A 144,179-nucleotide genomic window follows, 5' to 3' on the forward strand; every position below is an offset into this window, starting at 1 on the left:
CTAAGAAATGCCCTATCACTGCATGACGCAGAAAAATTAGTACATGCCTTTATTACCTCAAGGCTAGATTATTGTAATGCGCTACTGTCTGGATGTTCCGGCAGTAACTTAAATAAACTTCAGCTAGTTCAAAATGCTGCAGCCAGGGTCCTTACTAAAACTAGAAAATTTGACCATATTAGTCCAGTACTATCAGCACTGCACTGGCTTCCAGTCAAATTCCACATAGACTATAAAGTTCTCCTGTTAACGTATAAAGCCCTACACGGACTCGCTCCTGAGTATTTACAAGACCTCATCTCCTGTTATGAACCACCGCGATTACTCAGATCTCAGGGTGCTGGTTTATTAGTAGTGCCTAAAATTCAGAGGAGCTCTGCAGGAGGAAGAGCTTTCTCTTATAAAGCGCCTCAACTCTGGAATAATCTCCCCGAATATGTTCGGGACTCAGACACAGTCTCAATCTTTAAGTCTAGACTGAAAACTTACTTGTTTAGTTTAGCTTTTGGTAATTAATGTTTTTCCCTTTAGATAAGGTTGCAGATTCAGGGGTTCATGGACAGAGGAAATTGTGGTAAACTGAGATGCTGGTGCTGTTGTTCTCCCACTGCACACGGTCACTCAGGTTTGTGGACGGTGGAGTGGGTGGATGCTGGTGTTTCAGGGTGCCTCCATGTCTATGTTACCTTCTGGCTCTCTGCCTTTAGTTAGGCTGTTTTATTCAGTTCTGCCGGAGTCATTTGCCACACTCTGATAATGTTTTAATATTCTCAGTTTTGCATAAATCCAGTCAAAACTAATTCCATCTCTCTGCTTTCCTCCGAGTTACTGACTGCCCACCTGTCTGACCCGATACCGATGTTGGACCCTCAGGCTCTCGCGTCTCCTGTCCAGCCAGACTGATGGAAGTTTCTGAAGTCAGCTCTTCTCCACCACCACCACAGATCAGCTGCTCATCGACCATCTTACTCTCCACTACTGATTACATCCAAGCCATTAGTGGCGCTATTACACTCCTGAATACATAAAACCTATATGGATGTATAAAAGACTTTTTAAATTTTAATTTAAAAGCCGTTTGACCAGTGGTAGGATGGTCCCCCCTCAAATGTGAGTCTTGGTCCTCCCAAGGTTTCTTCCTCCTCCTGCAGCTCTGAGGGAGTTTTTCCTTGCCTCCGCGCTCACTGGGGGTTCTGTATTCTGTATTTTCTATGTGTAATGTTTTGCCTGATTCTTTGTCCTGTAATCATGTTTCTGTAAAGCTGCTTTGTGCCAACACCTGTTGTAAAAAGCGCTATACAAATAAATTTGATTTGATTTGATTTGATTACAACTAGCGAGCACACAACCACCAGGAAATACCCTAGAAACATATTACCAAATACCAAGCAACACCCTTGCAGCCACTTAGCATCGCCAAAGCAACCACCTTACAAATTCCTAGCCACACCCAACCTACCAACTAGCAACATCCTAGAAACCGTTTTTCAAATAAATAGCTACTGCCATATCACCATATAACCCACCTAGCAATACCCTAGAAAACACCAAATACCTATAGTTTGTTGCTAAACCTGCTCCACTCGTAACTCATTTGTTGTGCAGTTCTGATGAAGGATTTGTTGTTTGTCATTTTTTCAGGGCCGGTATTGGAGGAGAATAAAGGGGCGTGGCTTCTACATGACAATTCTTTCTACCTTATCTTGGAGGCAGAGGGGAACTGTACTAAAGCAGCGAACTTCTGTAGCGCCAAAGCATCCAACATTAGACTCGCTGTACTCACACCTGAACTGAGGGTAATTTATCACCTGAGTAATAATTATAATAATCAGATTCACTGATCAGATTCAGACTATAGATGGATTTTATTACCATTAGCATGAGAGACTAACAAATACCTAACAACACCCCATAAACCACCTAATGATATACTAGTAACCAGATAGCAGCAACCTATAAACTACATATACAGTACACATATAAACTGATATATCACAACGTCCTAAAAAACAATTAACAATACTCTAAACCACCAACAAATATCTAGCAACACCATGGTAACCACCTAGCAATACCCTATAAACAGTTGACAGTGCATTTGCTTACAGGACTGGCTGATTACTCAGGCTAAAGGAAGGAGGCTACTGGTTGCACAGGTGAGCATAAACCACTGGGGTTTGTAGTGGAGTGATCTGGGGGTGAGTAACTGACTGTAGAGTGATGTGGGGAGTGTAGTGGAGTGATCTGGGGGTGAGTAACTGACTGTAGAGTGATGTGGGGAGTGTAGTGGGGTGATCTGGGGGTGAGTAACTGACTGTAGAGTGATGTGGGGAGTGTAGTGGAGTGATCTGGGGGTGAGTAACTGACTTTAGAGTGATGTGGGGAGTGTAGTGGAGTGACCTGGGGTGAATAACTGATTGTGGAGTGATGGGGAGTGTAGTGGAGTGATCTGGGGGTGAGTAACTGACTGTAGAGTGATATGGGGAGTGTAGTGGAGTGATCTGGGGGTAAGTATCTGACTGTGAAGTGATGTGGGGAGTGTAGTGGAGTGATCTGGGGGTGAGTAACTGACTGTAGAGTGATATGGGGAGTGTAGTGGAGTGATCTGGGGGTGAGTAACTGACTGTGGAGTGATGTGGGGAGTGTAGTGGAGTGATCTGGGGGTGAGTAACTGACTGTAGAGTGATGTGGGGAGTGTAGTGGAGTGATCTGGGGGTGAGTAACTGACTGTAGAGTGATGTGGGGAGTGTAGTGGGGTGATCTGGGGGTGAGTAACTGACTGTAGAGTGATGTGGGGAGTGTAGTGGAGTGATCTGGGGGTGAGTAACTGACTTTAGAGTGATGTGGGGAGTGTAGTGGAGTGATCTGGGGGTGAGTAACTGACTGTAGAGTGATGGGGAGTGTAGTGGAGTGATCTGGGGGTGAGTAACTGACTGTAGAGTGATATGGGGAGTGTAGTGGAGTGATCTGGGGGTGAGTAACTGATTGTGGAGTGATGGGGAGTGTAGTGGAGTGATCTGGGGGTGAGTAACTGACTGTAGAGTGATGTGGGGAGTGTAGTGGAGTGATCTGGGGGTGAGTAACTGACTGTAGAGTGATGTGGGGAGTGTAGTGGAGTGATCTGGGGTGAGTAACTGACTGTAGAGTGATGTGGGGAGTATCGTGGAGTGATCTGGGGGTGAGTAACTGACTGTAGAGTGATGTGGGGAGTGTAGTGGAGTGATCTGGGGGTGAGTAACTGACTGTAGAGTGATGTGGGGAGTATAGTAGAGTGATCTGGGGGTGAGTAACTGACTGTAGAGTGATGTGGGGAGTGTAGTGGAGTGATCTGGGGGTGAGTAACTGGCTGTAGAATGATGTGGGGAGTGTAGTGGAGTGATCTGGGGGTGAGTAACTGACTGTAGAGTGATGTGGGGAGTGTAGTGGAGTGATCTGGGGGTGAGTAACTGACTGTAGAGTGATGTGGGGAGTGTAGTGGAGTGATCTGGGGGTGAGTAACTGACTGTAGAGTGATGTAGGGAGTGTAGTGGAGTGATCTGGGGGTGAGTAACTGACTGTAGAGTGATGTGGGGAGTGTAGTGGAGTGATCTGGGGGTGAGTAACTGACTGTAGAGTGATGTGGGGAGTGGAGTGGAGTGATCTGGGGGTGAGTAACTGATTGTGGAGTGATGGGGAGTGTAGTGGAGTGATCTGGGGGTGAGTAACTGACTGTAGAGTGATGTGGGGAGTGTAGTGGAGTGATCTGGGGGTGAGTAACTGACTGTAGAGTGATGTGGGGAGTGTAGTGGGGTGATCTGGGGGTGAGTAACTGACTGTAGAGTGATGTGGGGAGTGTAGTGGAGTGATCTGGGGGTGAGTAACTGACTTTAGAGTGATGTGGGGAGTGTAGTGGAGTGACCTGGGGTGAATAACTGATTGTGGAGTGATGGGGAGTGTAGTGGAGTGATCTGGGGGTGAGTAACTGACTGTAGAGTGATATGGGGAGTGTAGTGGAGTGATCTGGGGGTAAGTATCTGACTGTGAAGTGATGTGGGGAGTGTAGTGGAGTGATCTGGGGGTGAGTAACTGACTGTAGAGTGATATGGGGAGTGTAGTGGAGTGATCTGGGGGTGAGTAACTGACTGTGGAGTGATGTGGGGAGTGTAGTGGAGTGATCTGGGGGTGAGTAACTGATTGTGGAGTGATGGGGAGTGTAGTGGAGTGATCTGGGGGTGAGTAACTGACTGTAGAGTGATGTGGGGAGTGTAGTGGAGTGATCTGGGGGTGAGTAACTGACTGTAGAGTGATGTGGGGAGTGTAGTGGAGTGATCTGGGGGTGAGTAACTGATTGTGGAGTGATGGGGAGTGTAGTGGAGTGATCTGGGGGTGAGTAACTGACTGTAGAGTGATGTGGGGAGTGTAGTGGAGTGATCTGGGGGTGAGTAACTGACTGTAGAGTGATGTGGGGAGTATAGTAGAGTGATCTGGGGGTGAGTAACTGACTGTAGAGTGATGTGGGGAGTATCGTGGAGTGATCTGGGGGTGAGTAACTGACTGTAGAGTGATGTGGGGAGTGTAGTGGAGTGATCTGGGGGTGAGTAACTGACTGTAGAGTGATGTGGGGAGTATAGTAGAGTGATCTGGGGGTGAGTAACTGACTGTAGAGTGATGTGGGGAGTGTAGTGGAGTGATCTGGGGGTGAGTAACTGGCTGTAGAATGATGTGGGGAGTGTAGTGGAGTGATCTGGGGGTGAGTAACTGACTGTAGAGTGATGTGGGGAGTGTAGTGGAGTGATCTGGGGGTGAGTAACTGACTGTAGAGTGATGTGGGGAGTGTAGTGGAGTGATCTGGGGGTGAGTAACTGACTGTAGAGTGATGTAGGGAGTGTAGTGGAGTGATCTGGGGGTGAGTAACTGACTGTAGAGTGATGTGGGGAGTGTAGTGGAGTGATCTGGGGGTGAGTAACTGACTGTAGAGTGATGTGGGGAGTGGAGTGGAGTGATCTGGGGGTGAGTAACTGATTGTGGAGTGATGGGGAGTGTAGTGGAGTGATCTGGGGGTGAGTAACTGACTGTAGAGTGATGTGGGGAGTGTAGTGGAGTGATCTGGGGGTGAGTAACTGACTGTAGAGTGATGTGGGGAGTGTAGTGGAGTGATCTGGGGGTAAGTATCTGACTGTGAAGTGATGTGGGGAGTGTAGTGGAGTGATCTGGGGGTGAGTAACTGACTGTAGAGTGATGTGGGGAGTGTAGTGGAGTGATCTGGGGTGAGTAACTGACTGTAGAGTGATGTGGGGAGTATAGTGGAGTGATCTGGGGGTGAGTAACTGACTGTAGAGTGATGTGGGGAGTGTAGTGGAGTGATCTGGGGGTGAGTAACTGACTGTAGAGTGATGTGGGGAGTATAGTGGAGTGATCTGGGGGTGAGTAACTGACTGTAGAGTGATGTGGGGAGTGTAGTGGAGTGATCTGGGGGTGAGTAGCTGACTGTAGAGTGATGTGGGGAGTGTAGTGGAGTGATCTGGGGGTGAGTATCTGACTGTAGAGTGATGTGGGGAGTGTAGAGGAGTGATCTGGGGGTGAGTAACTGACTGTAGTTGTAACTCTACAGGATGAGAGTGTGAGTGGGTGTAAACTGGTTGGAGATCAGGTGAGCTTGGAGACGCCGTTCATCCCTGGAGAAGAACAAGGCTGGGTGTGTGAACACCTTCACCAGGTAAGGGGGAGTGGTTTACACTAATAGGCGGAGTTTTGATTAATAATTGATGATTCGTACATGTTTGTTCTTCCCTCAGGTGTTTCTAAATCAGAATGTTCTGAAACTTTCTAGGAAATCTTTAGCAACCACCTAGCGACACCATAGAAACCAATTAAAGGTCTCATTCCATTGTTTTTTCCATCATGTTAAAATGTCTAGTTGTGGCTCTAGTATGAAAGAATACCATGTGAGAACGATAGAATTTTAGCTCTTGCTCATGAATATTCATACATGCAAACATATCGCCTCTGATTGGCTAACAGCACTGCAACACCAGGAGGCAGCGAGATGAACAACAGTTATAAACATTTTAAAATAAAGATATTTTTACACTAATAACAGTCTTTACAATGTATTACAATATATTCGCACAAATAACACAGGAATGAACTGCATGCTGTTCCTAGCGCTATTAGTTATCTCCTATCTGACGAGACGGCGCCGCCCGGCTTCAGCTCTGCCAGTAGGAGGTCCCGAGCCCAGGTGGGCGGGGCCATGAATACTAATTGACGGGTCGATGTAGACACGGTGCTTTTCCTGATCGACTCGTTTTTCTGAATATTTGCAGACAATATCAGACAATATCACATCATAGTTAATGATCTCTCACCAGGAGGTTCACTACCATAATGTGGCCTCTGAGAGACGTTTATAGACACCTTTACACCCTCAGTGTCTACCATTTTGAAAAGAAAGTATACTTACGAGCATTAAAAGTATGTTTCAATTAGGTAAAGAATACTAAAAGTACATTTTCAATTCAATTTTCAAGCAATATGCTTTAAATAAAACGTTGTGTTGATTAAAACAATGTATTGGCATTAAATGCTGCTTAAAGTGCACTTTAGTGTAGGTGGTTTTTTTTTTTTTTGTTTTTGTTTTTTTACCATTAGCACTAAAGTATTAAATTTACAAATATATACTTCAAGTGTATTACAAATTATATTTAAAAAACACAAACTTAAATCTATCTTAAATCTGCTTAAGTTTGCAGAAGAAAAAAGCGCTCAGATGCACAACCTCATACTCTTAATGTTGTATTTAAATTAAGCTTAATTACAGTTATAGAAATAGGCTTACGTTGCCATAAGTTGTTCCAAAATTGTACATTTATTATGTATTTAAATAATATTAACTTTTATGCTGAAAGTATGTAAAACAAAATAGACTTAAATTCACTTTTCTTTTACAAGAGTAATCAGAGATTTGTGTTAATCCAGGCTGTGATGTGGGTTTTTATTGCAGTATTTGTGTTAAAAACGTTGAATGGTAATGCAGGTTAAACAGGATGTTTCAGAACTCAATCCTAGAAGCGTTTCTTTTACTCCCTCAATTTTAAATACCCCTGATTTACAGAAATTATCTGGGCCACCCGGACCACCTGGACCTCAAGGACCACCTGGACCAGTGGGACCAATAGGAGCACGTGGACCACCAGGACAAACTGGACCACGTGGACCACCTGGAGCACCTGGACCAAGTGGATAAATGTAATATAACAAATGACTTGTGATTTAAAAATACATTTTTCCTGCATTATTTCCTGCATTAAATGAGAAATATACTGTAATATGAATAGAGTCTTGTGTGTACAGATTCCCTGTATGGATCTGTATAGACTCCTGTATTAAACCACCATCAGATCAACAGCTATGCTCTTAACTCCGCCCATCTTCCTCCACCTGATGGGAGGAGATCACCAGAAGTAATAAAGAAAAAATAATTCTTAAAATATATAAATATACATCTGTAATGCACTTAATTTGCCTGTGTGAAAGAAAGAAAGATGCCATACAAATAAACTTTCCTTGCATTAAACTTCTCCTACTTATCTCTACAATCTCTAACAGTAAGAACTGAAGGGTTAAATGTAGGAGGAACAGTGGAATTACTGTAGAATTAAAGAATTTCTCCTCAGGATTTTTTATAGAGATTCTCCTTAATATTTTAATTTTTTGAGAATAATCTGACCACAACCTCATGACTTCAAGTTGAATCAAGTGTAACACTAGAATGACCAAGTTCTCCATCCTCAGCTTTTCTAGCTTTAAAACAGTAAGTATCCATTACTCTGATACACTGTTTAAACTCAAATGATTTAAGTCTGTTTTATATAAAATTGGATATTTCTAAAGAATACTCAACTATTTTGAGTTAGTTGAACTGAATTTGTGAGCACATATACTGTACTATTCAAACTGAGATTTTTGAGTTGTTGAACCAACTTATGATAATAACTGAGTTTAGTCTGTTTTGTCATTAACAGCTTCCTTTCTATTGGTTTCTGTCACAATCTATTTGCATACTGGGTGTGTCCAACAGTTTCTGACTAACCAGACACTCACCATCAGTGTGTAGTGATTCCCCCCCTGCGCTACCTTACAAATAAATCAACTTCCCCTGTTTTTAATTCATGCTAACTCAATTTTCATTCCTCGTTACTTAACAAAAAAAAAGAGCAAACCGGCTGCTTAAAAAAGTTAAGTAAACTCAAATTATCCAGTATTACAGTAAAACAAAAATCAAAAAGTTAAATCAACTTCCCCTTTAATTGTAATAACTTGATGTTTTAAGTTATGCTAACTTAAGTTTTCATTTCCCATTACTCAACTATTTTAAGGCAACCGATTTCCTTTTTTTTTTTTTTAATTAACTCAATTTATCAGGCTCACAGTGTAATAACTCACAATAGACCAGCCCTGCAGCCCCTCAACCTGATATACACTACCAATCAAAATGTATCCTTTATTTCTATTATTTACCACATTGTAGATTAATATTACACACTTAAAAACGGATTAAAAAAAGGAACGCAGATACAGTTCAGTAGGAGACAAAAGAAGTGTTTGATCTTCACATGAACATAAAACACCTGAACACAAAAACCCAACTCAGGTGTTAATCAGGACGAGTTGGTGAGCAAACTCGAGTTCAGCACCTCCAGAACTCCTTTAAAGGCAACTGCACGAACGAGATGCACATTTTGGTGGCTTGTCTTGCAGTGTCTCGTGAGCTGATTTCCCAGAATTCACTGCAAATATGCCCATAAAAAAGCCTTTATTTTGGAGTGATGGGCTTTTCCATATGGGTTTCTTGGTTCTGGATGTATAGAGCACTCAGGTTTTGAGTCGTTACTGAATAGTTACAAAATGCAAAAAATAAGCAAAAACCCTTAATAAGGCTGTTTTTGAGGAAATTGTGCAACTTTTCCTCCAGAATTTCACATCTGCATGAGCTTGTCTCAAAGATTAATCACAAACCAACAAACCACATCTTCAGAGCATCTTCAGAGCATCTTCAGAACATCTTCAGAGCATCTTCAGAGCATCTTCAGAGCATCTTCAGAGCATCTTCAGAGCATCATCAGAACATCTTCAGAGCATCTTCAGAGCATCTTTAGAGCATCTTCAGAGCATCATCAGAACATCCTCAGAGCATCTTTAGAGCATCTTTAAAGCATCTTCAGAGCATCCTCAGAACATCTTCAGAGCATCTTCAGCAGCTGTAAGGATTTTATTCTCTATTACGTTTATATAGTTTATTATAATAAAAGTTTGGGTGTTAAACAGTAGATTGATCTGTGTTTAGAAGGACAGGAGACGACGTGGTTCAGAGCTCCACCAGTGAACGGTAGGAGAAACCAGCTCTTTAGTTATACTGGAGTTAATAGGGGGTTTCTGAATAAAATTCATATTAATTCATTTTAATTGCTAAAAGTAGCTGAAAAGATCCAGTCAGTGGTTGTGGGTAAGAAGGGCTGAGGATAGGTGGTCTTAATTCAGTGAGACACTGATGAAGGAAGGTGCCGAGCTGATGCCCCCTGTGAAGAGCTTGTATTGAAGTTGGTGTTTAGAATATGGATGAAGGGGATTGGGTGTTTTTTCTTGCTGTTCTTGTAGTCATTTGTCGCATATCTTTCTGTGAAGGGTGGATATTTGGCAGTTGAGGCGATGATCCATGAACTTAGTGTTATTCTGTGCTTCTGGATTCTTGTTGAATCAGTATCAGATTGTAGCGGTTAGGGGTGGGCGATATGGCTCTAAAATAATATCACAATATTTTAGGGTATATTTACGATAACGATTAAATTTAAAATAATTAATTCATTTCAGGAATATAGTACAATAGTATAACAGAATAATCATAATGTGGCAAAATAAATAATATAGCATAAAATAATATAATGCAGCAAATAATATTGCAGAATATTTAGTGCATGCATATAAACTGAAAACTAAAACAATTATACAATAAATACACCTAAAGCTTCACAGTGAATAATAGACTACTTTTAAGACAGAACATCTCTATTATCACGATATGGATTTTTAATATCATGATATTTCTGTCACGATATATTGTATACGATATAATATTGCTCACCCCTAGTAGCAGTTGCTGTATTCCGCACACACAACCTTAAATTACTGTAAATGATTGTGTGATATTGTGTTTAGGTAGTGTTAGTGTTAGTCGTTGGTTGTCTATGGTTAAAGGGAGTGAGCACAGACTAACCCTGAGTTCACTCTGTAAAAGCAACACCGCGGCAGGAGGCCGTTCATTTCCTATGGCATGGTGAGAGTTGAAATTTTCCCAACTTTGTGGTGGTGAAGTGATACTCTAACCCGATTGGCTGCTGGCATTTCTTTGGACCCATCATATAAAAGGCAGTCCGAGGTCCTCAAGCTTCTGCTCTCTGAGCTTTTGGTTATTTTCGCAATTCCTTCCCTTCCTAATTCCTAACACACAAATCTGCAGAATAAAGTGGCCGAGCGATTTCTTATATTTATACCATATTATATTATCTCCATCTATGTCCATTTTCAGTTTACTACATAATTCCAACAGACAAACAGTTCAACAAATACACTGTGCCCAAATTTATTGATGAACGGACCAATAGAAACTCTTCAACACGACCTGAAATAAACTCTTTTACATTGACTTCCATTGAAAGTTTACATGTTTTTTAGGTTCTCTCTCCTGTAAAGTTGCTGTTTTGGAGATAAGTGTTTTTTTTTTAATTGGACAGCGTTGATATGTATATTTTTCAAGTGGGAATATATATATATATATATATTTATACATAAAAAACATGCAACATGTCTTATTATTAATTAAAGTCAATTTATTTTAACCCTTTTAGTGATCTTAATTTAGTAAGGAAAAAAAACATATTTAATACAAAAACACATTTAATAAATATTTTTTTAGCGCCGTTAAAGCAATACAATGTTTTGTGTCATTTTTATTGTCGGAAGCTGGACTGTGATACACACACATGTTGAGCTTTGACACGCCCACAAGCGACAAACGGAAAGCGACGCGAGCGACTCGTCCGGTTCTACTGTGAACGCAGGGTGAGGAGTATTTTTTTAGTTTGTTGTGATGAGTACTGAGTACTGGGTAATTTTCTCTATAGGTCTGGATACTTGGCAGTTGAGGAAATGGAACATGAACACTCAGACTACACAACATTTTTGTCCCTCACGATGTTCACTATGTCAGATTAAGCAGTTATCTTCGCTTTGTGTCGTTCTCGGGGGACTGGCAACACTACACGATAGTAACCAAATAATCATCGCCGGCGTCCTTGCGAGAGTTCGTAGGTCATCGCGGCGGAGAGGCATAGAATCTGACGATCATCAATCCTGGCCACAGAAACGCTTTGCGTGATGGATGCGCTTTTGTGCTCAGAAAAACGCAAAAAGAAGAGGAAGAAGCCACTGTGGGCTCGATCCTGGGCTTTGATTACTCTGTTAAACTAGGCGATAAAATACTAACTTAGTGAACTAAAGCTAGGCTAAGTAAACAAAACTGTAATAAAAAAATGTTTTAAAGTTAATCGATTGCCGGTTGTTAATCTACACAGATTTCTCTCCTGAAAACTGTTTACTGGGTGAGGAAAGAGCTTCTGCTTATTTACAGTAAGATTAGAGTCTTAGCGGGTAATGCTAATGCTGCTCCAGTAGTGCTAGCTGGGTTTAGCAGCAGGCTACCGGTTGATAATACTCACCTCTGAACAGGGAACTAGTTAAACTTCACTGTAACTCCTGTATAACTCTGTACTTCAGTGGAGTGTCTTTACTGCTCCTTAATACCTGACTGATAGAATTCATACATAAGGAGCACCGGATTATAAGGAGCTCTGATGATGATTTTGGGAAAAATTAAAGGATTTTAGGTGCAGCTTATAGTGCGAAAAAAACAATAATAAATCCTGGCTGAGGCCTATCCATAACTCCAGTTGTTAGGTGCAGGATTCATCGTCTTCCTGAATTATATTAATTAATTTTTTTAAATGTTTAAAATAAACTAATTTAGAAGAGAGCTGAAGATCCTGTTGGAAAGTGAGGAGGCTCCAGAAGATCCTCTCTGAGATGTCGTCGTCTGAGAAGACGGAGGACGTCTACCAGACCCTGAACCAGCCTTCAGTAGTGAAGAACCTCCACCCAGAACCCGGTGAGACCCAACGTTACCCAACACCACCATCACCATCATCACCACATCACCACCAACACCACCTTCACCATCACCATTATCACCATCACCATACCATCACCACCACCATCACCACATCACCATCACAATCACCACCATCATCACCACCATCATCACCATCATCACCACCATCATCACCACCACCAACCCCACCTTCACCATTACCATTATCACCATCACCATACCATCACCACCACCATCACCACATCACCATCACAATCACCACCATCATCACCATCACCACCACCATCACCACCATTACCATCATCACCACCATCAGCCTTCAGTAGTGAAGAACCTCCACCCAGAACCCGGTGAGACCCAACATTACCCAACACCACCATCACCATCACCATCATCACCACCATCACCATCACCACCAACACATCCATCACCATCCCCACCATCACCATCACAATCACCACCATCACCATCATCACCACCACCATCACCACCAACACATCCATCACCATCCCCACCATCACAATCACCACCATCACCATCATCGCCACATCACCATTACCATCATCACCACCACCAACACCACCATCACCATCACCATCATCACCATCACCACCACCATCATCATCATCACCACCACCATCACCATTACCATCATCACCACCACCAACCCCACCTTCACCATCACCATTATCACCATCACCATACCACCACCATCACCACATCACCATCACAATCACCACCATCACCACCATCATCACCATCACCACCACCATCACCACCATTACCATCATCACCACCATCAGCCTTCAGTAGTGAAGAACTTCCACCCAGAACCCGGTGAGACCCAACATTACCCAACACCACCATCACCATCATCACCACCATCACCATCACTACCAACACATCCATCACCATCCCCACCATCACAATCCCCACCATCACCATCACAATCACCACCATCATCACCATCATCACCAACACTACCATCATCATCACCACCATCACCATCATCATCATCATTACCATCATTACCAACACCATCATCACCACCATCACCATCATCACCATCATCACCACCATCACCATCATCATCATCACCATCACCAGTACAGTGATCACATTTATTAATATTAATATTAATGTTATTTTAACAAATGTCCTGCTGAATTCCGTCTCCTACAGGATCAGAGAGGAGCAGCAAGCTGATGATGATGCTGATGATCTTTAACTCTCTGTTATTGATCGCTGTATTGATCCTGATCGGACTCTTTTACAGTAAGATCTTTACACTACAATATAAACACTATCGATGAGTTTAGGTAATAACTCTTGCGCATTCTTACCTGCAGTGTTGGTGTTTGTTGACTCAGTCTGCACAATAAAAGACACAGTACCACTTTAAAAAAGACTACCTTTATAAAGGTAAGCAGTTAAAACACATCAATTAAAAACAGCAACAGTAGCAACTTAGCCATTTAATTTATGGTAAATAAATAAACATATATATATATATATATATATATATATATATATATATATATATATATATATATATATATATATATATTAATATGGCAGGTTTAATGCTGATTGAGGGAAAACACATTGCCATTTCTATTTATTTTATATATTAACTGCTTATTAATGGGTTTTAAAGTATTTGCAACCTAATTAATAATCATTAATAAACTCCTTTATAAACCATTCATAAACCCTTTATAAAGGTAGTCTTATTTTAAAGTGTTCGCAAAGGCACTGATAATCAATACAGAAATCTATCCAATACCAAAGGGTTTACTTACTTACTCTAGAAACTGGGATTAGAGTCAAACCGGTGAAACTGTTTGATTCATTTATGAAGAAATGTGGATATTTTTTTTGCTGTTTTTCTGTTAGATTTGTGCCCCTCGATATCATCACAGCTAAACCAGCCTGGCTGTTAGCATTAGCATCACAGCTAACCCTCTGCAAACATTCTGAGCCTGACTGCTTTTGTCTCTTAGCCTCTTTTAGCATTGTGTATCTCATCCTATCAGTGCTAGCTATGTTAGCATTGTAGCTAACCTGCTTTAATCTTGCTAAGCCCGACAACTGAGTCAGTTAGCATTGCGATTCCAACTCTGGAATCAAACCTGGCTGTTAGCATCACAGCTAACCCTCTATAAACATTCTGAGCCTGACTGCTTTAGTCTCTTAGCATCTTTTAGCATTGTCTATCCCATCCTAACAATCCTAGCTATGTTAGCATTGTAGCTAACATGCTTTTATCTTGCTGAGCCCGACAACTGAGTCAGTTAGCATTGCGATTCCAACCCTATTAAACCTGGCTGTTAGCATCACAGCTAACCCTCTGTAAACCTTCTGAGTCTGACTGCTTAGTCCCTTAGCATCTTTTAGCATTGTGGATCTTATCCTATCAAACCTAGCTAACCTGCTTTAATCTTGCTGAGCCCCACTACTGTGTCAGTTAGCATTGCGATTCCAACTCTGGAATCAAACCTGGCTGTTAGCATCACAGCTAACCCTCTGTAAACATTCTGAGCCTGACTGCTTTTGTCTCTTAGCATCTTTTAGCACTGTGTATCCCATCCTATCAATCCTAGCTATGTTAGCATTGTAGCTAACCTGCTTTAACCTTGCTGAGCCCGACAACTGAGTCAGTTAGCATTGCGATTCCAACCCTATTAAACCTGGCTGTTAGCATCATAGCTAACCCTCTTCAAACATTCTGAGCCTGACTGCTTCGTCTCTTAGCATCTTTTAGCATTGTCTATCCTCTCCTATCAGTCCTGGCTAAGTTAGCATCATAGCTAACCTGCTCTGTCCTTGCTTAATCCCACTGTTTCCATTAAAATTCTGGCTGCTGTCCCTGGTAGCATAGCACCTTCTGGAGGTTCCAGAAAATAATTGACATTCCAGATGCATTCTGAAAACATAATAAGGGTTTGCATCACAACGTTATTAGAACGTTTTTCACATAACATTCCCAGCTAGATAAATACTGACATTATGGAAACGTTAAAGTAACATTCCCAAAAACTAAAAATAAAAACACTGACTAGAATGTTTAAAAATGTTCAATAAAAGCGCTCTAAGAACATCCAGAAAACGTTAGTTCATTGTAATGTTTATAGAAACGGTTCTACTTACCAAGAAATTTTAGTGATCCGATTGTTACTTTAATATATACTGCATTTTATGGACTAAAAGGTGCATCATATTATAAGACACATTTTAAGCGACAATAGTAAGGAACAGAGGTGTCGTGGTTAGCAGTGCTTAGCGCTAGTAAATTCTGCCTGATAGCGCTACAATGAGGAAGTGTTCTGGTTAGCCAGGATGCTATTAGCTAGCAGTTTGTCGCAAGTAGCTTATATTAACACAGTAAACACACAGGCTACAGTCTGATATACTCCCCTCTGAACGGTGAAAAAGCTAGTGCTGCGGTTAGCGGCTAATGCTAATACCGCTGCACCCAGCCTTATAAATTAAAATGTGTGAGATTAAAAGTGAATAACTGGTTCCACCTGTATTTGCTCTCCAGTACTAATGAAGGATTTGTGTTACAAATTTAATAATGGGTTTTTTTTGTACATTTTTTAGGGCCGGTATTGGAGGAGAATAAAGGGGCGTGGCTTCTTTATGACAATTCTTTCTACCTTATCTGGGAGGCGGAGGGGAACTGTACTAAAGCAGCGAACTACTGTAGCGCCAAAGCATCCAACATCAGACTCGCTGTACTCACACCTAAACTGAGGGTAATTATTATCTGTATAATTATAATAATAATAATAATAATAATAATAATAATAATAATATTCAGATTCAGTGATCAGATTTATGATATAGATTATAAAGGATTGCAAGTAACATCAACATCATAAGCATAAGTTACTATTAATTATGTTGCAACACCCTACTAACCAATTCGTAACTCCTTGGAAACCACTAAACAAATATCTAGTAAAAACATTTCAACCACCCGGGCCAAGAAAAGCATCCAGAAAAATAATAACACAAAGAATTTTCTAGCAATACTTTAGAAACTACTTAAGACCTAAGATTTACCAAGCAATACCCTGCAAACAAACTACAACACTCTATAAACCATCAAACAATACCAAACAACACCATAGCAACCACACAGCAACAACAGTGTAATAAATGTGTTTGTGCAGGACTGGATAATTGCTCAGGCTAAAGGAAGGAAGCTACTGGTTGCAGAGGTGAGTTTAAACCACAGTTTAGAGAATTACTGACTGTAGAGTGATGTGGGGAGTGTAGTGGAGTGATCTGGGGTGAGTAACTGGCTGTAGAGTGATGTGGGGAGTGTAGTGGAGTGATCTGGGGGTGAGTAACTGACTGTAGAGTGATGTGGGGAGTGTAGTGGAGTGATCTGGGGTGAGTAACTGGCTGTAGAGTGATGTGGGGAGTGTAGTGGAGTGATCTGGGGGTGAGTAACTGGCTGTAGAGTGATGTGGGGAGTGTAGTGGAGTGATCTGGGGTGAGTAACTGACTGTAGAGTGATGTGGGGAGTGTAGTGGAGTGATCTGGGGTGAGTAACTGGCTGTAGAGTGATGTGGGGAGTGTAGTGGAGTGATCTGGGGGTGAGTAACTGACTGTAGAGTGATGGGAGTGTAGTGGAGTGATCTGGGGTGAGTAACTGGCTGTAGAGTGATGTGGGGAGTGTAGTGGAGTGATCTGGGGGTGAGTAACTGACTGTAGAGTGATGGGAGTGTAGTGGAGTGATCTGGGGTGAGTAACTGACTGTAGAGTGATGTGGGGAGTGTAGTGGAGTGATCTGGGGGTGAGTAACTGACTGTAGAGTGATGTGGGTAGTGTAGTGGAGTGATCTGGGGTGAGTAACTGACTGTAGAGTGATGTGGGGAGTGTAGTGGAGTGATCTGGGGGTGAGTAACTGGCTGTAGAGTGATGTGGGGAGTGTAGTGGAGTGATCTGGGGGTGAGTAACTGACTGTAGAGTGATGTGGGGAGTGTAGTGGAGTGATCTGGGGGTGAGTAACTGGCTGTAGAGTGATGTGGGGAGTGTAGTGGAGTGATCTGGGGGTGAGTAACTGACTGTAGAGTGATGTGGGTAGTGTAGTGGAGTGATCTGGGGGTGAGTAACTGACTGTAGAGTGATGTGGGGAGTGTAGTGGAGTGATCTGGGGGTGAGGAACTGACTGTAGTTGTAACTCTACAGGATGAGAGTGTGAGTGGGTGTAAACTGGTTGGAGATCAGGTGAGCTTGGAGACGCCGTTCATCCCTGGAGAAGAACAAGGCTGGGTGTGTGAACACCTTCACCAGGTAGAGGCTTTACAGGAAATACCTGGCCCACCTGGACAATTTGGGATTCCTGACCCACCTGGACCACCTGGACGAGATTGGTTTCCTTGCCTACCTGGACCACCTGGAACACCTGGACCACCTGGACCACCTGGACAAGATGGGTTTCCTGGACCGCCTGGAACACCTGGAACACCTGGAACACCTGGACAAGATGGGTTACCTGGACTACCTGGATAAGATGAATCACCTGGACCTGAATCATGTTGTTGAACTTGCAAATTGTACTTGTTATGTGTTGTGTTTATTACATAGTTAACGTCTGCTAATATTATATGTTGCAAACTGAAAAACAAATAAAAATGTAACTTTTAGCACAGATTTCTTAAAATTATTCTCAAATTTTGAATAATTTAAATTGAATTCCAAAGAATAAAATTATGATGTTCTTGTTTAGGTCTTCTGCCTCCTGTCCATACAGGTTTCCTCCAGACACCCACCTTCCATAAAATACACCTGGCAGGTGAATTAGCTGGGCTAAATTACTCCTAAACCAATTACCCCTAATTAAGTAGGTGTTTGGGTGGTACCCTGCTATGGGGGTATTGATGCTTGGAACCCAATGATTCCAGGTGATCTCCAGACCCATCCCTATCTTCAGCAGGTTGTAGAAGAAGCAAGTAAACAAGATTAAATATTATCAATAATGGTGTCTACTGTAACTGTAGATTAATTACAGAGCAGTACAGGTAAAACAGATTACAGTGCTGGTGATTCTGTATCTACTGTAACTGTAGATTAATTACAGAGCAGTACGGGTACAACAGATTACAGTGCTGGTGATTCTGTATCTACTGTAACTGTAGATTAATTACAGAGCAGTACGGGTACAACAGATTACAGTGCTGGTGATTCTCTATCTACTGTAACTGTAGATTAATTACAGAGCAGTATGGGTACAACAGATTACAGTGCTGGTGATTCTGTATCTACTGTAACTGTAGATTAATTACAGAGCAGTATGGGTACAACAGATTACAGTGGTGGTGATTCTGTATCTACTGTAACTGTAGATTAATTACAGAGCAGTACGGGTACAACAGATTACAGTGCTGGTGATTCTCTATCTACTGTAACTGTAGATTAATTACAGAGCAGTATGGGTACAACAGATTACAGTGCTGGTGATTCTGTATCTACTGTAACTGTAGATTAATTACAGAGCAGTACGGGTACAACAGATTACGGTGCTGGTGATTCTGTATCTACTGTAACTGTAGATTAATTACAGAGCAGTACGGGTACAACAGATTACAGTGCGGCTCAAATGAGAGACACCACCTCTGTCCAATTCAGGGAAGTTTTCCATTTTTTACCAGGTGAAGCGGCTTTATATTTTTAGATATTGGTTTTATTCCTATAACACTAAAACTGGGTGCTATGTGAATCATTCAGATAAATTTAAACAGAAAACACACAGCAGAAATATGATAAAACACTTTAAATATCGCCAAAATACACTCTTCAAAGCTCATTTGCGTGTTCATAATATCAGTGTCTTTCTTTGGTGAATTAACGTCTGTTTTCATCAAAATAGCAACACACAACGCTGCATTTAATGTTTTTACATTTTTCCTTTAAATTACGCTGTAATTTCACACAAGATATATAAAATAATTTGAATAACGTGAATAGTTATCTCACTATCATGGTTGCTAAGCAACAGCTCACCAGCTTGCTGGTTGCAGTTGCTCAGACTAGAAGAGAGAAAGAGGGCGGAGCTCACTGTTGTTGAACCTAGACCTGACCAACTGCAGAAACTCCAGATCATGGCTCCGCCCCTACAGGCTTGTACGGTAGGCACTAGGCATGATGGGTAATCACTTCCACCTCCTCTTTTCTTACCCTGATCTGGACTCATCAGATCCTCACATGAACTTCTTCCACTGATCCAGAGTCTGATCTTTACTCTCTCTAGTAAACTGAAGCTGTTTTTACTGGTTTTCCTCACTGATAAGAGCTTTTCTTAAAGCTACAAAGCTGTTTAGTCCCTTTAATTCCTTCAATTCCCTTCACTGCATTGTGAGTGTGGTAAAGCTCTTACTTTCACTATTAAACAACATATCCCTGAGTTCCAGTGAAGTTTTTCTACCATTTGATTTATAAGTGAGCAGAGCAGGTAGGGGAGGAGTGAACAGAGCAGGTAGGGGAGGAGTGAACAGAGCAGGTAGGGGAGGAGTGAACAGAGCAGGTAGTGGAGGAGTGAATAGAGCAGGTAGGGGAGGAGTGAACAGTGTTAGTAGGGGAGGAGTGAGCAGTATAAGTAGGGGAGGAGTAAGCAGTGTGGGTAGGGGAGGAGTGAACAGGAAGTGAAAGGAGCAGAGTGTGTACAGATGTCTACTTTTTGAAGAAACGGTCGGACAGTTTTTAGCTAATGTTCTGGAGAATTCCTCTGAAGGAAACTGATCAACACCTGGATCTACAAACACACCTGTAGAACCTGAAGAGAACCTGAGATCAGAGAGCGAGAACCTTCACACACCTGAAAGTGAAAGTCTGAGTGTTGTAACAGGAAGCAGCAGCAGGGAAAGAAAATGGCTTCTAAATCTTTCTTAGTGGAGGATCTCACCTGTCCTGTGTGTTTTGAGATCTTCAGGGTTCCTGTGCTTCTGAACTGTAGCCACAGTGTGTGTAAAGAGTGTCTGCAGAAGTTCTGGGAGTCTAAAGGATCCAGAGAGTGTCCAGTTTGTAGGAGAAGATCTTCAAATGATCATCCTCCAGTAAACCTGGCTCTGAAGAACCTGTGTGAGAACTTCTTACAGGAGAGAAGTGGGAGAACTTCAGCCGGTTCTGAGACACTCTGCAGTCTGCACGGAGAGAACCTCCGGATCTTCTGTCTGGATCATCAGCAGCCCGTGTGCTGGGTGTGTCAAACCTCGAGGAAACACACCGACCACAGATTCCGCCCCATTGATGAAGCTGCAACCGACTGCAAGGTAAAATCAGTGTGAACAGCTGTACAGCAGGAGTTTTTGATTTGTTTTTTTTGTCAAATTCCTAATTTATTGAAATAATGAGAATTCAGAATATAAAGATCCAGAAACATGTTTTATAACTAATAGTGTGTTTTTTTAATATTGTATTTAGAAAAATAAATGTAGAGTTTTAGGTTGCTAAAATTATAGCAACAATATAAAGAAAAATAGAAAATATATAAAAAAATTTAAAAGGTAAAAAATGTTTTTAGCATTTAATAAGAAAGCATTTAATCTTTTGTAGGGATGCACAATGAACGATATTTTAAACCGATATTTATATGCTGACATATTTACCTAAATGCTGAAAAGGGACAAAACAACACTGACTGAGCTATTTTAAAATTTACTGATTAAAGCTAATTTTTATTAGTTTCAATAGATTTTATTTAAATCTTTATCTGTTTGTTTAACCTATTAATTTAATAAACAGGGTTAAAACAGCTGGCTGAAAGCTAAAATGTAAGGTATATAAGTGTTATATTTGCTTTAAATGTAAAATTATATATTAGGGCTGGGCAATATATCCCTTAAATAGTATCACCATATTTCAGGGTATTTTTGTGATAACAATATTCTTGGCATTACGAACAACATTGTATTTTCTTTTCAATAAGAATTAATTTCAGTAAAAACAAAAACATTCTATAAATGTTTGTCTATTTCCTAAACATTAACATAAACATTACAGTAATGTGAAAACATAAACGTACTATAAAATATATGTGTAGCATATGCAGTGCAAAAATGTAAATAAATACACAAAATAAAAATAAATTATACTGCTTTTAGAAATATCAGGATAAGGAGTTTTTTTTATCGTGCAAATTTTTTTGATGATATTATTGCATATTGCACACCTCTACTAAACTCTACTAAACAAGTTCAATTCTGTACACATTTAAATTCAACATTATGTGTAAATTCAACATTTAAATTCAATGGACAATATAGGACAATATTTACTGTCTTAACCCTGAGAATCAGAATAAAATAGAATAAAATACAGTAAAATTAACTCATAAATGTATTATTTTAGATGAAATTTCCCCAATAATCTGTTGTTTCTCCACACAGTGTGGTGTGTTAGCGGTTAGCGCTGTGGCTAGGCTACCTGAGGGGAAGGTTTAGCTGTAATAATGGGGTGTAGACTCTCCATGAAGATAAATATGATGATTAATATTAAAGTTGGGTAGAAATGCAGAGATTTTTCTCTCTTTCTGAAGAGATTTTTACTCTAAAGGAGAAGCTGCAGAAGTGCAGGGCTAGCCTGGGGCTGTGTTTTTAGCCTTTAGCTCAGGAAGCTAGCTGAGTAGCATTAGCTTAACCCAGCAGTTTAGCTACCGTAGCACCGTGTTTCTCTCCTGAATTAAACTCAGATAAACAGTGTAAAACTTTAGTATTAAAGTCATAAATCTGTGAATAGTGTTTATAGTAACCGTTCCTCCACCAGTCAGTGTAGCTGATTTCATGTTTTCTCTGTCAAAATCTAATAAAAATAATAATAAATAAAACCACCCGAAGCTGTTTTTAAATAGTAAGAGTTTAAATGGGAAAAGTGTGAGGGAGCCGGCAGTGATAAACTCCAGGTTTAAGTTTATTTTTACTCTTTAATCAGATAAATTACATTATATACAGTGTTCAGCCTCTCTTATCACTCTTAATATCAGTTTACACAGTTTACTATCTCTTCACTAACCAGCTGTTTTCCAGCTCTAAAATACGAGCTGTACTAGGATAGTACTGTAAGCTAAGCTAACGTAGCATTAGCATTTGCTTTTGCCAAAGACGGACTGTATTTCTTTGTGTAAATTCCAAGTTAAATTCATTACCTGTGACTTGAGTGGTAAATCTGAGGTAAATCTATGATTAGAATTGTTTCTGATAGTAAATTTATGATTGGAATTGCATTGCTGAGGTAGCTAATGTTAGCAATTCAAATATATGACTAGAAAAGCACAGCTTAAGTAAATTTATGATTAAAATGGCAAAACTGTGATAATTTTAACTACAATTGCACTATTTAGGTAATTTTACAATTTGAATTGTTTATGAGGGTAAATTTAAGATTATAACTGCATTGCTGAAGTAGCTAACATTAGCTGTTTAAATGTATGACTGATTACACAGCTTAAGTAAATGTCTGATTAATATGTCAAAACTGAGCAAAATGTATCACTAAAATTGAACTTTTCAGGTAAATTATGATTAGAATTGCGTTGCAGAGGTAGATAACGTTATTTGTTGTAATGTGTAACTAGAATGGCACATCTGAAGTAAATGTCTGATTAAAATGTCAAAACTGAGCTAAATGTATGACTAAAATTGCAATACTTAGGTAAATTTAGGATTAAAATGGTAGGATTAGCTAAAGCTAGCTATCTATATATGTGACTATAACAGCATGGCTGAAATAAATTCATGATTAGAATAGCACTGCTGAGGTAAATATATTGTGATTTGTTGGTGTGTCTGCTGGAATATTAAACATGTTAAATATTTAATCCAGTGTGTGGATGTGTTTCAGGAGGAGCTCAGAACTGCTCTGAATCCCCTAAAGGAGAAACTGGAGATCTTTAAAGAGTGTAAACTGAACTGGGATCAGACTGCAGATCATATAAAGGTAAGAATGAGAAGATCTTCTGAGATCATGATTCTGAAATTAGTTCCCCAAATCAGAAGTAGGACAGTATAAAACACATTAAATATACAGTGTTTCTGACATTTACTTTCACTTTTATTTGATTACAGACGGCATGAACCCAATATATTTCATGTTTTGTTTGGTGAACTTTACTTCATTATACATTCGTTCCTGCATTTCAGACCTTCAACACGTTCCAAATAAAGATGGAACAGTAAAGCATTTACCACTTTATAATGTTTCCATTTCCACTTAAAAGATACCAAGAGATAAAGAGTTTCAGGTGTTATTTTCTCCCATAATTCCTACAAACATGAGATTGGGGACAGTTCAGTCCAGTACCTGTACCCTCTTCTTCCACAGACATGTCTTAGTAATGTGTGCAGCATGTGGTTTAGCATTGTCTTGTTGAAGAATACTGCATGATCTTGAGGGCAGCACTGTTTAGAACAGCACTACTGAGGTAAATGAATGATTAGAATAGCACTACTGAGGTAAAATAGCTGGTATTTGATTGGCTGATGGGCTCCTTCCTTCCAGACTCAGGCCCGACGCACAGAGAAGCAGATTAAGGAGGACTTTGAGAAGCTTCACCAGTTTCTACGAGATGAAGAGGCAGCCCGGATCACTGCGCTGAGGGAGGAAGAGGAGCAGAAGAGTCAGATGATGAAGGAGAAGATTGAGAAGATGAGCAGAGAGATATCAGCACTATCAGACACTATCAGAGGCGTAGAAGAGGAGATGGGAGCTGAAGACGTTCCATTCCTACAGGTGAGGAACATCAGTCAGACTGAAGTGAATCATCAGACTGATTTCTGATGGTTTACACACTTCTGATCTGATCTGTGAATAATCTCTGATCTTCACTGTGTGGAAGTGATGTGTAGTTTATTAATTATGATGTAATTCATTAATATTCCCCTGATTGTTTTACAGAACTATAAGACCACAGTGGAAAGGTGAGTCTCTCTCTCTCTCTCTCTCTCTCTGTGGTTCTGAACCCAAAGCTACAGCAGTACTGAACGGGTTCTGATGTTCTTCCAGAACCCAGTGCACACTGCAGGATCCAGAGAGCCAATCAGGAGCTCTGCTCAACGTGGAGAAACATCTGTCCAACCTGAAGTTCAGCGTCTGGAAGAAGATGCAGGAGATCCTTCAGTTTAGTGAGTCTCACTTTCTCTTCTCACATGCTCTCACACGCCACATGTCATGGGACAGGAACTAGTGTCGTGTCCCGTGACTTTTGCCGTGTCCGTGTCTCGTAAACCTCACATTTTTGTAAATATTTTATTAGATCTTTTCATGAGAAACACTGAAGATACGACTCTTTGATACAGTGTAAAGTAGTCAGTGTACAGCTTGTAGAAAATGTACAAATTGTAGATATTTTGTGTGTGTGTGTGTGTGTGTAATAATCAGAGTATTATGTGTGTGTGTATCAATCAAGGTATTGTGTGTGTGTGTGTGTGTGTGTGTGTGTGTGTGAATTAATCAGAATAATGTGTGTGTATTAATCGTGGGATTATGTGTGTGTGTGTGTTTGTGTGTGTGTGTGTCTGTGTGTGTGTGTGTGTGTGTGTGTGTGTGTGTGTGTGTTGCAGCTCCTGTAACTCTGGATCTGAACTCTGCTCATCCTAATCTCATCGTATCTGAAGATCTGATCAGTGTGAGATTCAGTTCTGATAAACTGCAGCTTCCTGATAATCCAGAGAGATTTGATAGTTGGTTCTGTGTTGTTGGATCTGAGAGCTTTAACTCAGGAATTCACTGCTGGGATGTTGAAGTTGGAGATGGTGATCTCTGGGATGTGGGAGTGATGTTAGAATCTGCTGAGAGGAAGGGAAATATAGACTCCAGGAGAGGAGTGTGGTACCTGTGGTGTTGTTTTGGTAAATATAGAGTCTGTTCTTCACTACAGGATTCCACTGATCTCTCAGTATCAGTGAAAGTGAGGAGGGTGAGAGTTGAGCTGGACTGGAACAGAGGAAAACTCTCATTCTCTGATCCTCTCACTAACACACACTTACACACCATCACACACACTTTCACTGAGAGACTCGTTCCACTCTTCAATACCTGTTTCGGCTCTTTAACTATCAGTCCAGCTCAGATCAGTGTATCAGTGAATCAGTGAATCAGTTCAGATCAGTGTATCTGTGAATCAGTGAATCAGTTTGGTTTGATTCTGAGGGCTCTATCTGATTAAGGAGTGTTGTGATGCTCATCGCTATCTTACACCCCACCAACAGTCTATTATCACTCCTTCCTCCTGCATAGTTTAAATGCTTGTGGAGTTTATATTAGGATAAAATTAATAAAACATAAATTCCTCTGATATTGCTGGAAATTACACGGATATGATGAACAGATAGACCTTTAAGATAAATTACTTCACAGCGTCAACCAGCAGCTCAGTTTCCTCTGCTGAGAAGCGTTTGTTGGACACGTCCAGGTAGCTGCACCGTTAAAATAGCAATCCACCAAAGTCAGAGCTCACCTGATCTACTCTTAAAGAGAATGATGAGCAAGACACACTCTGATTGGTTTATTATTTCACATCACACCCAAAATTAACCCATGATTAATTAAGAGAATTAGTACATGTCATTAGCTCGTTTTGAGCAGAGCAAGGTTTACTTTTCCCGTGGTTACGATAGCGAAGACACACTGACACGCCCTAAAATAAAGCTGCACGGTTCACTGCTCAACTATAGATCAATAAAATAGTACCCTGTAGTATATAGTAACCAACACTCGTTTATGATCTCTGTAATCAAATAAAACACAAAGGAATTAGAAGAAATTCTACTTTTTAGTTTCTATTCTCCTCACTTTCAAAATCTTTTCTGATTTAGGGGTGTATTTAGGGGTGTTGCTGGGTTATATTGTGTCTAACTATAACACATTATTGATTATTAAATTAATTGATTATTGTTTCTTCATTCTTGATTTTTTTAATAAACAGCTTGTTTTTGGTTCTGGACACATCTATAAATGAATTTCCTGCAGTTTCCTGTGTGTTTTAATCTGTATAATGTTATAATCATTAATAAATGTGCAGTAAAATTGGTTTTATGTTGTTGAAAACGTTTGAAAGTAAGTAAAGATGAATCTTCTCCATTCAGTGTAATATAATAAATATATAAAAGAGCAGTTGTGGTGTGTTTTACTGCAGAACTCTACAGAACAGACTGTGTTACTCTATAAAATAATCCATTACATGAAGAAAGAATTTAGTAAATATGCTCTAGATATTCATATTCTAAAGCTAGAACCTGAATATCTATTAAATCATTGATTATTAATGGTTATAAACATGCTATAGACTGGATTTGGGGGCGTATGGTATAGATGTGGTTTAAGATAAAATAAGATAATCCTTTATTAATCCCACAGCAGGGAAATTTACAGAGTTACAGCAGCACAGAGAACAGAACAGAAGAGATTTCAGGAAATATAAATATACATATACATACTAAGAAACCATCAAATATATTGATGGGTCTCTGAGACATTGTATCGTCCTCCTCCAAGGGGTTGGGCTTGATGGACTTTGCCAGTCAGCCGCTGCCTCCCTCTGGTGGCAGGAGGTGGAACTTGTCTGAGGACAGGCTTTAAACTGCACTGAAAAAACTGTTTAAATACTTTTTATTTCTATTTTACAAGTAGAACTTATTTCTATTATTAAGTAAATGTGCACAGTGAACTCTCCCTGTGAGTTTAATCAGATAATTTAACTGATTTAAACCAAGAAAAGTTAATCCTGGTAGACAAGACTGCACACCTATGGTGAGGGAGGATTGGGGGACGTGCCTATTATGCAAATTAATACAAATAAATGATGCCAGGAGCCAATAGGAGAGTTGTACTTCTTTACCTTAATTTTTACTGTCTCAGCTGCTAAATTCAGGTAATATTTAATCACAATATGTGGTGAACTCTACCCAAATAAAGTGATTAGAAACTTCCACACAGCAGAATCAGCAGGTGAATCAACAGCAGGAGAATTGAATCCTGCTCCTCAACACCTCGTGTAAATTAACTCTAATTTAAAACCTGTATAGATTATTAAATTATAATTATAATTATTTACTCCAGATGCACTTCTGAATTAACTACTTAGAATTACTATTTCAAACAATTAATTCATTGCAGTTGAAACGTGCTGTGTAAGATTATGTAGCAGGATGAGTATTTTGTTTTGTAGTCTGGAAGCCTTTGGGATAAATAAAGCTCTGGGTCATTAAAACATTACTGTTTATTTGTTTATTTGGAAATTGACAGTATTTCTCTACTTTAACTGACGTGTTTTTTTAAACATCTAGCGAGTCCTTTTTTCCTCTCTTGTCAGCCTGCTGTGGGCGGTGTAATTCCTGTGTCTAATTACCATCTATTTGCTTTGAGTGCTTTTAGTTCATTGGCTGGGTAATCTTACCTGGGGCTATATTTAGGCCAGGTGGCAGTTACCTGTGGCACACCCTCTGTTGTTCCCACCCCCTTCCTTGGCGTGCTGCTTGGCGAGGTCTGCTGCTTGGCGAGGTCTGCTGCTTGGCGTGGCCGGGTGAATGCTCTCCTTTGTTCTGGGAATTCTCACAGGCGTGCGGTAGGCTGAAGTTTTGCTTCTCGGAGTTTTCTCTGATTAATCCTGGTGCTAAAAGTTTCTCCTGCTCCATTTCAGAGCTGAGACTCGTGAGGTGAGATTGTTCCGGTGGTTTATGCCACGCTCAAAGGGTCCAGTCAGTGGTGGGTTATAACTCCCTATAACTCTGATTCTGATTCTATAAAATCCTCAGTGGGTTAAATCCGGTTTGTATCTGTAGTGTGAAGATACTAGAAGCGTGGCGACTTTCCCGCTGTCTGACGTGGAGAAGTGAAGCCTTGGTGGGTATGAGTGAGCTCCCATACACTTTTAATTTGATTTAAATCGTAGTTCTAACGTTATGGGGTGGTTATAATGTTTTGCAGGAAGCCGGGCTGGTGGAGTACGGGGAGTGTCCAATTCAGCTCCTCCCGTGTGTGTGATCACCTGTTCCCCTCCTCGCTGATGCTCCTCCCCCTGCAATAGTGCTACTGTTTTTTTTTTTCTCTATTGTTTTTTTTCTCTTTCCTTATTGTGTTTTTTTTGTTTTTCTACTTATTTGTTACGCTTCGTGTTAATTATTTGTATACCTACTCAGTCCTGGTTTGTGAGCTGCCTCTGGTGAGCGGCAGCAGATTATTTTAGCATTTGTGATTCTAGCGACACTTGGCAGGAGTCCAAAACGATTTCCTGTCAAAATAAAAGTCCTCCTAAAATTTAATAAAAATCAGTTTTGAGGCTGTAAATGAAATAATATGAACTAGTTTAATATTATTTACAGTTTAAAACTAATTAAAAGCTTTTCAAAACTTCTAAACACGTTTAAATGACGTAGATAATAAAATAAAAAGTAAGAAATTGTACTAAAACTAGTGTTGCTGGGTAATACAGCTTTGCGCTGGGACTTTATTATTATATTCTGATTCAGGACAAATAGCTCTTTAATAAAAGTAACATTATAAAGAAAAACATATTTCTTTAAGCCACTGACAGCATGTTTTATACTAGGCGAATAGAAAAATCAGCTTATTAATCTTTTTTTTCGCTAATAGCTGAAACATATTTCTTTGAAATTATAAAACATATGAGCCTTACCTAAAATAAAAAATGATCAGAATTTAATATTTAGCGGATTTATTGTGTACAGTTGTCAATTTGCGGTGTCTTTCTGATTTAACTGTGCTATAGGAATCCAAGGCTAACATCTTAGCTGTAAAACAGCCCACTTGGCTCCCCCCCTTCCCCATTTTTAGTATTTTTTAAAATTGAAATAGGGGTGGAGTTTGCAGAATTCCATGGCATGGTCACTCTGATTGGTCCAAAAATAGTCTTTTTGGAACTACTAACATTTGTTTTAGCTTCCGATCATTTTCCAGAGGTTTTTCATCTGTTTGCGTTGGAAAAACTTGCAGAGTAAAGGTGGATTATCAATTATTGTATTTGTTATACACGTATAATTACATATTTATATCATATTGTTTTAAATACTTATATAACCTATATATTACAATCAGTTAAATCATAACATTTTATTTAGTTAAATATCCCATTGGTGTTGGTTTTGGAAGTAAGCAGTAATTTCTCCTTTTTCTGTTAAAAGCTGTGACAGTACTAAAGAAAATAACTAATTTCTCCCTAAAGAGACATGGTGGATAATATTGTCCAATCTTAACTGCTAAGTTTGGCTATAAGCTAGTTAGCATTGAGCCGCTAGCGGTGTTCTGAGTTCAAAAACTAAGACTGGAGTGAAATAAACGCTGATCCACATATCATATAAATCTAACCAGCACAACGCCTTCCATCTGTTATTAAACATTAGCCATTAAAGGCTAACAGCTTGTCTTTCTAGTTAGTTAGCATTGTCAGTTAGCTTTTAGCATTGGCTAAAATTAGCTGATAGCCATTACACATTTTGGGCTTCATAATAAGGTTAATTTAAATGGGACTATCCAAATAAAATATATAAAATCGTTTAACTCCCGTAGTTCCCAGATATGGCCGATGTCTTTTACGGAACAGGATGGAGACACAAAGTACAGCAGTGGCCCAAATCACAAGTGACCAATAGGTGCCACAAAACATGGTTCCCTGATGTACCAGATACAAACGATGTGAATAAAAAAAAAAAGATTACAATTGATATGAATGCCATGTTTTTAAGACTTTATAAACACATTCATAATACATTATAATGTGTTTACAATTAATTATACATATGGCTATAACCATTTGTATAAAAAAATGCATAGCAATTTATAGCATTCTTCTAATGTTTTAAATATTGTGATCATAATGCATTATAAGCTGTGTTTATATTTAACATGTTTCTTTAAAATAATAACACATACAAGCCCTGCCTAAAATTTGAAAAAATCTTTCCAAGTTGTCTGAATTTAATAATTAGCGGATTTATTATGTACAGTTCCGCATGTGCGGTGCCTCTGCTGATTCAACTGTGCTGCAGGATACTTCATTATGCCTAACAAAGATATATTATAAATGTATTATATGCTAATACACAAGTTAGTATAATATTCAATAAATCAATAATATAATCGGATAAAAGTACTTTAGCATAACAGCAATTTATTCTAATAAACATAGCTATAGTGTTTTTGTTTTTTTGTGTGTCATGAATGCATTATAATATATTATATTATATTCATTATATTATGTTCTTTGTGACTTATAGAGTCCAGAGTCTTACAGACATGACTTTCATAGAAAGTGTTACATAAGCATATTAAACACAATTTATTACTGTTTAAAACAACATAAGAATCATTCTTTGAAAATTACATAAATGTTTCAATTCTTTGAAATATGTCCCTTCTCTTAGCTTGTTCTGGTCATAGGGGATTCACATTTAAGGAGTTTCGTAGAGGCAGTTGTGGCAGTTCCAGAAGACCACATTTCTTTAGGATATAGTTGCACCCCTGGTGCCACAGCTGAAGAACTCAGGCAAGAGATACTGGGGGAAAACATCCCTCTGTCCCCAGACCTTGTAGTTCTCCTCGCTCCAAGCAACAACCTCACTGCTAACATGACTACCACAGAAGCTGGGAAAGATTTCACCCATCTAATGGCAGCAGTACTACACCGTTGGGAAAATGTGAGTAAAAGATGATTCCCCCCAAAAATAGAGTCCAAAACAACACATTTATTTATCTTTATTCATTCTACACATAATAGGTAATAGTGCTGGACTTCCCACCACGTCTAAATGAAGATATTCAGTATCAAGGACACCTAAGAAATGAATATCATCGTGCTGCTGCAAGAATGGGGTTAAAGTATCTGTCAGTAGTGCATCACTTCCCTCTAAAACATTCAAAGCTCTGGTGTAAAGATGGCGTCCACCTGAGTGACGACTTTGGAACACCCATTCTGGCTGATCTTCTGTGGGCGTCAGCATATTTGGAGTTGAACACTACAAGAGAATTTATGTCCCGAAGTCTTTCCTACAGACCTCCAGTGTTCAATCCAGTCATTGCAGAGCGTGTGAGACAGACCTTTCCTCCAAAGGAAGGGAACGATTCACAAAAAAGGCATTGAGGTATATTTTCAGCATATGTATTTTCTTTATATTCTCTTTTATTTTTCTTTATACTCTTTCACTAATGCATGTACTGTAGACTCCGCCTATGACTGTGACTCTATGGCTATGTATGGCTATGTAGGTTTAAGTGTTTCCAGATGTGTACCACAGACCTATAAAAGGGGCTACAAAAAAGTGGACGAGAGAGGACAGAGGAACATCGGATCGGGCAACATCTCTCTTCAAGGCTGGCCTAGGAAGCATTGTAGATATTGTCTTAGTCTTAATAAATAATTGTATTACACTTAAGGCAGTGTCTGCGGTGTCTTCTTCCTCATCTTCAAGCATCTTCACAGCCAAAGACAGCCAAGACTGTCTGTGTGCAACAGGGGCTTCGCAGTGCACATGCACCTCCAAGTCCCAGAAATGCACTCTCAAGCCCCAAACCTTCAGTGGCCAATGAAACTGGGTGTGTTCAGTCATAGAAGAGATCAGTATGAACATGTGGGTAAATTGAATGCTGATATCACTTTAGCCAAGTAGCTAACTACTTATTAAATGTAAATGTATCAACGTTTCAGGTAGATTGTTTTAGCTTCTGTTAGTAGCTAGCTAGCTAGCATTAAGCATATTTTATTGCTAAATTGTGACATGTCAGTTATAACAGTAGCAAGAAGCTAACTGGTTAGGTTGGCTAACTAGCTTACCTAATTGCTAATCAAGCTAACTAGCTATCTCCCACGTAACAGTAAGACAAAACATAGACACTAAAGCTTAAAACATTTAATATTCATGGGTTTACCTAACAATCAGTCCACCCACAATGCAACAACTTGGGGCTTGAGAGCGCATTTCTGGGGCTCGGTAGTGCATGTGCACTGTGAAGCCCCTGCTGCACACAGACCCCTCTCAAGACAGCGGTAAACGACAGTCAGAAGCAGATTTGATGTTTGCAGAGATAAAAAAGGCAAGAACAAAATACATTTTCTTTTGTTCATGTATCATTTTTAACGTTTGTAATTCAAACCAACATTGTGTGTATCACACAGGGATTGTTCAGCATCTGCACAGTGATCGACACCACAGTCTTAATTAATCCAGTGGCACTTCCAGCCAGTCTCCAAAGGGCCGTCTGTGTGGAAATCCCACTCCCTCAGCGACAGCGGCAACGATGGAAAGCAAAGCAGAAGATGGTTAAGAAGAAGAAAAACTTGAGAAGTTTCAATGAGGTAAACTGTTTCTGTTATAATCATAACTTTAACTGAAACTTTAACTGTAATAATCTTACATTTCCTGAACATTGTGTATGGGCATGGCTGGCTATGTTAATTGTTTCTAATAAACAATCATTTTTCTATTCATTCAGCTCAGTATCTCTGCTTAGACTGTGTAATGTCATACACCAAGATAATAATAATAAGAAGAAAAAGATGAAACAAAAATACTACTTTTATTAAAGAGTTATATGTCCTGAGTCAGAATATAATAATAAAGTCCCAGCGCAAAACTGTAGTTTTAGTACAGGGAAACAATCTACAGATTTTTTCTATTCGCATCATATAAAACATGCTGTCAGTGGCTGAAAGAAATATATTTTTCTTTATAATGTTACTTTTATTAAAGAGTTATATGTCCTGAATCAGAATATAGTAATAAAGTCCCAGTGCAAAACTGTATTACCCAGCAACACTAGTTTTAGTACAGTCAAACCTCTGAAATCCACTGATTTTTCTATTCGCCTAGTATATAACATGCTGTCAGCAGCTGAAAGAAATATATTTTTTTCATAATGCTTTTTTAATTTAACATTAAATCACGTTGTTAGACATATCTTTATATGTTTAACAAAATACTTAAAATACTGATAACATTTACAATAAATGTACATCAACTAACCATGCTAACAACAGTTACAAACATTGTAAAATGGTGTATGAACAAGCCTCAACTAGTTAATAAATGACAAATGTTTAAACATTATTTATCATTAAAATTCCTTAAACTATAGACTCAGATCATAATTAATTAACAGTATGTACTACATTTTTACTCATAATACCACGTATTTCTCAACCCAAATGTTTATATGCATATTTCTTCTATTCTCTTTCTTCTCAGTTTTTTTTTCCATTCTTTAAGTAAATAATGCTGGTTGTTAAGTTGTGTATTTTTTTCAAACAATGTCAAATTGCTCAAAGTGTGATGTGACTTCTTAATCTTATTGTCACATTCACGTCTTTATTGCATTGTATAATAATAATGTTAATAATAATAATAATAATAATAATAATTATCATTATTTTATTTTTCACAGTGTTTTATTAAACAGAATGGGTATAGATACTTTTATTTTTATAACATGTTTTATTCTGTGTATTAACACAGAATTGTACATTACAATATGGAGTTTTCTGTTAAATTAGTAAGCCAAACGACGTTATTTAAAACAAACCTGTGTGGCAGAGTGAAATTCCACTTCTTTTCTGTCTTACCTAACCTTCTTCTCGGTAAAATCACTTCAAAAACGAATTATTTCTTTTTAAATTTAATATTTTAGAGGCGGACTTTTATTTTGACGGGAAAGTCACATGTCTTTCCAGCAACTGTTGCTCATTTCACGGAGCTGATTATTTTGTTTTTTTTTTCTTGAACGCTCGTTGCACGTGACTCAGCGCGTGGAGTGGCGTGGCGTGGTGTGTGTGTGTGTGTGTGTGTGTGTGTGTGTTTGTGTTTGTTTTCCTATACTTCCCGTGTCCTGAATTTGCGCGCTGCTGCGGGAGAGAAAACCTGTAAGGTCAGTAAGCGTGATTATTTCTTTATGCTGTCGGTTTGTATTTAATTTACTTATGTTGGTGTTTGTTTACTTGTTTGTTTGTTTGATTAAATCTTTGTTTTGTTTTTTTGGTTCTGAACAGGAGCTGTGAGGGTGACAGGCTGCTGAGGTGGGGAAGTCTAACTGAATTTAAAGGGATAGTTCGGTATTTTTGACATGAGTCTGTATGGCATCATCATAACCAGTGTCGTGCATCCACACTGACTTACCCCCCACAGCGCCCTGTGAGCCGAGTTCTTGTCCAGTTTAGGTCAAAGCGAAAGTAGTCCGGCATGTTTGCTGGGGTCAGGAAAATAACTCCTTTTTCTTCCCAAAGCAGTACGTGTTCAAAAGAGTGATTTATTTACATCACAAAAAACTAACCCTGCAAAAGTCACGCCTCGTAAATCACTTGGGTCCTACTTTCTCTCATTTCGTATCAGTGCGCGTCATTCTGACAGCGAGCTGCGCACGCGTCAACAAGCGAGAAGTAAACAAAGCGACCCAAACACGGAGGCTAGCTGTCAGGTTGCAGCGCTGCGCGCATTGATATGGAACGAGAGAAAGTAGGACCCAAGTGATTTACGAGGCGTGACTTTTGCAGGGTTAGTTTTTTGTGATGTAAATAAATCACTCTTTTGAACACGTACTGCTTTGGGAAGAAAAAGGAGTTATTTTCCTGACCCCAGCAAACATGCCGGACTACTTTCGCTTTGACCTAAACTGGACAAGAACTCGGCTCACAGGACGCTGTGGGGGGTAAGTCAGTGTGGATGCACGACACTGGTTATGATGATGCCATACAGACTCATGTCAAAAATACCGAACTATCCCTTTAAGTGGTGTTTGTGTGCTGTGTAGTGGGGACTCCTCTCGCCTGCAGTCAGGATTTGTTTTTGGTTGTCCGTGTGATTGTGTTTATTTATTTTTTTGTTCTTTTTTGTTAATTAAATTTATTTTTAATTATTATTGTGATTTTTGTTAAAATTTAATATTTATTAAAATTTGAATTTTAAGTAGAACCCTGTCACAGACCATGTGATTTGAACCTGTGTGACCTATTTTGATTGGTAGATTAGAATTTGGTTTTGGTCATTTTTCTTAATTCCTGGGTTGTCCAGGTGGCGTAGTTGCAGGGTTGCCGCTCTGCATACGCAGACAACGCAGCCAGCGTTAGGCCTCAACCATTTTGCAGTTGCAGGGAGCCAAATTGACTGAGAATGAAATGTGTTGAAATTATGACATTATTAAATTTAAAACCCAATGTGAATTATTTATGATACCCTCATCTTTTTTGTCTTTAAACATTGCATGGGGCACCTACTCTACTACTTAAAAGCGGCACGTTATTATTTTTGTGCATAATATAATGCCCCCACCCCTATTGCCTGAAATGGCACGGCTCGGTTTGCTCTGTTGGTTGTTGCCAGATGTGACATTTTCCAGTCAAATAAATAATCAAAAAATGCATGGAGGCGCTAAATCTTGCGCATGTTTAACCATTTTTAAAGTGTATGTGGCCATTCTATACAAAAACTTGTCCAGTGCAATATTTGTGTAAGTTAAAAACTTAAAATAAAATAAACAAATAGGATGAAAAATCGTAACTTATCTGGCAACCTTAGTCCTAACTAAAGTAGCAGCTACTTGAGTTTGGCAGGAGACAAGTTCACCGCGCGAAGTTCCTACTAAATGGTAATTCAACTATGAAGCGACGGTTTGAGTCTGGAGCTGAGAAGAAGAAAAAGAAGCAGAAAGATGAGGCCCATGCATCCCTTTCTGGTGAGTAACTTCGATGATAAAGGTTTAAATAGTTTTGATTACTTCATGTTCAGTGGTGTTGCCTGAGCTATAGTTACGTTGGCTTTGCTGATTTGGTAGCTTTAAACGCTTAACTAGAAACTAATCTGGGTATTGCAAGGCACGTGGCACGTTTGCAAATAGTAGTAGTGTAGTTTGAAGATTTTTAGTGACTTTAATAAAAAATTTATAAACAGAGTAGCCTACCTATTGACTAATGCCGTCAGTGCACTATCCAAATGGTCTGTATGACAGCAGGATCAGACAGCTCTATAGATTTTGACAGGCTGATATAAATACACCACGAATATAAACGATAATTTCATAACCTTTAAGGCTGGCTTGTGTAAATGACGTGTCCACTGCTTAAAATAGACATGCATCGTTTCATTTATTATTTATACATTATAAATAGTACTCTTGTGCTGTTCTTCACTGTTATTGGCCTTACTTATAACGTTGTAAATATTCACAGTTACATGTGTAATTTTAATAAATAGTAAAATTTTGCGTAAACCTTTTGTGTTTGTGTGTGTGTGTTTTTTTTTTTTTTTTTTTTTTTGGGGGGGGGGGGGGGGGCCTCCCTGACCAGTTATGCTTAGGGCCTCCAAAACCTTAGCAGCGGCCCTGCGTAGTTGGCTACAAATTTACTTATTTATTGGGTTTATTATTTTAAGACTATAAATAAACTGTCCTATACCTTCCACTTGCCACAATTACAATACTCAAATTTATAATTAAGTAGATGCTTTAATTTAATACTGTGATTTAGAGCCAGTTATTCTCTTATAATTTTAATAACTGTAAAATGTACAGATGCCTCCTATTCCAGTGGAGTAGAGCTACGTTAGAGTAGGAACTGTAGCCTTCAGCCAGTCTAAAGCCGTATTCAGCAGCAGAGAAAGGGTTAACTTACTCTTTAACACTGTGGCCAGACAGCCAATCATTACACACTACATACTGCTGCCAGTGACAGGAGGACACGCCCAGTATGCAATGTCCCATTCCTTTCTACTAGCAAAAAGTAGCTGACAGACTGATGAATAACTACAGTGTGTTTGTACTGAAAGAAGCTACGGCAATACTCCAGATAAACCTGTTTTCCTGAGTTAACACAGCTCACGCTAACAACAAATAAAAAACAGGTCTGAAGAACACGTACAGTCCTGTGAAAAAGTATTTACCTCCTAAACCTGATAACTGGTTGTTCCACCCTTAGCAGCAACAACTGCAATCAAGCGTTTGCAGTAACTTGCAGTGAGTCTTTCCCAGAGCTGTGGAGGAATTCTGTTCCACTTTTCTTTACAGAATTGTTGTAATTCCACCTCATTGGAGGATTTTCCAGCATGAACCTCCTTTTTAAGATCATCCACAGCATCTCAATAGGATTCAGATCAGGACTTTGACTAGGCCAGCTGAACTTGCTGGTGTGTTTTGGGTCATTGTCCTGCTGCAGAACCCAAGTTAATTTCAGCTTGAGGTCAGGAACAGATGGCCGGACGTTCTCCTTGAGGTAGACAGAAGAATTCATGGTTCCATTTATCACAGCAATTCTTCCAGGTCCTGAAGCAGTAGTGAATCAGCACAAGCACAAACACTCAACCACAACAGTTCATGGAAGTGCAGCTAGAAACAGAAACAGAATGGAAGGAAACACCTTACAAATGTAGGATAACACATCTATTTCAGAAAAACATTATATTACTGTATATTTATAGGGTATCAGGACACTTTTACACTCTTTTTATTGTATCGCCTGTATTATATCATATCGTATCGTTTCCACAAGCTTCTGCAACAACGTCCCAACATTTATTTCTGTCCAGAGCTGCATTAATTTCTCCCCAAGATCTCGTATTGATGATGGAGGTTTGGAGCACTGAACAAAGTCTTCTCCAGCACATCCCAAAGATTCTCAATGGGGTTCAGGTCTGGACTCTGTGGTGGACAATCCATGTGTGAAGATAATGATCTCATGCTCCCTGAACCCTGCACTCTTTCACAATCTGAACCCATTAATCCTGACATTGTCCTCTTAAAATATAATCCCGTTCCATCAGAGACTAAAGCCCATGGACCAAGCTGTTCCTGCTCAACACTGAAGGTCTCACCACTGCCAAGACTGACATCTTTGAGCAAATAGCCATCAAAAGCAATGTGCCATATGGAAACAAGAACATCCTGAGGGTTCCTGGGAACACCTTGACTGATCATATTGCCCACAAATATCATAGCATAGAGACATTTGTCCTCAAAGACATGGCCTGGTCAGCTGACGGACAATCTCCAGAAGGTGCAGAGACAGAATGGTTATCAATGAAAGTGCATGACATCACAATCATCAACATCTACAAACCACCACCCAGCAGATTGGTTCCATCATCTCTGCCAGTCGTCCCAGCCCCCGCTGTATATATGATGGTGATTTTAATATTCACCACACAGACTGGAGTTACAGCAATTCCAGCAGTGATGGTGACGTCCTGGTGAACTGGGCCTCGACTATTGATGCAACAATCTTATATGACCCAAAGGAGTCATGTACTGCCTGATGGAACAGTACCACCAATCCAGAACTGGCATTTGCAGCAAAATGGAATAAAAACCAGCCAGTCCCTATAAGACCCACCCTGGACATATTTCCCCGATCACACCATCGACCAACCTCTGCAAGAGGGGATGTCAAGAGGTGTAACTTTCCACCTGGACGTGGCGCTTTACACCTTCACCTGACCTTCTTCCACTGATCCAGAGTCTGATCTTTACTCTCTTTAACAAACTGAAGCTGTTTTACTGGTTTTCCTCACTGATAAGAGCTTTTCTTAAAGCTACAAAGCTGTTTAGTCCCTTTAATTCCTTCAATTCCCTTCACTGCACTGTGTGGGAAAGCTCTTACTTTCACTATTAAACAACATATCCCTGAGTTCCAGTGAAGTTTTTCTACAATTTGACTCATAAGTGAGCAAAACAGATAAGGGAGGAGTGAGCAGTGTGAGTAGGGGAGGAGTGAGCAGTGTGGGTAGGGGAGGAGTGAGCAGTGTGGGTAGGGGAGGAGTGAGCAGAGCAGGTAGGGGAGGAGTGAGCAGAGCAGGTAGGGGAGGAGTGAGCAGTGTGTGCAGGGAGTGAAAAGAGCAGAGTGTGTTCAGACGTCTACTTTTTGAAGAAACGGTCGGACAGTTTTTAGCTAATGTTCTGGAGAATTCCTCTGAAGGAAACTGATCAACACCTGGATCTACAAACACACCTGTAGAACCTGAAGAGAACCTGAGACCAGAGAGCGAGAACCTTCACACACCTGAAAGTGAAAGTCTGAGTGTTGTAACAGGAAGGAGCAGCAGGGAAAGAAAATGGCTTCTAAATCTTTCTTAGTGGAGGATCTCACCTGTCCTGTGTGTTCTGAGATCTTCAGGGTTCCTGTGGTTCTGAACTGTAGCCACAGTGTGTGTAAAGAGTGTCTGCAGAAGTTCTGGGAGTCTAAAGGATCCAGAGAGTGTCCAGTTTGTAGGAGAAGATCTTCAAATGATCATCCTCCAGTAAACCTGGCTCTGAAGAACCTGTGTGAGAACTTCTTACAGGAGAGAAGTGGGAGAACTTCAGCCGGTTCTGAGACACTCTGCAGTCTGCACGGAGAGAACCTCCGGATCTTCTGTCTGGATCATCAGCAGCCCGTGTGCTGGGTGTGTCAAACCTCGAGGAACCACACCGACCACAGATTCCGCCCCATTGATGAAGCTGCAACCGACTGCAAGGTAAAATCAGTGTGAACAGCTGTACAGCAGGAGTTTTTGATTTGTTTCTCTATCAAATTCCTAGTTTTAAAAATAATATATAAGAATATATAGATCCAGAAATATGTTTTATAACTAATAGTGTGGCTTTAAATATTGTATTTAGAAAAATAAATGTAGAGTTTAAGGTTGCTAAAAATATAGCAACAATATGAAGAAAAATAGAAAATATATGTAAAAAATATTAAAATGTGAAAAGTGATTTTAGCATTTAATTAGAAAGCATTACATTTTTTTGTAGGGATGCACAATGAACGATATTTCAAACCGATATTTATATGCTGACGTATTTGCCTAGTTTAATTTCTTAGGCTAGACGTTTTCCTAAGCTCTGCTTAGCAGTTTTCTATTTGCTATTTTGTAGTCCAGTGCTCCCTTTGTTTTTCCCCATTCCCTGTACTACTTACTGGTTATATTGTTTTGGCAGTTTCACTTATTCCTTGTTTACTTAGTCCCTGTTCCTTTGGGCCAGTCCAGTTTACTTTGCCAGTTTTTATATTTGTTTCTAGTTTTGCCCAACTATAGTGTGTAGCTCTATCCCCTTGATTATTGTTTATTTTGTAGTTTTGTTGTTTATTTTAATAAAATATACTGCTTCGTTTTACATCCCAGCAGTGTCTTATTTTCTCTCTGCCTGTTTACAGTCAGACATAAAAACAGCACTGACTGTGCTATTTTAATATTTACTGATTGAAGCTCATTTTTATTCATTTTTAGTTTCAATAAATTTTATTTATTTAATGTAAGGTCTATAAGTGTTATATTTGCTTTAAATATTATTCTGTTTATTCTGTAAGTTATATATGTGTAATATCTGCATCATACCAGACCATACCTTATTTTTAGTTAAAGTAGTATCACCATATTTCAGAGTATTTTTGTGATAACAATATTCTTGGCATTACGAAAAACATTTTCTTTTCAAGAAGAATTAATTTCAGTAAAAACAAGAAGATTCTATAAATGTTTGTCTATTTCCCAAACATTAGCATAAACATTAAAATAAGCTGAAAACATAAACGTACTATAAAATAAACGTGTAGCATATGCAGTGCATGCATGTAAACTGCAAATAAAAAATGTAAATAAATACACTAAATAAAAATACAAAATATACTGCCTTTAGAAATATTGTACTATCAGGATAAGGATTTTATTTTTTTTTATCGTGCACATTTTTTTGGTGATTTTTTTTTTTTTGCATATGGCACACCTCTACTAAATATGTAAGTTTACAATTTACCTTAGTTCAGTTATTCTGTACACAGTTATATCCAACATTTAATCACAATTTAGAAACTAAATGAGAGAAATGTAAAATATTTATGGCTAAAAACAGTTTAAAATTTAGGACAATATAGGACAATATTTACTGTCTTACCCTGAGAGTCTGTGTGAAACTGTGATTTTATTACAGGTTTGGGTGTTTTTAGCACGACGTAAAGCGATATAAACTGGATTACTGCGTTTATAAATTGTTTATCAGCATAAAACAGGATAAAACACAGCAAATTTACCTCATAATTGTATTTATTTAGATGAAATTTCCCCAATAAACTGTTGTTGCTCCACACAGTGTGGTGTGTTAGTGGTTAGCGCTGTGGCTAGGCTACCTGAGGGGAAGGTTTAGCTGTAATAATGGGGTGTAGACTCTCCATGAAGATAAATATGATGATTAATATTAAAGTTGGGTAGAAATGCAGAGATTTTTCTCTCTTTCTGAAGAGATTTTTACTCTAAAGGAGAAGCTGCAGAAGTGCAGGGCTAGCCTGGGGCTGTGTTTTTAGCCTTTAGCTCAGGAAGCTAGCTGAGTAGCATTAGCTTAACCCAGCAGTTTAGCTACCGTAGCGCCGTGTTTCTCTCCTGAATTAAACTCAGATAAACAGTGTAAAACTTTAGTATTAAAGTCATAAATCTGTGAATAGTGTTTATAGTAACCGTTCCTCCACCAGTCAGTGTAGCTGAGGTAGCGTTAGCTAAGCTAGCTAAGCGCTCTAACAGTAAAAGTTAGATATTATTACACTGTTTCTCTGGATAAAACACCTATTTAATGATTAGAATTACTGTTAATATTAATCTGAATATTTCCATTTATAATGTATGATTAGAAATAGTGTTTTATTTAGTTTGTACTGTTATTTGCTGGAGGATTGAACAGGTTTGGTTGTAATAAAGGGTGTTTTGGTAACTCTGTTTGCCCTTTTTCACCAAAATATCTAGTTACTATTCTTTGGTTCTAGATAAGAACTAAATTTAGAGTATCTGTCTGCGTCCTGCAGAACTACAGGAACACCATCTAACTTACTTTCATGCTGCCATCTACTGTGTCTGCAGTATATTGCATTATAGCTGTTCCTTTCTGATTTTTTGCTGTAAATATATATCTCACCTCATTATTCTTGCCTTAAAATTGTTTTTTATTTAATCAGTATAAAATATCTTATGCTGTACTATAGTTTAAACTACTTCTAATGTTTATGGAATTACGTTCATCTTAACATTAGTGTGTTGCATGCCTTGCATATATATAAATAATAACACTATATATTATATATATAGTGTTGGTTAATGGCCATCAGAATGAATTTAATGTATATATATATATATATATATATATATATATATATATATATATATATTTGTTTTTAAAATAAATAAATAGGTTTTTATTTTCATTTCTTGGTTTATTGAACTCCAACTCAATATATTCCATTAAATTAATTTTCAAGTTAATTAAAGATACATTTTTATTAACTTGGACAAAACCAAAGCAGATTTAAACATTGTTTTTACAACAATTTCAGTAACATATAAGGTTTAATTCTTTAAATTCGCTTAGATCACATGTGTCAAACACAAGGCCCGCGGGCCAAATGTAGAGAGCGAGAGCTTGTAAGATCTTAGTGTCTATAATAAATAGGTCAGAAGCATGCTTTGACCAAAAACTACACTTCCCACAATGCTTGTCGATCGTGTTACCTGTGAAGTTACGGCTTACTGCCACTACACTACCCTGCCGGAGGGAAGGCGTAACTTCGCGGGTGGAATTGAGACATACAAATGTTTATTCCATAATGTCCAGAAAAATGAAAAGTTGATGCAGACGGACGGCTGTTTCAACATAGATAATATTACTTGTATTTTATGTCATTTCTATTCACTTGAATAGTTTGGTTCTTGATTGATGGAGTTTTTGGATTTCATAACATGACAAATTAAAAGGATTTATGTTAATAGAGCAACAAGCAAACATTTTTTCCATGCAACTGTAATATTTGATTGAATAAATAATATATTGAGAGTTATTTAACATTAAGGAGTAATAACATTCATTTTATATTACATTTGGTTACATTTTATTACATTTATAAGTTACATCTGGCCCTTAGAGGACAGCCAATATGCCAATGTAGCCCTCGGCCAAAATGAGTTTGACACCCCTGTCTTAGATTGAGTAAAAAACGTAACTTACTTTACGTAGCGTCGCCATTTTGAAAAATGAGTGTTCCTTGTAGTCCTGCGACTCTTAGATTTTCAGGATCCAGAACCGAGTTTTGTTGGTGGAAATAATGGTTCAGAATTAGGTTCCACATTCCACTCTGGTGGAAAAGGGCTAACAGTAAATAAGGATGTTGTTGTATTAGTGTTTTATTATTTACACAGTGTTTACTAAATGTGTAAATGTCTGAATTGTGATTTAATAATTCACATAGCATAGTTTACTACCTCTTTACTAACTGGCTGTTTTACAGCTGAAAGATACGAGCTGTTCTAGGATAGTACTGTTAAGATAGTATTGCTAAGCTAACTTAGCCTTAACATTTGTTGTTTTAGCCAAGTTATTTACCTACATGTGACTTGTATAGCACTGCTGAGGTAAATTTATGAACACATCAACTCTGCTAAATTAAATGAATCGTTAGAATAGCAATGTGAGGGAAATCTATGATAAAAATGACAAAACTGAGCTAAATTTATCACTAAAATTGCACTACTCAGGAACATTTATGATTAGAATAGCAATGCTAAGGTAGGATTAGCTAAAGCTACATATAAAGCTATATATGTGACTATAACAGCATGGCTGAAATAAATTCATGATTAGAATAGCACTGCTGAGGTAAATATATTGTGATTTGTTGGTGTGTCTGCTGGAATATTAAACATGTTAAATATTTAATCCAGTGTGTGGATGTGTTTCAGGAGGAGCTCAGAACTGCTCTGAATCCCCTAAAGGAGAAACTGAAGATCTTTAAAAAGTGTAAACTGAACTGGGATCAGACTGCAGATCATATAAAGGTAAGAATGAGAAGATCTTCTGAGATCATGATTCTGAAATTATTCCCCAAATCAGAAGTAGGACAGTATAAAACACATTAAATATACAGTGTTTCTGACATTTACTTTCACTTTTATTTGATTACAGACGACATGAACCCAATATATTTCATGTTTTGTTTGGTGAACTTTACTTCATTATACATTCGTTCCTGCATTTCAGACCTTCAACACGTTCCAAATAAAGATGGAACAGTAAAGCATTTACCACTTTATAATGTTTCCATTTCCACTTAAAAGATACCAAGAGATAAAGAGTTTCAGGTGTTATTTTCTCCCATAATTCCTACAAACATGAGATTGGGGACAGTTCAGTCCAGTACCTGTACCCTCTTCTTCCACAGACATGTCTTAGTAATGTGTGCAGCATGTGGTTTAGCATTGTCTTGTTGAAGAATACTGCATGATCTTGAGGAGCAGCACTGTTTAGAATAGCACTGCTGAGGTAAATGAATGATTAGAATAGCACTACTGAGGTAAAATAGCTGGTATTTGATTGGCTGATGGGCTCCTTCCTTCCAGACTCAGGCCCGACGCACAGAGAAGCAGATTAAGGAGGACTTTGAGAAGCTTCACCAGTTTCTACGAGATGAAGAGGCAGCCCGGATCACTGCGCTGAGGGAGGAAGAGGAGCAGAAGAGTCAGATGATGAAGGAGAAGATTGAGAAGATGAGCAGAGAGATATCAGCACTATCAGACACTATCAGAGGCGTAGAAGAGGAGATGGGAGCTGAAGACGTTCCATTCCTACAGGTGAGGAACATCAGTCAGACTGAAGTGAATCATCAGACTGATTTCTGATGGTTTACACACTTCTGATCTGATCTGTGAATAATCTCTGATCTTCACTGTGTGGAAGTGATGTGTAGTTTATTAATTATGATGTAATTCATTAATATTCCCCTGATTGTTTTACAGAACTATAAGACCACAGTGGAAAGGTGAGTCTCTCTCTCTCTCTCTCTCTGTGGTTCTGAACCCAAAGCTACAGCAGTACTGAACGGGTTCTGATGTTCTTCCAGAACCCAGTGCACACTGCAGGATCCAGAGAGCCAATCAGGAGCTCTGCTCAACGTGGAGAAACATCTGTCCAACCTGAAGTTCAGCGTCTGGAAGAAGATGCAGGAGATCCTTCAGTTTAGTGAGTCTCACTTTCTCTTCTCACATGCACTCACACGCCACATGTCATGGGACAGGAAGTAGTGTCGTGTCCCGTGACTTTTGTCGTGTCCGTGTCTCGTAAATCTCATATTTTTGTAAATATTTTATTAGATCTTTTCATGGGAAACACTGAAGATACGACTCTTTGATACAGTGTAAAGTAGTCAGTGTACAGCTTGTAGAAAATGTACAAATTGTAGAAATTTTGTGTGTGTGTGTAATAATCAGAGTATTATACATGTGTGTGTGTGTGTGAGTGTAATAATCAGAGTATTATATGTGTGTGTATCAATCAGGGTATTGTGTGTTTGTGTGTGTGTGTGTGTGCTGCAGCTCCTGTAACTCTGGATCTGAACTCTGCTGGTTCTAATCTCATCGTTTGTGAAGATCTGATCAGTGTGAGATTCAGTTCTGATAAACTGCAGCTTCCTGATAATCCAGAGAGATTTGATTATCCCTGTGTTGTTGGATCTGAGAGCTTTAACTCAGGAATTCACTGCTGGGATGTTGAAGTTGGAGATGATAAATTCTGGCGTGTGGGAGTGATGTTAGAATCTGCTGAGAGGAAGGGAAATATATTCTCCAGGAGAGGAGTGTGGTACCTGTGGCGGTGTTGGGATGGTACATATAGAGTCTGTTCTTCACCACAGGATTACACTGTTCTCTCAGTATCAGTGAAAGTGAGGAGGGTGAGAGTTGAGCTGGACTGGAACAGAGGAAAACTCTCATTCTCTGATCCTCTCACTAACACACACTTACACACCATCACACACACTTTCACTGAGAGACTCGTTCCACTCTTTCATACCTCTAATTCTTTAACTATCAGTCCAGTTCAGATCAGTGTATCTGTGAATCAGTGAATCAGTTTGGTTTGATTCTGAGGGCTCTATCTGATTAAGGAGTGTTGTGATGCTCATCGCTATCTTACACCCCACCAACAGTCTATTTTCACTCCTTCCTCCTGCATAGTTTAAATGTGTGTGGAGTTTATATTAGGATAAAATTAATAAAACATAAATTCATCTGATATTGCTAGAAATTGCACGGATATGATGAACAGATAGATTACCTTTAAGATAAATTACTTCACAGCGTGAACCAGCAGCTCAGTTTCCTCTGCTGAGAAGCGTTTGTTGGACACGTCCAGGTAGCTGCACCGTTAAAATAGCAATCCACCAAAGTCAGAGCTCACCTGACTCTTAAAGAGAATGATGAGCAAGAGACACTCTGATTGGTTTATTATTTCACATCACGCCCAAAATTAACCCATGATTAATTAAGATAATTAGTACATGTCATTAGCTCGTTTTGAGAAGAGCAAGGTTTACTTTTCCCGTGGTTACGATAGCGAAGACACACTGACACGCCCTAAAATAAAGCTGCACGGTTCACTGCTCAACTATAGATCAATAAAATAGTACCCTGTAGTATATAGTAACCAACACTCGTTTATGATCTCTGTAATCAAATAAAACACAAAGGAATTAGAAGAAATTCTACTTTTTAGTTTCTATTCTCCTCACTTTCAAAATCTTTTCTGATTTAGGGTTGTATTTAGGGGTGTTGCTGGGTTATATTGTGTCTAACTATAACACATTATTGATTATTAAATTAATTGATTATTGTTTCTTCATTCTTGATTTTTTTATAAACAGCTTGTTTTTGGTTCTGGACACATCTATAAATGAATTTCCTGCAGTTTCCTGTGTGTTTTAATCTGTATAATGTTATAATCATTAATAAATGTGCAGTAAAATTGGTTTTATGTTGTTGAAAACGTTTGAAAGTAAGTAAAGATGAATCTTCTCCATTCAGTGTAATATAATAAATATATAAAAGAGCAGTTGTGGTGTGTTTTACTGCAGAACTCTACAGAACAGACTGTGTTACTCTATAAAATAATCCATTACATGAAGAAAGAATTTAGTAAATATGCTCTAGATATTCATATTCTAAAGCCTGAACCTGAATATCTATTAAATCATTGATTATTAATGGTTATAAACATGCTATAGGCTGGATTTGGGGGCGTATGGTATAGATGTGGTTTAAGATAAAATAAGATAATCCTTTATTAATCCCACAGCAGGGAAATTTACAGAGTTACAGCAGCACAAAGAACAGAACAGAAGAGATTTCAGGAAATATAAATATACATATACATACTAAGAAACCATCAAATATATTGATGGGTCTCTGAGACATTGTATCGTCCTCCTCCAAGGTGTTGGGCTTGATGGACTTTGCCAGTCAGCCGCTGCCTCCCTCTGGTGGCAGGAGGTGGAACTTGTCTGAGGACAGGCTTTAAACTGCACTGAAAAAACTGTTTAAATACTTTTTATTTCTATTTTACAAGTAGAACTTATTTCTATTATTAAGTAAATGTGCACAGTGAACTCTCCCTGTGAGTTTAATCAGATAATTTAACTGATTTAAACCAAGAAAAGTTAATCCTGGTAGACAAGACTGCACACCTATGGTGATGGAGGATTGGGGGACGTGCCTATTATGCAAATAAATACAAATAAATGATGTCAGGAGCCAATAGGAGAGTTGTACCTCTTTATCTTAATTTTTACTGTCTCAGCTGCTAAATTTAGGTAATATTTAATCACAATATGTGGTGAACTCTACCCAAATAAAGTGATTAGAAACTTCCACACAGCAGAATCAGCAGGTGAATCAACAGCAGGAGAATTGAATCCTGCTCCTCAACACCTCGTGTAAATTAACTCTAATTTAAAACCTGTATAGATTATTAAATTATAATTATAATTAATTACTCCAGATGCACTTCTGAATTAACTACTTAGAATTACTATTTCAAATAAATAATTCATTGCAGTTGAAATGTGCTGTGTAAGATTATGTAGCAGGATGAGTATTTTGTTTTGTAGTCTGGAAGTATTTGGGATAAATAAAGCTCTGGGTCATTAAAACATTACTGTTTATTTGTTTATTTGGAAATTGACAGTATTTCTCTACTTTAACTGGCGTGTTTTTTTAAACATCTAGCGAATCCTTTTTTCCTCTCTTGTCAGCCTGCTGTGGGCGGTGTAATTCCTGTGTGCCTAATTACCATCTATTTGCTTTGAGTGCTTTTAGTTCATTGGCTGTGTAAGAGCCTAAATTTAGTTTATGTATATTATTCAGAAATGGAACCTATATAAATAATTAAATAAATAAATAAACCACTTTTCCCCCCACTACTTTGCCCATGGTAATGATGTATCTCCTTTAGTAGTTGTAGCTCCGCCCAGTGTTAATGTAGTGTTCTTATTAAAGTGCTGGTGAAGTGTGAATGCTGACCACAGTGTTTCACACATTCTCACTGCTAAAGATCTAAAAGTGAAAAGCAGAAGTGATAAAGAAGCGTTTCTCATTCCGTCGCTCTACAGCCTCGAGAACTGGACATCTGATCGCACTCTCAACGGTACGTAAACGTTCTTCACACGGTTCTTCAGGTTCTCCAAGCTGCTGTTTGCTGTTAACTTGTATATATAACTTTATTTTTATTTATATATATTTCTATACGCTTGTGTAGATGAATGTGTATGAGGAATCGGTGCCTGAGAGCAGGGTGGAGATGTCGCTGTTTGAGAAGACTGAGGACGTCTACCAGACCCTCCACCATCCTCCAGTAGTGAAGAACCTCCACCCAGAACCCGGTGAGACCCAAAACCACCATCACCAGTATCACCACCATCACCACCATCATCACCAGTACCACTGACTGAACACACAGTAAAATTACTCCCAGAGAGTTGAATCCATCTCTTTTTGGAGATAACCTATTAAAGGAGATTGAATTTTAGTGAAGTAAAAAAGTCTATGTTATTATCAGTACAGTGATGGCGGCACTCGGAGCTGAAGCTTAAAGGGTTATAGGATGTAAACAGTGTTTTTTAATAATCTTCTTCTACTTTTTAAGTTATTAATGCCTCATTTTAAATGTCAGGGCTCTCCGGATTCTAAATTATGCCCCAATAAGAGTTCTGGGCAAAAAGGACAAAATTACTGTATGTCAGAAAGCTGCAGGAGAACGGAGGTGAGCTATTCAACAAAAGTAAGAACTTTTATCATGTTTTACTTCACTAAAATTCAATTTTACACCGGATTTCTCCTTTAAAATGCCTTGTCTTGTATACGGGCTACAGGTGTAGGTTATAGAAAACCCTTATTCTCTGCAGTAAAATAACTTATTTACATTCTGAGAATTTGAGGATTTGAAATCTCCTACACTATTACTTAATAATTCCAGATCAGCAACAGGAATCAACCCCAAATTCAGCAGGTATGAAAATAAAGACGTAAAAACTAGACAAACATGACGAAACTAAAGCTTTGGAGGAGATGAACTGGTTGATTTGTATTCAAGATTTGTGTTGATTTTAAAATTAATTCAGGAAAGAGCAAATTTTATGATTTTATTCATTATATTTTGACATTAGCAGATTTACTTTCTATTACAGTTACAATTATGATTTTCATTAACGTTCTTATTAAACATAAAATCTTTTTATGTGATGCTTGAATAGAAATATTCATGATTTAGGGGTGTAATGTCAGGCAGAAATAAAATATTTAAACATTTAACACCCTGCTAGAGTTCCTATTTAATTCCTATTTAGCTAAATTCTTCAGATAACACTGAAAAGAGTTAAAAATGAACTAGAAGATTAGTAAATCAATAGTCAATAGTCTTTAATCTATTAAACTGTACACTGGTTTTACAGCACCCTCCTCCGTCTATCTCTTTATCAGGGTCAGTGACGGGCGGCAGGTTTAAGACGATGCAGATGGTCTTCAACACCCTGATCATTATATTACTGATCACTGTACTACTGATCACTGTATTGATCCTGATCGGACTCCGCACTGAGTCAGGTACTGATATATATATATAAATATACTCTGTGCTTTTTGTTGATTTATAAAGAACACTATCCTCCATTTTCTGGTCTATTTTCATACATAAGGTGCATTTTATGCAACACTAGTAAGGAACAGGGGTGTCGCCATGTTTTCCTTCTAATTCAGCAGATATCACTGCTGGGTGTTGAGACCTGTAAAGCTTAGCTAAGAAAGCAAAACTGTAATCCTGCAAAATATATATATATTCAGATGATTCAGACAATTCAATCGAGTGCTGGATGTTAATCTGCACAGATTTCTCTCCTGAAAACTGTTTATTTGGGTGAGTAAAGTGCTTCTGTTTATCTACAGTAAGCATAGATTTACAGATTTACACCAAGGCTGGGTGCAGCAGCATTAGCATTAGCATTAGCGGCCACACTGAGGAACCCTGAGTGTTCCAGTAAGCCAGGGCAGTATTAGCTAGCGGTCAACCAGCAGCTCAGTTTCCTCTGCTGAGAAGAGTTTGTTGGACACGTCCAGGTAGCTGCACCGTTACAATAGCAATCCACCAAAGTCAGAGCTCACCTGGTCTACTGGTCTAATGATGAGCGAGAGACACTCCGATTGGTTTAGTATTTCACGTTACGCCTAACACATGATTAATTAAGAGAATTAGTACATGCCTTTTGCTTTGCGCTTCGAGCCGTGCAAGAAGTACTTTTCCCGTTGTTACGATAGCAAAGATACACTGACACGCCCTAAATCAAGCTGCACTGATAACGCCTCAACTATAGATCACTAAAATAGGGCCTTTAATGTAAAAAGCTGAAAAGGATGAAGTTCTAATAATAGTAAAATCTGTTTACTCTTTGATCTTCTTTTGATGTTGCAGCTGCAGAAACACTGCAGAACACAGCGCTGGAGGAACCACAGCTCTCTGGTGAGGAACTTCTGATTTTCAGTAGAATCTGCTGATTTAGATATTAATATCTGATAAAAATGAAACATCAGTGGTTCTGTGGAGAAGAACCGTACATGTTTGTGATGTTTACTGTTTATATTTGTGAAATTCAATAGCTTTTATTTTTGAGAAAAGGTTTTACTTCCTCTTTTCACTTTCAGATAAAAGTGTGTGTGTGTGTGTGTGTGTGTGTTTGTGTGTGTGTGTGTGTGTGTGTGTGTTAGATGAGGATAGAGAGCTGTGGCGTCTCCATGAGGGTGATTATTATTTGTTCTGGGAGGCTGAAGGAACCTGCACTGAAGCTCAGAACTTCTGTTCAGAGAGGAACTGCATAATCGGATCTGTTACAACAAAGAACCAGGTATATTTATAACATATATAACAATAATTACTATTATATACCTACATTTACAGTACCAATAAAAAGTTTATACAGTGTTTTTATTATTTATTTATTATCCTACATTGTAAATTAATAGTAAAATGATCCAAACTATGAAGAAACACATAAGGAATTTTAAAAACTAAAAAAAAAAAGTGTTAAACCAAAATAAATTTATTTCTTATCTGGGGAGCTGTTAACGGTTTCTGAGGCTGGTAACTCTGAAGAACTCTTGCTCTTCCTTTCCTGGGGTGATCCTAATGAGTGCCAGTTTCATCATCATAACATTTCTAATGGTCTGATCAGATTAACCGACCTTCATTTTTTAAATCATTCTTTTCTTTACTTAGTTGAGTACTGTATTTTCGCACTGTAGGTTGCACCGGATTATAAGGCACATTTTATGCAACTCTAGTAATGCACAGGGGTGTCGCCATGTTTACCTTCTAGTTAGCAGGTTAAGTATACAAAACTGTAATTCTTAAAAACAACATTTAAGACGAGTCAAACAATTTAAACGAGTTCTGGATGTTAATCTACACAGATTTCTCTCCTGAAAACTGTTTATTTGGGTGAGTAAAGCATTTCCAGATTTCCACTCAAGGACTCCCAGGAGATTGCTGGTTTGAATCCCAGTCATGCAGCTTGCCATTAGCTGCCGGAGTCCTGAGAGAACACAGTTGGTCTTGCTCTCTCTGGGTGGGTGCAGTAGATGGCGCTCTTTCTTTCCCCTCATGACTCCTAGGGTGATGTGGATCAGCACAAGACGAGCTGCATCTGTGAGCTGATGTATCAAAACCGAGTCGCTGCGCTGCTTTCCTCCGAGCGTTAGCGCTGTGATGCTACTCGGTAATGCTACAGCATCAGCAGCAGCTCAAAAAGAGGCGGAGTCTGACTTCACATGTATCAGAGGAGGCGTGTGCTAGTCTTCACTCTCCTGGTGTTGGAGCATCACTAGAGATAGAAGGAGAACTAATAAGTGGGTTGGGTAATTGCTTATGTAAAATGGGAGAAAATGGGATAAAATAAAAAAAAATATATAAAATAAAAAAGATTTCCACTAAAGCTGGAGCATTAGCATTAGCGGCTAACCTTTAGCAGTAATGCTAATTCTGCTCCAGCAGCCGGGGGTTAGCAGCAGACCACAGGCCGATTATATTCACCACTGGGAGGCAAAAGACCTAGCGCTTAGCACATTTAGAGGCTAATGCTAATACTGCTGGAGAACTAAACTGAAACTCCTGTATAACTCTGTACTTCAGTGGAGTGTCTTTACTAGGGCTGGCCCGAATAGCGTTTTTTGAGCTCCGGATATTCGGCACTGATTCGAAGCGAATATTCGAATATTCGTTTTTAAAAAAAGAGGTAAAAAAAAAAAAAAAGCAAATCACGGCCCCTTTAATCCACTGAAAAATGTTCAATTTGCTCTGACCGACGAGACATATTCACCCCGGATTTTTGGTGTTTTTATCCCGGATTTTTGTGTTTTCACCCCATATTTTTTCTGTGTTTTTAGCCCAGATTTCTTTGTGTTTTCATCCCGGAATTTCTGCTGCCCCACACTGCGGCTTATCCGCTGCGTAAGCAGGCTAGGAGGCTGCTGCTGCACGGTTTCTCCGCTGCGCAAGCCAGCCCAGTAAATTGCTGTTTGTGTTTTCACACTTAGGCTATTTGCTTAAAAAAAACAAAAAAAAAAAAAACGTTTGTTCAGGAAGTATTTTATATTCTTAAACATTGTTGATTATATTAGAGGACAGTCATTGTAAACTGTACTTGGTCTATTTCGGTTAAAGGATTGTGCAGGGCATAGACGTATTACTGATTTTGTATTTTTGCACTAGGGCTATAAGCTCAATATTAAGTATTTCGTTTGTTTAGAAATTATTTTATATTTTTAAACCATTTTAAATTATATTAGAGTAGAGGAAAGTCATTGTTAATGACGTTATTGTACTTGGTCTATTTCGGTTTAAGGATTGTGCAGGGCATAGCCGTATTACTGATTTTGTATTTTTGCACTTGGGCTATAAGCTCAATATTAAATATTTCGTTTGCTTAGAAATTATTTTACATTTTTAAACCATTTTAAATTATATTAGATAAGAGGAAATTCGTTCAGACATCATTTTTGTAGGCCAGGCTTTTGTAACCGATTTAGCCCCTACTGTTGCCACATTACCCCTTACGTTTTATTATATAAATCAGTTTCGAAGAGCCTGCATTTTTTTTTATCATGTATAATAGAGGTCTGCGCGAGACTGATTTTTAAACCCACTCTTCCACGCTCCGCGTTTCTGTCTCGTTACCGCGCCGCAAAAAAATTGCTTCTTTTAATCCCGCGCCCGCCCGCCACATACACATTTCTGCCGCTCCCGCCCCACGTTCCTAATATAAATTAAATAAACTACATTTAATGCTTCAAATTTACTTATATATTTATTAAAACAGCAGCGCTGAATAGTGTGGTCCCGTTCCTTACCCCAGTCCAAACACCATCGGTGTGTGCGTGTGTGTGTCGGTCCATCCTGCGCGTTGAGAGTTTTCTTTAGGTTTTTTTTTTTTTACAATTATTACAGTTTTCTTAACTATTTATTAATTTGCTCCCGCATCGTCTGGATTAAACTCCCGCTCCAGCCAATAACAGTTCAGTTCTGTCCCGCGCGCAAGATATTCTGACGGGACCCGCGAGAACAGAAGTGGTTAGAGTGAGGTGGAACTCTGGAAAGGAGAAAAAAAACGAATATCCGAATACCAAAATTAAAAACCGAATACCTACTCAACGAACGAATATCCGAATACCCCAATATTCGGGTCCAGCCCTAGTCTTTACTGCTCCTTAATACCTGACTGATAGAATTCATACATAAGGAGCACCGGATTATAAGGAGCTCTGATGATTTTGGGGAAAATTAATAAATTAAAGCATTTTAAGTGCACCTTATAGTCTAATATTCACTATTCACTGTATACCTGTAACTCTACCTCTTCACTACTTTACTTTAACTGATGCTCTCAAACACTTTATTAAGAGACAAGAAATTCAAGTAATTAACTCTTGATGAGTTCAGCACAGCTGTTAACTGAAAGCCTGAATTCCAGGAGACTCTACCTCATAAAACTGACTGAGAAAATCCAGCAGAACTCATCATATAAACTAAAATCTAAAACATATTCTGGATTATTTAACACTTCTTTTGTTTGATAAATAATTCCGGATATTTTTCTTCATAGTTTGGGTGAGTTTAGTATTAATCTATAATACAGAACATTATAAAATATGTATGTTTGTGTTTACAGAACTGGACTCTGTCTCATACGAAGGGGAAGAAGATGTGGATGAACACAGTAAGAATTACTCTCTCTATTAATAAGCTGTTCAGGCCTCTGTACACTTCCTGTGAAAGGAAGTGCATAACCACTGCTAAAGCTAAAGCTAAATGTGCCTTTGTGAGCTTAGCAGCTGCATACGCTTCACTTTAGTTTGTTGTCTACTCTCCCAACCAATCACAGGTGTTGTTGAGTGAGATGTTTGCCCAAATTCTGCAGTTGTTTGTTTTTTTCCTGCAACTACACAACTACACATGCAACTATTAGCCAAAGCCAGGCAAATTATCTCCAGCAATGCAACCATTAGCAAGGCAACGTGATCGAACTCAGCAATGCAACCCAGCTGAGCTCTGCGTAACTTAAAAAAAAAAGGATGCGCAGCAGCGACTACCAATCAGGAATCAGATGTTTCTTGCTTCCTCAAAAACTTGTTTCTACTGAAGATTTGTTCCTTTTACTAAACAGAGTTAACAGCCTTTTTATTTCTGGTAAAGTGACAACATGTAGCAAAACAATCTTTCTAATATCTTAACTAAAATAATACTCTTATCATACCATTTATCCAAAAACATTATGGTTATTTGTTGAAGGGAACATATTATACATTAGAATATTTGGAATAGGTCCATGTTGTTAACAAAACATGTTCATGAAGTTCTTTACACAAAATCATTAGCTCTATTCTTACCTGATTCAGTGTCTTTCAGAACGAGCCGTTTAAGGGCTCTGACACTTTTATGCAAATAAGCTGTTGCTGTCCACGACCCATGTTTACGCTGAGCATTTACAGGCAAAACAGGAACAAGCTAGTTCATAATTAACTGTGATAGAAGCACCAAATACAATATTTAAAAGTTCTTACATCTCTCTTCTTCATCTGCTGACTTGCAACAGACAGTAGGTACAGATCCCTCCTTCCGATGAAGTCTGCTGCTAATGAAGCTTATACTGTTTTATACCCACCCGTCACCTGCTGTTTGGGTGAAGGTCAGTAACCCATGAGCATTGCTGTATTTTATTGCTTGAGGTGGCACACAGAGTTTGAAGTGTTGGGGCGTGTTAGGAAGGACTTGAAGGTCTGAAACTCTATTAGTTCGTAGTTTGAGGTTTTGTTTAGTGCTGAAAAATAATTATCTAACAGTTTTTGTTGTTCTTCAGGATTTAGTTTCTTCTGAAGACCTGGACGAGAGTCTGCGCCACTGCCCGAGGACTGGAGGAGACTCGGAGAAAGCTCAGGGCTGGGTCTGCACTGACAAAAACTTTTTCCTGTTTCACGATTTTGACTTTGATATAGCAGAAGAAGATTATGTGAATATATCTTAAAAACTACTGTTCTTTTCTATATACCCAAAACTACTGCTCTTTACTATATACCCAAAACTACTGCACTTTACTATATACCCAAAACTACTGCTCTTTACTATATACCCAAAACTACCGCTCTTTACTATATACCCAAAACTACCGCTCTTTACTATATACCCAAAACTACTGCTCTTTACTATATACCCAAAACTACTGCTCTTTACTATATACCCCAAACTACTGCTCTTTACTATATACCCAAAACTACTGCTCTTTACTATATACCCCAAACTACTGTTCTTTACTATATACCCCAAACTAATGCTCTTTACTATATACCCAAAACTACCGCTCTTTACTATATACCCAAAACTACCGCTCTTTACTATATACCCAAAACTACCGCTCTTTACTATATACCCAAAACTACCGCTCTTTACTATATACCCAAAACTACCGCTCTTTACTATATACCCAAAACTACCGCTCTTTACTATATACCCAAAACTACTGCTCTTTACTATATACCCAAAACTACTGCTCTTTACTATATACCCAAAACTACTGCTCTTTACTATATACCAAACTACCGCTCTTTACTATATACCCAAAACTACCGCTCTTTACTATATACCCGAAACTACCGCTCTTTACTATATACCCAAAACTACTGCACTTTACTATATACCCAAAACTACTGCTCTTTACTATATACCCCAAACTACCGCTCTTTACTATATACCCAAAACTACCGCTCTTTACTATATACCCAAAACTACCGCTCTTTACTATATACCCAAAACTACCACTCTTTACTATATACCCAAAACTACCGCTCTTTACTATATACCCAAATCAACCGCTCTTTACTATATACCCAAAACTACTGCACTTTACTATATACCCAAAACTACCGCTCTTTACTACATACCCAAAACTACCGCTCTTTACTATATACCCAAAATTACCGCTCTTTACTATATACCCAAAACTACCGCTCTTTACTATATACCCAAAACTACCGCTCTTTACTATATACCCGAAACTACCGCTCTTTACTATATACCCAAAACTACCGCTCTTTACTATATACCCAAAACTACCGCTCTTTACTATATACCCAAAACTACCGCTCTTTACTATATACCCAAAACTACCGCTCTTTACTATATACCCAAAACTACCGCTCTTTACTATATACCCAAAACTACCGCTCTTTACTATATACCCAAAACTACTGCTCTTTACTATATACCCCAAACTACTGCTCTTTACTATATACCCAAAACTACTGCTCTTTACTATATACCCAAAACTACTGCTCTTTACTATATACCCAAAACTACTGCTCTTTACTATATACCCAAAACTACTGCTCTTTACTATATACCCCAAACTACTGTTCTTTACTATATACCCCAAACTAATGCTCTTTACTATATACCCAAAACTACCGCTCTTTACTATATACCCAAAACTACTGCTCTTTACTATATACCCAAAACTACTGCTCTTTACTATATACCCAAAACTACCGCTCTTTACTATATACCCAAAACTACCGCTCTTTACTATATACCCAAAACTACCGCTCTTTACTATATACCCAAAACTACTGCTCTTTACTATATACCCAAAACTACTGCTCTTTACTATATACCCAAAACTACTGCTCTTTACTATATACCAAACTACCGCTCTTTACTATATACCCAAAACTACCGCTCTTTACTATATACCCAAAACTACCGCTCTTTACTATATACCCAAAACTACTGCTCTTTACTATATAGCCAAAACTACCGCTCTTTACTATATACCCAAAACTACTGCTCTTTACTATATACCCAAATCTACTGCTCTTTACTATATACCCAAATCTACTGCTCTTTACTATATACCCAAAACTACCGCTCTTTACTATATACGCAAAACTACTGCTCTTTACTATATACCCAAAACTACCGCTCTTTACTATATACCCAAAACTACTGCTCTTTACTATATACCCAAATCTACTGCTCTTTACTATATACCCAAATCTACTGCTCTTTACTATATACCCAAAACTACTGCTCTTTACTATATACGCAAATCTACTGCTCTTTACTATATACCCAAAACTACTGCTCTTTACTATATACGCAAAACTACTGCTCTTTACTATATACCCAAAACTACCGCTCTTTACTATATACCCAAACTACCGCTCTTTACTATATACCCAAAACTACCGCTCTTTACTATATACCCAAAACTACCGCTCTTTACTATATACCCAAAACTACTGCTCTTTACTATATAGCCAAAACTACCGCTCTTTACTATATACCCAAAACTACTGCTCTTTACTATATACCCAAATCTACTGCTCTTTACTATATACCCAAATCTACTGCTCTTTACTATATACCAAACTACCGCTCTTTACTATATACCCAAAACTACCGCTCTTTACTATATACCCAAAACTACCGCTCTTTACTATATACCCAAAACTACTGCACTTTACTATATACCCAAAACTACTGCACTTTACTATATACCCAAAACTACTGCTCTTTACTATATACCCCAAACTACCGCTCTTTACTATATACCCAAAACTACCGCTCTTTACTATATACCCAAAACTACCGCTCTTTACTATATACCCAAAACTACCGCTCTTTACTATATACCCAAAACTACCGCTCTTTACTATATACCCAAATCAACCGCTCTTTACTATATACCCCAAACTACTGTTCTTTACTATATACCCCAAACTAATGCTCTTTACTATATACCCAAAACTACCGCTCTTTACTATATACCCAAAACTACTGCTCTTTACTATATACCCAAAACTACCGCTCTTTACTATATACCCAAAACTACCGCTCTTTACTATATACCCAAAACTACCGCTCTTTACTATATACCCAAAACTACCGCTCTTTACTATATACCCAAAACTACTGCTCTTTACTATATACCCAAAACTACTGCTCTTTACTATATACCCAAAACTACTGCTCTTTACTATATACCAAACTACCGCTCTTTACTATATACCCAAAACTACCGCTCTTTACTATATACCCAAAACTACCGCTCTTTACTATATACCCAAAACTACCGCTCTTTACTATATAGCCAAAACTACCGCTCTTTACTATATAGCCAAAACTACCGCTCTTTACTATATACCCAAAACTACTGCTCTTTACTATATACCCAAATCTACTGCTCTTTACTATATACCCAAATCTACTGCTCTTTACTATATACCCAAAACTACCGCTCTTTACTATATACCCAAAACTACTGCTCTTTACTATATACCCCAAACTACCGCTCTTTACTATATACCCAAAACTACCGCTCTTTACTATATACCCAAAACTACCGCTCTTTACTATATACCCAAAACTACCGCTCTTTACTATATACCCAAAATTACCGCTCTTTACTATATACCCAAAACTACCGCTCTTTACTATATACCCAAAACTACCGCTCTTTACTATATACCCGAAACTACCGCTCTTTACTATATACCCGAAACTACCGCTCTTTACTATATACCCAAAACTACTGCTCTTTACTATATACCCAAAACTACCGCTCTTTACTATATACCCAAAACTACCGCTCTTTACTATATACCCAAAACTACTGCTCTTTACTATATACCCAAAACTACTGCTCTTTACTATATACCCCAAACTACTGCTCTTTACTATATACCCAAAACTACTGCTCTTTACTATATACCCCAAACTACTGCTCTTTACTATATACCCAAAACTACTGCTCTTTACTATATACCCAAAACTACTGCTCTTTACTATATACCCCAAACTACCGCTCTTTACTATATACCCAAAACTACCGCTCTTTACTATATACCCAAAACTACCGCTCTTTACTATATACCCAAAACTACCGCTCTTTACTATATACCCAAAATTACCGCTCTTTACTATATACCCAAAACTACCGCTCTTTACTATATACCCAAAACTACCGCTCTTTACTATATACCCGAAACTACCGCTCTTTACTATATACCCAAAACTACCGCTCTTTACTATATACCCAAAACTACCGCTCTTTACTATATACCCAAAACTACCGCTCTTTACTATATACCCAAAACTACCGCTCTTTACTATATACCCAAAACTACTGCTCTTTACTATATACCCCAAACTACTGTTCTTTACTATATACCCCAAACTAATGCTCTTTACTATATACCCAAAACTACCGCTCTTTACTATATACCCAAAACTACTGCTCTTTACTATATACCCAAAACTACCGCTCTTTACTATATACCCAAAACTACCGCTCTTTACTATATACCCAAAACTACCGCTCTTTACTATATACCCAAAACTACCGCTCTTTACTATATACCCAAAACTACTGCTCTTTACTATATACCCAAAACTACTGCTCTTTACTATATACCCAAAACTACTGCTCTTTACTATATACCAAACTACCGCTCTTTACTATATACCCAAAACTACCGCTCTTTACTATATACCCAAAACTACTGCTCTTTACTATATAGCCAAAACTACCGCTCTTTACTATATACCCAAAACTACTGCTCTTTACTATATACCCAAATCTACTGCTCTTTACTATATACCCAAATCTACTGCTCTTTACTATATACCCAAAACTACCGCTCTTTACTATATACCCCAAACTACTGCTCTTTACTATATACCCCAAACTACTGCTCTTTACTATATACCCAAAACTACCGCTCTTTACTATATACCCAAAACTACCGCTCTTTACTATATACCCAAAACTACCGCTCTTTACTATATACCCAAAATTACCGCTCTTTACTATATACCCAAAACTACCGCTCTTTACTATATACCCAAAACTACCGCTCTTTACTATATACCCGAAACTACCGCTCTTTACTATATACCCGAAACTACCGCTCTTTACTATATACCCAAAACTACTGCTCTTTACTATATACCCAAAACTACCGCTCTTTACTATATACCCAAAACTACCGCTCTTTACTATATACCCAAAACTACCGCTCTTTACTATATACCCAAAACTACTGCTCTTTACTATATACCCAAAACTACTGCTCTTTACTATATACCCCAAACTACTGCTCTTTACTATATACCCAAAACTACTGCTCTTTACTATATACCCCAAACTACTGCTCTTTACTATATACCCAAAACTACTGCTCTTTACTATATACCCCAAACTACTGTTCTTTACTATATACCCCAAACTAATGCTCTTTACTATATACCCAAAACTACCGCTCTTTACTATATACCCAAAACTACTGCTCTTTACTATATACCCAAAACTACTGCTCTTTACTATATACCCAAAACTACCGCTCTTTACTATATACCCAAAACTACCGCTCTTTACTATATACCCAAAACTACCGCTCTTTACTATATACCCAAAACTACTGCTCTTTACTATATACCCAAAACTACTGCTCTTTACTATATAGCCAAAACTACCGCTCTTTACTATATACCCAAAACTACTGCTCTTTACTATATACCCAAATCTACTGCTCTTTACTATATACCCAAATCTACTGCTCTTTACTATATACCCAAAACTACCGCTCTTTACTATATACGCAAAACTACTGCTCTTTACTATATACCCAAAACTACCGCTCTTTACTATATACCCAAAACTACTGCTCTTTACTATATACCCAAATCTACTGCTCTTTACTATATACCCAAATCTACTGCTCTTTACTATATACCCAAAACTACTGCTCTTTACTATATACGCAAATCTACTGCTCTTTACTATATACCCAAATCTACTGCTCTTTACTATATACCCAAAACTACTGCTCTTTACTATATACGCAAATCTACTGCTCTTTACTATATACCCAAATCTACTGCTCTTTACTATATACCCAAAACTACTGCTCTTTACTATATACGCAAATCTACTGCTCTTTACTATATACCCAAAACTACTGCTCTTTACTATATACGCAAAACTACTGCTCTTTACTATATACCCAAAACTACCGCTCTTTACTATATACCCAAACTACCGTTCTTTACTATATACCCAAAACTACCGCTCTTCACTATATACCCAAACTACTGCTCTTTACTATATACGCAAAACAGAGTCCATACTCTGAGATCCACAGATATAAATCTGTCAGGACTTTGATGTGATTTGGGATTTTATGATTTTTGTTTGATTATTATTTTGGAGTGTAATCTTCACCCTGCTTTTTAATTTCCAATAAACTTTGAATGCTGGGATACTGATTTTTTTTTTCAGGTTTATTATTCACTACATCATAGATACGCCCCAAACAGTGTGTATACATTTTCATTTAATTTATTTTCATCATTGTAAATTAATAATAAAGACATGGAAATGATTAAGGGAAACATATGGAAATTGTTAGTTCAGTGAAATCATACAAATGGTAGAAAAACAGCGCTAGAACTCAGGAATGTGTTTAATAGTGAAAGTAAGAGCTTTACCACACTCAGTCTGCAAATGGAACTCAATAGATTAGGACTAAACAGCTGTGTAGCTTTAAGAAAACTCTTATTTTAAAGGAAGGGTGGATGGAGGGATTAATGGGTTTAAAGGGAGGATGGATGGATAAAGGTATGGCTGTGTTTAATGGATGGATAGATGGATGGATGGATAGATGAATGGATGGAGGGATGAACGGGTTTAAAGGGAGGGTGGATGATGGATGGATGGATGAATGGATGGATGGATGGTTTTAATGAAAGGGTGGATGGAGGGATGAATGGGTTCAAAGGGAGAATGGAAGTAGGGATGAATGGGTTTAATAGGAGGATAGAGTGATGGAGAGATGAATGGAGAGACAATGGCTTTAAAGAAGAATGGGTGACAGGAGAGATGACTGGGTTTAATAAAAAAACGGATGGATGGAGGAATAAATGGGTTTAAAGGGAGGATGGATGGTTTTAATGAAAGGATGGAGGGAGGAATGGGTTTAATAGGAGGATAGAGTGATGGAGGGCTAAACTGGTGTGAAGGGAAGATGAATAGATGGATGGATGCAGGGATAAGTGGGTTTAAAGAGGTCCTGCAGCTCATGTTGATGTAATTCCACCGTTTCACCGCGAGGTGGCGACAAACACATAGAAAAGAGCTCTTTACCTAAAAACACCATAAGAGAGACCAGTTCATTTAGAAAACAGTGTTTTAAAGGTTCTAAATATGAATATAAATGTTATATATTTAATTTTGTGGTTGGTGTGGTGCAGTGGATAACACCACTACCTGCCAGAGTGCTATCACATCATGTAGGAGACTGGGGTTCAATTCCTGGTTGTAAGTCGTTCTGGATAAGAGCATTAGATAAATGACATAAATATAAATATAAATGTATTTTTTGTTTAACATTTTCAACCTTAGAGAAAAAATTACTCTTTAAACTTTATACAGTTTTTAATTTCTGCAGTTTATTCATTCAAACAGCTTTTTAAAATATTAAACACAGCGTGTTTCACAACGCTTAACATCTTCAGTGTTTTTAATATTTTAAAATAAAAGTTAAAACATCCAAGCAGTTTGGTGGGAGGCCATGTACACATATTGCCCAAATATTGCCCAAAATTAATAGAATGCTGAAAAAAACATATAAAATGATATAAATAAATGAATAAATATAGAATTGCCGTTAGAACCAACATGCTTTATTTTAAGAATTATAACGGAGGAAGTAAATATTAAAAGCAAGAATTCTAAAACCACAGCCCCCTCAATACAACTATACTCTCAACTTTTTCAACATTTTTACTTTTATTTTTTATCTTTAACACAAAAGTAAAACAGGCAAAAACATTGAAATACCATACACTTGCTGGCTTATATTAGCTAGTATTTTTTTTTTCTCTGCATACTATACATTAATCACAGTACCTACAAAATGTATGTACTTAAAATACAGAATTGTAGTTATTATCACAGCAATTGGCTGCTGTATTTTATTACAGCAAATATTAGAGTACTCCCAAAGGCGAATAAACCTGAACATTGTAAAATGAGGACATTGTAAATTGCATTTATTGCATGTATCATTCAACATTTTAATAGATGTATTTACAGTTTTTTTCAACTGTTTACACACATTTTCCAAGCTCTGTGTCTATTTTTCAAAACTCTACACACAAAATCCACAATTGCTCACACAAAATGCAAAGTGCCTCAAATCTCCAGCAAAATGACAACATTCAAAATGTCATCAACACATCTCAAAAGCAAGCACTCACCTCACACTGCCAACACCTTTGTCATAATATGACATTTTGGATTCATGGTGTGCACACTGTTGATCAAAACCTAAAGCTCTTCTTTCATTCATGGGATTCTGTGTTTATTTCCATACAGAAGTGCAGAGAGAAGGTGAAATACTCACAACACACATAAACAGATTTCAAACCCTAAATATTTATTTTTTCCAAATCATTTGCTGCTGTTAATACAATATTTGTACAGCGCAGAAAAAAAATCCAACCACCACATGAAGTTGGACAGACACCAAACACACGTCTGAAAAAGCTGGGGGGTGTTGCTGTGGTGAGGGTCTGGGTTGGGGGGTTGAGTGTGCCTCTACCAAACTCTCCCGGCTCTCTCTTCGTTTCATTCATGGTTCAAAACAGACCTCTTGACATTTGACCCATTTATAGACCTATACTTAGCCAATGATTCGTTGGTGTTCAGTAAAGTAATGAGTGTTTACACATGTGAGGGGTGGGAGTGAAGCACTGGTGATTTAGTGCAGCATTTTGATAGGTTGTGTTTGAAAGATGAAATCAAGTAACTTCCTGTTTGATCTTTGTGTGTTAGGTAGAAACTTGTGTGTAGAGTTTTGCAAAATGTGTGTTTGGAGATTGAAAACTGAGTCAGACACTGAGAATTAGTGTGTGGTTTTGCAGATTTGGTGTGGGGTTATGGTGTTTGAAGGGCATGTTTAGAAAATTGTGTCACAAGCAAAGATTTAGTTTTTAAACAGGTGAAAAAAACTGTAATACATATAAACCTACTAAATTCATTATATTTTGTGTTTTCATTTTGTAAACCTGTATTTTGTAAAATTTAAAAATCACTTAATTTTTAATATGTCTGCTCACATACAAATGTTTAAAATAGACATAAAAAGTCATATTTGTTTGTATAATTTAAAATTGCTGTATTGTCAAAGAGATTTGAACACTTTCTGCTGTACAAAAAAGTTTTTTGATGCACAAAAAACAAACCAAAAAAAGATCCTCCCAAGTTTCTTTTCACTTTATCTATGGGAATCATGACCAATCAACTATTCGACTATTATACTTTTTTGAATAACTAAAAATTACTAGCGATAATTTTAATATATAGCTCCTTAAATATAGAGATATTAAGTCACATGACTGGCTGACAGAAAGCTTCCTGTTGATTGATTCCTCTATTCCTTTCAGTTAACAGCTGTGCTGAACTCATCAAGAGTTAATTACTTGAATTTCTTGTCTCTTAATAAAGTGTTTGAGAGCATCAGTTAAAGTAAAGTAGTGAAGAGGTAGAGTTACAGGTATACAGTGAATAGTGAATATTTGAGTAATGTTCGAATCCAGATTATGAGAAGCAACAACTACTCAACTAAATAAAGAATTAAAATATCCAAAAAGAAGAATTTCAAGATTTTTAAAAGTATCCTCAAGTGAAGTCACTGCAAAAACCATCAAAAACATTATAATGGTGAAACTGGCACTCATCAGGATAAGTACAGGATTAGTTCTTCAGCCTCAGAAATCAGAAGTTAACAAACAGCTCCACAGATCAGATGTTTATTCACTGTGTGTGTGTGTGTGTGTGTGTGTGTGTGTGGTGGGCGGGGCTTATGGTGCCAGGTACACTGTAGTACAGTGCTGTAAAATCTCTAATCCACTAAAGAGGAAGTGGCTGGTTTTTGGTTGTGTTACTACAGAAAAATCTAGTTTTATTTATTTTAATCACAATTTACTATATTTACAATTAAATATATTTACTAATTAATAGCATTTTTCTTTTTTAACACTGACACTTGACATAAAATTGACATTTTATTCTAAACTAAAAGAAAAAATACAAGATTTTATTTATATTTAAATATATTTGTTAGATATAAGTTTTATCTTTGATCACAGATTCACTCAATTCACTGTGGAAATTTAATTCTATTGAAATATATTTGTTTATATTTGCAGCCAGTTTAGCTCCTGAGCGTTCTGGTAAGTCAGGGTGATATTAGCTAGCGGTTTGTCTCAAATAGCATGTTTTAACACAGTAAACACACAGAATACAGGCTGATATACTCACCTCTGAACGGTGAAAGAGCTAGCACTTAGCACTGTGGTTAGCGGCTAATGCTAATGCTGCTCCAGCAGTGCTAGCCGGGGTTAGCAGCAGACTACAGGCTGATAATAATAACCTCTGAACGGTGAAAGAGCTAGCGCTTAGCGCAGTGGTTAGCAGCTAATGCTAATACTGCTCCAGCAGTGCTAGCCGGGGTTAGCAGCAGACTACAGGCTGATAATAATAACCTCTGAATGGTGAAAGAGCTAGCGCTTAGCGCTGTGGTTAGCAGCTAATGCTAATGCTGCTCCAGTCTGGGTGCTGGAGAACTAAACTGAAACTCCTGTAGAACTCTGTACTTCAGCAGAGTGGCTTTACTGCTCCTTAATACCGGACTGGTTTTTGGCCAAATGAAAGGATTTTAAGTGCAGCTTATAGTGAGATTAATACGGTATATACAACTTAATTGTATATAGAGTTAGCAGCATATATTGCTTATAGGGATAGAGACAGTTCCAGTCTCTGTGAGTTGAGGAGTCTGATAGTATATAAAAGCCACTGGCTGATGACACACACACACACACACACACATATACACATATATACACACCTTAGACAGTGTGAGTCACCTGTAGTCCCCTCGGTTAAAGATTACCTGAAGAACAGATCATCACCTGCAGGAGTGGCCTTCACCAAACACACACCTGAACAGGAAGTGTAAGTGTAAGTGTGTGTGTGTGTGTGTGTGTGTGTCATCAGCCAGTGGCTTTTATATACTCTTATCTGAGGAGCTGTTTGTTAACTTGTGGTTTCTGAGGCTGGAAACTCTGATGTTGACCCTTATCCTGTACAACAGAGGAAACTCTCGCTCTTTTATCCTTTCCTAAGCGGCAGTCCTGATGAGTGCCAGTTCCATCATTATGTACGGTGGCCGAGAAAGCCCAACGCAGTGCAAATTGAAAAGCGCTGCAAAAGCACAAAACACATCCATCAAAATTACAACACAGGCGCAGCAAATAGAAAAACGCGCAGCAAATAGAAAAACAGCGCTGCAAATAGAACCACAACACAACGGAAGTGAGTCACAACACAACGGAATTTTCCCAGGGGACCTTAAAAGATGCTGTACCAGCTAAGCTGCGTCTTCAGTAACGTCTCGGACTTCAAGGCGTTTTGTGAAGCAGAACTTTTAATAATATGCACACAACCGTGGTAATCACAGGTAATAAACATAACTTACTTTTCAGAAGCTTGTTTGCCACTTACTGTCCTTTGGTACTGTCTGATGCTGGTACAGCATCTTTTAAGGTCCCCCGGGAAAATTGCGTTGTGTTGTGACTCACTTCCGTTGTGTTGTGGTTCTATTTGCAGCGCGTTTTTCTATTTGCAGCGCGTTTTTCTATTTGCTGCGCCTGTGTTGTAATTTTGATGGATGTGTTTTGTGCTTTTGCAGCGCTTTTCAATTTGCACTGCGCTGAGCTTTCTCGGCCACCGTAATTATGTCACATTCTTGGACCTATTTCTTCTAATATGGGCTGCATTACACATAATCTCACTCCCTCTCACGCCACAGTCACATGCCCCTCTTCAGCCAACTGTGGACGGCTCCCACGCTCACTGTCACCGAGTTCTAATCACTTACAGCTGTGATTGATTAGTGATTAGCCTTTTTCACATAAGGAGGAGGAGTCAAGTTCCGGGGGGCAGTCCAGTAGCCCAGCCTGCTAGCCCCCGTAGCACTCTAGCCCAGCCTGCTAGCTCCTGTAGCTATCTAGCCCAGCCTGCTAGCCTGGTGTAGCTTTTTAGTTTGGTCTGCTAGCCCATTTAGCCTCCTATCAAGCATAGCCAGTATTAGAATTGTCTAGACTTATCTTTGTTTAAATCATTGTTAATCAGTTATGGGACTTTAGATCACTGCTAAAAGGGTGTAATTCAAAGCACAGTTTTTTGTGAAGTAAGGCAGGATGAAACAATGTAAACGGTGTATTAACTGGTGTTTTGTTTGTAATTTAGGCCTACCACTGTTTTCTTCTCCGACTGATATCCTGTAAACTGAGTGGTATGTTTTTATGCTAATCTTGGTGCTAATGTTTATTGAGAGTAAACTGTTTCTTTTGTGTCTTAGATCGGTCCAGCGACTGGGTTGCTGGCTGCTTTTCTCTACTTTTATTTGTTTTTGTTTTTTTTATTATTGTCAAACTTCCCATAATGCTGCTGCTTGAGCCATTTTTAACTTTAGTATTTTGACTTATTTTTAAGGTACATTTGGGCCCTCTTCATTAAAAGTAATGCTTGATTAGGGCAGCCTGCTAGTTAGAAGTCTGTCATCTTTTTTGTTATTTTATTTATTTTATCTTTTATATTTAGGCTTGTTTCTTTTGTAAAGTTTTGTGGGACCAATTGGAGTGGGATATATTTGGTTTGTTCACTAATGACATTTGTGCAGTGTAACATTTGTGTGGGGTTGCTGTGCTGATATTTGTTTTTAATAAGAAATTAATCACGTGTGTATTTGCATCCCTAGTTGGTTTCCCAACTTTCTTAATTTACAAGCTTTTGAAAGGAACATTTTATATTAAACAACTGACAGTGTCTCTGTTTGTACTGTAATACTCAGAACCAATAAAGGTTTATGTATTTTTGCCAAAATTGTGTATCCATTTTCCTTCCAGAGCTCCCCTTTGCTCCAGTGTTAAACCAAGTGGTGGCGTAGTCTGGCATTAGTAGTAAGGGGACGCCACACTATGTTGTCTAATGAATCCTCATCCACTCTGATAAATTTAAAGACTATTTGGGAGAAAGATCTGGAAATTGACTTGAATCAGAATTTATGGGACTCTGTTTGTGTAAACTTGTTTCCCAAGTGCACTTCAATTAATGTGCATGAACTTAATTTTAAGTTCATGCATATAATCTATTTAACACCAGTACATTTACAGAGGATATACCCATATACTCTTTTTTTGGACCTGTAATAAAATTAAACCATTCTGGAGGGAAGTGCATCTGGTTATTGAGGACATTTTCAGTGTAAACTTTGCTATGTGCCCTGCACTGTATTTGCTGAATGCCCAGTTGGATGACATTTCTGATGCCCAGTTGAGAAGTTTACATTCTGTTGGTTTTTATAGCCAAAAAATGTATTTTGCTGCTTTGGTCTTCCAAACAAGCCCCATCATTGACCTTATGGCTCTCTCAGTTGACATCTCTCCTTCCTCTTGAGAAACTGACTTATGACCTCCACCAGAGGTCTGAGAGCTTCTGGCGGGTATGGTCCCCTTTTTGGAACTATCTGGAAGATCTTGGGTAGAGCCTATGAGAGACTAACTTCTGTTTTGTATCCTATGTGTGTGATCGCTATGAATGTATGCGGGTATGGCGCTATTTTTTTTTTCCTCTCATTCTGTCGCTCTACAGCCTCGAAGTGGACATCTGATTGTTCTCTCATCGGTATGTAAACGTTCTTCACGCTGTTCTTCAGGTTCTCCAAGCTGCTGTTTGCTGTTAACTTTTATATATTGATTTATATATATTTCTATACGCTTGTGTAGATGAATGTGTATGAGGAATCGGTGCCTGAGAGCAGGATGGAGATGTTGTTGATTGAGAAGACGGAAGACATCTACCAGACCCTCCACCATCAGCCTCCAGTAGTACTTAGCTTTGTTGAATAGCCCACCTCTGCTTTCCTACAGCTTTTTCAGATACAGTAATTTTGTGCTTTTTGCCCAGCATTCTTTACAATGACATATTTTTCCCTTAATAACCATTAATAACACAAGAAGCTAAATAAAAAACACTGTTTAAATCCCATACTGCAGGTAAAGCAGAGCGGTAGAGGGCTTTTCAACAAAGTTAAGTACACTTTATAATGTTTTACTACACCAAAAGTATTTTTTATAAATGCCATATACGGGCTACTGCAGAGTGATGTGGGGAGTGTAGTGGAGTGATCTGGGGGTGAGTAACTGACTGTAGAGTGATGTGGGGAGTGTAGTGGAGTGATCTGGGGTAAGTGACTGACTGTAGAGTGATGTGGGGAGTGTAGTGGAGTGATTGGGGGGTGAGTGACTGACTGTAGAGTGATGTGGGGAGTGTAGTGGAGTGATCTGGGGGTGAGTAACTGACTGTAGAGTGATGTGGGGAGTGTAGTGGAGTGATTGGGGGGTGAGTAACTGACTGTAGAGTGATGTGGGGAGTGTAGTGGAGTGATCTGGGGGTGAGGAACTGGCTGTAGAGTGATGTGGGGAGTGTAGTGGAGTGATCTGGGGGTGAGTAACTGATTGTAGAGCGATGTGGGGAGTGTAGTGGAGTGATCTGGGGGTGAGGAACTGGCTGTAGAGTGATGTGGGGAGTGTAGAGGAGTGATCTGGGGGTGAGGAACTGATTGTAGAGTGATGTGGGGAGTGTAGTGGAGTGATCTGGGGGTGAGTGACTGACTGTAGAGTGATGTGGGGAGTGTAGTGGAGTGATCTGGGGGTGAGTAACTGACTGTAGAGTGATGTGGGGAGTGTAGTGGAGTGATCTGGGGGTGAGTAACTGACTGTAGTTGTAACTCTACAGGATGAGAGTGTGAGTGGGTGTAAACTGGTTGGAGATCAGGTGAGCTTGGAGACGCCGTTCATCCCTGGAGAAGAACAAGGCTGGGTGTGTGAACACCTTCACCAGGTATAGGCTTTACAGGGAATACTTGGCCCACCTGGGGCCTCATGTACTAGGTGGGTACGCCATATTTCACGCTCATGGTCAGATGTACTAAATTTGACTTGAACGTGAGAGTGCGTTGCCCCACGGCATTTTCTTTTCAGGTGTACGCATGTTTTTTTGTACGTATATATTGTGTTTTTGTCATTTGGCGACACTTAGAGGCGATGCATTGAAATTACAACTATTAAGATATCCTTTACGCACACATTGTAGTAAGCCATTATTGGGTAAAATAAAGTAAATTAATCAGACAATTTCATTGGCTTACAGAAATAATCGTTTAATGTGTTTCCACTTAGCCTAGATTATATAAAAAATGCATGAAATGTTACGCTGCAGTTGTTGGAGTTGGCAACGTTGGCATTATTGGAAAAAATTGCTAATGGCCGAATTCATTGAGGGCGCATTTTCCGTGACTGTTTTTTCGGCCCATGATGATGACTGACTTATAAGCCGTTTTAGATTTCCAAGAGCAGAAGAGGATAAGAAAACAAGCTGAGTGCGTGACGTGTGGCTTCTTGGCAACTCATTTAAAGCATTTAAATGAAAGCATTTATTATCCATCTTAGAATAATTAATTTAAACATGGGTAATTATTAGTTATTATGCTACGCGTCTTGCGACACTTTTCTTTCTTGACTTGCATATTATAATCTAGCATTGTTGTTGTTGTTGTTGTTGTTGTTGTTGTTAGTCTAACATTATACTCTGCGTAATTGAGGGAGGAGTCATGGCAGGTGTGATGTTTTCGTGCACTTGCGCTTGATTTCAGGTTGATTGTGATGTACTAAGAAAAAGTATGTGGGATTCTGCCTACGCACGGTTTGATAAATCCAGATTTTTTTGTGCGTACGGAACTTTTCAGGTCTGAGGGTAAGGAACATTTTAGTAGGAAGTCCACGCAAGTCTTAGTACATGAGGCCCCTGGACCTTCTGGAAAAGCTGGATCACCCTTGAAGAGATGGGTAACCTGGATGCCCTGGAACACCTGGACCAATTGGGCTAACTGGACCACCTGGACGTGATGGAACATGTGTATTTGTGTATTTTCAGAATTTTACAGATTTCAAAGAATAAAATTCTTTAAAATCCTTTTACGTTAACTTTTTGCTCAGGTCTTCTTCCTCCTGTCCATACAGGTTTCCCTCCAGGTACTCAGATTTCTTCCCACCTTCCAAAAAATACACCTGGCAGGTAAATTAGCTGGGCTAAATTACTCCTAAACCAATTACCCCTAATTAAGTAGGTGTTTGGGTGGTACACTGCTATGGGGGTATTGATGCTTGGAGCCCAATGATTCCAGGTGATCTCCAGACCCATCCCTACCTTCAGCAGGTTGTAGAAGAAGCAAGTAAACAAGATTAAATAATATCAATAATGGTGTCTACTGTAACTGTAGATTAATTACAGAGCAGTACGGGTACAACAGATTACAGTGCTGGTGATTCTGTATCTACTGTAACTGTAGATTAATTACAGAGCAGTACGGGTACAACAGATTACGGTGCTGGTGATTCTGTATCTACTGTAACTGTAGATTAATTACAGAGCAGTACGGGTACAACAGATTACGGTGCTGGTGATTCTCTATCTACTGTAACTGTAGATTAATTACAGAGCAGTACGGGTACAACAGATTACTGTGCTGGTGATTCTGTATCTACTGTAACTGTAGATTAATTACAGAGCAGTACGGGTACAACAGATTACGGTGCTGGTGATTCTGTATCTACTGTAACTGTAGATTAATTACAGAGCAGTACGGGTACAACAGATTACGGTGCTGGTGATTCTGTATCTACTGTAACTGTAGATTAATTACAGAGCAGTACGGGTACAACAGATTACGGTGCTGGTGATTCTGTATCTACTGTAACTGTAGATTAATTACAGAGCAGTACGGGTACAACAGATTACGGTGCTGGTGATTCTGTATCTACTGTAACTGTAGATTAATTACAGAGCAGTACGGGTACAACAGATTACGGTGCTGGTGATTCTGTATCTACTGTAACTGTAGATTAATTACAGAGCAGTACGGGTACAACAGATTACGGTGCTGGTGATTCTGTATCTACTGTAACTGTAGATTAATTACAGAGCAGTACGGGTACAACAGATTACGGTGCTGGTGATTCTGTATCTACTGTAACTGTAGATTAATTACAGAGCAGTACGGGTACAACAGATTACGGTGCTGGTGATTCTGTATCTACTGTAACTGTAGATTAATTACAGAGCAGTACGGGTACAACAGATTACGGTGCTGGTGATTCTGTATCTACTGTAACTGTAGATTAATTACAGAGCAGTACGGGTACAACAGATTACGGTGCTGGTGATTCTGTGTCTACTGTAATTGTAGATTAATTACAGAGCAGTATGGGTACAACAGATTACGGTGCTGGTGATTCTGTATCTACTGTAACTAGATTAATTACAGAGCAGTACGGGTACAACAGATTACAGTGCTGGTGATTCTGTATCTACTGTAACTGTAGATTAATTACAGAGCAGTACGGGTACAACAGATTACAGTGCTGGTGATTCTGTATCTACTGTAACTGTAGATTAATTACAGAGCAGTACGGGTACAACAGATTACGGTGCTGGTGATTCTGTATCTATAGTAACTGTAGATTAATTACAGAGCAGTACGGGTACAACAGATTAAAGTGCTGGTGATTCTGTATCTACTGTAACTGTAACTGTAACACATTATCTAGAACGATTTGCATGATTGGTAAACAAAAATGAGAGACACCACCTCTGTCTAAATTAGGGAAGTTTCCCATCTGTTTCCATTTAAAACGGCTTTATATTTTTAGAAAAATCGGTTGTTTTGTGAAGCATTCAGTTTAAACAGAAAACACACAGCAGAAATATGTTAAACACTACAAATATCGGCAAAAATACACTCTTCAAACCATTTTTCCTTTAAATTGCGCTGTAATTTCACACAAGACATGCAATACAATTATTTGAATAATGTGAATAGTTAGCTCACTATCATGGTTGCTAAGCAACAGCTCACCAGCTTGCTGGCTCTGGTTGCTCAGACTAGAAGAGAGAGAGAGGGCGGAGCTCTTGAAATAATCCATTGATGGAATAACCTGGTCTCTATATTCAGTATATTTAGATAGTCAGCTGACCTCATTCTTTCAGCACATACTGTTGTTGAAACTAGACCTGACCAACTGCAGAAACTCCAGATCATAGCTCCGCCCCCACAGGCTTGTACGGTAGGCACTAGGCATGATGGGTAATCACTTCCACCTCCTCTTTTCTTACTCTGATCTGGACTCATCAGATCCTCACATGAACTTCTTCCACTGATCCAGAGTCTGATCTTTACTCTCTCTAGTAAACTGAAGCTGTTTTTGCTGGTTTTCCTCACTGATAAGAGCTTTTCTTAAAGCTACAAAGCTGTTTAGTCCCTTTAATTCCTTCAATTCCCTTCACTACATTGTGAGTGTGGTAAAGCTCTTACTTTCACTATTAAACAACATATCCCTGAGTTCCAGTGAAGTTTTTATACTATTTCACTTATAAGTGAGCAGAGCAGGTAGGGGAGGAGTGAATAGAGCAGGTAGGGGGAGGAGTGAACAGAGCAGGTAGGGGAGGAGTGAGCAGGTAGGGGAGGAGTGAGCAAAGTCTGCAGGAAGTAAAAGAAGGAGAGTGTGTACAGACGTCTACTTTTTGAAGAAACGGTTGGACAGTTTTTAGCTAATGTTCTGGAGAATTCCTCTGAAGGAAACTGATCAACACCTGGATCTACAAACACACCTGTAGAACCTGAAGAGAACCTGAGACCAGAGAGCGAGAACCTTCACACACCTGAAAGTGAAAGTCTGAGTGTTGTAACAGGAAGGAGCAGCAGGGAAAGAAAATGGCTTCTAAATCTTTCTTAGTGGAGGATCTCACCTGTCCTGTGTGTTTTGAGATCTTCAGGGTTCCTGTGGTTCTGAACTGTAGCCACAGTGTGTGTAAAGAGTGTCTGCAGAAGTTCTGGGAGTCTAAAGGATCCAGAGAGTGTCCAGTTTGTAGGAGAAGATCTTCAGTGGATAATCCTCTAGAAAGCCTGGCTCTGAAGAACCTGTGTGAGAACTTCTTACAGGAGAGAAGTGGGAGAACTTCAGCCGGTTCTGAGACACTCTGCAGTCTGCACGGAGAGAACCTCCGGATCTTCTGTCTGGATCATCAGCAGCCCGTGTGCTGGGTGTGTCAAACCTCGAGGAACCACACCGACCACAGATTCCGCCCCATTGATGAAGCTGCAACCGACTGCAAGGTAAAATCAGTGTGAACAGCTGTACAGCAGGAGTTTTTGCTTTGTTTCTCTGTCAAATTCCAAAATTTTAAAAATAATTAGAATTCAGAAAATATAGATCCAGAAACACGTTTTATAACTAATAGTGTGGCTTAAACATATAGATTTTGTTAAACATAAAGGAACAATATGAAGAAAAATAGAAAATATATTAAAAAATTATTAAAAGGTGGAAAATGTTTTTAGCATTTAATAAGAAAGCATTATTTCTTTTTGTAGGGATGCACAATGAACGATATTTCAAACCGATATTTATATGCTGACGTATTTACCTAAATGCTGAAAAGGGACCAAACAGCACTGACTGTGCTATTTTAAAATGTACTGATTGAAGCTAATTTTTATTAATTTTTATTAGTTTCAATCGATTTTATTGAAATCTTTATTTATTTTAACTGTTAATTTAATAAAGAAGGGTTAAAACACTCAGCTAAATAAAAATTAAATGAATTTATATATAGATTTTTTTTATTTGATTAATTGTATACAGCTGGCTGAAAGCTAAAATGTAAGGTATATAAGTGTTATATTTGCTTTAAATGTAAAATTATATATTAGGGCAGAGCAATATATCCCTTAAATAGTATCACCATATTTCAGGGTATTTTTGTGATAACAATATTCTTGGCATTACGAAAAATATTGTATTTTCTTTTCAAGAAGAATCAATTTCAGTAAAAACAAAAACGTTCTAAAAATGTTTGTCTATTTTCTAAACATTAACATAAACATTACAGTAATGTGAAAACATAAACGTACTATAAAATATATGTGTAGCATATGCAGTGCATGCATGTAAACTACAAAGAAAAATTGTAAATAAATACACTAAATAAAAATAAAATAAACTGCTTTTAGAAATATCATGATAAGGAGTTATTTTTTATCATGCACATTTTTTTGGTGATATTATTGCATATTGCACACCTCTACTAAACATGTAAGTTTAAAGTTTACCTCAGTTCAGTTATTCTGTACACATTTATATCCCACATTTAAGCACAATTTAGAAACTAAATGAGAGAAATGTAAAATATTTATGGCTAAAAACAGTTTAAAATGGACAATATAGGACAAATATTTACTGTCTTAACCCTGAGAGTCTGTGTGAAACTGTGATTTTATTACAGGTTTGAGTGTTTTTAGCACGAAGTGAAGCGATATAAACTGAATTACTGTTTTTATAAAATGTCTATCAGAATAAAATAGGATAAAATACAGCAAATTTACCTCATTGTATTTATTTAGATGAAATTTCCACAATAAACTGATCTTGCTCCACACAGTGTGGTGTGTTAGCGGTTAGCGCTGTGGCTAGGCTACCTGAGGGGAAGGTTTAGCTGTAATAATGGGGTGTAGACTCTCCATGAAGATAAATATGATGATTAATATTAAAGTTGGGTAGAAATGCAGAGATTTTTCTCTCTTTCTGAAGAGATTTTTACTCTAAAGGAGAAGCTGCAGAAGTGCAGGGCTAGCCTGGGGCTGTGTTTTTAGCCTTTAGCTCAGGAAGCTAGCTGAGTAGCATTAGCTTAACCCAGCAGTTTAGCTACCGTAGCGCCGTGTTTCTCTCCTGAATTAAACTCAGATAAACAGTGTAAAACTTTAGTATTAAAGTCATAAATCTGTGAATAGTGTTTATAGTAACCGTTCCTCCACCAGTCAGTGTAGCTGATTTCATGTTTTCTCTGTCAAAAACTAATAAAAATAATAAATAAATAAAACCACCCGAAGCTGTTTTTAAATAGTAAGAGTTTAAATGGGAAAAGTGTGAGGGAGCCGGCAGTGACAAACTCCAGGTTTAAGTTTATTTTTACTCTTTAATCAGATAAATTACATTATATACAGTGTTCAGCCTCTCTTATCACTCTTATTATCAGTTTACACAGTTTACTATCTCTTCACTAACTGACTGTTTTCCAGCTCTAATATACGAGCTGTACTAGGATAGTACTGTCAGCTAAGCTAACGTAGCATTAGCATTTGCTTTTGCCAAAGACTGACTGCATTTCTCTGTATAAATTACAAGTTAAATTCATTACCTGTGACTTGAGTGGCACCTCTGAGGTAAATCTATGATTAGAATTGTTTCTGAGGTAAATTTATGATTAGAATTGCATTGCTGAGGTAGCTAACGTTAACAATTTAAATATATGACTAGAAAAGCACGTGAAGTTAATTTATGATTAAAATGGCAAAACTGTGATAATTTAGGTAAATTTAAAATTATAATTGTTTATGAGGGTAAATTTACGATTATAATGTCATTGCTGAGGTAGCTAACATTAGCTGTTAAAATGTATTACTAGGATTACACAGCTGAAGTAAATGTCTGATTAATATGTCAAAACTGAGCTAATGTATGGCTAAAATTGCACTATTTGGGTAAATTTATGATTAAAATTGCATTGCTAAGGTATCTAGCATTTGCTGTTGGAATGTATAACAAGAATAGCACAGCTGAAATACATGTAAGATTAAAATGGCAACACTGAGCTAAATTAATCACAAACATTTCACCACCCAGGTAATTATTTTGTTAGAATTGTTTCAGAGGGTAAATTTATGGTTAGAATTGTTTTAGAGGGTACATTAATGATTAGAATAGCATTGCTGGGGTAGCTAATATTAGCTGTTTAACTGTATGACTAGGACTACACAGCAAGTAAATGTCTGATTAATATGTCACAACTAAATGTGTGACTAAAATTGCACTATTTAGGTAAATTTATGATTAAAATTGCATTGCTAAGGTATCTAGCATTTGTTGTCTGAATGTATAACAAGAATAGCACAGCTGAAATAAATGTTAGATCTATATATGTGACTATAACAGCATGGCTGAAATAAATTCATGATTAGAATAGCACTGCTGAGGTAAATATATTGTGATTTGTTGGTGTGTCTGCTGGAATATTAAAAATGTTAAATATTCAATCCAGTGTGTGGATGTGTTTCAGGAGGAGCTCAGAACTGCTCTGAATCCCCTAAAGGAGAAACTGGAGATCTTTAAAAAGTGTAAACTGAACTGGGATCAGACTGCAGATCATATAAAGGTAAGAATGAGAAGATCTTCTGAGATCATGATTCTGAAATTAGTTCCCCAAATCAGAAGTAGGACAGTATAAACACATTAAATATACAGTGTTTCTGACATTTACTTTCACTTTTATTTGATTACAGACGGCATGAACCCAATATATTTCATGTTTTGTTTGGTGAACTTTACTTCATTATACATTCGTTCCTGCATTTCAGACCTTCAACACGTTCCAAATAAAGATGGAACAGTGAAGCATTTACCACTTTATAATGTTTCCATTTCCACTTAAAAGATACCAAGAGATAAAGAGTTTCAGGTGTTATTTTCTCCCATAATTCCTACAAACATGAGATTGGGGACAGTTCAGTCCAGTACCTGTACCCTCTTCTTCCACAGACATGTCTTAGTAATGTGTGCAGCATGTGGTTTAGCATTGTCTTGTTGAAGAATACTGCATGATCTTGAGGGCAGCACTGTTTAGAACAGCACTGCTGAGGTAAATGAATGATTAGAATAGCACTGCTGAGGTAAAATAGCTGGTATTTGATTGGCTGATGGGCTCCTTCCTTCCAGACTCAGGCCCGACGCACAGAGAAGCAGATTAAGGAGGACTTTGAGAAGCTTCACCAGTTTCTACGAGATGAAGAGGCAGCCCGGATCACTGCGCTGAGGGAGGAAGAGGAGCAGAAGAGTCAGATGATGAAGGAGAAGATTGAGAAGATGAGCAGAGAGATATCAGCACTATCAGACACTATCAGAGGCGTAGAAGAGGAGATGGGAGCTGAAGACGTTCCATTCCTACAGGTGAGGAACATCAGTCAGACTGAAGTGAATCATCAGACTGATTTCTGATGGTTTACACACTTCTGATCTGATCTGTGAATAATCTCTGATCTTCACTGTGTGGAAGTGATGTGTAGTTTATTAATTATGATGTAATTCATTAATATTCCCCTGATTGTTTTACAGAACTATAAGACCACAGTGGAAAGGTGAGTCTCTCTCTCTCTCTCTCTCTCTCTGTGGTTCTGAACCCAAAGCTACAGCAGTACTGAACGGGTTCTAATGTTCTTCCAGAGCCCAGTGCACACTGCAGGATCCAGAGAGCCAATCAGGAGCTCTGCTCAACGTGGCGAAACATCTGTCCAACCTGAAGTTCAGCGTCTGGAAGAAGATGCAGGAGATCCTTCAGTTTAGTGAGTCTCACTTTCTCTTCTCACATGCTCTCACACGCCACATGTCATGGGACAGGAAGTAGTGTCGTGTCCCGTGACTTTTGCCGTGTCTTTGTCTCGTAAACCTCATATTTTTGTAAATATTTTATTAGATCTTTTCATGGGAAACACTGAAGATACGACTCTTTGATACAGTGTAAAGTAGTCAGTGTACAGCTTGTAGAAAATGTACAAATTGTAGATATTTTGTTTGATCATCATTATTTTCTAGCTCTGCTTTAAATCTCTTGGGTATGGAGTTCACTAGAGCTTCACAGGTTCACACTGGATTCCTTTACCCCTCCTCCATGATGACATCACAGATCTGGTGGATGTTACAGACCTTGTTCTCCTCCACCTTCTGCTTGAGGATGCTCCACAGGTGATCAGTTGTGTTTAGGTCTGGAGACATGCTCGGTCAGTTCATCACCTTTATCTTCAGCTTCCTCTGCAGGACAGTTGGAGTCGTCTTGGAGGCGTGTTGGTGTTTGGGGTCGTTATCGTGTTGGAAAACTGTCATGATTCCCAGTTTCTGATTGGAGGGGATCATGATCTGCTTCAGAAAGTCACAGTACATGTTGGAGTTCAGCTCCCCAGTGCAGGAATCCCTCATACAGCCCCAGAACATGATGCTACCACCACCATGCTTAACTGTAGACAAGGGACAGTTTTCCTGGTACTCCTCACCAGGACGCCGCCACACATACTGAACACCATCTGAACCAAACAGGTTTATCTTGATCTCCTCAGACCACAGGACATGGTTCCAGTAATTAGAGGTTGGCGGATCGATCCAAATATTGATACTATCGATACCAATGCTGGTATTGGTATTGAGCAATACTCGTGTAAAAATATTGATACTCAAGCTTTGTTTATATATATTTTTTACACAAAAATAAACAGAATTGGACTGAAAGGAGGGAAATTCCTTATTTTTTATTGTTTTTTTCCTAAGAACAATTCTATTTGAAAAAAGAAACCAAGAAAGAAAGAACTAGAAAAGATGTCTAGTGAGGGAAGGATTTTTTTTGTATTATGGTTTCTCCTTTTCTACCTCAAAAATATATATTTTCCTAATATTAAGGCAAACTTTGTTATTGTTTCTGTTTCTCTGATTTATCTATTTATATGTTTATGTTTGAGTAAAATAAACATTGTTATTTTATTCTATAAACTACAGACAACATTTCTCCCAAATTACAAATAAAAATATTGTAATCTAGAGCATTTATTTACAGAAAATGAGAAATGACTGTAATAATAAAAAAGATGCAGAGCTTTCAGACCTCAAATAATGCAAAGAAAACAAGTTCATTGTGGTAGTAAAGCGACAAAATGTGAAAAAGTTCAAGGGGTATTAATACATTTGCAAGCCATTGTATATAGGTGTGTGTTAATCAGGGTATTGTGTGTGTGTGTGTGTGTGTGTGTGTGTGTGTGTGTGTGTGTGTGTGTGTGTGTGTGTTGCAGCTCCTGTAACTCTGGATCTGAACTCTGCTCATCCTAATCTCATCGTATCTGAAGATCTGATCAGTGTGAGATACAGTGATGATAAACTGCAGCTTCCTGATAATCCAGAGAGATTTGATAATTGGTTCTGTGTTGTTGGATCTGAGAGCTTTAACTCAGGAATTCACTGCTGGGATGTTGAAGTTGGAGATGGTGATCTCTGGTATGTGGGAGTGATGTTAGAATCTGCTGAGAGGAAGGGAGGTATATACTCCAGGAGAGGAGTGTGGTACCTGGAGTGTTATGATGGTGATTATGAAGTCTGTTCTTCACCACAGAAGCCCACTGATCTCTCAGTATCAGTGAAAGTGAGGAGGGTGAGAGTTGAGCTGGACTGGAACAGAGGAAAACTCTCATTCTCTGATCCTCTCACTAACACACACTTACACACCATCACACACACTTTCACTGAGAGACTCGTTCCATTCTTCAATACCTATAGCGGCTCTCTAACTATCAGTCCAGTTCAGATCAGTGTATCTGTGAATCAGTGAATCAGTTCAGATCAGTGTATCTGTGAATCAGTGAATCAGTTCAGATCAGTGTATCTGTGAATCAGTGAATCAGTTCAGATCAGTGTATCTGTGAATCAGTGAATCAGTTCAGATCAGTGTATCTGTGAATCAGTGAATCAGTTCAGATCAGTGTATCTGTGAATCAGTGAATCAGTTCAGATCAGTGTATCAGTGAATCAGTTCAGATCAGTGTATCTGTGAATCAGTGAATCAGTTCAGATCAGTGTATCAGTGAATCAGTGAATCAGTTTGGTTTGAGTCTGAGGGCTCTATCTGATTAAGGCGTGTTGTGATGCTCATCGCTATCTTACACCCCACCAACAGTCTATTATCACTCCTTCCTCCTGCATAGTTTAAATGCTTGTGGAGTTTATATTAGGATAAAATTAATAAAACATAAATTCCTGTGATATTGCTAGAAATTGCACGGATATGATTAACAGATAGACCTTTAAGATAAATTACTTCACAGCGTCAACCAGCAGCTCAGTTTCCTCTGCTGAGAAGAGTTTGTTGGACACGTCCAGGTAGCTGCACCGTTACAATAGCAATCCACCAAAGTCAGAGCTCACCTGATCTACTCTTAAAGAGAATGATGAGCAAGAGACACTCTGATTGGTTTATTTCACGTTACGCCCAAAATTAACCACACCCATGATTAATTAAGAGAATTAGTACATGACTTTTGCTTTGCGTTTTGAGATGCACAAGGTGTACTTTTCCCATCGTTACGATAGCAAAGACACACTGTCCTAAATCAAGCTGCATGATGCACTGCTCACCTATAAATCACTAAAATAGTGATCTGAATGTTGTAAATTCTTTTTTTCTCCTCAGTTTGAAAGTACAGTTGCTCCACCCCCTCATTACTCATCAGTGGTAACGCCCCCAACACTCGTTTATGATCTCTGTAATCAAATAAAACACAAAGGAATTAGAAGAAATTCTACTTTTTAGTTTCTATTCTCCTCACTTTCAAAATCTTTTCTGATTTAGGGGTGTATTTAGGGGTGTTGCTGGGTTATATTGTGTATAACTATAACTGTGAAGTCAAACCCAAGTTTTCAAGAAAGAATAATTAAAAAGGAAAATAATTATAATAATCTAATTAATTAATACAAAGAAATGAATAAATAAAATGAAATCAAGAATTAAAAAGAAGAGGAAATGCATTAAATGTCCATCAGAAAGAGTAAAGCATCACTAAAGAAGAAGGAAAAAAAAAACCTCAAAGAAGATAAACTACTGGAGTTAATTAATGAAAAAAATTCTCAAGAAAACAACCAAGCGGAACTAATCTGGAAAACCCGAACCGGAACTTCTAGAAGGCGCGCGCGCGGGAGAAGACGACGCGCAGAGCGAGAGAGGAGTAAGAGAGAGAGAGAGAGAGAGAGCTGCTAACTTGAATCACGAGGAGAAGCTACTGTTTGGAACCCAGCGAAGTTGGTATTCTCAGAGACTGTGCAGGACTGACAACGTCTACTAGACCCGGAGAGGCAGCCGGTAAGAGTAGCCAGAACATTAAAAACACCTCGGAATTGCTACTTGAGTGAAAATAGTGGCTTCTGCTTAAGCCATATGGACTTTGCTAACTCCGTGACAAAGATGATATAGGCTGTTGTGTTTAGCTAATTGTTTAGCCTGCTAGTTGTTTATTTAAGCTAGATATGTTACTAAATTCTGCTTATGTTAGAACTATTTGTCGATGTGTTAATTATGCTTTTAGTGGTGAAACATACTAGCTTTTATTTCTTGAGATAATTAATTTTTCTTTCTTCTGTGTATTTTCTGTTTTAAAGGTTTTTCACCTTACACCTTAGACCTATACTCTGCCCAACTATATTTGGCTCTGTTCAGCTGTATTCGATTCAGTACGCCACTCTATTCAACTATTCAACTGAAATCAACTCTATTCATCTTGTTGTGGCTATCGGAGCTCGTCCAAGCTAGCCCAGCTATTTTGACTATCCGGTCACGGTTCAAACCAGATCACCGAATTAATGAGCTAAAATACAAAACTACAAAATCATATGGAAAACTGTGAATGAAAACAAAAGCAAATTAAATAAGGACTGTGTTGAAATAAAAAGAGAAAAGAAGAGATTTGGCTGGTCATTGAGTGAAATCCAGTGTAAACTCCGAGTAGATGGGTCATTCCCTTTCAAGTGGGGAAGCTGCACATGACAAACGACTTGACAATAACACATTATTGATTATTAAATTAATTGATTATTGTTTCTTCATTATTGATTTTTTTATAAGCAGCTTGATTTTGGTTCTGGACACATCTATAAATGAATGTGTGTTTTAATCTGTATAATGCTATAATCATTAATAAATGTGCAGTAAAATTGGTTTTATGTTGTTGAAAACGTTTGAAAGTAAGTAAAGATGAATCTTCTCCATTCAGTGTAATATAATAAATATATAAAAGAGCAGTTGTGGTGTGTTTTACTGCAGAACTCTACAGAACAGACTGTGTTACTCTATAAAATAATCCATTACATGAAGAAAGAATTTAGTAAATATGCTCTAGATATTCATATTCTAAAGCTAGAACCTGAGTATCTATTAAATCATTGATTATTAATGGTTATAAACATGCTATAGACTGGATTTGGGGGCGTATGGTATAGATGTGGTTTAAGATAAAATAAGATAATCCTTTATTAATCCCACAGCAGGGAAATTTACAGAGTTACAGCAGCACAGAGAACAGAACAGAAGAGATTTCAGGAAATATAAATATACATATACATACTAAGAAACCATCAAATATATTGATGGGTCTCTGAGACATTGTATCGTCCTCCTCCAAGGGGTTGGGCTTGATGGACTTTGCCAGTCAGCCGCTGCCTCCCTCTGGTGGCAGGAGGTGGAACTTGTCTGAGGACAGGCTTTAAACTGCACTGAAAAAAACTGTTTAAATACTTTTTATTTCTATTTTACAAGTAGAACTTATTTCTATTATTAAGTAAATGTGCACAGTGAACTCTCCCTGTGAGTTAAATCAGATAATTTAACTGATTTAAACCAAGAAAAGTTAATCCTGGTAGACAAGACTGCACACCTATGGTGAGGGAGGATTGGGGGACGGGCCTATTATGCAAATTAATACAAATAAATGATGCCAGGAGCCAATAGGATAGTTGTACTTCTTTATCTTAATTTTTACTGTCTCAGCTGCTAAATTTAGGTAATATTTAATCACAATATGTGGTGAACTCTACCCAAATAAAGTGATTAGAAACTTCCACACAGCAGAATCAGCAGGTGAATCAACAGCAGGAGAATTGAATCCTGCTCCTCAACACCTCGTGTAAATTAACTTTAATTTAAAACCTGTATAGATTATTAAATTATAATTATAATTAATTACTCCAGATGCACTTCTGAATTAACTACTTAGAATTACTATTTCAAATAAATAATTCACTGCAGTTGAAATGTGCTGTGTAAGATTATGTAGCAGGATGAGTATTTTGTTTTGTAGTCTGGAAGTATTTGGGATAAATAAAGCTCTGGGTCATTAAAACATTACTGTTTATTTGGAAATTGACAGTATTTCTCTACTTTAACTGACGTGTTTTTTTAAACATCTAGCGAGTCCTTTTTTCCTCTCTTGTCAGCCTGCTGTGGGCGGTGTAATTCCTGTGTCTAATTACCATCTATTTGCTTTGAGTGCTTTTAGTTCATTGGCTGGGTAATCTTACCTGGGGCTATATTTAGGCCAGGTGGCAGTTACCTGTGGCACACCCTCTGTTGTTCCCACCCCCTTCCTTGGCGTGCTGCTTGGCGAGGTCTGCTGCTTGGCGTGGCCGGGTGAATGCTCTCCTTTGTTCTGGGAATTCTCACAGGCGTGCGGTAGGCTGAAGTTTTGCTTCTCGGAGTTTTCTCTGATTAATCCTGGTGCTAAAAGTTTCTCCTGCTCCATTTCAGAGCTGAGACTCGTGAGGTGAGATTGTTCCGGTGGTTTATGCCGCGCTCAAAGGGTCCAGTCAGTGGTGGGTTATAACTCCCTATAACTCTGATTCTGATTCTATAAAATCCTCAGTGGGTTAAATCCGGTTTGTATCTGTAGTGTGAAGATACTAGAAGCGTGGGGACTTTCCCGCTGTCTGACGTGGAGAATTATACAACAGTTAGTTCCGACCTCACAATCTGATTGGTTTAGAAGTGTTCTAGCCGTGATGATATTCGTGATAACATCACAGCCTTCTTACACTAAACTTGTATCACTCCGCTGACGCATTGCAGAGTAACTGCGTATTTATACACACAGTACAGTTTTGAATCCTCGCCTCCACCGGCACCAACAGCAGCGTTAGCTTAGCACAGGCTACACTTAGCCGCGGCACACTTGCCCACAGCCCGCAGCGCTGACTTGTGGAAAAAAGGGAAGGATAATCGCTCGGCTAATGCCATCTGACAGCCAGAACGATAACTTAACCAGCCAGGCTAGGCTAAGCTAAGCTACGCTGACTGAGAATTTCCGAAGCGCGGATAGCTTGACTCCGGTCACCTACCTACAGTCCAGCCACACCGGCAAGCTAACCAACACCACCCAGCAAAACAAGCAGAAATGCTCAAAAAATGTTCAGCTTTCACCTGAAGTCGACTCCACGGAGCAGGAGAGGAGAGTATCAGCGTTATTTCACGCTCCTAACATTATCATCTTCACTTATTCCCAATTTTGTTTTCAAGCTAACTTCCGTGGTGTTAGTCTGTATGAACCATACACTGTATGTAGTTAAGTTTCAGTTCTGTTACAGTTGTGGTGGAACTACTTTTTGGAGGAAGGCTCAGTCCATATTAAAGCATATTCATTCTAAATTTCTGAAAGTTCTTTGATTTATTTTCTTTATTCATTTTGTAAAAAAAGAAACTGTTGTATAAAAGCAATAGAACACTCGAGGTCGTGTGTTATCACCAATAACATCACGGCTGTGATGATCTACTCGCCTTCGGCTCGTGCTTGCGACCGGATCACAGCCGTGATGTGATTCGTGATAACACTCTCCCTCTCCTGTTCTATTGCTTAAGTGAAGCCTTGGTGGGTATGAGTGATCTCCCATACACTTTTAATTTTATTTAAATCGTAGTTCTAACGTTATGGGGTGGTCATAATGTTTTGCAGGAAGCCGGGCTGGTGGAGTACGGGGAGTGTCCAATTCAGCTCCTCCCGTGTGTGTGATCACCTGTTCCCCTCCTCGCTGATGCTCCTCCCCCTGCAATAGTGCTACTGTTTTTTTTTCTCTATTGTTTTTTTCTCTTTCCTTATTGTTGTTTGTTTTGTTTTTCTACTTATTTGTTACGCTTCGTGTTAATTATTTGTATACCTACTCAGTCCTGGTTTGTGAGCTGCCTCTGGTGAGCGGCAGCGGATTATTTTAGCATTTGTGATTCTAGCGACACTTGGCAGGAGTCCAAAACGATTTCCTGTCAAAATAAAAGTCCTCCTAAAATTTAATAAAATCAGTTTTGAGGCTGTAAATGAAATAATATGAACTAGTTTAATATTATTTACAGTTTAAAACTAATTAAAAGCTTTTCAAAACTTCTAAACACGTTTAAATGACGTAGATAATAAAATAAAAAGTAAGAAATTGTACTAAAACTAGTGTTGCTGGGTAATACAGTTTTGCACTGGGACTTTATTATTATATTCTGATTCAGGACAAATAGCTCTTTAATAAAAGTAACATTATAAAGAAAAACATATTTCTTTAAGCCACTGACAGCATGTTTTATACTAGGTGAATAGAAAAATCAGCTTATTAATCTTTTTTTTCGCTAATAGCTGAAACATATTTCTTTGAAATTATAAAACATATAAGCCTTGCCTGAAATAAAAAAAATGATCAGAATTTAATATTTAGCGGATTTATTGTGTACAGTTGTCAATTTGCGGTGCCTTTCTGATTTAACTGTGCTATAGGAATCCAAGGCTAACATCTTAGCTGTAAAACAGCCCACTTGGCTCCCCCCCCCCCCCCCCCCCCCTCTTCCCCATTTTTAGTATTTTTTAAAATTGAAATAGGGGTGGAGTTTGCAGAATTCCATGGCATGGTCACTCTGATTGGTCCAAAAATAAAGAGTTTTTTTGGAGCTACTAACATTTATTTTAGCTTCCGATCATTTTCCAGAGGTTTTTCATCTGTTTGCGTTGGAAAAACTTGCAGAGTAAAGGTGGATTATGAGTTATTGTATTTGTTATACACGTATAATTACATATTTATATCATATTGTTTTAAATACTTATATAACCTATATATTACAATCAGTTAAATCATAACATTTTATTTAGTTAAATATCCCATTGGTGTTCGTTTTGGAAGTAAGCAGTTATTTCTCCTTTTTCTGTTAAAAGCTGTGACAGTACTAAAGAAAATAACTCATTTCTCCCTAAAGAGACATGGTGGCTAATATTGTCCAATCTTAACTGCTAAGTTTGGCTATAAGCTAGTTAGCATTGAGCTGCTAGCGGTGTTCTGAGTTCAAAAACTAAGACTGGAGTGAAATAAACCCCGATCCACATATCATATAAATCTAACCAGCACAGCGCCTTCCATCTGTTATTAAACATTAGCCATTAAAGGCTAACAGCTTGCCTCTCTAGTTAGTTAGCATTGTCAGTTAGCTTTTAGCATTGGCTAAAATTAGCTGATAGCCATTACATATTTTGGGCTTCATAATAAGATTAATTTAAATGGGACTATCCAAATAAAATATATAAAAAAACGTTTAACTCCCGTAGTTCCCAGATATGGCCGATGTCTTTTACGGAACAGGATGGAGACACAAAGTACAGCAGTGGCCCAAATCACAAGTGACCAATAGGTGCCACAAAACATGGTTCCCTGATGTACCAGATACAAACAAGGTAAATAAAAAAAAAAAGATTACAATTGATATGAATGCCATGTTTTTAAGACTTTATAAACACATTCATAATACATTATAATGTGTTTACAATTAATTATACATATGGCTATAACCATTTGTAAATAAAAATGCATAGCAATTTATAGCATTCTTCTAATGTTTTAAATATTGTGATCATAATGCATTATAAGCTGTGTTTATATTTAACATGTTTCTTTAAAATAATAACACATACAAGCCCTGCCTAAAATTTGAAAAATCTTTCCAAGTTGTCTGAATTTAATAATTAGCGGATTTATTACGTACAGTTCCGCATGTGCGGTGCCTCTGCTGATTCAACTGTGCTACAGGATACTTCATTATGCCTAACAAAGATATATTATAAATGTATTATATGCTAATACACAAGTTAGTATAATATTCAATAAATCAATAATTTAATCGGATAAAAGTACTTTAGCATAACAGCAATTTATTATAATAAACATAGCTATAGTGTTTTTGTTTTATTTTTATTTTTTTGTGTGTCATGAATGCATTATAATATATTATATTCTTTATATTATGTTCTTTGTGACTTATAGAGTCCAGAGTCTTACAGACATGACTTTCATAGAAAGTGTTACACAAGCATATTAAACACAATTTATTACTGTTTAAAACAACATAAGAATCATTCTTTGAAAATTACATAAATGTTTCAATTCTTTGAAATATGTCCCTTCTCTTAGCTTGTTCTGGTCATAGGGGATTCACATTTAAGGAGTTTCGTAGAGGCAGTTGTGGCAGTTCCAGAAGACCACATTTCTTTAGGATATAGTTGCACCCCTGGTGCCACAGCTGAAGAACTAAGGCAAGAGATACTGGGGGGAAAACATCCCTCTGTCCCCAGACCTTGTAGTTCTCCTCGCTCCAAGCAACAACCTCACTGCTAACATGACTACCACAGAAGCTGGGAAAGATTTCACCCATCTAATGGCAGCAGTACTACACCGTTGGGAAAATGTGAGTAAAAGATGATTCCCCCCAAAAATAGTGTACAAAACAACACATTTATTTATCTTTATTCATTCTACACATAATAGGTAATAGTGCTGGACTTCCCACCACGTCTAAATGAAGATATTCAGTATCAAGGACACCTAAGAAATGAATATCATCGTGCTGCTGCTGCAAGAATGGGGTTAAAGTATCTCTCAGTAGTGCATCACTTCCCTCTAAAACATTCAAAGCTCTGGTGTAAAGATGGCGTCCACCTGAGTGACGACTTTGGAACACCCATTCTGGCTGATCTTCTGTGGGCGTCAGCATATTTGGAGTTGAACACTACAAGAGAATTTATGTCCCGAAGTCTTTCCTACAGACCTCCAGTGTTCAATCCAGTCATTGCAGAGCGTGTGAGACAGACCTTTCCTCCAAAAGAAGGGAACGATTCACAAAAAAGGCATTGAGGTATATTTTCAGCATATGTATTTTCTTTATATTCTCTTTTATTTTTCTTTATACTCTTTCAATGTACTGTAGACTCCGCCTATGACTGTGACTCTATGGCTATGTATGGCTATGTAGGTTTAAGTGTTTCCAGATGTGTACCACAGACCTATAAAAGGGGCTACAAAAAAGTGGACGAGAGAGAGAAGAGGAACATCGGATCGGGCAACATCTCTCTTCAAGGCTGGCCTAGGAAGCATTGTAGATAGAGGCTGTATTCGGAATGGCATACTACATACTACTCGCGTACTAAATCTGCCTAAAGCTAGTATGCAGTATGCAGTATGAGCACAAACTGAGGATCTGTAGTGCACTACAGGTACCCGGATGGTGTACTACTCCGCTCCGATTCCGCAGTGTGCATGGGGAGCTATCTTCCTGGTGTACTGCATCCCAACATGCATTGCGACTGGCTTCTCCAGCTCGCTTCAGAAAAAAACAAGATGGTGGCGAGTGCGAGAGATTTTTAAATTATGGAAATATATATATTTTTAAATTAAGGGAATTATTTTGGAAAGTATTGGCTCACCGCTGTCGAGACCCTCCGCTGCCGCGGCCGAGCGCTCTCCGCCGCTCTCCGCTGTGTGCTGCCTTGATGTAGTAAATAATTCCCTCAGTTTTAATCAATTATTCTGTTATTTTAATAAATAATTCCCTCTGTTTTAATAAATTATTCTGTTTAATAAATAATTCCCTTCGTTTTAATACATCGTTCTTATTTATTTAATAAATAATTCCAATAAATTGTTCTGTTGATTTAATAAATAATTCCCTCAGTTTTAATAAATTATTTTGTTACTTTAATAAATTATTCCAATAAATCGTTCTGTTGATTTAATAAATAATTCCCTCAGTTTTAATACTTTTTTTTTAAATAAGGGAATGATTTGAATACAAATTAATAAAATGTTTCACTTGTGTTGAGATTGTATAAATATGAATGAGAGTTTGTTTAAATGTTTTCTTCTTGTTGGTATTTACGTAGATGAAAATAGTAATCTACTAAAATAAATAGGAAAACATTTTTAAATATAACTGGAACTTACTTGGGGTGTGGGGGCTGCTGCTAAATGTTTATTAGAATTGGGTTAACTGCACTTACATTAAACTCTAAAATAAAAGCAGCCATTGCTGTTCTGGACAGTATGCAGATCTCATTAGTTTTAATAATGAAAAGGTAGGACATTTTTAATGTTCTTTCTGTTTAGAACTCACTCTGAGGAATTCAGAGCACTACAGAGCACTGACTGGTGTGTCACGGGGCGTATCAAAAGTAATGCAGTACTGAATACTACATACTGGGCAGTGTGTAGTGTTCAGTACATACTAGTGCAGTATGCAGTATAGTAGTATAGTAGTATGCCATTCCGAATACAGCCCCAGTCTTAGTCTTTGTAATAAATAATTGTATTACACTTAAGGCAGTGTCTGCGGTGTCTTCTTCCTCATCTTCAAGCATCTTCACAGCCAAAGACAGCCAAGACTGTCTGTGTGCAACAGGGGCTTCGCAGTGCACATGCACCTCCAAGTCCCAGAAATGCACTCTCAAGCCCCAAAGCTTCAGTGGCCAATGAAACTGGGTGTGTTCAGTCATAGAAGAGATCAGTATGAACATGTGGGTAAACTGAATGCTGATATCACTTTAGCCAAGTAGCTAACTACTTATTAAATGTAAATGTATCAACGTTTCAGGTAGATTGTTTTAGCTTCTGTGAGTAGCTAGCTAGCATTAACCATATTTTATTGCTAAATTGTGACATGTCAGTTATAACAGTAGCAAGAAGCTAACTGGTTAGGTTGGCTAACTAGCTTACCTAATTGCTAATCAAGCTAACTAGCTATCTACAGCATAACAGTAAGACAAAACATAGACACTAAAGCTTAAAACATTTAATATTCATGGGTTTACCTAACAATCAGTCCACCCACAATGCAACAACTTGGGGCTTGAGAGCGCATTTCTGGGGCTCGGTAGTGCATGTGCACTGTGAAGCCCCTGCTGCACACAGACCCCTCTCAAGACAGCGGTAAACGACAGTCAGAAGCAGATTTGATGTTTGCAGAGATAAAAAAGGCAAGAACAAAATACATTTTCTTTTGTTCATGTATCATTTGTAACGTTTGTAATTCAAACCAACATTGTGTGTATCACACAGGGATTGTTCAGCATCTGCACAGTGATCGACACCACAGTCTTAATTAATCCAGTGGCACTTCCAGCCAGTCTCCAAAGGGCCGTCTGTGTGGAAATCCCACTCCCTCAGCGACAGCGGCAACGATGGAAAGCAAAGCAGAAGTTATATGTCCTGAATCAGAATATAGTAATAAAGTCCCAGCGCAAAACTGTATTACCCAGCAGCACTAGTTTTAGTACAGTCAAACCTCTGAAATCCACTGATTTTTCTATTCGCCTAGTATAAAACATGCTGTCAGCAGCTGAAAGAAATATATTTTTTTCATAATGCTTTTTTAATTTAACATTAAATCACGTTGTTAGACATATCTTTATATGGTTAACAAAATACTTAAAATACTGATAACATTTACAATAAATGTACATCAACTAACCATGCTAACAACAGTTACAAACATTGTAAAATGGTGTATGAACAAGCCTCAACTAGTTAATAAATGACAAATGTTTAAACATTATTTATCATTAAAATTCCTTAAACTATAGACTCAGATCATAATTAATTAACAGTATGTACTACATTTTTACTCATAATACCACGTATTTCTCAACCCAAATGTTAGTTTCTTCTATTCTCTTTCTTCTCAGTTTTTTTCCATTCTTTAAGTATAAAATGCTGGTTGTTAAGTTGTGTATTTTTTTTAAACAATGTCAAATTGCTCAAAGTGTGATGTGACTTCTTAATCTTATTGTCACATTCACGTCTTTATTGCATTGTATAATAATAATGTTAATAATAATAATAATAATAATAATAATAATAATAATAATAATAATAATTATTATTATTATTATTTTATTTTTCACAGTGTTTTATTAAACAGAATGGGCATAGATACTTTCATTTGCTAACATGTTTTATTTTGTGTATTAACACAGAATTGTACATTACAATATGGAGTTTTCTGTTAAATTAGTAAGCCAAACGATGTTATTTAAATCAAACCTGTGTGGCAGAGTGAAATTCCACTTCTTTTCTGTCTTACCTAACCTTCTTCTCGGTAAAATCACTTCAAAAACGAATTATTTCTTTTTAAATTTAATATTTTACAAGCGGACTTTTATTTTGACGGGAAAGTCACATGTCTTTCCAGCAACTGTTGCTCATTTCACGGAGCTGATTATAATTTTTTTTTCTTGAACGCTCGTTGCACGTGACTCAGCGCGTGGAGTGGTGTGTGTGTGTGTGTGTGTGTGTGTGTGTGTGTGTGTGTGTGTGTGTGTGTGTGTGTGTGTGTGTGTGTGTGTTTGTTTTCCTATACTTCCCGTGTCCTGAATTGCGCGCTGCTGCGGGAGAGAAAACCTGTAAGGTCAGTAAGCGTGATTATTTCTTTATGCTGTTGGTTTGTATTTAATTTACTTATGTTGGTGTTTGTTTACTTGTTTGTTTGTTTGATTAAATCTTTGTTTTGTTTTTTTGGTTCTGAACAGGAGCTGTGAGGGTGACAGGCTGCTGAGGTGGGGAAGTGGTGTTTGTGTGCTGTGTAGTGGGGACTCCTCTCGCCTGCAGTTAGGATTTGCTTTTTGGTTGTCCCTGTGATTGTGTTTATTTATTTTTTTGTTCTTTTTTGTTAATTAAATTTATTTTTAATTATTGTGATTTTTGTTAAAATTTAATATTTATTAAAATTTGAATTTTAAGTAGAACCCTGTCACAGACCATGTGATTTGAACCTGTGTGACCTATTTTGATTGGTAGATTAGAATTTGGTTTTGGGTCATTTTTCTTAATTCCTGGGTTGTCCAGGTGGCGTAGTTGGCTACAAATTTACTTATTTATTGGGTTTATTAATTTAAGACTATAAATAAACTGTCCTATACCTTCCACTTCAATTACAATACTCAATTACAATACTCAAATTTATAATTAAGAGTAGATGCTTTTATTTAATACTGTGATTTAGAGCCAGTTAATCTCTTATAATTTTAATAACTGTAAAATGTACAGATGCCTCCTTTTCCAGTGGAGTAGAGCTACGTTAGAGTAGGAACTGTAGCCTTCAGCCAGTCTAAAGCCGTATTCAGCAGCAGAGAAAGGGTTAACTTACTCTTTAACACTGTGGCCAGACAGCCAATCATTACACACTACATACTGCTGCCAGTGACAGGAGGACACGCCCAGTATGCAATGTCCCATTCCTTTCTACTAGCAAAAAGTAGCTGACAGACTGATGAATAACTACAGTGTGTTTGTACTGAAAGAAGCTACGGCAATACTCCAGATAAACCTGTTTTCCTGAGTTAACACAGCTCACGCTAACAACAAATAAAAAACAGGTCTGAAGAACACGTACAGTCCTGTGAAAAAGTATTTACCTCCTAAACCTGATAACTGGTTGTTCCACCCTTAGCAGCAACAACTGCAATCAAGCGTTTGCAGTAACTTGCAGTGAGTCTTTCACAGAGCTGTGGAGGAATTCTGTTCCACTTTTCTTTACAGAATTGTTGTAATTCCACCACATTGGAGGATTTTCCAGCATGAACCTCCTTTTTAAGATCATCCACAGCATCTCAATAGGATTCAGATCAGGACTTTGACTAGGCCAGCTGAACTTGCTGGTGTGTTTTGGGTCATTGTCCTGCTGCAGAACCCAAGTTCATTTCAGCTTGAGGTCAGGAACAGATGGCCGGACGTTCTCCTTCAGGTAGACAGAAGAATTCATGGTTCCATTTATCACAGCAATTCTTCCAGGTCCTGAAGCAGTAGTGAATCAGCACAAGCACAAACACTCAACCACAACAGTTCATGGAAGTGCAGCTAGAAACAGAAACAGAATGGAAGGAAACACCTTACAAACGTAGGATAACACATCTATTTCAGAAAACATTATATTACTGTATATTTATAGGGTATCAGAACACTTTAACACACTTTTTATTGTATCGCCTGTATTATATCATATCGTATCGTTTCCACAAGCTTCTGCAACAACGTCCCAACATTTATTTCTGTCCAGAGCTGCATTAATTTCTCCCCAAGATCTCGTATTGATGATGGAGATTTGGAGCTCTGAACAAAGTCTTCTCCAGCACATCCCAAAGATTCTCAACGGGGTTCAAGTCTGGACTCTGTGGTGGAGAATCCATGTGTGAAGATAATGATCTCATGCTCCCTGAACCCTGCACTCTTTCACAATCTGAACCCATTAATCCTGACATTGTCCTCTTAAAATATAATCCTGTTCCATCAGAGACTAAAGCCCATGGACCAAGCTGTTCCAGCTCAACACTGAAGGTCTCACCACTGCCAAGACTGACATCTTTGAGCAAATAGCCATCAAAAGCAATGTGCCATATGGAAACAAGAACATCCTGAGGGTTCCTGGGAACACCTTGACTGATCATATTGCCCACAAACATCATGGCATAGAGACATTTGTCCTCAAAGACATGGCCTTGTCAGCTGCTGGACAATCTCCAGAAGGTACAGAGACAGAATGGTTATCAATGAAAGTGCATGACATCACAATCAACATCTACAAACCACCACCCAGCAGATTGGTTCCATCATCTCTGCCAGTCGTCCCAGCCCCCGCTGTATATATGCTGGTGATTTTAATATTCACCACACAGACTGAGATTACAGCAATTCCAGCAGTGATGGTGACGTCCTGGTGAACTAGGCCTTGACTTTAGATGCAACACTCTTATATGACCCAAAGGAGCCATGTATATTTTATTCTGCCTGATGGAACAGTACCACCAATCCAGACCTGGCATTTGCAGCAAAATGGAATAAAAACCAGCCAGTCCCTATAAGACGCACCCAGGACATATTTCCGCGATCACTCCATCGACCATCGCTTATCACTATTCCATCTATGGTCCAGACTCTGCAAGGGAGGGATGAGGAGACGTGGAACTTTTGTAGAAAAAACTGGGCCGGCTTCACCAAACAAGTCAGCAAACCAGCTGCCGGTCTACTTCCCTGTATCCCAACAACCTAATCAATGCCTACGACTCCTATCGACAAAGAATGTGAAAACCTCATTTATGCCTATACAGAATCACAGACCAGTGAAGACAGGGACAAAGCAGCAGATAACCTTTTCTGCAGGTTAATGGAGAAGCGTAGGAAACGCTGGACTGAGACGGTGGAGTCAGTCGACTTCACACATTCCAGCCGACAGGTGGTTACAGATCCTGAACAAGCTGACTGGTAGGTTAACAACTCCTGTACAGTCCCCATCACTGCAAACTCCATTGTGTCCCTCCTATTGAGTAATGGCCGTTTCCCCGATGCAGACAAGACATCAGCAAGAGTCCATGAGCTGCTTAGGACCTCAGGGTGTGATTCCAACCTATTTGGCAATTCAACACCTGAAGACTGGCAGGGCACCAGGTATAGACAGCGTCCATTCTGAATACATAAAACACCAAAGCAAAAAGGCAACTCTATTATTTCCTCTCTGCATGCCTTTAGTACTTAAAGCTGCATTAGATCTGGTGTTGTGCAAAGGTAATATCCCTGCAGAAGCCGAACAAGCCAAGCGATGACCCAAAGGGATACCGGCCCATCTCACTGCTGTCTACCATACAAGCTTTACAGTGTAAAATCTGTTTTCTGTAAATAAACGGAAATATACAGATATGCTTTCCTGGCTTTTTTAGTTAAATACATTATTCTACTTTATAAAATAAAAAAAATACTCAGAACAAGTAGTTGATTATTATTTTTAATTTAAAGTTTTTGGCTTTTAGCTACATTCACCCCCATTCATAGATGACTCACACGTGAGCTCCCTCTAGAGTTTAACAGTGATTTACTGATATAAAAGGGGAACAGGAAGTGATCAGACTCTCCATAAACAGCTCTAGTAATGCAGGAGATGTGTTTTGGACCCGTGTATTTTTTTTCTTTCTCAGTAATTCCATTGGCAGTTTGTAGCTGCTGCTCCTGACTCCCAGTTGCCGACTGGGTCAGATATCTAGCATTCCAAATATTTGCCGGGCGTCTGCGACTGATCGGCGAAAAGTCATTCACAATACGCGACTGTGTGAGTGCTGAAAGCCTCAGAGCAGAATTTTTGTCTGTGATCAACAAAAAACTGTCTGCAACTAAAAACTATGCTAAAATCTTGTAGTGTGAACCTGGCATTAGATATGTGTTTACCGAATTCTAGATCTGAATCTATAATAATGATCTATATAGCTTATATTTATTAGCTCATCATACAGGAGTGCAACAAATATGTATTTAGGTTGTGAACCTCAGACAGTACACAGCAGGATTAGCCAGCAGACTTCGTCTGAGGGAGGGATCTGTACCTACTGTCTGTGGCAAGTCAGCAGATGATGGAGATGATTTACAAGAAACATAAGTGGCATCAAACCTGCATTCCTGAGCGGCGTCTCGTAACAAAGCGAGACAACAGAAAGAGAAAGACATACAGTACCAATACTATGATGACAAAAGTATTGGGACACCTGTTCATTCTGTAACTGTTACGTTTCCATACTGTCCCTGATTTGTCTGATTTGGGGTTTTACTGTGGAAGTTAGGACTAGTGGTCTAGTGCCGGGTCAGTTCCAGCATTACTCTGTGAAGCTTCTGGAGATGCATTTATTTACACTGCAGGGATTTACTGTCTTTCACTTCCCTGTGTGAGTGTGAGCGGTGAGGAGAACCGGAGAACCGGTTGTGGAATGTTGCTCTGAGGACGTTCTGCTGCTGCTGTGGTTTTCTGTTTACCTGTCTGTTTAACACACCTGAGGATTCCTGAACTCAGGTACATTCAGGCACCTCTAAGAGGAACAGCCTGCAGATACTAAGATTTGGATTCTTGTTCAAAGACTTTGGGTACATGCCCCAGGCTGAGCGATGAGTTAGAGCCAGTTAACCTCTTATAATTTTAATAACTGTAAAATGTACAGATGCCTCCTTTTCCAGTGGAGTAGAGCTACGTTAGAGTAGGAACTGTAGCCTTCAGCCAGTCTAAAGCCGTATTCAGCAGCAGAGAAAGGGTTAACTTACTCTTTAACACTGTGGCCAGACAGCCAATCATTACACACTACATACTGCTGCCAGTGACAGGAGGACACGCCCAGTATGCAATGTCCCATTCCTTTCTACTAGCAAAAAGTAGCTGACAGACTGATGAATAACTACAGTGTGTTTGTACTGAAAGAAGCTACGGCAATACTCCAGATAAACCTGTTTTCCTGAGTTAACACAGCTCACGCTAACAACAAATAAAAAACAGGTCTGAAGAACACGTACAGTCCTGTGAAAAAGTATTTACCTCCTAAACCTGATAACTGGTTGTTCCACTCTTAGCAGCAACAACTGCAATCAAGCGTTTGCAGTAACTTGCAGTGAGTCTTTCACAGAGCTGTGGAGGAATTCTGTTCCACTTTTCTTTACAGAATTGTTGTAATTCCACCACATTGGAGGATTTTCCAGCATGAACCTCCTTTTTAAGATCATCCACAGCATCTCAATAGGATTCAGATCAGGACTTTGACTAGGCCAGCTGAACTTGCTGGTGTGTTTTGGGTCGTTGTCCTGCTGCAGAACCCAAGTTCATTTCAGCTTGAGGTCAGGAACAGATGGCCGGACGTTCTCCTTCAGGTAGACAGAAGAATTCATGGTTCCATTTATCACAGCAATTCTTCCAGGTCCTGAAGCAGTAGTGAATCAGCACAAGCACAAACACTCAACCACAACAGTTCATGGAAGTGCAGCTAGAAACAGAAACAGAATGGAAGGAAACACCTTACAAACGTAGGATAACACATCTATTTCAGAAAACATTATATTACTGTATATTTATAGGGTATCAGAACACTTTAACACACTTTTTATTGTATCGCCTGTATTATATCATATCGTATCGTTTCCACAAGCTTCTGCAACAACGTCCCAACATTTATTTCTGTCCAGAGCTGCATTAATTTCTCCCCAAGATCTTGTATTGATGATGGAGGTTTGGAGCACTGAACAAAGTCTTCTCCAGCACATCCCAAAGATTCTCAACGGGGTTCAAGTCTGGACTCTGTGGTGGAGAATCCATGTGTGAAGATAATGATCTCATGCTCCCTGAACCCTGCACTCTTTCACAATCTGAACCCATTAATCCTGACATTGTCCTCTTAAAATATAATCCTGTTCCATCAGAGACTAAAGCCCATGGACCAAGCTGTTCCAGCTCAACACTGAAGGTCTCACCACTGCCAAGACTCACATCTTTGAGCAAATAGCCATCAAAAGCAATGTGCCATATGGAAACAAGAACATCCTGAGGGTTCCTGGGAACACCTTGACTGATCATATTGCCCACAAACATCATGGCATAGAGACATTTGTCCTCAAAGACATGGCCTTGTCAGCTGCTGGACAATCTCCAGAAGGTACAGAGACAGAATGGTTATCAATGAAAGTGCATGACATCACAATCAACATCTACAAACCACCACCCAGCAGATTGGTTCCATCATCTCTGCCAGTCGTCCCAGCCCCCGCTGTATATATGCTGGTGATTTTAATATTCACCACACAGACTGAGATTACAGCAATTCCAGCAGTGATGGTGACGTCCTGGTGAACTAGGCCTTGACTTTAGATGCAACACTCTTATATGACCCAAAGGAGCCATGTATATTTTATTCTGCCTGATGGAACAGTACCACCAATCCAAACCTGGCATTTGCAGCAAAATGGAATAAAAACCAGCCAGTCCCTATAAGACGCACCCAGGACATATTTCCGCGATCACTCCATCGACCATCGCTTATCACTATTCCATCTATGGTCCAGACTCTGCAAGGGAGGGATGAGGAGACGTGGAACTTTTGTAGAAAAAACTGGGCCGGCTTCACCAAACAAGTCAGCAAACCAGCTGCCGGTCTACTTCCCTGTATCCCAACAACCTAATCAATGCCTACGACTCCTATCGACAAAGAATGTGAAAACCTCATTTATGCCTATACAGAATCACAGACCAGTGAAGACAGGGACAAAGCAGCAGATAACCTTTTCTGCAGGTTAATGGAGAAGCGTAGGAAACGCTGGACTGAGACGGTGGAGTCAGTCGACTTCACACATTCCAGCCGACAGGTGGTTACAGATCCTGAACAAGCTGACTGGTAGGTTAACAACTCCTGTACAGTCCCCATCACTGCAAACTCCATTGTGTCCCTCCTATTGAGTAATGGCCGTTTCCCCGATGCAGACAAGACATCAGCAAGAGTCCATGAGCTGCTTAGGACCTCAGGGTGTGATTCCAACCTATTTGGCAATTCAACACCTGAAGACTGGCAGGGCACCAGGTATAGACAGCGTCCATTCTGAATACATAAAACACCAAAGCAAAAAGGCAACTCTATTATTTCCTCTCTGCATGCCTTTAGTACTTAAAGCTGCATTAGATCTGGTGTTGTGCAAAGGTAATATCCCTGCAGAAGCCGAACAAGCCAAGCGATGACCCAAAGGGATACCGGCCCATCTCACTGCTGTCTACCATACAAGCTTTACAGTGTAAAATCTGTTTTCTGTAAATAAACGGAAATATACAGATATGCTTTCCTGGCTTTTTTAGTTAAATACATTATTCTACTTTATAAAATAAAAAAAATACTCAGAACAAGTAGTTGATTATTATTTTTAATTTAAAGTTTTTGGCTTTTAGCTACATTCACCCCCATTCATAGATGACTCACACGTGAGCTCCCTCTAGAGTTTAACAGTGATTTACTGATATAAAAGGGGAACAGGAAGTGATCAGACTCTCCATAAACAGCTCTAGTAATGCAGGAGATGTGTTTTGGACCCGTGTATTTTTTTTCTTTCTCAGTAATTCCATTGGCAGTTTGTAGCTGCTGCTCCTGACTCCCAGTTGCCGACTGGGTCAGATATCTAGCATTCCAAATATTTGCCGGGCGTCTGCGACTGATCGGCGAAAAGTCATTCACAATACGCGACTGTGTGAGTGCTGAAAGCCTCAGAGCAGAATTTTTGTCTGTGATCAACAAAAAACTGTCTGCAACTAAAAACTATGCTAAAATCTTGTAGTGTGAACCTGGCATTAGATATGTGTTTACCGAATTCTAGATCTGAATCTATAATAATGATCTATATAGCTTATATTTATTAGCTCATCATACAGGAGTGCAACAAATATGTATTTAGGTTGTGAACCTCAGACAGTACACAGCAGGATTAGCCAGCAGACTTCGTCTGAGGGAGGGATCTGTACCTACTGTCTGTGGCAAGTCAGCAGATGATGGAGATGATTTACAAGAAACATAAGTGGCATCAAACCTGCATTCCTGAGCGGCGTCTCGTAACAAAGCGAGACAACAGAAAGAGAAAGACATACAGTACCAATACTATGATGACAAAAGTATTGGGACACCTGTTCATTCTGTAACTGTTACGTTTCCATACTGTCCCTGATTTGTCTGATTTGGGGTTTTACTGTGGAAGTTAGGACTAGTGGTCTAGTGCCGGGTCAGTTCCAGCATTACTCTGTGAAGCTTCTGGAGATGCATTTATTTACACTGCAGGGATTTACTGTCTTTCACTTCCCTGTGTGAGGAGAACCGGTTGTGGAATGTTGCTCTGAGGACGTTCTGCTGCTGCTGTGGTTTTCTGTTTACCTGTCTGTTTAACACACCTGAGGATTCCTGAACTCAGGTACATTCAGGCACCTCTAAGAGGAACAGCCTGCAGATACTAAGATTTGGATTCTTGTTCAAAGACTTTGGGTACATGCCCCAGGCTGAGCGATGAGTTAGAGCCAGTTAACCTCTTATAATTTTAATAACTGTAAAATGTACAGATGCCTCCTTTTCCAGTGGAGTAGAGCTACGTTAGAGTAGGAACTGTAGCCTTCAGCCAGTCTAAAGCCGTATTCAGCAGCAGAGAAAGGGTTAACTTACTCTTTAACACTGTGGCCAGACAGCCAATCATTACACACTACATACTGCTGCCAGTGACAGGAGGACACGCCCAGTATGCAATGTCCCATTCCTTTCTACTAGCAAAAAGTAGCTGACAGACTGATGAATAACTACAGTGTGTTTGTACTGAAAGAAGCTACGGCAATACTCCAGATAAACCTGTTTTCCTGAGTTAACACAGCTCACGCTAACAACAAATAAAAGACAGGTCTGAAGAACACGTACAGTCCTGTGAAAAAGTATTTACCTCCTAAACCTGATAACTGGTTGTTCCACCCTTAGCAGCAACAACTGCAATCAAGCTGTGAGTCTTTTACAGAGCTGTGGCTTTAGAACATACTTGAGCCAATAGCCGTCAAACCCATCCTGAGATTTCCTGGGCACACCTTTGCTGATCATATTGCCAACAAACATCATGGCATAGCGACATTTGTCCTCAAAGACATGGCCTGGTCAGATGAAGGACAATCTCCAGAAGTTGCAGAGACAGAATGGTTATCAATGAAAGAGCATGACATCACAATTGTCAACATCTACAAACCACCACCCAGCAGATTGGTTCCACCATCCCCCGCTCTATATGCTGGTGGTAGCTGCAACACTCCTGACCCAAAGGAGCCATGTACATTTTTCTTTGCCCTAAATGATGCCTACGACTTGTACTGCAAGATGCTGCTGGCTGCTGCCATGAATAAAAACTCCCTGCGGGTTGTGAAATTCTCCTTTGTGCCCATGTAAAATTTAAGACCAGTGAAGACAGGGACAATGCAGCAGATAACTTATTCTGCAGGTTAACTGAGAAGCGTAGGCAACACTGGACTGACCAGCCGACGGGGGTGGCAGATCCTGAACGAGCTGACTGGTAGGTCAGCAACTTGCAAGATCAATATCACGGTTGATAATGCCCAGCTACAGCTCGAGCCCTCCCTGACGTACCTCGGAGTGAAGGTAGACAGAACACTGTCCTTTAAGCAACACCTGGACATTGTCAAGGCAAAAACCACCAACCATGCTGCACTGATACGCCTCCATGTGAAGAAGCTGGATGTGGAGCTTAACACTCTGGAAGCTTATGAGCCACCCCAACCTATCAACTGCCTGTCCTCTCTGGAATCAGAAGAGAAAAGCAGCCATGCTGGTTTTCGCTCAGAAAGCACAGATGAGTAAATCCCACTTCCTCCACAAGACCATCACAGAGACTTCACAGCACATGAGCCTCAAATCCCCAACCCATGCCCAGAAACTGCTCTGCACAACACCAGCTGACATCTCCAAGGCTTCCTGGATGAAGGCAAGATGGAAAGACCAGTGGAAGGAAGCAGGACCATCTACACTTCATCAATACATCAGAGATCCAACAGATGTTCCTGCCCAGAGTGGACAACCCTTAATCCCCTGAGAACAGGAGTACGGTGCTTTGAACATGAGGACCCATCACAAACAGTGGAACATGTGATCACCAGCTGCCCCAAATTCTGGTCACCGAATGGCACTCGTGGTTTAATGGACCTGGATGATGAAACACTGGACTGACTTGCAGCAACAGAACTGAGAGTCTAAAGGACATACACCAGAATTAGAGAACAAATCCACTGATGGAATCACCTGGTACTTCAGTATATTCAGGTAGTCAGCTGACCTCATTCTTTGCAGAAACTCCAGATCATAGCTCCACCCCCACAGGCTTGTACGGTAGGCACTAGACATGATGGGTAATCACTTCACCTGCCTCTCTTCTTACCCTGATGCTCCATCACTCTGAAACAGGATAAAAATGGACTCATCAGATCTTCACCTGACCTGATTCAGAGTCTGATCTTTACCCTTTTTAACAAACTGAAGCTGTTTTTACTGGTTTTCCTCACTGATAAGAGCTTTTCTTAAAGCTACAAAGCTGTTTAGTCCCTTTTAATTCATTCAATTCCCTTCACTACATTGTGTGGTAAAGCTCTTACTTTCACTATTAAACATCATATCCCTGAGTTCTAGTGAAGTTTTTCTACCATTTATTTATAAGTGAGCAGAGCAGGTAGGGGAGGAGTGAATAGAGCAGGTAGGGGGAGGAGTGAACAGTGTGAGTAGGGGAGGAGTGAGCAGTGTGAGCATTGAGTGAAAGGAGCAGAGTGTGTTCAGACGTCTACTTTTTGAAGAAACGGTCAGACAGTTTTTAGCTAATGTTCTGGAGAATTCCTCTGAAGGAAACTGATCAACACCTGGATCTACAAACACACCTGTAGAATCTGAAGAGAACCTGAGATCAGAGAGCGAGAACCTTCACACACCTGAAAGTGAAAGTCTGAGTGTTGTAACAGGAAGGAGCAGCAGTGAAAGAAAATGGCTTCTAAATCTTTCTTAGTGGAGGATCTCACCTGTCCTGTGTGTTTTGAGATCTTCACGGTTCCTGTGGTTCTGAACTGTAGCCACAGTGTGTGTAAAGAGTGTCTGCAGAAGTTCTGGGAGTCTAAAGGATCCAGAGAGTGTCCAATTTGTAGGAGAAGATCTTCAAATGATTCTCCTCTAGTAAACCTGGCTCTGAAGAACCTGTGTGAGAACTTCTTACAGGAGAGAAGTGGGAGAACTTCAGCCGGTTCTGAGACACTCTGCAGTCTGCACGGAGAGAACCTCCGGATCTACTGTCTGGATCATCAGCAGCCCGTGTGCTTGGTGTGTCAAACCTCGAGGAACCATACAGGCCATAATTTCCGCCCCATTGATGAAGCTGCAACCGACTGCAAGGTAAAATCAGTGTGAACAGCTGTACAGCAGGAGTTTTTGATTTGTTTCTTTGTCAAATTCCTAATTTTTGAAATAATGAGAATTCAGAATATACAGATCCAGAAACATGTTTTATAACTAATCATGTGGCTTTAAATATTGTATTTAGAAAAATAAATGTAGAGTTTTAGGTTGCTAAACATATAGCAACAATATGAAGGAAAATAGAAAATATCTGTAAAATTTTAGCATGTAATTAGAAAGGATTACATTTTTTTGTAGGGATGCACAATGAACGATATTTCAAACCGATATTTATATGCTGACGTATTTACCTAAATGCTGAAAAGGGACCAAACAACTGTCAGGCCCATCCAGCCAAGCCCCCCCCCCACCCTCCCTGGACTCCTCCCTGCCTGACTCCCATACCTGTTTTATTTCTTGTTTTGTTTGTTTGCCCAGTTTAATTTCTTAGTCTAGACGTTTTCCTAAGCTCTGCTTAGCAGTTTTCTGTTTGCTATTTTGTAGTCTAGTGCTCCCTTTGTTTTTCCCCATTCCCTGTACTACTTACTGGTTATATTGTTTTGGCAGTTTCACTTATTCCTTGTTTACTTAGTCCCTGTTCCTTTGGCCCAGTCCAGTTTACTTTGCCAGTTTTTATATTTGTTTCTAGTTTTGCCCAACTATAGTGTGTAGCTCTATCCCCTTGGTTATTGTTTATTTTGTAGTTTTGTTGTTTATTTTAATAAAATTTACTGCTTCGTTTTACATCCCAGCAGTGTCTTATTTCCTCTCTGCCTGTTTACAGTCAGACATAAAAACAGCACTGACTGTGCTATTTTAATATTTACTGATTGAAGCTCATTTTTATAAATTTTTATTATTTTCAATAGATTTTATTTATTTATTTTATTTAACCTGTTACTTTAATAAAGAATGTTTAAAACAGTAATTGCATACAGCTGGCTGAAAGCTAAAATGTAAGGTCTATAAGTGTTATATTTGCTTTAAATATTATTGTGTTTATTCTGTAAGTTATATATGTGTAATATCTGCATCATACCAGACCATACCTTATTTTTAGTAAAAGTAGTATCACCATATTTCAGAGTTTTTGTTTGATAACGATATTCTTGGCATTACGAAAAACATTGTTTTTTCTTTTCAAGAAGAATTAATTTCAGTAAAAACAAGAAGATTCTATACATTTTTGTCTATTTCCCAAACATTAGCATAAACATTAAACTGAAAGGTGAAAACATAAACTTACTGTAAAATACATCTGTAGCATATGCAGTGCATGCATGTAAACTGCAAATAAAAAGTGTAAATAAATACACTAAATAAAAATACAAAATATACTGCCTTTAGAAATATTGTATTGTATTGTAATATTGATTTTTTATCGTGCACATTTTTTTGGGTGATATTATTGCATATGGCACACCTCTACTAAACATGTAAGTTTACAATTTACCTCAGTTCAGTTATTCTGTACACAGTTAAATCCAACATTTAATCACAATTTAGAAACTAAATGAGAGAAATGTAAAATATTTATGGCTAAAAACAGTTTAAAATGGACAATATAGGACAATATTTACTGTCTTAACCCTGAGAGTCTGTGTAAAACTGTGATTTTATTACAGGTTTGGGTGTTTTTAACACGACGTAAAGCGATATAAACTGGATTACTGCTTTTATAAAATGTGTATCAGCGTAAAACAGTCTAAAATACAGCAAATTTATCTCATAAATGTATTCATTTAGATGAAATTTCACCAATAATCTGATCTTGCTCCACACAGTGTGGTGTGTTAGCGGTTAGCGCTGTGGCTAGGCTACCTGAGGGGAAGGTTTAGCTGTAATAATGGGGTGTAGACTCTCCATGAAGATAAATATGATGATTAATATTAAAGTTGGGTAGAAATGCAGAGATTTTTCTCTCTTTCTGAAGAGATTTTTACTCTAAAGGAGAAGCTGCAGAAGTGCAGGGCTAGCCTGGGGCTGTGTTTTTAGCCTTTAGCTCAGGAAGCTAGCTGAGTAGCATTAGCTTAACCCAGCAGTTTAGCTACCGTAGCGCCGTGTTTCTCTCCTGAATTAAACTCAGATAAACAGTGTAAAACTTTAGTATTAAAGTCATAAATCTGTGAATAGTGTTTATAGTAACCGTTCCTCCACCAGTCAGTGTAGCTGAGGTAGCGTTAGCTAAGCTAGCTAAGCGCTCTAACAGTAAAAGTTAGATATTATTACACTATTTCTCTGGATAAAACACCTATTTAATGATTAGAATTACTGTTAATATTAATCTGAATATTTCCATTTATAATGCATGATTAGAAATAGTGTTTTATTTATTTTATACTGTTATTTGCTGGAGGATTGAACAGGTTTGGTTGTGATAAAGGGTGTTTTGGTAACTCTGTTTGCCCTTTTCACCAAAATATCTAGTTACTATTCTTTGGTTCTAGATAAGAACTAAATTTAGAGTATCTGTCTGCGTCCTGCAGAACTACAGGAACATCCATCTAACTTACTTTCATGCTGCCATCTACTGTGTCTGCAGTATATTGCATTATAGCTGTTCCTTTCTGATTTTTTGCTGTAAATATATATCTCACCTCATTATTCTTGCCGTAAAAATGTTTTTATTTAATCAGTATAAAATATCTTATGCTGTACTATAGTTTAAACTACTTGTAGTGTTTATGGAATTACGTTCATCTTAACATTAGAGTGTTGCATGCCTAGCATATTTAATTTTCATTAAATCATTTTATTGGATTTTGTATATTTTACATCAGTCATCGGTATTAACAAGAAAATGAATATCCTGATGTAAAGAAAGTAATTATCATTAATGTTAGACTGTACAAAAATGACCAAATATTTTTTTAATATAATTATTATATTTAATTATATAAAACGAGGCAATTTTATAAGTTAACAACCAAAAGTTGACCAACACAAACTGTGCAGCAACAGATCCAGAGCTTGTCTCTAATTTTCTTTATCTATAAGGTGAATCAGCTGTAGGTAGGAGTGTGTAATAGAGTGAACACAGTGTTTAAAATTATACTGTATTTTATACAACAATAAACTATTAGAACTATAGAACTAAAGTCTCCTATTTGCTCATTGGAGCTGAAAAATGGATAGAAAGAAGCAGTTGGTCATAATGTTATTCTTGATCTGTGTTTAATGATATAAAGCACAATAATCTGTGCACAAGTGCTGTGATTTCAGAAACGAACATCTGATATGTATACAGAACTGTATTTTATATATTAATAAAAGTTAATGTTATATATTCTGCAATGTAAAACCATACATTTGGATTATTCGACCACATGATTAATCATTTTGACTGTGTTGTTCGTAATCGATGACTAAAGAACTTTTTATTCTGGTGATTCTGACATGTTAACTGATATGAATATGTAACTTTGGGGCAAAAACTAAGGATTTTGAGTAAATTACAAGCATTAGCTGCTCATCCATTATGTGGTGCTGTTAGTTAATGTATAATGTAAATTGTATGTATATTTAATATTTAATATATACGTCATAAGGTCAAGCACAACTGAATGATGGGGAATAATTGTCAGGTAACTCTCTCAACACTATATATGTTTTATTTTGAGAGTATTCAGTAAACACCTCAATAAATAAAAACAGTAATGAAACCCAGAGTGTAACATCATACCAGGAAAAACACGCGGTCACTGCAAGTTTTATTCCAACAAAGCAGAACTTATATAGCTTAAAGCTCACTGAGCCATTAAAATTAGCAATTAAAAACAGGTGTGAATCTACCTGAACCTGCAGCGACGCTGGACTTTTACAAATAAGATTACACACCCATGTTCTCCACAGTGTTCTGTCCAATTGTGCTACCCATCAATACGTGCTTCTTACCACCAGTTTTTATATATATATGTGGTTTCCAATCACCTCAGTTCCTTTAACTGAACCCTGAGATATTACTCAGGCCTTCCAAATATCCTATTGAGATTCTGGGGGGAAATGTTTAAATATGGTGTTGTTTTTGGGGGTATTTTTACATTTAAAATACACTAGAGAAACACGGTTTGCTGGGGAACACCACTGGTCAGAACACTGGTGTTGGGTAATGTAGTTAAAGTATAGTATTACACAGAGTTTTAAAGCACCACACTGGGTGTTACTAACAAAAATCCCAGTAAAGCAGATTTAAACATTGTTTTTACAACAATTTCAGTAACATATAAGGTAAACCTTTAAATTCGCTTAGATTGAGCGAAAACCGTAACTTACTTTACGTAGCGTCGCCATTTTGAAAAATGAGTGTTCCTTGTAGTCCTGAGACTCTTAGATTTTCAGGATCCAGAACCGAGTTTTGTTGGTGGAAATAATGGTTCAGAAATAGGTTCCACATTCCACTCTGGTGGAAAAGGGCTAACAGTAAATAAGGATGTTGTTGTATTAGTGTTTTATTATTTACACAGTGTTTACTAAATGTGTTAATGTCTGAATTGTGATTTAATAATTCACATAGCATAGTTTACTACCTCTTTACTAACTGGCTGTTTTACAGCTGAAAGATACGAGCTGTTTTAGGATAGTACTGTTAAGATAGTATTGCTAAGCTAACTTAGCCTTAACATTAGTTGTTTTAGCTTAATTATTTACCTACATGTGACTTGCATAGCACTGCTGAGATAAATTTATGACTAAATCAACTCTGCTAAATTAAATGAATTATTAGAATAGCACTGTGAGGGAAAATTATTATTAAAATGGCAAAACTGAGCTAAATTCATCACTAAAATTGCACTACTCAGGAACATTTATGATTAGAATAGCAATGCTAAGGTAGGATTAGCTTAAGCTACATATAAAGCTATGTATGTGACTATAACAGCATGGCTGAAATAAATTCATGATTAGAATAGCACTGCTGAGGTAAATATACTGTGATTTGTTGGTGTGTCTGCTGAAATATTAAAAATGTTAAATATTTAATCCAGTGTGTGGATGTGTTTCAGGAGGAGCTCAGAACTACTCTGAATTCCCTAAAGGAGAAACTGGAGATCTTTAAAGAGTGTAAACTGAACTGGGATCAGACTGCAGATCATATAAAGGTAAGAATGAGAAGATCTTCTGAGATCATGATTCTGAAATTAGTTCCCCAAATCAGAAGTAGGACAGTATAAAACACATTAAATATACAGTGTTTCTGACATTTACTTTCGCTTTTATTTGATTACAGATGGCATGAACCCAATATATTTCATGTTTTGTTTGGTGAACTTTACTTCATTATACATTCGTTCCTGCATTTCAGACCTTCAACACGTTCCAAATAAAGATGGAACAGTAAAGCATTTACCACTTTATAATGTTTCCATTTCCACTTAAAAGATACCAAGAGATAAAGAGTTTCAGGTGTTATTTTCTCCCATAATTCCTACAAACATGAGATTGGGGACAGTTCAGTCCAGTACCTGTACCCTCTTCTTCCACAGACATGTCTTAGTAATGTGTGCAGCATGTGGTTTAGCATTGTCTTGTTGAAGAATACTGCATGATCTTGAGGGCAGCACTGTTTAGAACAGCACTGCTGAGGTAAATGAATGATTAGAATAGCTCTACTGAGGTAAAATAGCTGGTATTTGATTGGCTGATGGGCTCCTTCCTTCCAGACTCAGGCCCGATGCACAGAGAATCAGATTAAGGAGGACTTTGAGAAGCTTCACCAGTTTCTACGAGATGAAGAGGCAGCCCGGATCACTGCGCTGAGGGAGGAAGAGGAGCAGAAGAGTCAGATGATGAAGGAGAAGATTGAGAAGATGAGCAGAGAGATATCAGCACTATCAGACACTATCAGAGGCGTAGAAGAGGAGATGGGAGCTGAAGACGTTCCATTCCTACAGGTGAGGAACATCAGTCAGACTGAAGTGAATCATCAGACTGATTTCTGATGGTTTACACACTTCTGATCTGATCTGTGAATAATCTCTGATCTTCACTGTGTGGAAGTGATGTGTAGTTTATTAATTATGATGTAATTCATTAATATTCCCCTGATTGTTTTACAGAACTATAAGACCACAGTGGAAAGGTGAGTCTCTCTCTCTCTCTCTCTCTCTCTCTGTGGTTCTGAACCCAAAGCTACAGCAGTACTGAACGGGTTCTGATGTTCTTCCAGAACCCAGTGCACACTGCAGGATCCAGAGAGCCAATCAGGAGCTCTGCTCAACGTGGAGAAACATCTGTCCAACCTGAAGTTCAGCGTCTGGAAGAAGATGCAGGAGATCCTTCAGTTTAGTGAGTCTCACTTTCTCTTCTCACATGCACTCACACGCCACATGTCATGGGACAGGAAGTAGTGTTGTGTCCCGTGACTTTTGCCGTGTCTTTGTCTCGTAAATCTCACATTTTTGTAAATATTTTATTAGATCTTTTCATGGGAAACACTGAAGATACGACTCTTTGATACAGTGTAAAGTAGTCAGTGTACAGCTTGTAGAAAATGTACAAATTGTAGATATTTTGTGTGTTAATCAGAGTACTATGTTTGTGCATGCATGTGTGTGTGTGTGTGTTTGTGTATGTGTGTGTGTGTTTGTGTATGTGTGTGTATGTGTGTGTGTGTGTGTGCTGCAGCTCCTGTAACTCTGGATCTGAACTCTGCTGGTTCTAATCTCATCGTATCTGAAGATCTGATCAGTGTGAGACTCAGTCCTGATAAACTGCAGCTTCCTGATAATCCAGAGAGATTTGATGGTGATTATAGGTTCTGTGTTGTTGGATCTGAGAGCTTTAACTCAGGAATTCACTGCTGGGATGTTGAAGTTGGAGATGATGAATACTGGTTTGTGGGAGTGATGTTAGAATCTGCTGAGAGGAAGGGAGATATATTCTCCAGGAGAGGAGTGTGGTTTCTGTGGTGTTGTGATGGTAAATATGGATTCAGGTCTACACCACAGAAGCCCACTGTTCTCTCAGTATCAGTGAAAGTGAGGAGGGTGAGAGTTGAGCTGGACTGGAACAGAGGAAAACTCTCATTCTCTGATCCTCTCACTAACACACACTTACACACCATCACACACACTTTCACTGAGACACTCGTTCCATTCTTCTTTACCTCTAACTCTCTAACTATCAGTCCAGCTCAGATCAGTGTATCTGTGAATCAGTGAATCAGTTCAGATCAGTGTATCTGTGAATCAGTTCAGATCAGTGAATCAGTTCAGATCAGTGTATCTGTGAATCAGTGAATCAGTTCAGATCAGTGTATCTGTGAATCAGTTCAGATCAGTGTATCTGTGAATCAGTGAATCAGTTCAGATCAGTGTATCTGTGAATCAGTGAATCAGTTCAGATCAGTGTATCTGTGAATCAGTTTGGTTTGATTCTGTGGGCTCTATCTTACACTCTCATTAAGGAGTGTCGTAATGCTCATTGCTATCTTACACCCCACCAACACTCTTTTTTTCACTCCTTCCTCCTGCATTGCTTAACCACACCCCTAATTATTTACGAGAATTAATACATGTCTTTTGCGTGCTTTGAGCCGTGGAAGGTGTACTTTTCCCGTTGTTACGATAGCAAAGACACACTGATATGCGCTAAATCAAGCTGCACGGTTCACTGCTCACCTATAGATCACTAAAATAGGACTAAATGTTTTCCTCCTCAATTTGAAAGTACAGTTGCTCCGCCCACTCATTACTCATCAGTGGTAACGCCCCCAACACTCGTTTATGATCTCTGTAATCAAATAAAACACAAAGGAATTAGAAGAAATTCTACTTTTTAGTTTCTATTCTCCTCACTTTAAAATCTTTTCTGATTTAGGGGTGTATTTAGGGGTGTTGCTGGGTTATATTGTGTCTAACTATAACACATTATTGATTATTAAATTAATTGATTATTGTTTCTTCATTCTTGATTTTTTATAAACAGCTTGTTTTTGGTTCTGGGCACATCTATAAATTAATTTCCTGCAGTTTCCTGTGTGTTTTAATCTGTATAATGTTATAATCATTAATAAATGTGCAGTAAAATTGGTTTTATGTTCTTGAAAACGTTTGAAAGTAAGTAAAGATGAATCTTCTCCATTCAGTGTAATATAATAAATATATAAAAGAGCAGTTGTGGTGTGTTTTACTGCAGAACTCTACAGAACAGACTGTGTTACTCTATAAAATAATCCATTACATGAAGAAAGAATTTAGTAAATATGCTCTAGATATTCATATTCTAAAGCTAGAACCTGAGTATCTATTAAATCATTGATTATTAATGGTTATAAACATGCTATAGGCTGGATTTGGGGGCGTATGGTATAGATGTGGTTTAAGATAAAATAAGATAATCCTTTATTAATCCCACAGCAGGGAAATTTACAGAGTTACAGCAGCACAGAGAACAGAACAGAAGAGATTTCAGGAAATATAAATATACATATACATACTAAGAAACCATCAAATATATTGATGGGTCTCTGAGACATTGTATCGTCCTCCTCCAAGGGGTTGGGCTTGATGGACTTTGCCAGTCAGCCGCTGCCTCCCTCTGGTGGCAGGAGGTGGAACTTGTCTGAGGACAGGCTTTAAACTGCACTGAAAAAAACTGTTTAAATACTTTTTATTTCTATTTTACAAGTAGAACTTATTTCTATTATTAAGTAAATGTGCACAGTGAACTCTCCCTGTGAGTTTAATCAGATAATTTAACTGATTTAAACCAAGAAAAGTTAATCCTGGTAGACAAGACTGCACACCTATGGTGAGGGAGGATTGGGGGAGGTGCCTATTATGCAAATTATTACAAATAAATGATGCCAGGAGCCAATAGGAGAGTTGTACTTCTTTACCTTAATTTTTACTGTCTCAGCTGCTAAATTTAGGTAATATTTAATCACAATATGTGGTGAACTCTACCCAAATAAAGTGATTAGAAACTTCCACACAGCAGAATCAGCAGGTGAATCAACAGCAGGAGAATTGAATCCTGCTGCTCAACACCTCGTGTAAATTAACTTTAATTTAAAACCTGTATAGATTATTAAATTATAATTATAATTATTTACTCCAGATGCACTTCTGAATTAACTACTTAGAATTACTATTTCAAACAAATAATTCACTGCAGTTGAAATGTGCTGTGTAAGATTATGTAGCAGGATGAGTATTTTGTTTTGTAGTCTGGAAGTATTTGGGATAAATAAAGCTCTGGGTCATTAAAACATTACTGTTTATTTGGAAATTGACAGTATTTCTCTACTTTAACTGACGTGTTTTTTTAAACATCTAGCGAATCCTTTTTCCCTCTCTTGTCAGCCTGCTGTGGGCGGTGTAATTCCTGTGTCTAATTACCATCTATTTGCTTTGAGTGCTTTTAGTTCATTGGCTGGGTAATCTTACCTGGGGCTATATTTAGGCCAGGTGGCAGTTACCTGTGGCACACCCTCTGTTGTTCCCACCCCCTTCCTTGGCGTGCTGCTTGGCGAGGTCTGCTGCTTGGCGTGGCCGGGTGAATGCTCTCCTTTGTTCTGGGAATTCTCACAGGCGTGCGGTAGGCTGAAGTTTTGCTTCTCGGAGTTTTCTCTGATTAATCCTGGTGCTAAAAGTTTCTCCTGCTCCATTTCAGAGCTGAGACTCGTGAGGTGAGATTGTTCCGGTGGTTTATGCCACGCTCAAAGGGTCCAGTCAGTGGTGGGTTATAACTCCCTATAACTCTGATTCTGATTCTATAAAATCCTCAGTGGGTTAAATCCGGTTTGTATCTGTAGTGTGAAGATACTAGAAGCGTGGCGACTTTCCCGCTGTCCGACGTGGAGAAGTGAAGCCTTGGTGGGTATGAGTGAGCTCCCATACACTTTTAATTTTATTTAAATCCTAGTTCTAACGTTATGGGGTGGTCATAATGTTTTGCAGGAAGCCGGGCTGGTGGAGGACGGGGAGTGTCCAATTCAGCTCCTCCCGTGTGTGTGATCACCTGTTCCCCTCCTCGCTGATGCTCCTCCCCCTGCAATAGTGCTACTGTTTTTTTTTCTCTATTGTTTTTTTCTCTTTCCGTATTGTTTTGTTTGTTTGCTTTTCTTCTTATTTGTTACGCTTCGTGTTAATTATTTTTATACCTACTCAGTCCTGGTTTGTGAGCTGCCTCTGGTGAGCGGCAGCGGATTATTTTAGCATTTCTGATTCTAGCAACACTTGTAAATTAAATACACTTGTATTAAAATGTAATAAAAATCGGTTTTGAGGCTGTAAATGAAATAATATGAACTAGTTTAATAATATTTACAGTTTAAAACTAATTAAAAGCTTTTTAAAAACTTCTAAACAAGTTTAAATTACGTAGATAATAAAATAAAAAGTAAGAAATTGTACTAAAACTAGTGTTGCTGGGTAATACAGTTTTGCGCTGGGACTTTATTATATTCTGATTTAGGAGACGCACAACTCTTTAATAAAAGTAACATTATAAAGAGAAATATATTTCTTTAATCCACTGACAGCATGTTTTATATGAGGCGAATAGAGAAAATCATTGGATTTAAGAGGTTTGACTGTACTAAAACTAGTGTTGCTGGGTAATACAGCTTTGCGCTGGGACTTTATTATTATATTCAGATTTAGGAGACACAACTCTTTAATAAAAGTAGTATTGTTGTTGTTTAATCTTTTTCTTATTTTCTTTCAGCCACTGACAGCATGTTTTATACTAGGCAAATAGTGAAAATCAGTGGATTTCATATGTTGGTAATGTCTGAACTAGTGCTGCTGGGTAATATAGATTAAGCTTATTAATCTTTTTTTTCGCTAATAGCTGAAACATATTTCTTTGAAATTATGAAACATATGAACATATAAAAAAAATGATCAGAATTTAATATTTAGTGGATTTATTGTGTACAGTTGTCAATTTGCGGTGCCTTTCTGATTTAACTGTGCTATAGGAATCCAAGGCTAACATCTTAGCTGTAAAACAGCCCACTTGGCTTCCCCCCCCTCCTCCCCATTTTTTAGTATTTTTTTAAATTGAAATAGGGGTGGAGTTTGCAGAATTCCATGGCATGGTCACTCTGATTGGTCCAAAAATAAAGAGTTTTTTTGGAGCTACTAACATTTGTTTTAGCTTCTGATCATTTTCCAGAGGTTTTTCATCTGTTTGCGTTGGAAAAACTTGCAGAGTAAAGGTGGATTATCAGTTATTGTATTTGTTATACACGTATAATTACATATTTATATCATATTGTTTTAAATACTTATATAACCTATATATTACAATCAGTTAAATCATAACATTTTATTTAGTTAAATATCCCATTGGTGTTGGTTTTGGAAGTAATCAGTTATTTCTCCTTTTTCTGTTAAAAGCTGTGACAGTACTAAAGAAAATAACTCATTTCTCCCTAAAGAGACATGGTGGCTAATATTGTCCAATCTTAACTGCTAAGTTTGGCTATAAGCTAGTTAGCATTGAGCCGCTAGCGGTGTTCTGAGTTCAAAAACTAAGACTGGAGTGAAATAAACCCTGATCCACATATCATATAAATCTAACCAGCACAGCGCCTTCCATCTGTTATTAAACATTAGCCATTAAAGGCTAACAGCTTGCCTCTCTAGTTAGTTAGCATTGTCCGTTAGCTTTTAGCATTGGCTAAAATTAGCTGATAGCCATTACATATTTTGGGCTTCATAATAAGGTTAATTTAAATGGGACTATCCAAATAAAATATTAAAAAACGTTTAACTCCCGTAGTTCCCAGATATGGCCGATGTCTTTTACGGAACAGGATGGAGACACAAAGTACAGCAGTGGCCCAAATCACAAGTGACCAATAGGTGCCACAAAACATGGTTCCCTGATGTACCAGATACAAACAAGGTAAATAAAAAAAAAGATTACAATTGATATGAATGCCATGTTTTTAAGACTTTATAAACACATTCATAATACATTATAATGTGTTTACAATTAATTATACATATGGCTATAACCATTTGTAAAAAAAAAAATGCATAGCAATTTATAGCATTCTTCTAATGTTTTAAATATTGTGATCATAATGCATTATAAGCTGTGTTTATATTAAACATGTTTCTTTAAAATAATAAAACATACAAGCCCTGCCTAAAATTTGAAAAATCTTTCCAAGTTGTCTGAATTTAATAATTAGCGGATTTATTATGTACAGTTCCGCATGTGCGGTGCCTCTGCTGATTCAACTGTGCTACAGGATACTTCATTATGCCTAACAAAGATATATTATAAATGTATTATATGCTAATACACAAGTTAGTATAATATTCAATAAATCAATAATATAATCGGATAAAAGTACTTTAGCATAACAGCAATTTATTCTAATAAACATAGCTATAGTGTTTTTGTTTTATTTTTATTTTTTTGTGTCATGAATGCATTATAATATATTATTATATTCTTTATATTATGTTCTTTGTGACTTATAGAGTCTAGAGTCTTACAGACATGACTTTCATAGAAAGTGTTACATAAGCATATTAAACACAATTTATTACTGTTTAAAACAACATAAGAATCATTCTTTGAAAATTACATAAATGTTTCAATTCTTTGAAATATGTCCCTTCTCTTAGCTTGTTCTGGTCATAGGGGATTCACATTTAAGGAGTTTCGTAGAGGCAGTTGTGGCAGTTCCAGAAGACCACATTTCTTTAGGATATAGTTGCACCCCTGGTGCCACAGCTGAAGAACTCAGGCAAGAGATACTGGGGGGAAAACATCCCTCTGTCCCCAGACCTTGTAGTTCTCCTCGCTCCAAGCAACAACCTCACTGCTAACATGACTACCACAGAAGCTGGGAAAGATTTCACCCATCTAATGGCAGCAGTACTACACCGTTGGGAAAATGTGAGTAAAAGATGATTCCCCCCAAAAATAGAGTACAAAACAACACATTTATTTATCTTTATTCATTCTACACATAATAGGTAATAGTGCTGGACTTCCCACCACGTCTAAATGAAGATATTCAGTATCAAGGACACCTAAGAAATGAATATCATCGTGCTGCTGCAAGAATGGGGTTAAAGTATCTATCAGTAGTGCATCACTTCCCTCTAAAACATTCAAAGCTCTGGTGTAAAGATGGCGTCCACCTGAGTGACGACTTTGGAACACCCATTCTGGCTGATCTTCTGTGGGCGTCAGCATATTTGGAGTTGAACACTACAAGAGAATTTATGTCCCGAAGTCTTTCCTACAGACCTCCAGTGTTCAATCCAGTCATTGCAGAGCGTGTGAGACAGACCTTTCCTCCAAAGGAAGGGAACGATTCACAAAAAAGGCATTGAGGTATATTTTCAGCATATGTATTTTCTTTATATTCTCTTTTATTTTTCTTTATACTCTTTCACTAATGCATGTACTGTAGACTCCGCCTATGACTGTGACTCTATGGCTATGTATGGCTATGTAGGTTTAAGTGTTTCCAGATGTGTACCACAGACCTATAAAAGGGGCTACAAAAAAGTGGACGAGAGAGAGGACAGAGGAACATCGGATCGGGCAACATCTCTCTTCAAGGCTGGCCTAGGAAGCATTGTAGATAGAGGCTGTATTCGGAATGGCATACTACATACTACTCGCGTACTAAATCTGCCTAAAGCTAGTATGCAGTACGCAGTATGTGACCAAACTGAGGATCTGTAGTGCACTACAGGTACCCGGATGGTGTACTACTCCGCTCCGATTCCACAGTGTGCATGGAGAGCTATCTTCCTGGTGTACTGCATCCCAACATGCATTGCGACTGGCTTCTCCAGCTCACTTCAGAAAAAAACAAGATGGTGGCGAGTGCGAGAGAATATATATAAATATATTTAAATTAAGGGAATTATTTTGGAAAGTATTGGCTCACCGCTGTCGAGACCCTCCGCTGCCGCGGCCGAGCGCTCTCCGCCGCTCTCCGCTGTGTGCTGCCTTGATGTAGTAAATAATTCCCTCAGTTTTAATCAATTATTCTGTTATTTTAATAAATAATTCCCTCTGTTTTAATAAATTATTCTGTTATTTTAATAAATAATTCCCTTCGTTTTAATACATCGTTCTTATTTATTTAATAAATAATTCCAATAAATTGTTCTGTTGATTTAATAAATGATTCCCTCAGTTTTAATACTTTTTTTTTAAATAAGGGAATGATTTGAATACAAATTAATAAAATGTTTCACTTGTGTTGAGATTGTATAAATATGAATGGGAGTTTGTTTAAATGTTTTCTTCTTGTTGGTATTTACGTAGATGAAAATAGTAATCTACTAAAATAAATAGGAAAACATTTTTAAATATAACTGGAACTTACTTGGGTTGTGGGGGCTGCTGCTAAATGTTTATTAGAATTGGGTTAACTGCACTTACATTAAACTCTAAAATAAAAGCAGCCGTTGCTGTTCTGGACAGTATGCAGATCTCATTAGTTTTAATAATGAAAAGGTAGGACATTTTTAATGTTCTTTCTGTTTAGAACTCACTCTGAGGAATTCAGAGCACTACAGAGCACTGATTGGTGTGTCACAGCAGGACCGTGTAGGGTACTACAATCAAAAGTAATGCAGTACTGAATACTACATACTGGGCAGTGTGTAGTGTTCAGTACATACTAGTGCAGTATGCAGTATAGTAGTATAGTAGTATGCCATTCCGAATACAGCCCCAGTCTTAGTCTTTGTAATAAATAATTGTATTACACTTAAGGCAGTGTCTGCGGTGTCTTCTTCCTCATCTTCAAGCATCTTCACAGCCAAAGACAGCCAAGACTGTCTGTGTGCAACAGGGGCTTCGCAGTGCACATGCACCTCCAAGTCCCAGAAATGCACTCTCAAGCCCCAAAGCTTCAGTGGCCAATGAAACTGGGTGTGTTCAGTCATAGAAGAGATCAGTATGAACATGTGGGTAAATTGAATGCTGATATCACTTTAGCCAAGTAGCTAACTACTTATTAAATGTAAATGTATCAACGTTTCAGGTAGATTGTTTTAGCTTCTGTGAGTAGCTAGCTAGCTAGCATTAAGCACATTTTATTGCTAAATTGTGACATGTCAGTTATAACAGTAGCAAGAAGCTAACTGGTTAGGTTGGCTAACTAGCTTACCTAATTGCTAATCAAGCTAACTAGCTATCTACAGAATAACAGTAAGACAAAACATAGACACTAAAGCTTAAAACATTTAATATTCATGGGTTTACCTAACAATCAGTCCACCCACAATGCAACAGCTTGGGGCTTGAGAGCGCATTTCTGGGGCTCGGTAGTGCATGTGCACTGTGAAGCCCCTGCTGCACACAGACCCCTCTCAAGACAGCGGTAAACGACAGTCAGAAGCAGATTTGATGTTTGCAGAGATAAAAAAGGCAAGAACAAAATACATTTTCTTTTGTTCATGTATCATTTGTAACGTTTGTAATTCAAACCAACATTGTGTGTATCACACAGGGATTGTTCAGCATCTGCACAGTGATCGACACCACAGTCTTAATTAATCCAGTGGCACTTCCAGCCAGTCTCCAAAGGGCCGTCTGTGTGGAAATCCCACTCCCTCAGCGACAGCGGCAACGATGGAAAGCAAAGCAGAAGATGGTTAAGAAGAAGAAAAACTTGAGAAGTTTCAATGAGGTAAACTGTTTCTGTTATAATCATAACTTTAACTGAAACTTTAACTGTAATAATCTTACATTTCCTGAACATTGTGTATGGGCATTGGTGGCTATGTTAATTGTTTCTAATAAACAATCATTTTTCTATTCATTCAGCTCAGTATCTCTGCTTAGACTGTGTAATGTCATACACCAAGATAATAATAATAAGAAGAAAAAGATGAAACAAAAATACTACTTTTATTAAAGAGTTATATGTCCTGAGTCAGAATATAATAATAAAGTCCCAGCGCAAAACTGTAGTTTCAGTACAGGGAAACAATCTACAGATTTTTTCTATTCACATCATATAAAACATGCTGTCAGTGGCTGAAAGAAATATATTTTTCTTTATAATGTTACTTTTATTAAAGAGTTATATGTCCTGAATCAGAATATAGTAATAAAGTCCCAGTGCAAAACTGTATTACCCAGCAACACTAGTTTTAGTACAGTCAAACCTCTGAAATCCACTGATTTTTCTATTCGCCTAGTATAAAACATGCTGTCAGCAGCTGAAAGAAATATATATTTTTCATAATGCTTTTTTAATTTAACATTAAATCACGTTGTTAGACATATCTTTATATGTTTAACAAAATACTTAAAATACTGATAACATTTACAATAAATGTACATCAACTAACCATGCTAACAACAGTTACAAACATTGTAAAATGGTGTATGAACAAGCCTCAACTAGTTAATAAATGACAAATGTTTAAACATTATTTATCATTAAAATTCCTTAAACTATAGACTCAGATCATAATTAATTAACAGTATGTACTACATTTTTACTCATAATACCACGTATTTCTCAACCCAAATGTTAGTTTCTTCTATTCTCTTTCTTCTCAGTTTTTTTTCCATTCTTTAAGTATAAAATGCTGGTTGTTAAGTTGTGTATTTTTTTAAACAATGTCAAATTGTGTGATGTGACTTCTTAATCTTATTGTCACATTCACGTCTTTATTGCATTGTATAATAATAATAATAATAATAATAATAATAATAATAATAATAATAATTATCATTATTTTATTTTTAACAGTGTTTTATTAAACAGAATGGGCATAGATACTTTTATTTTTATAACATGTTTTATTCTGTGTATTAACACAGAATTGTACATTACAATATGGAGTTTTCTGTTAAATTAGTAAGCCAAACGACGTTATTTAAATCAAACCTGTGTGGCAGAGTGAAATTCCACTTCTTTTCTGTCTTACCTAACCTTCTTCTCGGTAAAATCACTTCAAAAACCAATTATTTCTGTTTAAATTTAATATTTTAGAAGCGGACTTTTATTTTGACGGGAAAGTCACATGTCTTTCCAGCAACTGTTGCTCATTTCACGGAGCTGATTATAATTTTTTTTTCTTGAACGCGCGATGCACGTGACTCAGCGCGTGGAGTGGTGTGTGTGTGTGTGTGTGTGTGTGTGTGTGTGTTTGTTTTCCTATACTTCCCGTGTCCTGAATTGCGCGCTGCTGCGGGAGAGAAAACCTGTATGGTCAGTAAGCGTGATTATTTCTTTATGCTGTTGGTTTGTATTTAATTTACTTATGTTGGTGTTTGTTTACTTGTTTGTTTGTTTGATTAAATCTTTGTTTTGTTTTTTTGGTTCTGAACAGGAGCTGTGAGGGTGACAGGCTGCTGAGGTGGGGAAGTCTAACTGAATTTAAGTGGTGTTTGTGTGCTGTGTAGTGGGGACTCCTCTCGCCTGCAGTCAGGATTTGATTTTGGTTGTCCCTGTGATTGTGTTTTTTTTTTTTTTTTTGTTCTTTTTTGTTAATTAAATTTATTTTTAATTATTATTGTGATTTTTGTTAAAATGTAATATTTATAAAAATTTGAATTTTAAGTAGAACCCTGTCACAGACCATGTGATTTGAACCTGTGTGACCTATTTTGATTGGTTGATTAGAATTTTGTTTTGGGTCATTTTTCTTAATTCCTGGGTTGTCCAGGTGGCGTAGTTGGCTACAAATTTACTTATTTATTGGGTTTATTATTTTAAGACTATAAATAACTGTCCTATACTTTCCACTTGCCACAATTACAATACTCAAATTTATAATTAAGAGTAGATGCTTTTATTTAATACTGTGATTTAGAGCCAGTTAATCTCTTATAATTTTAATAACTGTAAAATGTACAGATGCCTCCTTTTCCAGTGGAGTAGAGCTACGTTAGAGTAGGAACTGTAGCCTTCAGCCAGTCTAAAGCCGTATTCAGCAGCAGAGAAAGGGTTAACTTACTCTTTAACACTGTGGCCAGACAGCCAATCATTACACACTACATACTGCTGCCAGTGACAGGAGGACACGCCCAGTATGCAATGTCCCATTCCTTTCTACTAGCAAAAAGTAGCTGACAGACTGATGAATAACTACAGTGTGTTTGTACTGAAAGAAGCTACGGCAATACTCCAGATAAACCTGTTTTCCTGAGTTAACACAGCTCACGCTAACAACAAATAAAAAACAGGTCTGAAGAACACGTACAGTCCTGTGAAAAAGTATTTACCTCCTAAACCTGATAACTGGTTGTTCCACCCTTAGCAGCAACAACTGCAATCAAGCGTTTGCAGTAACTTGCAGTGAGTCTTTCACAGAGCTGTGGAGGAATTCTGTTCCACTTTTCTTTACAGAATTGTTGTAATTCCAACACATTGGAGGATTTTCGAGCATGAACCTCCTTTTTAAGATCATCCACAGCATCTCAATAGGATTCAGATCAGGACTTTGACTAGGCCAGCTGAACTTGCTGGTGTGTTTTGGGTCATTGTCCTGCTGCAGAACCCAAGTACATTTCAGCTTGAGGTCAGGAACAGATTGTCGGACGTTCTCCTTCAGGTAGACAGAAGAATTCATGATTCCATTTATCACAGCAATTCTTCCAGGTCCTGAAGCAGTAGTGAATCAGCACAAGCACAAACACTCAACCACAACAGTTCATGGAAGTGCAGCTAGAAACAGAAACAGAATGGAAGGAAACACCTTACAAACGTAGGATAACACATCTATTTCAGAAAACATTATATTACTTTATATTTATAGGGTATCAGAACACTTTAACACACTTTTTATTGTATCACCTGTATTATATCATATCGTATCATTTCCACAAGCTTCTGCAACAACGTCCCAACATTTATTTCTGTCCAGAGCTGCATTCATTTCTCCCCAAGATCTTCTCCAGCACATCCCAAAGATTCTCAATGGGGTTCAGGTCTGGACTCTGTGGTGGAGAATCCATGAGTGAAGATAATGATCTCATGCTCCCTGAACCCTGCACTCTTTCACAATCTGAACCCATTAATCCTGACATTGTCCTCTTAAAATATAATCCCGTTCCACCAGAGACTAAAGCCCATGGACCAAGCTGATCCAGCTCAACACTAAAGGTCTCACCACTGCCAAGACTGACATCTTTGAGCGAATAGCCATCAAAAGCAATGTGCCATGTGGAAACAAGAACATCCTGAGGGTTCCTGGGAACACCTTGACTGATCATATTGCCCACAAACATCATGGCATAGAGACATTGTCCTCAAAGACATGGCCTGGTCAGCTGCTGGACAATCTCAAAAAGGTGCAGAGACAGAATGATTGTCAATGAAAGTGCATGACATCACAATCATCAACATCTACAAACCACCACCCAGCAGATTGGTTCCATCATCTCTGTCAGTCGTCCCAGCCCCCGCTGTATATATGCTGGTGATTTTAATATTCACCACACAGACTGAGATTACAGCAATTCCAGCAGTGATGGTGACGTCCTGGTGAACTGGGCTTCTGTAGATGCAACACTCCTATATGACCCAAAGGAGCCATGTACATTTTACTCTGCCTGATGGAACAGTACCACTAATCCAGACCTGGCATTTGCAGCAAAATGGAATAAAAACCAGCCAGTCCCTATAAGACGCACCCGGGACATATTTCCCTGATCACACCCATCGACCATCGCTTATCACTATTCCATCTATGGTCCAGACCCTGCAAGGGAGGGATGAGGAGACGTGGAACTTTTGTAGAAAAAACTGGGCCGGCTTCACCAAACAATTCAGCAAACTAGCTGCCGGTCTACTTCCCTGTATCCCAACAACCTAATCAATGCCTACGACTCGTACTGCAAGATGCTGCTGGCTGCCATGCAAGGACAATGTCCCCTCCTGGGACAAAGAATGTGAAATCCTCCTTCATGCCCATACAGAATCTCAGACCAGTGAAGACAGGAACAAAGCAGCAGATAACCTTTTCTGCAGGTTACCGGAGAAGCGTAGGAAGCGCTGGACTGAGACGCTGGAGTCAGTCGACTTCACACATTCCAGCCGACAGGTGGTTACAGATCCTGAACAAGCTGACTGGTAGGTCAACAACTCCCAAACAGTCCTTGTCTTTAGCAGACCTGCTCCAGCTCTGGATCTAACTGTGACTCCTCTAGATTTCTCTGACCATCACTTCCTATCCTTCACTCTCTCTCTTCCTGCTCTTACAAACACAACCTCTTCAATTTCCACTACTCATCGCAATCTTCGTGCTATATCTCCCTCCTCTCTTGCCTCAACTATCTTGACCACTCTTCCGAATCCTGACTCCTTCTCTTCCCTCCCTCTGGAAACAGCTACCAACACCTTCTTCTCATCTATCACCTCTTCCATCAACATTCTCTCTCCTCTTACTTCAAGGCCAGCAAAATCCTCTCCAGCCACCCCATGGCTGTTCTACGCAACAACCGTAGAGAGCTAAGGCTAGCCGAGAGAAAGTGGAAAAAATCTCAACAGTACTCAGACCTCTGCTCTTTCTATAAAAGGAAACTGGAAGAATCAGCATCTGATCCTCGCAAACTCTTCACCATCTTCTCATCTCTTCTAAACCCTCCCACTCCTCAACCTCCCACAACCCTCTCCCCAGATGATTTTGTCAACTTCTTTGAGGAGAAAGTAGCAAATATCCGCCAATCCTTTCCCCCTGCCTCTACCCTTCCCACCAAGCTCTATCTTCCACATTCTACTTCTCTGTCTCACTTCTCTCTGCTTTCCACAGATGAAATCTTTCATCTTCTACATTCTAACAATCCAACCACTTGCCCACTTGACCCTTTACCATCTTCCCTCTTTCAGACAATTGCTCCTGACCTCCTTCCGTTCATCACTCACATCATTAACACCTCTCTGTCATCTGGTCATGTTCCATCAACTTTTAAGACTGCCAGAGTGGTTCCTATCTTGAAGAAACCAACTCTAGACAGCTTGGACATTGGCAACTACAGGCCAGTTTCTCTCCATTCTTTCCTCTCCAAAGTCCTTTAGCGTGCTGTCTACAACCAACTTTCTCTCTTTCTCACTCAGAACAATCTTCAGGATCCAAACCAATCTGGCTTCAAACCGGCACATTCTACTGTAACTGCCCTCATTGCAGTTACAGAGAAGCTTCATGCAGCAAAAGCTACCAACCTGTCATCTGTTCTGATTCTCAGTGGTTTGCATCGTACCTGGAGGACCGTTCCTACTAGGTAACTTGGCAAGGGGCAACATCTGCTCCATGCAGACTCTCCACTGGGGTTCCACAAGGCTCGGTGCTTGGTCCTCTTCTTTTCTCACTCTATACTCGCTCTCTGGGTGAAATAATATCTTCTCATGGATTCTCATACCACTGCTATGCTGATGACACTCAACTAATCCTTTCTTTTCCTCCTTCTGACACTCAGTTTTCGTTCCGCATCTCAGCATGTCTCAGTGATGTCTCGATGTGGATGAGTTCTCATCACCTAAAACTCAACCCCAGCAAGACTGACCTTCTGTTCATCCCAGGAACTACGAGCCTTCACAACAATCTCTCCATCTCTTTCGAGAACTCACTGGTCACTCCATCGGCAGAAGCACGAAGCCTTGGTGTAGTAATGGATGAACAGTTATCATTCTCGAACTATATTGCAAATCTGACTTGGTCATGCAGATTTCTCCTGTACAACATCCGAAGAATTCGACCATTTCTGTCTCAGGAAGCCACTCAGGTGCTTGTGCAGTCTCTTGTCATCTCAAGACTTGACTACTGCAACTCTCTACTGGTTGGTCTTCCACTGCGAGCCACCAAACCACTACAATTAATTCAGAATGCTGCAGCACGACTCGTCTTCAATCTTCCGAAGTTCAGTCATGTGACTCCTTTGCTGCGTTCCCTCCACTGGCTTCCTGTTGCCGCCCGCATCCGATTCAAAACCCTGACGCTGGCCTACAAGGCAAAAAACGGACCAGCACCTTCATACTTGATGGCAATGGTCAAAGCCAGATCTGCACCAAGAGCTCTTGGAGCTTCCAGTACGGCTCGGCTCGAACCTCCATCACTCAAAACACACAGAAAACAGACATCCAGACTCTTCTCTGTGCTGCAGCACCAAGGTGGTGGAATGAACTTCCACTGGATGTCAGAACAGCAGAGTCACTCGCCGTCTTCAAACGTCGACTGAAGACACATTTTTTTTAAGAGATCCTAAACTATATAAAAAAAGGTTCCTAGGGTTCTAAACATGATTAAGTTCTATGTGTATCTTGATCCTAGTCTAAAAACTAGCTTTGGATATCTGAAGTTACTTTGAAGCACTGTTGTAAGTCGCTCTGGATAAGGGCGTCTGCTAAATAACGTAAATGTAAATGAAGTTACGACTAGTGGTCTAGTGCCGGATCAGTTCCAGCATTACTCTGTGAAGCTTCTGGAGATGCATTTATTTACACTGCAGGGATTTACTGTCTTTCACTTCCCTGTGTGAGTGTGAGCGGTGAGGAGAACCGGAGAACCGGTTGTGGAATGTTGCTCTGAGGACATTCTGCTGCTGCTGTGCTTTTCTGTTTACCTGTCTGTTTAACACACCTGAGGATTCCTGAACATTCAGGCACCTCTAAGAGGAACAGCCTGCAGATACTAAGATTTGGATTCTTGTTCAAAGGCTTTGGGTACATGCCCCAGGCTGAGCGATGAGTTAGAGCCAGTTAATCTCTTATAATGCCTCGTTTTCCAGTGGAGTAGAGCTACGTTAGAGTAGGAACTGTGGCCCTCAGCCAGTCTAAAGCCGTATTCAGCAGCAGAGAAAGGGTTAACTTACTCTTTAACACTGTGGCCAGACAGCCAATCATTACACACTACATACTGCTGCCAGTGACAGGAGGACACGCCCAGTATGCAATGTCCCATTCCTTTCTACTAGCAAAAAGTAGCTGACAGACTGATGAATAACTACAGTGTGTTTGTACTGAAAGAAGCTACGGCAGTACTCCAGATAAACCTGTTTTCCTGAGTTAACACAGCTCACGCTAACAACAAATAAAAAACAGGTCTGAAGAACACGTACAGTCCTGTGAAAAAGTATTTACCTCCTAAACCTGATAACTGGTTTTTCCACCCTTAGCAGCAACAACTGCAATCAAGCTGTGAGTCTTTTACGCAGCTGTGGCTTTAAAAAATCCTTGAGCCAATAGCCATCAAACCCATCCTGAGGGTTCCTGGGCACACCTTTGCTGATCATATTGCCAACAAACATCATGGCATAGCGACATTTGTCCTCAAAGACATGGCCTGATCAGCTGAAGGACAATCTCCAGAAGGTGCAGAGACAGAATGGTTATCAATGAAAGAGCATGACATCACAATCGTCAACATCTACAAACCACTACCCAGCAGATTGGTTCCACCATCTCCCGCTCTATATGCTGGTGGTAGCTGCAACACTCCTGACCCAAACTGCAAGATGCTGCTGGCTGCTGCCATGAATAAAAACTCCCCACGGGTTGTGAAATTCTCCTTTGTGCCCATATAAAATTTAAGACCAGTGAAGACAGGGACAAAGCAGCAGATAACCTATTCTGCAGGTTAACTGAGAAGCGTAGGCAACACTGGACTGACCAGCCGACGGGGGTGGCAGATCCTGAACGAGCTGACTGGTAGGTCAGCAACTTGCAAGATCAATATCACGGTTGATAATGCCCAGCTACAACTCGAGCCCTCCCAGACGTACCTCGGAGTGAAGGTAGACAGAACACTGTCCTTTAAGCAACACCTGTACATTGTCAAGGCAAAAACCACCAACCATGCTGCACTGATACGCCGTCTCACTGTTGCTACATGGGGAACTGATAGAAAGACACTGTGCATCTCCCCTGAGACCCTGGTGTTCCCCACCACTAAGTACTGCGCCCAAGTCTGATATCGTAGCCTCCATGTGAAGAAGCTGGATGTGGAGCTTAACACTCTGGAAGCTTATGAGCCACCCCAACCTATCAACTGCCTGTCCTCTCTGGAATCAGAAGAGAAAAGCAGCCATGCTGGTTTTCGCTCAGAAAGCACAGATGAATCCCACTTCCTCCACAAGACCATCACAGAGACTTCACAGCACATGAGCCTCAAACCCCCAACACATGCCCAGAAACTGCTCTGCACAACACCAGCTGACATCTCCAAGGCTTCCTGGGTGAAGGCAAGATGGAAAGACCAGTGGAAGGAAGCAGGACCATCTACACTTCATCAATACATCAGAGATCCAACAGATGTTCCTGCCCAGAGTGGACAACCCTTAATCCCCTGAGAACAGGAGTACGGTGCTTTGAACATGAGGACCCATCACAAACAGTGGAACATGTGATCACCAGCTGCCCCAAATTCTGGTCACCGAATGGCACTCGTGGTTTAATGGACCTGGATGATGAAACACTGGACTGACTTGCAGCAACAGAACTGAGAGTCTAAAGGACATACACCAGAATTAGAGAACAAATCCACTGATGGAATCACCTGGTACTTCAGTATATTCAGGTAGTCAGCTGACCTCATTCTTTGCAGAAACTCCAGATCATAGCTCCACCCCCACAGGCTTGTACGGTAGGCACTAGATAGATAGATAGATAGATAGATACTTTATTGATCCCCGGGGGGGGAATTCTTGGCATCCAGCAGCAGGTTACACAATACACAAAGTTAAAAAAGATAAAATATAAAATATAAAGATACATATAAATACAATCAAATAAGAAATAGAATATACAGTGTAAATGTACAGTCTTCGTGTGTGTGTGTGTAATGGAGATGGAGAATGGAGGTAGTGCAGTTGAACACAATAGACAGTGAACACCAGTTGATGTGCATAATGTGAGGATAACTGATGTCAGCCAAACAGAAAGTGCAAATACACAGTTATATAATAATTTAAATTAAATTAAGCAGTGCAAAAGATACGTAAACAGTGCAAAAGATACGTAAACAGTAGATGAATTAACTAGTGAATGAACTACTAGTGCAAAATATGGTAGAACTATAAAAAGTGTTCTAGGCATCAGCAAGTCTGAGAGTGTGTCCATAGCTGGGGGTGTGTCCATGGTGTGGCCAGAGTGGCCGGAATGAAACAGTTTCACAGAGTCTTTAGTTTGCTGTGCTGAGAGGAGTTGAACAGTCTTATGGCCTGAGGAACAAAAGACTTTCGGAGTCTGTCTGTGGAGCAGGACTGGGACAGCAGTCTGCCGCTGAATGAGCTCCTCTGCCTGGTGATGGTGCTGTGCAGAGGGTGGTGAACATTGTCCATGATGTTCAGCAGCTTACTGAGGGCTCTCCTCTCTGCCAGTGGTGTTAAGGACTCCAGCTCTAATCCCAGCACAGAACCAGCTTTCCTCACCAGCCTGTCCAGTCGTCCAGCATCCCTCTTGCTGATGCTGCCTCCCCAACACACTACAGTGTAAAAGAGGACGCTGGCTACCACAGACTGGTAGAACATCAGGAGGAGTTTCTGGCAGATGTTGAAAGCCCTGAGCCTTCTGAGGAAGTACAGTCTGCTCTGAGCCTTCCTGTAGAGGGAGTCAGTGTTCACTGACCAGTCCAGCCTATCGTCCAGGTGCACACCAAGGTATCTGTAGGACTTGACCACTTCCACATCGACCCCCTCGATGGAGATTGGCTGCTGAGCAGAGGGCCTGGACCTCCTGAAGTCTATGCACATCTCCTTGGTTTTGGAGATGTTCAGCTGCAGATGGTTCATCTTGCACCACATCACAAATTCCTCAACCAGGCTTCTGTACTCCCTCTCATCATCATTACGCACACACCCCACAATTGCAGTGTCGTCAGAGAACTTCTGCATGTGGCATGACTCCGAGTGGTATTTGAAGTCTGATGTGTACAGTGTGAACAGGACTGGAGAGAGAACAGTCCCCTGTGGTGCTCCTGTGCTGCTGATCACTGTATCAGAGGAGCAGTCCCTGATCCTGACATGTTGTGGTCTCCCAGACATGATGGGTAATCACTTCACCTGCCTCTCTTCTTACCCTGATGCTCCATCACTCTGGAACAGGATAAAAATGGACTCATCAGATCTACACCTGACCTTCTTCCACTGATCCAAAGTCTGATCTTTACTCTCTCTAGTAAACTGAAGCTGTTTTTACTGGTTTTCCTCACTGATAAGAGCTTTTCTTAAAGCTACAAAGCTGTTTAGTCCCTTTTAATTCATTCAATTCCCTTCAATACATTGTGTGGTAAAGCTCTTACTTTCACCATTAAACATCATATCCCTGAGTTCTAGTGAAGTTTTTCTACCATTTATTTATAAGTGAGCAGAGCAGGTAGGGAAGGAGTGAGCAGAGCAGGTAGGGGAGGAGTGAACAGAGCAGGTAGGGGAGGAGTGAACAGAGCAGGTAGGGGAGGAGTGAGCAGAGCAGGTAGGGGAGGAGTGAACAATATGAGTAGGGGAGGAGTGAGCAGTGTGTGCAGGGAGTGAAAGGAGCAGAGTGTGTACAGACGTCTACTTTTTGAAGAAACGGTCGGACAGTTTTTAGCTAATGTTCTGGAGAATTCCTCTGAAGGAAACTGATCAACACCTGGATCTACAAACACACCTGTAGAACCTGAAGAGAACCTGAGACCAGAGAGCGAGAACCTTCACACACCTGAAAGTGAAAGTCTGAGTGTTGTAACAGGAAGGAGCAGCAGGGAAAGAAAATGGCTTCTAAATCTTTCTTAGTGGAGGATCTCACCTGTCCTGTGTGTTTTGAGATCTTCAGGGTTCCTGTGGTTCTGAACTGTAGCCACAGTGTGTGTAAAGAGTGTCTGCAGAAGTTCTGGGAGTCTAAAGGATCCAGAGAGTGTCCAGTTTGTAGGAGAAGATCTTCAAATGATCCGCCTCCAGTAAACCTGGCTCTGAAGAACCTGTGTGAGAACTTCTTACAGGAGAGAAGTGGGAGAACTTCAGCCGGTTCTGAGACACTCTGCAGTCTGCACGGAGAGAACCTCCGGATCTTCTGTCTGGATCATCAGCAGCCCGTGTGCTTGGTGTGTCAAACCTCGAGGAAACACACCGACCACAGATTCCGCCCCATTGATGAAGCTGCAACCGACTGCAAGGTAAAATCAGTGTGAACAGCTGTACAGCAGGAGTTTTTGCTTTGTTTCTCTACCAAATTCCTAGTTTTAAAAATAATATATAAGAATATATAGATCCAGAAATATGTTTTATAACTAATAGTGTGGCTTTAAATATTGTATTTAGAAAAATAAATGTAGAGTTTAAGGTTGCTAAAAATATAGCAACAATATGAAGAAAAATAGAAAATATCTGTAAAAAATATTAAAAGGTGAAAAATGATTTTAGCATGTAATTATAAAGCATTACATTTTTTGTAGGGATGCACAATGAACGATGTTTCAAACCGATATTTATATGCTGACGTATTTACCTAAATGCTGAAAAGGGACCAAACAACTGTCAGGCCCGTCCAGCCAAGCCAACCCGCCCCCCCCTCCCTGGACTCCTCCCTGCCTGACTCCTATCCCTGTTTTATTTCTTGTTTTGTTTGTTTGCCCAGTTTAATTTCTTAGACTAGACGTTTTCCTAAGCTCTGCTTAGCAGTTTTCTGTTTGCTATTTTGTAGTCTAGTGCTCCTGTAACCAAACTTTAAAATGTTCCAAGCCAAATAAATGAGCCACAACAGAAACTGATATAACTGGTAGTGAAGGGCATTTATTTTGGGTCGGTAGCAGTGTACTACCTGTGTCCAACTTAATAAGAGTTTAGTGGACTGGAGCGTTTCTTTCTCTCATCAATGTGTAAAATATTTCAATTACAATTTATATATAGAAACACTTATGAAAATAATATGTGTATAAAAATAAAAAAATATATACATATATTTATATAAAATGTACACAGTCACACTTCCCTGAATTCACCTTGTATAAATGTGATTAAACCCAAATAATAATATATTCATTGAACAATATGGAAGAGCTCTTTAACCTTGAAAAGTATATTTGTTTTCCAGAGAACAGTTCCTTAAAGTGTTCGTGAAGTAGACAAAAAAAGGGATTGGAACAGTCCTTGAACAATTCGTACTCCGGGAGGAAAAATTGAAGGAAAAATCCACAAAAAAAAAACTATTTAGGTACCCAAAAAAAATATATAGAAACTCAATTCCGTATACTTAAGTGATCCAAGAAAGGTTTAGAGCAGATGCGGCCGTCTCACTCTCCTTCACTCTCCGCCTCACTCTCTCTCTCTCAGCCTGGAAACTAGCTTGAGCACACCACCAGTCTAGCAGGAGAATCAGTAAACACGAGTTAATAATATGACGGCAGCTGGAGCTATCAGACCTCTCTCTGCCTTCGCGCCTAATCGTCTGAGCCTCGTGCTCTCCTGCCTATGCATTCCTATGGGAGCTGCGTGATTTTGCCGTAAAGCAGACAGAACTGACAAAAAGTGTGTAGTGTGTGTTTGAAAACTGCTGCGGTTTTCTTAAAGGGGCAGCGCTTAATTAAGGGGCAACCTTACATTAAATGTCTAGAAAACAGCTGGGTTACACTATCTCTTCACTAACTGACTGTTTTCCAGCTCTAAAATACGAGCTGTACTAGAATAGTACTGTTAGCTAAGCTAACGTAGCATTAGCATTTGCTTTTGCCTCTCTGTGTAAATTCCAGGTTAAATTCATTATCTGTGACTTGAGTGGCACCTCTGAGGTAAATCTATGATAAGAATTGTTTCTGATAGTAAATTCATGATTAGAATTGCATTGCTGAGGTAGCTAACGTTAGCAATTTAAATATATGACTAGAAAAGCACAGCTGAAGTAAATTCATTATTAATATGTCAAAACTGAGCTAAATGTGTGGCTAAAATTGCACTATTTGGGTAAATTAGATTAGAATAGCACTGCTGAGGTAAATATATTGTGATTTGTTGGTGTGTCTGCTGGAATATTAAAATGTTAAATATTTAATCCAGTGTGTGGATGTGTTTCAGGAGGAGCTCAGAACTGCTCTGAATCCCCTAAAGGAGAAACTGGACATCTTTAAAGAGTGTAAACTGAACTGGGATCAGACTGCAGATCATATAAAGGTAAGAATGAGAAGATCTTCTGAGATCATGATTCTGAAATTAGTTCCCCAAATCAGAAGTAGGACAGTATAAAACACATTAAATATACAGTGTTTCTGACATTTACTTTCACTTTTATTTGATTACAGAGGGCATGAACCCAATATATTTCATGTTTTGTTTGGTGAACTTTACTTCATTATACATTCGTTCCTGCATTTCAGACCTTCAACACGTTCCAAATAAAGATGGAACAGTAAAGCATTTACCACTTTATAATGTTTCCATTTCCACTCAAAAGATACCAAGAGATAAAGAGTTTCAGGTGTTATTTTCTCCCATAATTCCTACTAACATGAGATTGGGGACAGTTCAGTCCAGTACCTGTACCCTCTTCTTCCACAGACATGTCTTAGTAATGTGTGCAGCATGTGGTTTAGCATTGTCTTGTTGAAGAATACTGCATGATCTTGAGGGCAGCACTGTTTAGAATAGCACTGCTGAGGTAAATGAATTATTAGAATAGCCCTACTGAGGTAAAATAGCTGGTATTTGATTGGCTGATGGGCTCCTTCCTTCCAGACTCAGGCCCGACGCACAGAGAAGCAGATTAAGGAGGACTTTGAGAAGCTTCACCAGTTTCTACGAGATGAAGAGGCAGCCCGGATCACTGCGCTGAGGGAGGAAGAGGAGCAGAAGAGTCAGATGATGAAGGAGAAGATTGAGAAGATGAGCAGAGAGATATCAGCACTATCAGACACTATCAGAGGCGTAGAAGAGGAGATGGGAGCTGAAGATGTTCCATTCCTACAGGTGAGGAACATCAGTCAGACTGAAGTGAATCATCAGACTGATTTCTGATGGTTTACACACTTCTGATCTGATCTGTGAATAATCTCTGATCTTCACTGTGTGGAAGTGATGTGTAGTTTATTAATTATGATGTAATTCATTAATATTCCCCTGATTGTTTTACAGAACTATAAGACCACAGTGGAAAGGTGAGTCTCTCTCTCTCTCTCTCTCTGTGGTTCTGAACCCAAAGCTACAGCAGTACTGAACGGGTTCTGATGTTCTTCCAGAACCCAGTGCACACTGCAGGATCCAGAGAGCCAATCAGGAGCTCTGCTCAACGTGGAGAAACATCTGTCCAACCTGAAGTTCAGCGTCTGGAAGAAGATGCAGGAGATCCTTCAGTTTAGTGAGTCTCACTTTCTCTTCTCACATGCACTCACACGCCACATGTCATGGGACAGGAAGTAGTGTCGTGTCCCGTGACTTTTGCCATGTCCGTGTCCCGTAAACCTCATATTTTTGTAAATATTTTATTAGATCTTTTCATGGGAAACACTGAAGATACGACTCTTTGATACAGTGTAAAGTAGTCAGTGTACAGCTTGTAGAAAATGTACAAATTGTAGATATTTAGTTTGATCATCATTATTTTCTAGCTCTGCTTTAAATCTCTTGGGTATGGAGTTCACTAGAGCTTCACAGGTTCACACTGGATTCCTTTACCCCTCCTCCATGATGACATCACAGATCTGGTGGATGTTACAGACCTTGTTCTCCTCCACCTTCTGCTTGAGGATGCCCCACAGGTGATCAGTTGTGTTTAGGTCTGGAGACATGCTCGGTCAGTTCATCACCTTTATCTTCAGCTTCCTCTGCAGGACAGTTGGAGTCGTGTTGGAGGTGTGTTTGTGTTTGGGGTCGTTATCGTGTTGGAAAACTGTCATGATTCCCAGTTTCTGATTGGAGGGGATCATGATCTGCTTCAGAAAGTCACAGTACATGTTGGAGTTCAGCTCCCCAGTGCAGGAATCACTCATACAGCCCCAGAACATGATGCTACCACCACCATGCTTAACTGTAGACAAGGGACAGTTGTCTTGGTACTTCTACCAGGATGCCACCCCCACACATACTGAACACCATCTGAACTAAACAGGTTTATCTTGATCTCCTCAGACCACAAGACATGATGGCAGTAATCCATGCTCTTGGACTGCTTTTCTTCAGTAAACAATTTTGCAGGCTTTTTTGTGCATCAGTTTCAGAAGAGGCTTCCTTCTAGAACAGTTCCATGCAGACAGAGCTGATGCAGTGAGTGGTGTATGTTCTAATAATAATAATAATTCTGTTTCTCACATCGCCAGAGAGTTCTTTACCATGAGGTGCCATGTTTACTAATAAGCAGTGTTGGGACTAACGCCGTTACTTTTTTTCAGTATTGAGTAATCTAACGAGTTACTCTGACTGTAACTATAACGCCGTTACCATTTCCGACACCCCGTTACTGCACGTTACTTTAGCCGCTCTATGAACTTTTTTTTAACTTTGCTTTGCCCTGGTTAACCCCTCCTCTTTCCGGTGAACTTGAGCTTCTGGTCGCTGTGCCTGTAGGTTTAAGTGGTTTGGCGTGGTGAAGTGAGGCACAATTGTGACAATTTGCGTGCTCTAATTAATTCAGTGATTGCCGTGGACAGCCCAAGTTCCGAATTAAGGACATTAAACTCTTTTTAGCTGCTCCGGTTTTTGTAGTGCTGCTGCTTTCTCTTTTAGAGCTTAGATTCTCTGCCCGAACCCGACCTGACCCGAGGACCGACCCGAAATCGGGCTCCTATTTTTATTTTATATAAAGCTCTGGTGTGATAATCACAATGTTGCTAAGTAACCAATTATTATTGTTCACTAAAGCGAACGAAATAGCAAAAACTGAAAGTAAAAAAACATTTGTGTTAACTGAATCTAACGGTAATTAAAAGGAAAAAACAGAACTAACTTGAACTGTATTTTGTGTTTATAAAACTAACTAAAACAAACTGAAATTACTGATATTTTCGTGATGTTTGATTTTTTTTTTTATTTTCGTATTTATTTAAAAGCGCTGTTGTACAGCGGAGTTGTACAGCGGGCGGTGTTGTGCCGATTCTGTTTGCGAAGCGGAGTCAGATTCAGCAGGGAGTCGGATATGGTGCAGCAGCGCGCGGCACCTCGTGATCCGTGGCGTTTGTTCTCGTTTAAAACGCTCGCGCCGCAAAATACGTCAGAAAACACTGAGAAGCTGCAGAATTCTGTATTGGACTAGAATATGAGCGCGAGGGAGATAAAAGAGAAACAGGAGAGTCAGTGTGTGAGAACATTTACCTGTGAGTAGCTCATACACCAGAACAGGCAAATCTCTCTCTCTGTCTCTCTCTCTCTCTCTTTCTCTCTCACGTTTCTCATCTGATGAGATGTGTGAAAACTAATACAAACTAGCAAGCCCACCCTAAAAACTAATTAAAAGTTACTGAACAGAAAAAATAAAAACAAAATTAAATTAAACTATAGTAAAAATGAAAAATGTAATCACGTAGCTCTGGGCGCACGTGAACACCTCCACGTTTGACTTGCAGCACTGTGTGTAGCTGTTCTTAAAAATCATTTTAATTAAATAATAGTTCTATGCTTCTATGTTACAGTGTTAATTAACATAATTCTGATTATATTTCGCTCATTCAATCAGCCCAAAAACAGCCATTTCATGGTTCGGGCTGGTTCGGGTCGGATTTTTGGGCCCGATCTAAGCTCTATTCTCTTTTGGTGAAGCTGTTTGATCCAGCTGTTAAACTGTTATATTAATACCATTTTAACGGTCATTAGATTGTTGATTTTGTCCATTATTTTGTTTTGTTTATATATACATATTTCCTTTGAGTGTGGCTTGGTTTCTTTAATTTCATCCCCAGACGCGTTTTTCAGTTTTTTTTTTTCAGTTTTTTTCAGTATTAAAGTTTTAGTAATTTTCTTTGGTCGTGTGGAGAATTTCGTTTTTTTTTTTTTTTTTTTAATTCATTAGATTCTATTTTTGGGTTTATTTTCGTTTGTTATTTTTCTAATAATAATAGTAAATACATAATTGATTTCCTTTTTTTTTGACGGGCGAGTAACAAAAGTAACACGTTACTTTTACTGGTAACTAGTTACTTTTATAGTGGAGTAACTCCGTTAGTAACTCAGTAACTTTTTTGGAGAAGTAACGAGTAACTATAACTAATTACTTTAATTACTTTTACTTTGCCCGTAAGTAACGTGCCCAACACTGGTAATAAGGGTATTGTATGTGTGTGTGTTTGTGTGTGTGTGTGTGTGTGTGTGTGTGTGTGTGTTGCAGCTCCTGTAACTCTGGATCTGAACTCTGCTCATCCTAATCTCATCGTATCTGAAGATCTGATCAGTGTGAGATACAGTGATGATAATCTGCAGCTTCCTGATAATCCAGAGAGATTTGATGGTAATTATAGGTTCTGTGTTGTTGGATCTGAGAGCTTTAACTCAGGAATTCACTGCTGGGATGTTGAAGTTGAAGATAGTAATTACTGGTTTGTGGGAGTGATGTTAGAATCTGCTGAGAGGAAGGGAAATATATTCTCCAGGAGAGGAGTGTGGTACCTGCGGTGTTGGGATGGTAAATATAGAGTCAGATCTACACCACAGAAATCCACTGTTCTCTCAGTATCAGTGAAAGTGAGGAGGGTGAGAGTTGAGCTGGACTGGAACAGAGGAAAACTCTCATTCTCTGATCCTCTCACTAACACACACTTACACACCATCACACACACTTTCACTGAGAGACTCGTTCCATTCTTCAATACCTGGAACTCTCTAACTATCAGTCCAGCTCAGATCAGTGTATCTGTGAATCAGTGAATCAGTTCAGATCAGTGAATCAGTTCAGATCAGTGTATCTGTGAATCAGTGAATCAGTTCAGATCAGTGAATCAGTTCAGATCAGTGTATCAGTTCAGATCAGTGAATCAGTTCAGATCAGTGAATCAGTTCAGATCAGTGTATCAGTGAATCAGTGAATCAGTTCAGATCAGTGAATCAGTGAATCAGTTCAGATCAGTGAATCAGTGAATCAGTTCAGATCAGTGAATCAGTTCAGATCAGTGAATCAGTTCAGATCAGTGTATCAGTGAATCAGTGAATCAGTTCAGATCAGTGAATGAGTGAATCAGTTCAGATCAGTGAATCAGTGAATCAGTTCAGATCAGTGAATCAGTTCAGATCAGTGAATCAGTTCAGATCAGTGTATCAGTGAATCAGTGAATCAGTTCAGATCAGTGAATCAGTGAATCAGTTCAGATCAGTGAATCAGTGAATCAGTTCAGATCAGTGAATCAGTTTGGTTTGATTCTGAGGGCTCTATCTTACACTCTGATTAAGGCGTGTCGTGATGCTCATTGCTATCTTACACCCCACCAACACTCTTTTTTCACTCCTTCCTCCTGCATTGTTTAACCACAATCTGATTATTTACGAGAATTAGTACATTTCTTTTGCGTGTTTTGAGCCGTGCAATGTGTACTTTTCCCGTCGTTACGATAGCAAAGACACACTGACCCACCCTGAATCAAGGGGTTCACTGCTCACCTGTAGATCACTAAAATAGGAACCTGAATGTTGTAAATTATTGTTTTTCTCCTCAGTTTGAAAGTACAGTTGCTCCACCCACTCATTACTCATCAGTGGTAACGCCCCCAACACTCGTTTATGATCTCTGTAATCAAATAAAACACAAAGGAATTAGAAGAAATTCTACTTTTTAGTTTCTATTCTCCTCACTTTTAAAATCTTTTCTGATTTAGGGTTGTATTGAGGGGTGTTGCTGGGTTATATTGTGTCTAACTATAACACATTATTGATTATTAAATTAATTGATTATTGTTTCTTCATTATTGATTTTTTTATAAACAGCTTGTTTTTGGTTCTGGACACATCTATAAATTAATTTCCTGCAGTTTCCTGTGTGTTTTAATCTGTATAATGTTATAATCATTAATAAATGTGCAGTAAAATTGGTTTTATGTTGTTGAAAACGTTTGAAAGTAAGTAAAGATGAATCTTCTCCATTCAGTGTAATATAATAAATATATAAAAGAGCAGTTGTGGTGTGTTTTACTGCAGAACTCTACAGAACAGACTGTGTTACTCTATAAAATAATCCATTACATGAAGAAAGAATTTAGTAAATATGCTCTAGATATTGATATTCTAAAGCTAGAACCTGAATATCTATTAAATCATTGATTATTAATGGTTATAAACATGCTATAGACTGGATTTGGGGGCGTATGGTATAGATGTGGTTTAAGATAAAATAAGATAATCCTTTATTAATCCCACAGCAGGGAAATTTACAGAGTTACAGCAGCACAGAGAACAGAACAGAAGAGATTTCAGGAAATATAAATATACATATACATACTAAGAAACCATCAAATATATTGATGGGTCTCTGAGACATTGTATCGTCCTCCTCCAAGGGGTTGGGCTTGATGGACTTTGCCAGTCAGCCGCTGCCTCCCTCTGGTGGCAGGAGGTGGAACTTGTCTGAGGACAGGCTTTAAACTGCACTGAAAAAACTGTTTAAATACTTTTTATTTCTATTTTACAAGTAGAACTTATTTCTATTATTAAGTAAATGTGCACAGTGAACTCTCCCTGTGAGTTTAATCAGATCATTTAACTGATTTAACCCAAGAAAAGTTATAATATTGCAATATTAAAAAATGTTTAATGCTTAAAGGCAGATTAAAGTGAACCAGTTCATCTCAATTCTATTAAAAGTCACAGTATTGATGGTATTGATGGGGCAGGTTAAAGTGGGAGTAACAGTACCAGTATAAACAATAGTGCAAATATAGAGGTATGACATTAAAGCTGGTTAAATTAATCGAGTGCATGCCTGTTCTGTAAAAAGTCACAATAAAGACAATAAGAAAAGAGTGTGAGCAACAGATTGAAGAACTCAGTGCCATTAAAAAGGCATTGAATGATGGATATAAGGAAGATATAAACAAACTGCAGAGTGAGATCATAAGAGAACAAGTACATATTGTGGAATATCCTCTGAAAAAATTAACCGACTGAAACAGTTTTTTGTATAGAGCACTCGTATTTAAAACAAAAGAGCAAATTATAAACAACAGTTTAAAACAAAAAACAATGTGAGGGAAAAACAGAAAAACCTAAAGCTTGCTGTGACACTGGTATTGGCACCCTTTACATTAAATTAGTACGGAAACACATTTTTACTCACCTGTGCTAAATCCCAAAGGATAATCACCTGTGACAATTTATCAGTGCCCATGTGACAAGAATTAGCCAATGAATGATGATTTCAGGGTTTTAAAAAGCCATAGGTTGGGCCATGTTCTTTTGTTACAATGGTGAAGACAATGGAGCTGTCTGAGGACATCAGAAATGCTGTTATTAACAAACACAAGACTTTCAAATGGTATAAGGCCATCTCCAATGACCTTGGTATCCCAGTTTCAACAGTGCGCAATGTTATTAAGAAGTTTGCCAAGCATGGAACTGTCAAGAACCTCTCGGGTGTGGTGGAAAGACGACAATTAACTAGAGACGTCTTTGAAGGTTGGTGCAAATGGTGGAAAAAACACCAAGGCAAACATTCAAAGAACTGAAGGCCAACCTGGAACAGTCTGGGGTCATGGTTTTAACCATAGACTGTATATAGCTGGACAGAGCATCGTCTCTCAAAAGTGAAGCCACCACAGGTCGGGCGCCCCCCTGCTGTTCGGCTGCAGAAAGCTGTGTAACTCCACCCATCCCCATAGGTTTCAATGGCAAAACAGAACAACTTTCAATCACGTTTTTTTCTAATATACTGTAATTCTACCTCCATTATTTAAATGCAGCAGCTAGTGTAACCTCTGCTCATATTGTTAAATTTTTATATCCCCACAGAATTCGTTTTTTTAAAACGTTATTCAGCTCTATTCAAAAAAGGTGTGGTTATTGTAAAAGGGCTGGTTATGGGCAGGACCAATAACAGACTCCGCTCCGCTCCGCTCTGCAGCCTGTGACCTCGAGGCAGCCCTCGGGGGCGGGGTTATTTAAATGAGTAGGAGCACTCCACAGTATTTCTCCCTCCTCTGGTCTCTACTGCGCTCTACAGACTCGGGTTTCAGGATCACCAACATGGAGGAAGATTTTGGCTTCATTTTAATTGAATGAATGGGAACGGAGACACGGCGTCCATCTTTTTTTACAGTCTCTGGTTTCGACAAGTACTATACGCCACACACTAAACCAAGCAGAGCTTCATGGGCGAAGGCCAAGGAAGAAACCATCGCTGAAGAAAAGACAAAAAAAAGGAACGATTGATCTTTGCCAAAGAGTACCTTAAAAACCACAATCCTTCTGGGAAAATGGTCTGTGGACAGATGAAACATGAATAGAAAATCTTTGGGGTGAGTTGAAATCTGCCATTGGGAAAAAGAACCCTGCAAACATTCAAGAGCTTGAACAAACTGCAGAGGAAGAGTGGGAAAAAATACCAGCTGAGATGTGCAAGAAGCTTATAGATGGCTACAAGAAACATTTGGAGGCTGTCATCACAGCCAAAGGGTGTGCAACCAAATACTAACAAGGGGTGCCCTTATTGCTGCACATGCTGTTTATTCTGTTTTGTCTTTAAAATTGCAACATGCAAGTTGAAAACAATGTTTTTTTGTTGTTGTATTACTTTGGACCTCCAATGAAAAAAATCCTAAAGATATTACTTTGGTATATTTACATTTATTTCTGAAGATATTGTACAGGTTATGCAAAAAAGGAAGGGGTGCCAATAATGGTGAGAAGGACTGTATATGTATATATATATATATATATATATATGTGTGTGTGTGTGTGTGTGTGTGTGTGTGTGTGTGTGTGTGTTTCTATTGTTTAGATATGTTGTTTTCTGTTTATGTACAGCACTTTGAGCTGAAATTTAATGTATTAAAGATGCTATGTAAAGTATCAGTAATAGTTTATTATTATTATACTGATTTACTGTATAATTAAGCTCCGCCTCCCGAGACACTTTATCTCATTATCAGCCTCATTACTGAACCAGATGAGTTGATACCTTCCTTATCACACTTTATATCCTCCTGTTATAACACACACACACACACTTTATTATAATTTATTAAACAGCACACACACACACACTTAATAACCATAACGATATGCAGTTTAATATAGAGTAAGATCTTTTTGGGGAATGTCCAACATCACACACATTTACACTTTTAAAAATGTTTAAAAACTCTCTTTAGCTTCAAATTCTACTCTTTATCTTACACACACACACACACACACACACACACACACACACACACACACACACAAACACAGGTGTTAGTTTCCCACCGTGTTTAAAGAAGTTATTTGATAAGAAAAAAAGTAAGATGAAGGTGAAGGCCACTGTGGGAATCAGCAAAAACAACCCCAAATGTCCCGAACATCTCTCCTCCCATATTCAGAGTTTTTTCATAATATTAAAATGTTCTGTATTGTAGATTTTAATACTAAACTCATCCAAACTATTAATAAAAACATATGGAATTATTTAGTAAAGAAAAAAAGTGTTAAAGGGGAACCTAATGGTGTGAAATGTACTTTTGTTGTAGTAAAACATGATAAAAGTTCTTATCTTTGATGAATAGCACACCTCCGTTCTCCCACAGCGTTCAGAGATCCAGAAATTTTAACAGTTTATCCAACAAACACCCTTCAGACTGGGAGATACGGGGCATAATTTACCCTGATAAATCACTTTTTACACCGTTATCCAGCTCAAAGTAGCTCCACACCTCCTTACTAGAATCCAAGAGGAGAGCCCTGACATTTAAAACGAGGCATTAATAACTTAAAAAGTGCAGAAGAAGCTCATTAAAAACTACTGTTTACATCCTATAACACTATAAGCTTCAGCTCCGAGCGCCGCCATCACTGTACTGATGATAACACCAGGAGTAATGGCAGTGCTCGAAGCTGTAAACAGTGTTTTTTAATAAGCTTCTTCTGCACTTTTCTAAGTTATTAATGCCTCGTTTTAAATGTCAGGGCTCTCCGGATTCTAGCAGTTTCTATGAATCTAGCAATTCATCAAAGGTAGGAGCTTTTTATAATTTTTACTACAGCAAAAGTCCATTTTACACCGGACTTCTCCCTTTAACAAACCAGAATATGTTTTATATTTGACGTTTTCTTGTTTAGATTATGAGTTTTGAACATCTCTGCTGGATTTTTTCAGTCAGTTTTATGAGGTAGAGTCTCCTGGAATTCAGGCTTTCAGTTAACAGCTGTGCTGAACTCATCAAGAGTTAATTACTTGAATTTCTTGTCTCTTAATAAAGTGTTTGAGAGCATCAGTTAAAGTAAAGTAGTGAAGAGGTAGAGTTACAGGTATACAGTGAATAGTT

The 144,179-nt window shown here is 38.7% G+C and overlaps 9 protein-coding genes, 2 long non-coding RNA genes and 1 pseudogene across 11 annotated transcripts in view; all 12 read left to right on the plus strand.

Annotated features, from left to right (window-relative positions):
- LOC111190854 (uncharacterized) overlaps nt 1–7,559 on the plus strand; it is a 13,066-nt gene extending 5,507 nt beyond the window's left edge. Inside the window, exons 3-6 of the mRNA XM_049465659.1 lie at nt 1,642–1,796; nt 2,109–2,156; nt 5,591–5,695; nt 7,094–7,559. Coding sequence (XP_049321616.1) covers nt 1,642–1,796; nt 2,109–2,156; nt 5,591–5,695; nt 7,094–7,225 — 440 coding nt within the window. The 3' untranslated portion in view covers nt 7,226–7,559. The remainder of the gene's footprint in view (nt 1–1,641; nt 1,797–2,108; nt 2,157–5,590; nt 5,696–7,093) is intronic.
- A 3,620-nt stretch (nt 7,560–11,179) lies between these two features.
- On the plus strand, nt 11,180–17,728 carry LOC125781512 (collagen alpha-2(IV) chain-like). Its single transcript, XM_049465200.1, has 5 exons — nt 11,180–12,199; nt 13,385–13,477; nt 15,806–15,960; nt 16,381–16,428; nt 17,405–17,728. Exons 1-5 carry the CDS (start codon nt 12,118–12,120, stop codon nt 17,726–17,728), a joined length of 702 nt encoding a protein of 233 aa, XP_049321157.1. The 5' UTR covers nt 11,180–12,117.
- A 2,053-nt stretch (nt 17,729–19,781) lies between these two features.
- LOC111190853 (E3 ubiquitin-protein ligase TRIM35-like) lies at nt 19,782–26,139 on the plus strand. The gene is made up of 6 exons (XM_049465451.1): nt 19,782–20,484; nt 23,051–23,146; nt 23,708–23,938; nt 24,104–24,126; nt 24,212–24,330; nt 24,769–26,139. Exons 1-6 carry the CDS (start codon nt 20,083–20,085, stop codon nt 25,299–25,301), a joined length of 1,404 nt encoding a protein of 467 aa, XP_049321408.1. The 5' UTR covers nt 19,782–20,082; the 3' UTR covers nt 25,302–26,139.
- Nucleotides 26,140–27,696: 1,557 nt separating this feature from the next.
- LOC111190852 (uncharacterized) lies at nt 27,697–28,401 on the plus strand. Its single transcript, XR_007424855.1, has 4 exons — nt 27,697–27,770; nt 27,846–27,910; nt 27,988–28,048; nt 28,133–28,401. It is a non-coding gene; the product is annotated as an uncharacterized LOC111190852 (long non-coding RNA).
- A 1,339-nt stretch (nt 28,402–29,740) lies between these two features.
- Nucleotides 29,741–31,301, plus strand: LOC125781528 (uncharacterized). The gene is made up of 3 exons (XM_049465201.1): nt 29,741–29,779; nt 30,586–30,858; nt 30,939–31,301. The coding sequence occupies exons 1-3, from the start codon at nt 29,741–29,743 to the stop codon at nt 31,299–31,301; spliced, it is 675 nt and encodes a 224-aa protein (XP_049321158.1).
- Nucleotides 31,302–39,028: 7,727 nt separating this feature from the next.
- Nucleotides 39,029–46,420, plus strand: LOC125782197 (E3 ubiquitin-protein ligase TRIM35-like). Its single transcript, XM_049465455.1, has 6 exons — nt 39,029–39,645; nt 43,888–43,983; nt 44,545–44,775; nt 44,941–44,963; nt 45,045–45,163; nt 45,517–46,420. The coding sequence occupies exons 1-6, from the start codon at nt 39,244–39,246 to the stop codon at nt 46,044–46,046; spliced, it is 1,401 nt and encodes a 466-aa protein (XP_049321412.1). The 5' UTR covers nt 39,029–39,243; the 3' UTR covers nt 46,047–46,420.
- A 2,310-nt stretch (nt 46,421–48,730) lies between these two features.
- Nucleotides 48,731–70,039, plus strand: LOC125781543 (uncharacterized). Its single transcript, XM_049465202.1, has 6 exons — nt 48,731–48,854; nt 49,951–50,073; nt 50,936–50,983; nt 51,229–51,365; nt 55,872–56,021; nt 69,917–70,039. Exons 1-6 carry the CDS (start codon nt 48,731–48,733, stop codon nt 70,037–70,039), a joined length of 705 nt encoding a protein of 234 aa, XP_049321159.1.
- A 4,718-nt stretch (nt 70,040–74,757) lies between these two features.
- LOC125782238 (E3 ubiquitin-protein ligase TRIM35-like) lies at nt 74,758–83,550 on the plus strand. Its single transcript, XM_049465727.1, has 6 exons — nt 74,758–75,363; nt 78,363–78,458; nt 79,019–79,249; nt 79,415–79,437; nt 79,523–79,641; nt 81,133–83,550. The coding sequence occupies exons 1-6, from the start codon at nt 74,962–74,964 to the stop codon at nt 81,663–81,665; spliced, it is 1,404 nt and encodes a 467-aa protein (XP_049321684.1). The 5' UTR covers nt 74,758–74,961; the 3' UTR covers nt 81,666–83,550.
- Nucleotides 83,551–104,301: 20,751 nt separating this feature from the next.
- Nucleotides 104,302–112,279, plus strand: LOC125782240 (E3 ubiquitin-protein ligase TRIM35-like). Its single transcript, XM_049465732.1, has 6 exons — nt 104,302–104,892; nt 109,899–109,994; nt 110,556–110,786; nt 110,952–110,974; nt 111,062–111,180; nt 111,520–112,279. The coding sequence occupies exons 1-6, from the start codon at nt 104,491–104,493 to the stop codon at nt 112,053–112,055; spliced, it is 1,407 nt and encodes a 468-aa protein (XP_049321689.1). The 5' UTR covers nt 104,302–104,490; the 3' UTR covers nt 112,056–112,279.
- A 2,063-nt stretch (nt 112,280–114,342) lies between these two features.
- LOC125782242 (uncharacterized) lies at nt 114,343–114,908 on the plus strand. Its single transcript, XR_007424853.1, has 4 exons — nt 114,343–114,435; nt 114,511–114,575; nt 114,653–114,713; nt 114,798–114,908. It is a non-coding gene; the product is annotated as an uncharacterized LOC125782242 (long non-coding RNA).
- Nucleotides 114,909–116,637: 1,729 nt separating this feature from the next.
- LOC125781557 (uncharacterized) lies at nt 116,638–118,205 on the plus strand (annotated as a pseudogene).
- Nucleotides 118,206–131,292: 13,087 nt separating this feature from the next.
- Nucleotides 131,293–138,884, plus strand: LOC103042048 (E3 ubiquitin-protein ligase TRIM39-like). The gene is made up of 6 exons (XM_049465464.1): nt 131,293–131,939; nt 133,834–133,929; nt 134,491–134,721; nt 134,887–134,909; nt 134,991–135,109; nt 138,068–138,884. Exons 1-6 carry the CDS (start codon nt 131,538–131,540, stop codon nt 138,601–138,603), a joined length of 1,407 nt encoding a protein of 468 aa, XP_049321421.1. The 5' UTR covers nt 131,293–131,537; the 3' UTR covers nt 138,604–138,884.
- The last annotated feature ends 5,295 nt before the right edge of the window (nt 138,885–144,179 follow it).

This window comes from Astyanax mexicanus, chromosome 1 (assembly GCF_023375975.1).
Source record: "Astyanax mexicanus isolate ESR-SI-001 chromosome 1, AstMex3_surface, whole genome shotgun sequence".
NCBI lineage: Eukaryota > Metazoa > Chordata > Actinopteri > Characiformes > Acestrorhamphidae > Astyanax > Astyanax mexicanus.

Coding starts and splice junctions, on each gene's coding strand:
- LOC125781512 (XM_049465200.1), top strand. CDS start 12,118: ATGTCGTCGTCTGAGAAGACGGAGGACGTCTACCAGACCCTGAACCAG. Junction 13,478..15,805: donor CCTGATCGGACTCTTTTACA/GTAAGATCTTTA, acceptor TACATTTTTTAG/GGCCGGTATTGGAGGAGAAT. Junction 15,961..16,380: donor TACTCACACCTAAACTGAGG/GTAATTATTATC, acceptor GTGTTTGTGCAG/GACTGGATAATTGCTCAGGC.
- LOC111190853 (XM_049465451.1), top strand. CDS start 20,083: ATGGCTTCTAAATCTTTCTTAGTGGAGGATCTCACCTGTCCTGTGTGT. Junction 23,939..24,103: donor AAGACGTTCCATTCCTACAG/GTGAGGAACATC, acceptor ATTGTTTTACAG/AACTATAAGACCACAGTGGA. Junction 24,331..24,768: donor GCAGGAGATCCTTCAGTTTA/GTGAGTCTCACT, acceptor TGTGTGTTGCAG/CTCCTGTAACTCTGGATCTG.
- LOC125781528 (XM_049465201.1), top strand. CDS start 29,741: ATGGCCGATGTCTTTTACGGAACAGGATGGAGACACAAA. Junction 29,780..30,585: donor GAACAGGATGGAGACACAAA/GTACAGCAGTGG, acceptor CCCTTCTCTTAG/CTTGTTCTGGTCATAGGGGA. Junction 30,859..30,938: donor TACTACACCGTTGGGAAAAT/GTGAGTAAAAGA, acceptor TACACATAATAG/GTAATAGTGCTGGACTTCCC.
- LOC125782197 (XM_049465455.1), top strand. CDS start 39,244: ATGGCTTCTAAATCTTTCTTAGTGGAGGATCTCACCTGTCCTGTGTGT. Junction 44,964..45,044: donor TATAAGACCACAGTGGAAAG/GTGAGTCTCTCT, acceptor ATGTTCTTCCAG/AACCCAGTGCACACTGCAGG. Junction 45,164..45,516: donor GCAGGAGATCCTTCAGTTTA/GTGAGTCTCACT, acceptor TGTGTGCTGCAG/CTCCTGTAACTCTGGATCTG.
- LOC125781543 (XM_049465202.1), top strand. CDS start 48,731: ATGAATGTGTATGAGGAATCGGTGCCTGAGAGCAGGGTGGAGATGTCG. Junction 50,074..50,935: donor CGGACTCCGCACTGAGTCAG/GTACTGATATAT, acceptor TTGATGTTGCAG/CTGCAGAAACACTGCAGAAC. Junction 56,022..69,916: donor ATATAGCAGAAGAAGATTAT/GTGAATATATCT, acceptor ACGCTTGTGTAG/ATGAATGTGTATGAGGAATC.
- LOC125782238 (XM_049465727.1), top strand. CDS start 74,962: ATGGCTTCTAAATCTTTCTTAGTGGAGGATCTCACCTGTCCTGTGTGT. Junction 79,438..79,522: donor TATAAGACCACAGTGGAAAG/GTGAGTCTCTCT, acceptor ATGTTCTTCCAG/AGCCCAGTGCACACTGCAGG. Junction 79,642..81,132: donor GCAGGAGATCCTTCAGTTTA/GTGAGTCTCACT, acceptor TGTGTGTTGCAG/CTCCTGTAACTCTGGATCTG.
- LOC125782240 (XM_049465732.1), top strand. CDS start 104,491: ATGGCTTCTAAATCTTTCTTAGTGGAGGATCTCACCTGTCCTGTGTGT. Junction 109,995..110,555: donor AGACTGCAGATCATATAAAG/GTAAGAATGAGA, acceptor CCTTCCTTCCAG/ACTCAGGCCCGATGCACAGA. Junction 110,787..110,951: donor AAGACGTTCCATTCCTACAG/GTGAGGAACATC, acceptor ATTGTTTTACAG/AACTATAAGACCACAGTGGA.
- LOC103042048 (XM_049465464.1), top strand. CDS start 131,538: ATGGCTTCTAAATCTTTCTTAGTGGAGGATCTCACCTGTCCTGTGTGT. Junction 134,722..134,886: donor AAGATGTTCCATTCCTACAG/GTGAGGAACATC, acceptor ATTGTTTTACAG/AACTATAAGACCACAGTGGA. Junction 134,910..134,990: donor TATAAGACCACAGTGGAAAG/GTGAGTCTCTCT, acceptor ATGTTCTTCCAG/AACCCAGTGCACACTGCAGG.